The 142,551-nt window shown below is 50.6% G+C and overlaps 2 protein-coding genes across 4 annotated transcripts; one reads left to right on the top strand and one right to left on the bottom strand.

The window, feature by feature from the left end:
* Positions 1-54,848: 54,848 nt before the first annotated feature.
* C4H10orf143 (chromosome 4 C10orf143 homolog) lies at positions 54,849-95,169 on the bottom strand. Of its 3 annotated transcripts, none has more exons than XM_059172812.1 (4): positions 93,774-95,169; positions 64,053-64,171; positions 63,248-63,379; positions 54,849-55,402 (listed from the first exon to the last, which is right to left on the bottom strand). In XM_059172812.1, the coding sequence occupies exons 1-2, from the start codon at positions 94,919-94,921 to the stop codon at positions 64,141-64,143; spliced, it is 1,179 nt and encodes a 392-aa protein (XP_059028795.1). In that variant the 5' UTR covers positions 94,922-95,169; the 3' UTR covers positions 54,849-55,402; positions 63,248-63,379; positions 64,053-64,140. The 3 variants fall into 3 exon arrangements, with proteins under 3 accessions (XP_059028795.1, XP_059028796.1, XP_059028794.1); XM_059172813.1 differs by lacking the exons at positions 63,248-63,379; positions 64,053-64,171 and adding exons at positions 68,497-68,559; positions 68,667-68,774 and having other exon boundaries at positions 93,774-94,051; XM_059172811.1 differs by lacking the exons at positions 63,248-63,379; positions 64,053-64,171.
* Positions 95,170-109,294: 14,125 nt separating this feature from the next.
* GLRX3 (glutaredoxin 3) lies at positions 109,295-141,969 on the top strand. Its single transcript, XM_059172810.1, has 11 exons — positions 109,295-109,451; positions 115,832-115,940; positions 124,621-124,695; positions 125,444-125,645; positions 130,904-131,076; positions 131,298-131,359; positions 133,673-133,730; positions 135,363-135,415; positions 138,447-138,486; positions 138,580-138,672; positions 141,723-141,969. Exons 1-11 carry the CDS (start codon positions 109,363-109,365, stop codon positions 141,771-141,773), a joined length of 1,005 nt encoding a protein of 334 aa, XP_059028793.1. The 5' UTR covers positions 109,295-109,362; the 3' UTR covers positions 141,774-141,969.
* The last annotated feature ends 582 nt before the right edge of the window (positions 141,970-142,551 follow it).

Genomic DNA, 142,551 nt, shown 5'->3' with positions numbered 1-142,551 from the left:
CTTGTAGACTATAATTGCTCTATACCAACCAAACACCACAGAAATCTTGTGGCCCAACCCTACTCATGCCACCAAAGACCAAGTGGGGAGACTATACTCCTATCCCCAAGGGGCTGTAAGGGAGTGCTTCAACAGGATGGCATCAGAGAAGGCCTAGTGGGGATTTGGGGACTTTACTACAATTCACAGTGTCAGTAGAGGCCATGTGGGGAGTAGTAATGAAGCACTCTCTCCCAGGCCAGGAGGTAGTAGTGGAAGTTTCACAGGCAGCCAGAACTCCCAACCGCTATCCAGCAATAATAAGGAGTCCCCCCACTGGCTGTGAATGTGGGCTGAGTGGGAAACAAAGACTTCTACCCTGTACTTGGTAGCAATGAAGTGATACTTCCCTTTTCCCATGCCAGAGCAATGCCAGAGAAACCCAACTGGAACAGAAAGTTTAAATAAGATGCTTAGAACATAGTAACCAAAATGTCCAAGCTTCAACTGAAAGTCACTTGTCAAATAAAGAATAAGGAATTTCTCAAACTGAATGAAAAAAGATCACCAGTAGATGCCAACATTGAGATATGAACAGGTTAGAATTATCTGACAGATATATTTAAAGCAGCCAAAATAAGAATGCTTCAACAGCTAATTATAAATATGTGTAAAACAAATGAGAAGATAGAAAGTATCAAGAAGTAAGATAGACGGTTTCAGCAAAGAAATAGAAGATATAAAGAAGAACCAAATGGAAATTTTAAAAATGAAAATATAACCAATATAAAACACTCAGTGGAGGAGCTTTACTGAAGTATGGAAGATCGGAGGAAGTAATCCATGAACTTGAAGACAGAACAATGAAAACTACTCAATCTAAACAGAAAAAAATTTAAATGAACAGAGCTTGAGGAACATGTGGAATTATAACAAAAGATCTAACATTATGATTTTGGAGTCTCAGGAAGAAGAGAATAAGGACACTGCTGAAAAAGTACTAAGAAAAATAATGGCTGAAAACTCCCCAAATTTAACAAAACATATAAACATAGATTCAACAAACTTAGTGAATCTCAAACAGGATAAGCTGAAAGAAATCCACGCCAAGACTCAACACAGTCAACCCTCTGAAAATTAAAGACTACATATATACATAGTATTTTAGTAGACAAAAAGCTTTCATACAGCAAAGGAAACAGTCAAAAAACCTAAAGGCAACCTACAGAATGCGAGAAGATATTTGCAAAGGATGTATCAGATAAAGGGCTAGTATCAAGATCTATAAAGAACTTACCAAATTCCACACCCAAGAAGAAACAAAGAATCCAGTCAAGAAATGGGGAGAAGAAATGAACAGATGTTTCTCCAAAAGAAGACATACACATGTGTATGTGTCAACAGACACATGAATAAATGCTCCGAATCACTTGGCATCAGAGAAACAGAAATCAAAACCACAATGAGAGACCACATTATGCCAGTCAGAATGGCTAAAATTAACAAGTCAGGAAATGAAAGATGCTGGCAAGGATGTGGAGAAAGGGGAACCCTCCTACACTGTTGGTGGGAATGCAAGCTGGTGCTACCACTCAGGAAAACAGTATGGAGTTTCCTCAAAAAGTTGAAAATAGAGCTACCCTATGACCCAGCAGTTGCACTACTGGGTATTTACCCCAAAGACACACTACAAATGTAGTGATTTGAAGGGGCACCTGAACCCCAATGTTCATAGCAGCAATGTCCACGATAACCAAACTGTGGAAAGAGCTGAGATGTCCATTGACAGATGAATGGATAAGGAAGATGTGGCTCATATATACAATGGAATATTACTCAGCCACCAGAAAGGATGAATATTTACCATTTGCATAGATGTGGATGGAACTGGAGGGCATTATGCCGAGTGAATTCAGTAAGTCAGTCAGAGAAGGACGGTTATCATACGGCTTCACTCGTACATGGAATATAGGAAACCGCACAGAGGATCAGAGGAGAAGTGAGGGAAAACTGAATGGGAAGTCATCGAGAGGGAGAAAAACCACGAGAGACTCTTAACTATAGGAAAGAAACTGAGGGTTGCTGGAGGAGAGGTGGGTGGACGCATGGGGTAATTGGGTGATGGGCATTAAGAAGGGCACACGATATGAGGAGCACCAGATATTATACAAAACTGATAAACTGCCGAACACTACATCTGAGACCAATGATGTATTACATGTTCGCTAAATTAATTTAAATTAAAAAGTAACAAAAAAAAGATTTTGGTGTTCCAACAACCCACAAGAAGATAGAAGTTATAAAAAAGAGAAATAAAATGCAGAGGGGATAAATTGAAAACACAACATAAAATGACAGACTCAACCCCTTACATATAAAAAACTACATTAAATGTAAATGCTCTAAATACACCAATAAAAAGATCGATATATTATCAAAGTGGATTAAAAAAATTATACTCCACGCCTCCCGTGTTCCTTAGAAAAAAAAAATTATACTCAGTAATACATTATCTACAAGAAACTCATTTCAAATGAGTAATGAGGATGTGAGGGCGATCTGGCTGCGACATCTGTCACCCCATTGATCGCCAGGGTTGATGCGGCTGATCTGGCTGGCTAGGCGGGGGTCCCCTTCCTCCCTCACCGCTCCATGTGCGTCCCTCCCGAAGCTGCCCGCTCGGTCGAAGAGGACGACCTTCCCCGACAGAGGAGAGGACCGTTCTTCGGTCAAGGGTATACGAGTAGCTGTGCTCCCCTGCTAGAACCTCCAAACAAGCTCTCAAGGTTCAAATGAGTAATGATACAGGAAGTTTGAAAGTAAAAGGATAGTAAAAGTTATATCATGCAAACATGAATTTTTAAAAAGCAGATTTTGTTTCACTGAAGTCAGATAAAGTAGACCTCAGAGCAAAGAAAATTATCAGAGACAGAGAGAAACAATATATAATGACAAAAGAAAACATAAACACACCAAATGTGTTTGTACCAAAACAGCCAGAAATAGGTGAAGCCAAGAGTGATAGAACTGAGGGACACCTGGGTGGCTCAGGCATTAAGCATCTGCCTTTGGCTCAGGTCATCATCCTGGGGTCCTGGGATCGAGCCCCAAATTGTGCTCCCTGCTCAGCTCCCCCTCACCCTCTCCCACTGAGCCTGCTTATGTTCCCCCTCTCGCTCTCTCTGTCAAATAAATAAATAAAATCTTTTTTTTTAAAGTGATAGAACTGAGAGGAAAAACGGAAAAAAAAAAAAAAAACCAAAAACCCTATAATCCCTTTCTCAACAATTGTTGGAACTCTTAGAAAACCAGCAAAAATTCAGAACTCAGTCACACAATTAACCAAAAATTCAGTCCAATTAGGATCTGACTGCCACTTCTAGAACATTCCATGCAACAATGTCATTATACACATTATTTTCAAATATCCATGAAACACATGCCAATATAGGCCATATAATCTAGGACATAAAAACAGATCTCCAAAGAATCAAAATCATACAGAATATGTTGTCTGACCACAATGGAATCAATCTAGTGTCCAGGAACAGAAAAATCTTCAAACACTTGGAAATTAAACAAGGCACTTCTAAATAATCCTATCAATCAAGGAAGTCTTGAATGAAATAAAAAAGAAGAAATAAACGGAATGAGGATAAAAAGACAACATACCAAATTTGGGGACGGAGCTAATGCCATGCTCAGGAAAAAATCGTAACATTAAAATGCTTAGGGGCGCCTGGGTGGCTCAGTGGTTAAGCCGCTGCCTTCGGCTCAGGTCATGATCTCAGGGTCCTGGGATCGAGCCCCGCATCGGGCTCTCTGCTCAGCAGGGAGCCTGCTTCCTCCTCTCTCTCTCTGCCTGCCTCTCTGCCTACTTGTGATCTCTGTCTGTCACATAAATAAATAAAATCTTTAAAAAAATGCTTAGAGAATAATGCTTTTCACAGACAACCAAGCCTCACATCTTATATAAAAATTAGTTCAAAATCGATCATGGACTCCGTGTGAAATGTAAAACTACAAAACCTTAAGAAAAAAATGAAGGAGAATATCTTGGGGTTCTGTGGTTAGTCAAAAAATTCTTAGACTTGACATAAAAGCACAATCCATAAAAGGAAACACAGATAAACTGGGTTTAGTCAAAATATGTTGGGAAAAACATCTCCCACTTGGAGTCTTTTGATCCCTGCACTCAGCTGCATAAGCAGGGGCACTGGGCTTGGAACATTTCCCTATCAAGAGGTAAAGAGCCCACACTGCCTGTGCTGACTTGTCTCCTTGTGTGGATAGCTTTCCTGGTTTCAGATTCGATGTGTCCTTCTCTGCCCTGCCCAGGTGTGCACGAATTAGAGTCCCTGGCCAACCCTATATGCAGGAAGGGGACAGAGTCCATCTGACGCAGCACAAGAGGGGTGCACGCAGGCCAATGGCCCCGCATCATCTGCCGTGGGGAACCTGCTGACGATGGGGAAGGGGCTGATGCTTACTACTGATGCAGATTTTGCCAAGTCCCATCTCTGTGTGAGGAAAGCCTTGTTTCGTGGGGTGCCTGTGTTGTTTTTCCTTGGTCCCTCTGATACCAAGACACAGCAGCCATGGTCAGACTTCTGCTCCTGGTAGTGAGCAATAGATCTCACTGGCTTGACAAAAAGATTTAAAAAAAAAAAAAAAAACACTTAGTTTAAGCACTTCCCTGTTGAAAAACATTTGGACTGTTTCTTGCTTAGGGCTATTATATGAATAAAATTGTGACAAACATTTGTGTATATGTTTTTGTGTGAACATAAATTTTAGGTTTGCCAAAGATCCTGTAAGGAGATCCAATGATAAGCCGCAGACTAGGAGAAAGTGTTTGTAAGTTGAAAATCTGACAGAGGACTAGTATCTAGACTACATAAAGAACTCTCAAAATTCAACTGTAAGAAGACAAATAATCTAATTACGAGGCAAACTGATGACATGAAGAACCATCTCAGCAGAGTGTACACCGATGGCAATTAATCACATACAAAGATGAACAACATACTCATTAGAGAAATGCAGATTAAAGTCACAGTGAGATCCCACTACGCTCCTATCAAAATGACAATAAAAAATAGTGCCACCACCAAAGGTTGACGCAGACTTGGGGAAAATGGATCCTTCAGGCACTGTTGGTGGGAAGACAAAACGGTGCAGCCGACGAAACACACGGCCACTACACAGCCCGGCAACCGCACCCCTGGCCGTTATCCCGGAGAAGAACCTTGTGTGCATGAGGGAGTCTGCACACGTGCACCACGTCTACCAAGCTCCTCCCTGGGCTGGCAGTCTCCTTAGGAGTGTCCTTGGGCTGCCCCGACACATGAGCACACCTGGGAGGCTTACAGCAACTCGAACGTCTTCTCTCGCAGTCCGGAGGCCGGATTCCAGCATCAGTATCCCTGGGCTGAAGTTACAGCATCAGCCACGCTGTCCCTCTGGGCGCTCCAGGAAAGGACCGGCTCCTCGCCTCCTTCTGGAGGCTACCGGCTTCTCCGCCTCCATCCTCAGCCTCTAGCTCGTCTCCTTCTTCCTCCCTCCAGTGAAGACACATTTAGGGTCCTCCAGGACCCTCTCCCCTTCTCCAGAGCCTTCCACGTGTGGTTCCACGTGCGAATTCTTCCTTACAGGGAAAGACCGTTGGTTGCCGGGGTGAGGGCCTGGCGTCTCTGGCGCGGCTGTTAGTCAGAGTCCCCTAACCTCTTCCCTGGCATCTGTCCTGTCCAGACCTGCGCTCATCACTCCCGCCCTCCTGCTGAGCTGCCTTGGGCGTTGTAGCCTCGGCTGAACGCCCCATTCTGCCCAACAAGCCAGGAACCGGGGCCCCTCCCCCTGCCACCACCTTCACATTGGGCTGGCCCCCCAGGCCCGCCCAATCTGGCCCAGAGACCCTGGCACACATTCGGGGTGGGAGGTCAGTCAGGATCATTTTTCGTGTTCAATTTGCGGACCTAGGACTGCCCACTGCAGCCAGGACTCCCACGCTCTCCAGAGGCTCCCACTAGGGCTCCTTCACTGTGGGTTCCCTTCTCTTGGGCTCTTCTCCTGAAAAGCCAGTGGCCTCCAGGCCTCCGCCCCGATGCCTCCCCCTCTCCTCTGTCCGGGCACCTGCATCTGAAGCCACCTCCAAAGTATTCTCTTGTCCCCAAGGACTTGATCCCTGTCTGGGGACCGCAGCAGGTCCTGGGCCAATTCTGAACTGACCAAAGGGCTTTTGTCCTGGATGTCACTTGTCGCTGGGCTTGTCCAAGAGTATAGCTTCAGTCCCCATCATAGCCTTATTGGTCCTTCTGCTTGCTCTCGGTTCTCTTCACGTGCTGACCAGCGGCCGTGTCTGTTGCAGGTCTGGACCTTCTCTCCACTTAGAGTCTGTCTGCCTTCTCCACTGGGACCTGCACCACGGTAGGGAGTCGAGGCTGTCCCCAGTCTAAGATGCTGCATAATGTGTACCGGACACTTAATAATACCCACTGACTTTTTCCTTTAATGTTTTGTGGGTGTTTTGATAATCCACGTGTCTTCATATGAGACCGTGTGCCCACTTTGTGACACAGACGTGCTCTCGGCAAACTCTCCGAGGGCGCCTCGGTTTCTAGCTGCCCACGAAGCTGCGAGGGGAGCTCAGCTTACGCACTGCTGACCACACCACCTCGGCTTGCCTCCTTCGGTTAGGCTTCTGGGAAGGCAAATCTTGGCCTCGAGGGCTTTTGGTTCAAACCAGGAGCAGCTCCTTCACTAGCTCAACCCAGGATGGAAAGAGCTGTCCATCTGGCGGAGCCTCTGGCCCCTGCGCTGTGGGCCTGTCCTTCCTCTGGCCCGGCAGGACGGATGTGGGCCCCTGGGGTCTCGGCCCCGCTCAGCCTGAGCAGTGCCCCGAAGCGTGGCACTGAAGCGTGTGTCCGGGGACGCAGCAGCTGGCCCCTGGCCCCTCATGAGGATGCAGGCGGCAGCTCTGAGGGTAAGACGGTTGGTCCACAGGCCTCAATGGTGCCTCTCCTCAAGGCTGTAGGACCCAGGTGTGCTGGCTACTTCGGCCTTATCTGAAAGCTGCTGTCCCCCTCCACTGTCATGCCCAGTGTCCAGAGACCCTGAGGACAAGTCCCTGAGGCCCTGAGGTTTGTTCCAAGTCCATGGTTGGGTTATTGAGATTTTTTTTTAATTGTGGTAGACTTCACAAGCAGAAAGTTAACCACTTTGCCTTTCAAAGCACCCAATCCAGTGCATTTAGTCAGGCCAGTGCATCCACACAGCCGTGCCACCACCTTGTCCGTCTGTTTCCAAGCATCCCAAAAGGAAACCCTGAGTCCACAGAGCAAATGCCCCCATCTTCCTGTCACAGCATTGACACAAGGAGGCCGCTAGGCTGACGTGGCTGACGTGTCTCCGCGGCCCACGCTGGCCCAAGTCCCGCACTCGAACCTGCAAAGATGGAACTTGAACACAACCAACGGCAAACGGCCAGCCAGGCTCTCGCAGAGAAGGCAGCCGCTCCCACTCCGGCCAGTGCTGTCCTTGCCTTGCCTGGCTTCCCCGGTTCCTCTCCAGAAACCCCTCCCCCGGCTCCTGTCAGGGGAGAGCTCCCGGCCACCCCTGGTCTGCTGCTTCCCAATACGAATCAATGTTTGCTCAAACAAACCCCGGGAAAGCTGCTCGGGCCTCACCTTACCTGTTCACGCCCCTCCCATCAGCTCCTTGTCAGGCCAATCTGCTTTCTCCATGGATTCCCCTGTTCAGGACGAGTTGAACAGATGAACTCCTCCACTATGTACCCTTGGTGTCTGGTGTCTTCCCCGAACATCCCGTTTTCAAAGCTCATCCGCATCACGGCGTGGGCCAGGGCTTCATCCCCTTGGATGGCTGAGGACTGCTCTGGGGTCTAGACTGTGGCCCCAGATGGGAGGGCCCCTCCCTCCCCTCAGGAAACAGCAGACTCAGCTCGGGCCCTGAGCCTGCTCTGAAGGTGCTGTCACCAATATGACACCCAGAGGCCTGGGCCCTGGGGAGGACACAAGACAAGCTTCTTTCATTCCGACAGGAATAGCTGTCAAACACTCACGAACACATGCCCAGCGAGGACACATCCCCTGGCCTATGGGGCAGTGAAGGTAATGGTCACTGTCACAGAAACCACAAGCCCAGGGCTTTGTCCCTGCCTGGGGCTGGCTCCTCTCCTGCTATGAGCCCTGACAGCCTCTCCCTGTGACCTCGATCTGGGACAAGGCCTTCACCTAGGTATAGGTGCAGAGGGGAACAGCTTTCCTGCCAAGAGGTGGTGGCCACACGTCCGAGCTGGGACCTCCGGGGCGTCAGCCCATCCAGAAGCCCCATGACTGGTCGAGAGGTGGGCATCCCTGCCCTCTGTTGGGGAGAGGCTCATACAGGAAGGGGGCCAGTCGTGCAGGCTGTGCCACTGGGTGCGCCAGGCACTGCCAGCACCTGGCTCAGACTCTCGGGCACAAGCCGGACTCTGAGGCTGGGCTGGCCTCCAGACACCTGTGGTGGGCAGCTCTGAGCCAGGCAGCTTCGCTGCCGGCAGAGACGGGGCTGGGGCCTGGCCCTCCACTGGAGTGTGTGGGAATTTCTCGTCTGCCCTTCAGCCAGGTGGGGCTTGTGCCACAAGACAAGGTGTCCAGCCCATGCCCAGATCCCAGGGGTGACTGGATCCTGTCACACATGCATGCAGACACGGGCCTGACTTCACAGCTGCACGTGTGGTGTCATGGGCTTGACCTCGTGGTCTGAGCTCCTCCTTTGCAACAGGCTGTGTTAATCCGTGGCTGGATGGCTGCCTTGAGAACTCGGGTGCCAGAGCGCTGGCTCTCATCCTGTGGGTGACGAGGGGAGGGTGCTGAGAGCAGAGGAGGGGAGGGGTAGGGTGAAAGGAGGGGTCCCAACACAGATGAGCATCACACAGGTACAGAAACAGCAACAACAAAACCAAACAAGCCAACAAAAAAACTGGTTTCCTTAAACTTGACAACTGTCCTTTTACCACAGATAGTACCTCCTTCCTCCCCTCCTGGGAACTGCCAGCCTATCAGACATTCACACCTTAGTATGAAATTGCTGAACCTATACACAGCTTCTCTCCCAGCACGGCAGTCAAAGCAAGTCGTGTTTCAGGCCCACCCAACCCTGTTGGTCCTGTAAGACCCCAATTCCTCCACCCACAAGGAAACTCAGACTCAGTACCAGCCTTGTGAAATTCTAAGATATCCAGGATTAAAGAGAGATCCCTGGGCATTTAGAGAAGGAAAAGACAAATTAACCATAGAGAAATGATGACACAGTTAGCAACAAGCTCATCGGCCAAAATAAATGCCAGAGAACAGTGGGGCTGAGCTTCCGAGTGGGGAGGAAAGCATTTTGAATCCAGAATCCAGGCCAGACAAACCAATTATATTTGGGGGTGAATTTTCAGATATGCAAGTTGGGGGGACATTTACCTCTTGCATTGCCGTTGTGCTTTCTCCGAGAAAAATTGCTTGCGGGTGTACTCTAATTTAGCCAACCACAATAACAAAAGAACTTTAAGAAAAAGGAAACGCTGGGATCCAAAAAGCGGTTGCATCAACCCAAGAGTGCAGTACGAAAAGAAATTCTCGTCTGAGAGTTTAGAAGGCAGTGGTATGAATTAGACATTCAGAAGAGGGTAATGAAGAAGCTGAGTGGTCTTCCTAATGTGGTGAGGAAAGCACACTTACACCATCAGTATGAAAACATGAAGGCAATCAGCAATCCCAGGACAAACAGAGTTATAGAAGGTTGCCATGGACCCAGATAAAACATCACGACATGATGTGAGCAACAGATAGAAGGTACGAAGTGCATCTGCATTCTAACAGTGGCTCCTGGACCATCACCCTTGCCGGCAGCTATACCTAGCAGTATAAAGTTTCATTTCCTTCCTGAGTACAGAAAGGAATAATATTTATGAAGTCATACTATATGTCTACTAGCTTTAGACTTATAGACTAAACATATTGGCATTGACAGAGCAGACGGAGTTACAGATTTGGAACAGAGAATAAATGCTATAAATTCTTCTGGCCATTTATTGAATTGCAGCTCCTCATCACCCTCCGTTTTCCTCCATGGATTTACCCTCCGATACATTGTAGGTTTTACGCATGGCCTTTGTTCACTGCCTGTGTCTCGGATAGGAAGCGAGCTCGGTAAGGCCGGGGACCCGTCAGTGTCGTCGCAGCCTACAGCAGGTCTCGCTATGTTCTGTGGAGAGACAACATCGAAACAATCTAGATGTAAAGGAGTCGTTGACACAGGTGGGTGTGAGGGAAAGGGCGCAGAGCAGGGAGCCCTCACCTCAGCACCTGACGTGGAAGGGGGTGGTGACATCCCGTTCAAGGCCACTCACAGAAATCGAGATCTGTGCACGATTTTAAGCCATTAATGACAAATGGGAGAATGAAAAATAAGGTAATAAAATTAAAGGGAGACTATAGAAAGTAGAAATGACTTAAACTTCTCTATCATACTGGAAAGTCAAATAGAAATTGCTTAAAACTGACAAAAGCAAAAACAGAAGCAGAAGCATTTTATTTAGAATTACGGTGGTAACAACAAGATCTGAAAACATAAACTGTTAAAATGGTTCTCTCCCGAGAGTGGGAATGGTGTGGAAAACTTTTCTTTTTTATTTAATACCGGTCTACACTGCTTTAATATTTTTGCTTTTTGTCTATTACTTTCATAATTTTAAAAAATGTGGGGAAAAAAGCCATGTACACAGACTTCAATGTCCTTGTTTCCAGTAAAAATGTCTTCACTTATTTATGACTCAGTCTTATGCCACTGGACTTTATAGAGGGTCAACATAAAAAAATGGCCATCTGAAGAGTATATCTATACTGTTTGAAAACCGCAATAAAAGACATTATGTCTATTATGTCACCTAATGTCCCCAATACAAGGATTCATGCCACAAACTTCTCCTGGAATTTCACACCTGAAAAAAGTTTGTCTCAACTAGGGAAAAATACCGACAACAGACATGAAGGACAAAGGAACTGACATTCTTTATACAGAGAGACATTCCCAAATTAATTAAAAAAAAAAACAAACTTTTTTTTTTTTTTTTTTTTAAGATTTTATTTATTTGTCAGAGAGAGCGAGCAAGAGCGAGCATAGGCAGACAGAGTGGAAGGCAGAGTCAGAGGGAGAAGCAGGCTCCCCGCAGAGCAAGGAGCCCGATGTGGGACTCGATCCCAGGACGCTGGGATCATGACCTGAGCCGAAGGCAGCTGCTTAACCAACTGAGCCACCCAGGCGTCCCAAAAAAAAAAAAAAAAAAACTTCTTAAACGCCTCAACAGGGAAAAGAGGGATAAAGCATACAAAGTATCTCACCAAAGAAGAAATAAAAAGTAGCCAAATAAAAGAGTGAGTTAATATTTTTACCTCTCAGGCTTGTGAAATTGAAGAGGAGGAGGAGGAGAAGCCGAAGGAAGAGGAAGGAGCAGGAGGGGACGCTGGGGTCGGGGCAGGGAGGAAGGAGGGGGAGGCGGACGAGGAGCTCGAACGATGTGGGGGGCTGTGCGTGCGGACTCGGCCCCGCTAGGCTCTGCCGTTGGAGACACAGCTTCCCACCGGCCAACTGGGTAACGTGATCCGAAGCCCAGCAGTTTCACTTCTGGAATTCAGACTAAGGACATGGTTGGGTGAGTGGGTAAAGCTCTATTTCAAATCAATGACTAGTGTCATTATCAGAAGAGAAACCAGGGGCGCCTGGGTGGCTCAGTGGGGTAAAGCCTCTGCCTTCAGCTCAGGTCATGATCCCAAGGTCCTGGGTTCGAGCCCCGTATTGGGCTCTCTGCTCAGCGGGGAGCCTGCTTCTCTTCCTCTCTCTCTGCCTGCCTCTCTGTCTACTTGTGTCCACTACTACTATCTGTCCAATGGATAAATAAAAAATCTAAAAAAAAAAAAAAAAAAGAGAGAGAGAGAGAGAGAAACCAAAGGCAGAAATGGGAGAGATGCAACTGTAAGCCTCAGAAAAAGCAGGTCACATCAGTACCAGAAGGAGCTGGGACAGAGGCCACATGGGATGTCCACACAGAGCCTTCAGAGGGCCAGTGGCCCTGCCAACCGGAGCTGCAAAAGGGCACGTCTCTGTTACTGGAAGCCATCAGTTTGAGACACCTGGTCCCACAGGCCTAGGAAATGCTCTTCCGCAATGGCCTTGAGGCTGAGACAGGCCGACAGTCTTGGGCTGAACAAGGACACCCAAGCACCACCCTGGTCCAGACCAGCAGCCAACAGGCCACCTCCCTGATCGAGAGCAGCTGCCACCCATGTCCCTGTTTCTGGGTCACAGGATGATGGACAAGGATGGCTGAGGGGCTGCTTTGTCCATAAGGAGCCTACTCATTGGTGACACATTGTCATGGCTGCCCAGGCCAGGCGACCGGGCCCCAACCACCCCTGAGGCTTGGGGCCGTGTAAGGCAGACTCTGCCAGGTGACAGGGTCCCCACTGGGACTCCCTGGCTTCCGGGGATCTGAAAGAGGGAACCAGGGGTGGTTTGAGTCATCTTGCTTGCTCCCCTCCCTCTTCTAGTCAACTGTGGCCCAGATGATGGCTCCTGGGGACCACCCATGATATGGGGCTCAGGTCCTTGGAGGAAGGAGGGTTTCCCAGGTCAGCGGCGCAAGTGAGAGGGGAGAAGCCCAGCAGACGGTGATGCTTCAGACTGTTCCTGGCATAGCTTAAGGCCACCACATCTCTTTTCTTCCTTCCTTTCTTTTTTTTTTTTTAAGATTTTATTTATTTACTGAGTGGGGGGAGCATGGCCAGGGGGAGACGGAGAAGGAGGAGCAGACTCCCCATTGAGCTGGGACCCCCACCTCCACGCGGGGCTCTATCCCAGGATCCTAGGATCCTGACTTGAGCCGAAGTCAGACGCTTCACTGACAGAGCCACCCAGGCGCCCCTCTTTTCTTACTTTCTCTTAAAAATGGGTCACATAGGAACTTTATACCATATTTAGAAAGTGATGCATTTCCTCTTAGCTCTGCTGAGAAAGGCAAAATAAGACCGTCTAGCTGTGTCTAACCAGAAGGCATCAAGAATGCCTGTCCTGGGGTGTCACCACAGCCCAAATGATACCCAAGGGAGACCTGGGTGCCATCTGGCAAATCTTCCAGGCTCAGAGGGGAGCACATCTCTTTGACCCTTGTTGTGGCCATGTGAGGGTTAACGGCCCGTTTCTCTCCCTGATGAACAAGCTCCAGCGTCACAGGCCATCTGCTTCTCTCTCTGAGCACTGCAGCGCCTGTTGCAGGAGGCGGGCGGGCCTGGGGCCCTCTGGAGGATCTGGGTTCGCCTGGACTCTGTGTGAGCAAGAGAAAATCGGGTCATTTTAAGCCACTATGATTTGGGTGTTGGAGTTATTACCTGGCTCAGCCTGATGACCGATGGGGACATCTACACATGGACCAGGTGATGAGTATCTCAGTCAAGATTGCAGCCCTTCGGGGCACCTGGGTGCCTCAGTGGGTTAAAGCCTCTGCCTTTGGCTCAGGTCATGATCCCAGGGTCCTGGGCTGGAGCCCCGCATCGGGCTCTCTGCTCTGCAGGGAGCCTGCTTCCTCCTCTTTCTCTCTCTCTGCCTACTTGTGATCTCTGTCAAAAAAAAAAAAAAAAAAGATTGCAGCCCTGCACAAATGGGGCCAGATGTCCCACACTGGGCAGCAGGTGGAAGGGTAACCTGATCAGGACCGTGGCCACCAAGGTGATGGGCCACGAGCCCTTCAGAGCCGCTGCGCAGTGTCCACGGCCACATGGCCAGGGCACACGGAGCGGCCACGTTGTGACGTTCCTTCACGTAGCCAGGCTGCAGACCCAATGTGCTTTCCGACCACCGGGTGGACAGAATGATACATGGTGGGGGTCAGATGGGGCACACAGGCCACCAGCTGGACTCGGAGCATCACAGAAAGGAAGGTGCATGTCTACGGGGCGCTCTGGGGCCAGGAGAAAGAAGACGATCCACTGCGGGTACCAGCACTGCCCAGGACCCGCACGCTGCAGGAGCGCAGGATCCCATTGAAAGCCAGCGTTCAGACAGAGAAGCGTGGGTGTTTGCACACATGCGCGGCATCGACAAACTGGTCCTTCTGTACCATGGGCTATCACTCGGCCATGAAGGGAGAGGAGCCCTGATACGCACTCTAACACGCACAAACCTCGGAACAGTGTGATCCCTGAAGGGGCCCGGCCCGGAAGGCCACACAGTGTATGATTCCTGTTACACGACGTGTCCGGAGCAGGGAGCTCTGTAGACAGTCATCAAACAATTGTTTGCTCAGGGATGGCAGCCGTGGGGGGCCGGATGGGGGCGGTGGCCGAGGGGCACAGGGTTGTCTCGGAGTTGGTAAGTGGTCTGTGTTTGACGGAGGGGAGGGTGGCCCATCTCTATGAACGGGCGAAAAACCATGGAATTGGACGCTGTCAGTGGGTGAATCGCATCTCAGAAAAACTAGCTAGAAAGAGAAATGGGTGTGTGTGTGCTGCCGTGGACAAGACCTGCTAATAGCATTGGCTCCAGGGAGTGGGACAGAGGTGGGAGGGAGGGGGCGGACGGGGAAGTTTTTGCTTCAAACCTGAACTCACGGTTATTTCTGAATTGCATGAATTTTTGCAAGAAGAGTTGTTATTTAGGAATCCAATAAAGAGGAGGCGGAGGAGGAAAAGAAGAAAGGAGAGCCCGGGCCGTTCTTGACTAGCGCAGCGTCCCGCAAATCCAGACACGCTGTTCCTGCTGTTTAAAAAAGCTTTGCTGCCGTGAGTAACCTCCGTGTCTTCAGGCCTGGCTGGAAAGGGCAGGGCTTAAATGCGCTAGTGCGCACCCAGAAAAACACACATACGTTCCCCTAAGTCAACGTGGCGAGCTCATCACCTCCGAAGGGCCCCATACCGACGCTGCCACTACTGAGAGCTCTGGTTATAAACCTTGTCCTCGGAGAGGATAATTAAAAGATGGATTAGACAGAGAGCACGTGGCCTGCTCCTGCCACAGAGAACCCAGGGCGGGCCTGCGGCTGGTGGGCTCGTCCTCATCATCATGACGTGTGGGTCTAGCCTAGTGTCTTAGGCAAGATGAACACGGTAACACCACTTCCCTTGGATTCTGAGGTGTTCACTTTTGGCAAAATGGACTTTTAGTTCCCAAGCTGGCCCCAGTCTCGAATGGACTTAGAAGGGAGGCCCCAAGAAAGCCATGCCAGATGCCAGCCCAATGGGCCCCCATGGAGCTAGAGCAGGACCGTGTCGAGGGGCAGGGCCACGGCTGGCTTTGGGATTGGAATGCTCCCACATCCAGTGAGCCCCGCTGCCGGAGGCTGGGCAGAATCCCACAGACGTGTGTATGCAGCAGCCCTGGGATCTGGGTCCCACGTTCTGCTTTGTTCTTGCTCCCTGGGGTTTGGGAGAGAATAGGTGGCTGGCATCAGCAGCCCTAAGATCCACCTCAGAGCAGAAGCACGTGGCCTGCTCCTGCCACGGAGAACCCAGGGGCGGGCCTGTGGCTGGTGGGCTCGTCCTCATCGTCATGACGTGTGGGTCTAGCCTAGTGTCTTAGGCAAGATGAACACGGTAACACCACTTCCCATGGACAGGTTCAGGAGCTCTCTGGCTCTGTGAAGCCCGTCACGATGGCCACGGGGAGCTGGCGGGCAGGGGCAAGCCTGGAAGCGCCGGGCCACGCTCGCACCTTCACGCTCTCCCTCGAGCTGGGGCGGCTCCTTTCTAAGACTCGGCGTCTGGTCCTCACGGCGAGCCGACCTGTGGTGGGCTCCCTGGACGATGGGGACCGCGCCGTCGCCATGTCACTGGCCATGTCACGCGTCTGTCCTCCACCGGCCACAGAGAGCAGGCAGTATCCAGGGGCCACAATTCCAGGCACATGGTAGGTGTTTCAGGCTGGGCTCTTTTAGCTGCTAGAAAATGGCACATCTGCAGATTTCTGGGTGGCTCCGTAGGCTGAACGTCCGACCCTTGATTTTGGTGCAGGTCATGATCTCAGGTCGTGGGATCCAGCCCTGCGGCAGGCTCCCCACTCAGCGGGTGGCTGCTTGAGATTCTCTCTGCACCTCCCCCACCCGCTCCCTAAATAAACTCTTTTGAAAAAGAGATCACTCTCCTCCAACTCGGGCACTTCATGTACAGGGGTTGTTGCACTGCTTCCAGGCGGGGTTTGTTGCAAGACACAGGTCCTGGGGGGCCACTTACTGACTGGCCGGATGTCAGGAGCTCACAGGCCTGATGGGCAAAGGGGACACCACGGCCACTGCAGGCATCTTACGAGGGGAGGCAGATAAACATGTGGCTGCTAAGATGCCAAGGGCTTGCCCATCGTGCGGGACACAGCTCTGAGACCCAGAGCTGATGGGAACAGTGGCTTTGGGGACAGAGAGTGGCCCAAACCAGACCTCCTCCTGGCCAGGGGCAGCCTTAGGGGATGGCTTGTCTGTGGGCCGGTGCCCATGGACCCAGGAGAGTGGCCACTCTGGGTGACTGGTGCACGTGGGCCTGGGAGAGTGGTCACACCAGGTCCCACATGGCTTCACTGGGGTACCACCTCGGATGTCCGCAGTCACTGCCCCATGAGGGCCGAAGGCACGGTGGCTGCATTGAGCACCCCAGGCAGCAGGCGTTGAGAAGTTGAGAGGCAGTGGTGACAGCTTTCTGGCATGACCAACGCAGCCGAGCCGGCCCCAAGAACAGGAGAAGGGACCCTGCCACCAGGGCATGTCCGGGCTCTGAGCCAGGCATATGGTAAGCAGCAGCGTCCCTGTGAGGTCACACCCAGGCTGGAAGGCTCGGCCTCACGTGCCCACTCAACAGTGAGGACCGTGGATCTGACCAGGAGCCAGGTGCACTGTGTCTAATGCCTACTGCACTCTGAGAGGTGGGGACAGGTGGAAGGCTGCCCCCAACAATGTGTCCTTATCCTAACCTCCGGATCCTCAAATGGGGCCTCATGTGGCAAACCAGTGACCATTACCTTTATGGCAAAAGGTCCTGACTTACCATAAGTTCAGGTTCTTGAAGCAAGTTTGTCCTGGAGTATCCAGGTGGGCCCTACAGGCCATTGTCCTCTAGAGGGACACAGCGGGGGACAGTGACAGATGCCCCGAGGAGGCAGCCTGTGACGTGGCCACAAGCCAAGGAACTGCGGGGATTGCCAGTCACCTCCTGAAGCTCCAGGAGGCAGGAAGGACCCACTCTGGGGCACCCTGGTGTCACAAGAACAAGGACAAAATACTGCTTGATGTCACACCCCCAGCCTCCAGAACTGTGCGGAAAGAAACCTCTGTTGATCCAAACTCGATTTCAGCGAAGTGTGTGGTGGGTTGTTAGCGCAGCCGCAGGAAGCCGTGCAGGGGCGCGGCCCACCCGGCCATGAGGGTCCGGCCCGCGGACGCTGAGCACCTGCTGAGGCCGCAGAGCAGGCACCAGGGGAACCAGGACCCCCCACAGGCCTTCTGGAGACTGTCTGGCTTCGCGGTCCCTGCCAGTCACCATGTGCAGCCGCCGAAACTTAGCTCCGGGGCTGGGTTCCTGAGTGATGACGACCAGAGGGCCCCAGGGACCACGAGAGCAGGAGGTGAAAGCGGCCTTGGACCATGATGTGCTGAGGCTCGTGCAAGGACAGATGCCACCAAGGAGAGCGTCACCTGTTCCCCGGTAGAGTCACTTCCAGGACCGGGTCGGGGGCGACGTGGTCGACGGGGTTTCAGGTTGCAACAACCACAGCTGGTGCCTTCGAGATTTCTGTGCGGCTTCCCTGGGGTGCTTTGGAACAGGCAGAAGAAGCGAGAATTTAGGAACCAGACAGTCCTCATGAAACAGAACAATGAATTCATCCCAAGTAGGAGCTCCTGACGGAGACTCACCTGCGAAGTCATCCTAACGCTCCGTGAAGAGTATGTGTGCAGTTCTGAACTCGTCGAATGGCTGCGTCAATTTTATCCGGTTTTTCCCCATTGGGTCTAAATCTTCCCTTCGGACTGTGCCGTGCGGCTGCGACGGGCACTGACATCGCGACAGGTGGGGTTCGGGAGCCCATTTCCTTCCTCCAAATGAGCCCATGCGCTGAGGCTGCAGCCGGCCTGCCTCTTTCCAGGCGGGTGAGTGTGAAAGTGTGGGCAGTGGGGGGGGCTCCGTGAGGGAGGGGACTCCACAGCGGGACCCCGATGTCACGATGGCCCGGGTGTCATCCCGCAACGCACCATCATGTTTTCTGTGTTTGTGAGGATGCTGCTCTTTCTGGCATTAATTGTGTGTGAGGAACCCGAGGCCCGGGGAGAGCCCGGCAGTGACTTGCCCCGCAGTAGCCACACGCGCCTCCGTGATGTTCCCACGACGTCCACGCCGCTCCCAGGCTGCGCAGCTCCGAGGCCACCGCTTCCCTCAGGGGGCCGGGCTCCAGCCTCCCACAGGCCAGACACCTTCCTGGCAGAAGGCTGCTGGCGGACTCCTGCCCTCCCTGGGTTCCCAACTCTCCCCCTGCCGCCCAGGTGGCTGCTCAGCTGACGAGGCTGGTCCCACCACACACGGGCCCCACTGAGGCCAGAGACCATCCCCGGGCAGGGTCCAGCTGCCACACAGCTGGGTCCAGGCTGGCTTTGGTCTCCACGACCTCCAGTCAGAGAGCCGGTGGTCCCGGGGGGCAGGGGATCTGGGGGTCGGGGTGGGGGGAGCAGGTGTATGCCATCCCCGTCAAGGCCACTTGGCAACAACAGGGGTGAAACTCCATGTTTTTCATCACATGGGCCACCTGGTGGGGACTTTTATTGGTTTTGTGGACCTGCTATGTGAGATTTTCCCCAGAACTCCACCATGATAATGTTTTCTAGTCAGCCTGATGATGTTTCCCCCAAGAGGTATTAATATTTGAATAAACTGTTCTTAGGGTGCATCTACTTATGAAACAGACTCTAACAAGCGCACCAGTGCTCCATGGGGGCACAGTAGACGTCGTGATACACAGAAGGCTGCTAGAGATCTGTAACCTTCTTTTAACTTCTGGGATCAGTCTGCAAGGGTTGGGTGCCTTTCAGAGCAATCTCTGCTGGAGAGGAAAACGGACCCAATGCCTCACCTGAAGGAGGCAGGGGTCGCCGGGAGCAGCCTTGGCAGTCAGTTGGGGCAGAGGCGACTCGCAGAGCCCTTCAGGAGCCCCTGGGGACAGCCCAGGAAGCCAGGGTGCTGGGGGGTGGCGTCTCCTTTGAGATCTTCGTTCTCGCTGGGCTCTCTGGAGAGTTCACTGCCTAGACCCCAAAACCACTGCTTGAGGAGGACTTCACTGCATTTGAAGCTCTCTTCTTTAATGGTAGGTGTCAAATGCGTCTCCGTATCTAAATATTCAATTCATTAAGTATTAAACATCTGTTCTAAATAGCGCTGTGAAATGCTAATGAAAGCAGCTGTGTTATATCTTAATACAAAATTCATTAAATGCGTAGCCCCAAACTTTCCAACCTCATTATAAAGCCATGGGCTCAACCCGTGCTACCGAGGACGTGCTGTAGCTCTTCAGCCTCTTCTGGAAGCCGCAGCACCCGGGCTGCGGGCATGGGAGAAAGACACCGGGGGCGAGCGAGAGTTTACCGCTGCGGCCAGGAGAAACAGGAAATAAAGCTTTGCCAGCTCTCCTGTGTGTCCCCAGGAGAAACTGTGTTCGGTTCAAAGAACTTTCAGGCTTTGCTACCAAAGTCAACCCAGAACGGGCATGCCTGGAGTCCCAGTGGCTCCCACAGCACAGAGCAGGGCACAGTGGACCACGGGCCCAGAGCTCCCCAAGCCGTCAGCACCCTGCAGGGCCAACTGGCTACGTGCGGGGAGAACCTGCAGACAGCAGAGCCGCCACCCACCCCGGGGCACGGGGAGATGAGTCCCACCGGAGAGAGGAGCCCCAGGATTGTGTGAGGACAAACTAAAGAGGACAGGGGTCTGGTCGGTCTCAGAGCCTTCCCGGTCACTGCACAGATGCTCAGAACCCTTCCCACAAACCTCTGCGACTCGGGATGAGGAGCCCCTGGGCAGGGAGGGGGTGGCGAGGGGCCCACAGGGCTTCTGATGGCACCTGGTGCTGATAAGCTGGCTGGCTGGCTGGTTGGTTGGTTGGCCGGTTGGTCAATGAATCCGTTGTACGTTCCCTCCTCCCTCTGCCCAGCATGCTTCCTCCCCCGGTATCTCTCTGGCAGTGATCTCTACTCACTGGGGTGCCCAGTGATGCTCTTTAATCCCCAGGCCTGGCAGAACATTCCAGAATTGGCAGCTTCCCTTTGGGCTTCTCCTTCTCCCCATGCCCAGTGCTGCCCTCTTCTCCGAGGCGAGCCCGTGTATGCCTCCCATGTGGGAGCTGCTCCGTGACTACCTCCTGAACGATGAAAAGAACAAATGAACGTACGACACGGCCTATGGGGTGAAGAAGGAGCACGCGGCCCACTTTCCTCCAGCCAAGGTTCGGGCCAAGTGGGAACAGGGCAGGACAGAAGGTGCAGGCTTGACATCCAGCGGCCCCCCAGAAGGTGTCTGCCTGGCCCAGGCTCAGCACCCCAGCGGCTACGCCAGCTCTGGGCCCCAGGCGGTGTGGGTCCCACTGACCTCAGGGGAATGTCCGTGGGACTCGGCCCCAGCCCATGGAGGTCAGAGCCCCGGAGGCCTGCGGACGGACGGCCTTCCTCACGGGAGCACTCCGCATGTTTGGTGCTTCTCAACGCTTTTCACAACCCACGGCGGGAAATGCAGTTTGCATCGGAGCACTACCCACGTATTTACACACGACTCGCCGTCTCTCCCACCAGGCACAGCCTTCCAGCAACTCTAAAAATGTCGTCTTGCCATCAAAACTCCCTGGGCCCTCCACACCTCACCAGCACTGTCCGTCTTACCGGGACCACATGGGCTGAATGTCATTTTCGTTAGAAGGTCTTTGCGGGGAGTTCTAGGATTCCTCACTGAAAGGAAAGGATTTGGGGTTTTCGGAAAAATAGCAAAGCTGGGCACGAGTTCACATTCAGTCACCAAAGCCAGGTGCACTACCAGGACAGCACACATTCATCGTCAGGAGAATGACCCGGAGGCCCGTGCTTGTTGTTTCCAAAGCAAGTGCTTTCTGAGCCTTAAGAAGGGGCATCTCCTGCACGTAGAAGAAGTCGGGTTGTGACCAAGACACAAGCAAAAGGATGGACTAGGACACAGTCAGCCATGCAGCCAAAGGAGAGCCTGGTGTTTTGAGAGTCTGCGCTTTAACACCATTCATTGTGGTATGACTGCGTTTTCGTCTTATTCACGAAAATCACAGTATAAATGCAGATCCAGGCACCCACCGATGCACCAAAGAACGCACAACTGAAACACCTGCGCACCAACGCTCGTCTGTAGTGTGCGAGGCACGGCAGACGCTTTCTATCCTGTTCTCCTTCATTCTTCCAAAACTCTGGCCGTGACCTACTCCATGGATTTCCTGGCCCACTGAATGGACTGTGACCTACAACTTGCAAGCATGGCGCTGGGAGCCATCTCCCAGCCACGTGCAGGAAGCCCCGGAGAGGTGGACGGGAGGCGTGATGCCGACCTGTGTCTAACTCGGTGCCACGGGACAGAAACCCAACGGGAGCCTCAGAGGCCGCTGAGACTTTTCCAGTCGCCACGTGAGAAGTGTAAGAAGCAGAAGGTGAAATTAATCTTTATAGTATGGTTTTTTTTTAGATTTTTAGTTTTTATTTATTTAACAGAGAAAGAGATCACAAGTAGGCGGAGAGGCAGAAAGAGGGGGAAGCAGGCTCCCCGCCAAGCAGAGAGCCCGATGCGGAGCTCGGTTCTAGGACCCTGAGATCATGACCCGAGCTGAAGGCAGAGGCTTAACCCACTGAGCCACCCAGGTGCCCTTGTATTATTTATTAAAAAATATCATCTTGGGGCGCCTGGGTGGCTCAGATGGTTGGGCGTCTGCCTTCAGCTCCGGTCCTGAACTCCAGGTCCCGGGAAGCAGCCCCGTGTCAGGCTCCCAGCTCGGCAGGGAGTCTGCTCCTCCATCTCCTCTGCTTCTCCCCTTGCCTGTGCCCTCTCTGTGCCCTCCTCCCTCTCAGATGAATAAATAAAATCTTTAAAGAAATAAATTAAATCACCATCTTAAGCCATCAGTGTGTGAAAATTCTCAGGGAGCTACTTTACATCCTTTTCTTCCTACTGTCTCCGAGATTGTGTCACGTACCCTTACGGCCCATCCTGGTGCGGACTAGACCCGTCTCACGCATCTGAACGACGAGAGCCACGTGCAGCCCGTGGCCACCCTATTGAGCAACACAGCCCCAGAGCCGGGGTCAGCAAACCTTTTGTGGGAAGGGCCAGAGGCTGACTATTTTAGGTTCTGCCGGCCTCCTCGAGTCTGCCGTTGTGGGAGCGCAGACACAGATACAGCTTAAACGAATGTCTGTGGTTATGTTTGGATAAAAATGCATGTACCAGAACAGGCGGCAGGACGGATCTGGCCCTCAGGCTGGAGTGCGCCGCCCTCTGATGTGGGGCATTCCGTGCCCGAAGCCATCAACACCTCCCAACCCTCTGGTTCAAGCCACAAACGCTCCTCAGTTCACTGATGATCCAATTAGGACGGCAGCCATCTGCGTCTCCTGCCCCACGGAGGGGCACTGGGCAGCTCTCAAGGTCCCTCTGCGTCTGTCCCCACCCAGCCTGCGCCGCCCATTCCTCCCGAGAGCCTGGCACCTCTGCCCACTGCCCGTCCTCTTCTCAGAGGCATCGGCGGGGTCCTCGTGCATTTGAAAAGCGTGGAGGGACGCCAGGTTGACTTCCGTGAGAGCCAGGGTTGTCGCCCACAGGTTTGGAACCCCGATCCTGGGAGCAGGGAGAATTGTCAGCTGGCTCAGGGTGAGCTGGCCGGACCGGCGGGAGGGCCCTCCAAGAGCACAGCCTTCCAGGATCTACAGAGAAGCCTCTACTCCTGCCATCGCCAGTCACTCCTGCCCTGAGGCCCCAGGAGGAGCTGGTAAACCCAGGGCCACGGCATCTCCCACAGACAGCACTGAGTCAGCCAGATGGCTCCGGCCTCTGACTTCAGCTCCAGGACAGAGACTTGCCCAGCCCTGCACAGGAAATGATTTCCAAATGACAAACATTAGCCTAGTGGTTTCCAAATGCCGTTCTCGGAGCCAAGTGATCATCATGGAATCAAGGCATTCAGCAGGCCGCTGTGGGTGCGTCTGTCTGTCCCCTCCCTTTCCTGAAGGGGGTTCCTGGTCCCCGGTTGGTCTCCAATGACTGGGGGACACCAGACCAATGAGTCATTGCCGTGAGGATTCTGGACTTGGAGAAAGCCAGTTCGCAGGGAGAGTGAAGGAAGCCAGTGGCTGAAATGCCGAGTGAGGCTGGTGGGGACACAGCCAGGGGACCTGTGGTCACGCACGTCCCTGGATCTCATATCCAGATCGGGCCCACTCTTGCTTTTCTAGTGGCTAAGTGGCTCCTGGGGACGCCTCCAAGTCTCTCAATCAGCCCTTTCGCTTGGGCAGTTCCCAGTTTGTTCCAACTGAGACAAGCAGATGAGTCCTGCCGAGTCCCACTGCTCCAGCCCGGGTTAACGCGGCGGTCAGGAGTCACCGTGGAGTCACGGGGGTGAGAACAGCAAGGAGCACCGCTGGGGGCTCAGCCCTGTCTGCGGCCGGAGGCCCCGTGCCTCCCTTGCCTCCAGTGGCCCCGTGGTCTCCGGGCTTCGTGCAGCTACGGGCAGCACCTGTGCTGTCCAGGAAAGAAGCATGTGTTTGCTCACGGTCCTGGGTAGGCGGCTCTACCTGCCCGCCGCGGGACGCCGAGGAAGGTCGCCCGCCGCGGGAGGGGGGAGGCAGGAGGCGCTGTCAGGAGCAGCGCGTCCGGGACTCTGAGGGCTGGGCAGCTGGAGCTCTGCCCGGAGAGATGTTCACCTGGAGAGAAGGCCCTTCCCCAGCCCTTTCCTCCAGAACACTTGGGAGTTTGTAATATCACATGCTGCTCGGGGATTGCAGCATGACCTGGGGAATGAGCCACAGGGTCCCAACAAGCCGGGACAAGTTTCTGGGTGGGTTGACCAGTCTCCCCGCACTGTGGACGGGGCATTATTTGGACTTAGATCTGTGCAGCTGTACTAAGTGAAAACGAGGTTATGCAGCTTAGTGAGGGCCCCGGATCTGGGGACTGGTGTCCTTACAGGGGAGGGGACAACACACAGGGATGATGGTAGACACAGAGGTCGGAGGCGTGCAGCTACAGCCAAGGCCCACCAGCAAACCCCATAAACCACCCCCGCCCCCGAGCCTGCAGAGTGAGTGCCCTGCCGACACTTTGATCTCCGACTTTCAGCCTCTGAAAAGAATACATTTCTGTTGCTTTAATTCATCCAAATTTGTGGTAATTTGTTACAGCAGCTCCAAGAAACTAATGCAGCGGGTCACCCAATGAAAAGAAACTCCTTGGTTGGGTGGTCCCCCCTGTGGGCCCCAGTGCCCATGTGCACTCTGGTCAGCCCCTTCCTAGCGGCCAGCCACTCCCTCAGCACAAAAGCCTCTCTCTGCCTCATGCTCCATGGGCCCCCGTCCCTCCTGGAGAATCCGCTCTTGTCCTGAGGGGCCATTCTGCCGGCACCCACGGGCCTGAAGAGCTCCTTCCTCGGGGCTCCCCGTGCCCCACAGAAGGCCCCGGCACGATGATCTCAGAGGATGGTGACCCCAGTGTCTGCACCTGCGCCCTCTCCTGCAGCAAGCTCCTGGAGGCCGCCCGGGGCCCTGGCCAACCCCCCAGCAGCCCGAGAGGCACTTCGTGAATGGGGTGCCAAGTCCAACCCCTCAGCAGGGACAAACCTTGCACGTTCATGAAGACGCAGCAGCTGGGGCTCTGCTGGAGGAGCAGGGATTTGCGAAACGATCGCTTCTGCTGCCCGTGAGTGTGAAGGACAGAAGTGCCAGGCCAGACTCTGGCTGCCTGAACGGATGAATCCTGTTCTCCTTCCAGCGTCCGTGGGGGATAAGCTCGGGTCCCCTTGCATGGGTGAGGTGACTGGCGGGGGGTGCTGTGTCCAAGGGCGGCCGGCTTCCCCGAACCACCTGTGGCCCTCCAGCTGCAACCCGGCCCTCCTGGATGTCTCCCTTACACATGCGGGACGAAGCCCATGGTGGTCTCTCTGAAGCCCCCAGCCCCAGCCGCACTGTGGTCACCAGCAGCTGGTGACAGCCACTTGCATCTGTGACTTCTCCAAATCCAAACACTCATGGATTATATTTCTGGAGCCTACTTAGCTCATAGTAGGACCAACTTGTGGCCCCTCCGGAAGCTCTTGCTCCTGGTGCTGGAGGACACGTGGCAGAGGCGGCTGGAAGTCCACGGCCTTTCACGGCCACCGCATAAAGGTTGCCAGCTGTCTGCCACAGACCGGGGACAAAGGCAAACGGAGACGTGGGGTGTCCACAAAGCACCAAGACACCTCATACCTCCTGACACGGTCCCTTAATGCCACCACCAGGGCTGGGAGAGAGCCTCACACATCTGTCTCCTGCTGCCAGGCCAGGAGGGCCTGAGCCCATCGTCTCCAGGCCTGGCACACACCAGCCAGTGCCAGGCAGATGGCCTTTCTCCCCGATCCCCGGCCACCCTCTGTGAGCAGAAGCTTCCCACGATCTTGCAAGAGGTTGTGAGGGTGTAAGACGGGCGGGCACATAGGCGTCCCTCAGAATGGGGTCATCGGTTCCGCTTCCTGTTTCAGAGGGACGAGGGAAGGCTCTCTTCTAGGGACCTGTGACCAAACCAAAGCACACACCGTGAGCAAACGTCCAGCCAGCAGGAAGAGTGGGTTATGGATGGGAATGCGGCCCCTTGTGTTGCCCAGGGGGAAGCCCGAGCCCTCACGAGGCTGTCTTTGGAGATGGGGTGACTAAGGTTACAGGTAGTCAGTGGGACCGGAGTCCTTACAGGAGAGACACCAGGGATGCCCGGAGCACACGCCACGTGAGGACACGGTGAGCAGGCGGCCATTCGCAAAGCAAGGAGAGAAGCCTCGGAAGAAACCAGCCACACTGACGCCTGCACCTTGGGCTTCCAGCCTCCGGACCCGGGAGAAGATCAGTCTCTGTGGAAGACCACCAGGGGGTGGCACGTCGCTCAGCCGCCCTCGCCGACAAACACAGCAAGCATCCCTGGTCTTCCTTCCTGGTCTTTAAAATTCAGGTTTTCAAATCAGCTCCTTGGTTGGTACCCTGCTGTGTTCCGAGACGGACACAAGGGTTTCAGAATCTGAGTTTCCAGGGCAGTGGTCCCCGGGGACGTTTTCAGGAGCTGCCGCACATCTGTGAAGATGAGCCTTTCACGTTCCCAGGTGCGTGGTTCCACGGGGCCTCGGAGCTAGGGGCGCCGGCCAGCAGCGCTGCTGATGGGGTTGCTGCTGGGGTGATGCGTGGTGTCTTTGGCGGGGGCACTGCGCTGTGTCCAGAGCCTGGTCCGGGCTTCCTCACTGCAAACTGCGTGGACAATGCTACATAGAGGGTGCCAGCCTCGGAGCTCCTCAAACCCTCAGGAAAGCATCGGGGACACGTCCACAGGCCCTCACAGAGCCCTCTCCTCTGGGCAACTCCAGGCCGTGTTCAGAGATGTTTTCCTCTTTTAAAAGGCACTTAGAAAGGGCTGTGCTGGTAAGCTAAGGGTTCCAAGTGCTCCCAATTACTGGAATGTTCTACCCAATTTGAAATGTTTTCCTCTCACAGCTCCCAAAAATTTGCACAAACGATCCCACTGTTCAGGTCTGGATCAGGCTCCAGCACCGGCTGTTGCAGCAAGATGTGGGCGGGCAATTCAGACGCCCCATTAAGGTGATAAACCCTCTTTCTGCACACTGAAATACGCAAAAGGAACAGGGAACCGGCAGTCAGCAGCACACAAGCATTTCCTTGTGGGGCACCAATGAGAATCGGCCTGTTGGTCCAGTGGCTGCGCCAGAGGGGCTGGGCAAGTGACCCAGGGAGCCTGGCCTGGGTTCGAGATCCATCAGGCCCCCCCACCTCTCCGGCCAACCTCCCGGGCACGGAGAACAGAGCCTGGGGCCTTGCCCACTGCTGGTCTTGTTGGCCGTGAAGAAGGTGCTATGAACCCTGAGAGCACTGAGTAGGAACAGGTGCCCGTGGCCAGGAACCCAGGCCCACGGTGCTCTGAGCCCTCTGTGAGCAGCCACCCGGGGGTGTGACATGAACCAAACACAGCTCCGCAGGCTGTGCCTCAGAGCAGCAGAGGGAAAGGCATGAGCATTCGGTGATGGCTCACAATCCCCCGGGGTCCCAAATCAGGGGGAACCCCACACCCCTCCCAGCATGCTTCCAGACCCCGAGGATCCCGAGTCAGGTGGAAACCCCATGCCCCTCCGTGCAGGATCCCCAACCCTGAGGGTCCCGAGTCGGGGGGATGCCCAACGCCCCAGACTCAGGATCCTGAGTTCTGAGAACAACTGCATTTTCCCGACGGCCGCTGTCTCCTCCCACGTCCCGAAACTTGAGGCTGCACTGCTCACCTGCCGCCATGCGCCTTGACAAGAAACTGAAACAATAGTGATCCGAAGGGGCATGTGCCCCTGAATGTTTATAGCAGCAGTGCCCACAATAGCCAAACTATGGGAAGAACCTAGATGTCCATCCACAGATGAATGGATCAAGAAGATGTGGTGTAGATACACAATGGAATACTATGCAGCCATCAAAAGAAATGAAATCTTGCCATTTGCGACGACGTGGATGGAACTAGAGCGTATCATGCTTAGCGAAATAAGTCAAGCAGAGAAAGACAACTATCATATGATCTCCCTGATATGAGGAAGTGGTGATGCAACATGGGGGCTTAAGTGGGTAGGAGAAGAATCAATGAAACAAGATGGGATTGGGAGGGAGACAAACCATAAGTGACTCTTAATCTCACAAAACAAACTGAGGGTTGCTGGGGGGAGGGGTGTAGGGATGGGGGGTGGGGTTATGGATGTTGGGGAGGGTATGTACTATGGTGAGTGCTGTGAAGCGTGTAAACCTGGCGATTCATGGACCTGTAGCCCTGGGGATAAAAATACATTATATGTTTATAAAAATAATTAAATAATTAATTAATTAATTTTAAAAAAGAAACCAAAATAAGGACCGAAGACTGGGACTCTACCTCCCAGCCAGGAACTCCCTTCCTCAGGGTGCTGCAGCCTCCACTGGCTGTGCTATGAGTGTGGGCCAAGCGCTGGGCATGCAGGCTGGTCAGCCCTGCTGAGGAGCAGCTCCACAGCTGGCCGGCATCACCCTCTGTCCCTCCCAGACACACCGTCTGGCCACAGTGAGAGGCGGGCCCTGGGCAATTCCTTGCCGGCCACTGCATGGGTCCAGAGTCCACACAGCCATGTCCTGAGGCCTGGGTGACTGCAGGGTTCTGAGGGGACGTGGCCATGATGGTATTTATCATAGCAGGTGGGACACCCCTGGAGGAGTAGCTCTCTGGGCCTGAGCGGTGGCTGAGGCAGGAGGCCAGGCCAGCTCTCCGGAGGTTGAGGGGAGAGCACTGGTGGCTCAGGAGTCTCACCGGGCAGAACAAGTCCAGAGAAGCTCAAGAAGGAAGCAAGCCTGACTCCTGGGGCCCAACTCCTGCCCACTGGTCCTTTTTCCAGGTGCTCCCTGGAGTCCTTGAGCACCTGCTTCTGGTTGTAATGGTTCAAAGGATGACACTCTGGGTGTTTTTGTGACCTGGAGCTGCTGCCACAAACTATTACCAACTGGGTGACTTAAACCAAGCAAAAGGACCCTTCCCTCTCTGGAGGTCAGAAGTCCAAAACCAAGGGTCAGCAGGGTTGGCCCCTTCTGGACCCTCCAGGGGAGAATCCCCCTTCTGGCTCCCTCCCAGCTTCTGGCGGCCGCTCAGAATCCTTGGCGTCCTATGTTGGCAGATTCTTGGCAGATTTTTCCCTCCGATGTCGGCCTCCATCTTCAGATGGTCTTCTCTGAGTCCCTGCCTGGGTCTTCCAACAACTCTCATGGAACTTAGAGCCTGCCTTGGTCCGGTCGGCTCTCTTCATCCTTGATTACATCTGCAAAGACCCCCTTTCCAAAGAAGGCTGAATTCTGAGGTTCTGAGCGCAAATAAATTTTTAGGGGAGTGCTATTCAACCTGCCAGAGTGGGTGTGGGGATTGCTTGTCCTGTCCACTGTGGACATACGGATGATGTGTCCACACCTATCCAGGGCTGGGGAAGGAAGGCCCAAAAGGACACGGATCCAGCATTCCTCCAAGGCAGACTCCCTTCATTGTATAACCCCCTTAACTTTTATTTTAATTAAGTCCAGGAACTGTAACAACCTGGTGAAGTGAAATCAATGTTCTATTAGTTCTCTACTGCTGTGGTAATCGTGACCCCAAACGTGGTGCTTTTAAACAACCCAAGCTAGTCTAGAGTTCTATAAGTCAGAAGGCCAATGTGGGTCTCAATGGACGACAGTCAGAGTATGACTGCAGGGCTGGGCTCCTTTCCAGAGGCTCAAGGGGAGAATCCACGTGTATCTTCTCTGGCTTCTCCAGGCTGCCTGTGATCCTTGGCCATGGCTTCCTTCCTCCATCCTCAAAGCCAGACACGGCAGATAGAGTCCCCCCCACGTCACATCACTCTTACTTCCTTCTCAGCCTCCCTTTTCCACTTAGCAGGACTTCGGTGAGAATACCAGATCAACTCAGACAATCCAGGATCATCTCCCCTCCTAAGGGAAGCAGATTAGCAACCGTAATTCCATCTGTAATCTGAATTTCTCTTTTCACATAACTTGACATATTCATGGGTTCCAAGGATTAGGACATAGACACCTGGTGGTGGCAGGTTTATTCATTGTTCTATCTACCACAGGTGGTTTTCCTAGATCTCTTCCTGCTCTTGGTTCCTAATCTCACTCCATACTTGTCAGTGAAAATCTTCTGCACTAGTTCAGTTCCTTAAATTTAGTAAGACTTGTCATGTGGCCCAGCGTGTGGCCATCAATCTTGCAGAACACAACATGTACTGTGAAGTTGCACATATGGTAGAAATATCAGTTACGTCAAGGTAGTTGATAATGTTTTCATATCACCCATGTTTTAGCTGAATTTTTTCTCTGTTTCTATCAAGTGCTGAGAAATGGCTGTTAAAATTGCTAAGATTAGAGAATTCCTACTTCTTATTAGGTACCTGTACACTTATAATTATTATGTTTTCCTAATTGACCTTTTGTCACTATGAAATATCCCTCTTTATCTCTTTCAATGCTCTCTGTCTGAAGGTTTATTTTGTCTGATATTAATGTAGCCATGCCAGTGTTCTTATGCTTATTGGTTGCATGATATACCTTTTCCCATGTAATTGCTCAACCTTTCTGGGTTTTCATATTAAAGTAATCATTTTAAAGTAATATATTTAAAATAACTATTTCAGCTGTGCCTTATTATTTTTAATTTTTATTTTTAATTGTGGTAAAATACACATAACATAAAATTTATCACCTTAAATGTACCATTATGATCTTTAAGTGTAATTTACCACTTTTAAGTGGTAAATATATCCACGTTGTTGAGTAACTGACCTCTAGAATGTTTTCATCTTGCAAAACTGAAATTCTATACCCAGCACATAACTCCTATTTCTCCACCCCAACACCACTTCCAATCCCGTGAAACTGCCATTTTACTTTCATCTCTATGAGTTTGACTCTTCTAGATATCCCATGTAAGTGAAATCATCCAGTATTTGTCTTTTCATGATGGGCTGGCCTATCTCACTTGGCAAATGTCTTCAAGGTTCATGCATATTGTAGCCTGCTTCAGAATTCCTCCCTTCTAAGGCTCATATTCCATTGTACGGATTTACCACATTTCCTTTATCTGTTCATCCACGGATGGACATCTGGGTTGTGCTGCCATGTTATGGCTACTGTGAACAGTGCTTTAATGAACAGATGTATATACAAATGTCTCTTTGTGTCCATACTTTCTTTTTTGCTTGTTTTTGTTCTCTTGGGTATGTTCTCAGAAATGGACTTGCTGGACCATATAGTAATTTTATTTTTTTAAGGAATTGTCATACTGGTTCACATACCTGCTGTACTATTTTACATTCCCACTAATAGTGTGCAAAGAGTTCCAACTTCTCCACACTTTTGCCAACACATTATTTTTTGTTTGTCCTTATTTTTTAAATTGTAGTGCCCTAATGAGTATAAGGTGTGGGTTTTGCTTTTCAAAATCCATGCTTACAATCTGTGCCTTGTAAGTGGCATACTCAATTCGCTGGTATTTGATGTAATTTGTGATATGGTTGAATTTAGGTGTGCTAATTTATTGTTTGTTTTCTGTTTATTCCCACTATTTCCTATTCCTCTGTTCTTCATTTTCTGTCTTCTTCTGGATCATCTGAATATTTTTTAAAATTCCATTTAAATTAATCTACTATGTTTTAGCCCTATCTCTTTACATTACACTGTTACCAGTTGCTTAGGGAAGATATCCAAAGCAAAAAACCTTAGCCTTTCAGTCTACCTGGAGTTGATACTGTTCCATCATATGTAAAATGTAGAAAACTTGTAAATGTATAGGTCCATATGCTTCCAGTCCTTTATGTTATAGTTGTCGTGGGTCTGAAATCCACATACATAATAAACTCCAGAAGACAATGATGTTATTTTTTTGTTTTAAACCGTCTTGTGTGTTTTAAAGAAATTAAGATTTTAAAATTCTTTTATGATTACCCACATATTTCCCAGTTATGAAACTCTTCACTTATTCCCTAAAACCTGAATTTCCAACTATTATTACTTCCCTTCAAGTAATTTCTTTTAGCATTTCTCATGAATAGCAACACATTTTCTATGTGTTCTTTAATCTGAAAATATTTTCATTCTTGAAGGATACTGTCCCAGATCATAGAATCCTATGTGGACAGGCTTTTCTCTATGCACTTTGGAGATATTGTTCCACTGCCCTCTGGCCCCCATAGTTTAGGATTAGAAGTCTGCCGTATTTCTCCTCCAAGTACAATGTGTATAGTTTTTTCTATCTACCTTAAAGGTTTTCTCTTTCTTTTAATTTTCAGCAGTTTGATTATGAGGCTTAGGTGTGGTTTTATATACATTTATCCTGTTTAGGGTTTGCTGAGCTTTTGAAACTCACATGTATGTGTTTGCCAAATTTAGGTAATTTCTTGGCCTCTAGATCTTTAGATACTTCTGCTACATTCTCTAGCACTTCTCTTGGTACTCAAATTAAATATATAGTAGACTTTCTGATAGTGTTCCTGACACTCTATTCATTATTTCCAATCTATTTTCTCTCTCTTCTTCAGGTTGGACACTGATACTTTTTATATTCAGGTCTGTTCACTCTTTTATCCATGATCTCCATTCTAGTAATAAGCCAATTTTCTACTTTTAGATACTGCATTAGAATTTTTAGTTTTAGATACTGCATTTTTTTTCAGTAGAATTTCTATTTGATTTTTCCATAATTTCTATTTTTAGCTGTGATTCCTTCTCTTCTTTCACTGCCAGCATATTTTATTTCATTGAATACAATTATAATAGCCTTTTAAAAAATACTTGTCTTCTAATTCCAACATCTTCGCATCATCCAGCATCACTCTCAGTTGACTGACTTTTCTCTTGAGGCTAGATCACATTTTCAAGTAAGTTTAGTTTGAATCTTGGAATGTCATGTATTGGGAATGTTATGTTGCAAAGATTCTGGGCTGTTTTAATCCCAGAGAATGTTGATTGTGTTTTGTTTTTGTTTTTGTTTTGACTGAACTTAAACTGCAAACTCTGTCTCTTTCATGTCAGGTCAAATCATAGTTCAGATCTGCTTTTATTTTAATGCTCTGAGTCTGCATACAAGGATGCATATTTCAGAGGTTGACCAGAGACTTGGATAGAGTTGGTTTTTCCTTGGTTGTATGCTTTGCTCCAGTGTTTTTATTTACAAGAGGGTTAGGTTCATGGGAGTTTACTTGACCATACCCTTATGCTTGTTTCTAACACACCAGTGTTTTGCCCACCAGTCACAAAGCTAGGAGGCCTCTGAGCAGGAATAAAAGGCCAACTCTCTAGGCTGAAGCCAGAGGCATCTGTGAGAAAACCTGCCTTCATTAATTTGCTCTGGCTACCTTATCAAAATACCACATACTATATGGCTTAAACAACAGAAATCTATTTTCTCACAATTCTGGAAGATAGAAGTCCAAAATCAAGGCATCAGTGCATTTGGTTTCTCCTGAGGCATCTCTCCTTGGTGTGTAGATGGCCACTGTTTTCCTGCATCTTCACAGTTTTCCCTCTGTGCCTGTGTCCTGATTTCCTATTCTTAAAGGATAAGAGTAATATTGGATTAGGGCCCATCCTATGACCTCATTTAACCTTAATTACCTTTAAAGACTCTGTCTCCAAATACAGTCACATTCAGAGGTACTGGAGGTTAGGACTCCAACATATGAATTTGGGAGGAAAACAATCCTGTAACACTTCCCTGTAAAGGCTGAGTACCACCCTTTCTTAAACAGCTGTGATTAATTCAGTTGATAAGCCCAATGGCACCCATGTCATTATCATACTCTGTTGAGAAACCCGAGGGTCAGGAAGATACCGTCACAGAGTGAGTGAGGATTGTGTCTAATACCAGCCTCCTACCTCAGGAACTCAACCCACTTTGGGTCTTGGGCTCTGGTCTTCCAAAATCAATAGGTCATGGGTACCACCCACAGACGCCAGCACCTCCTGTCACAGGACCACAGGACCACAATGGATGGAGAGTGCCAGACGGTTTTGGTGGGGCTGGTCTGTGGCTCAGCATCAGCTGTTGGCATTCCCAAGAGCCGGCCCTGAGGTAGGCAGTTTCCTCCCAGGGCCCCCTGACACCTCATCCAGCACTTCGTATGGGGTGCAGCCCCTTTCCCCTCATCAGCCTCCCCAAGGCATTGTGTTGCTGTGAATATGTCACATTTCAATGGTCTTTGATTTGACAATCAAAGGGGGAAGCAGACATGGCTCCATGATTGGTGTAAATCACTCCAGAAAGTGTTCTGAGTTCCCAAAGTATGGCACGGCTGCACATAGGTATGTGGCTACCTTAGCGTGTGTTTCCCTGTGTCGTCCTTCTCCACATGGACTAGGGCGGGGTTCCCAGAGAAGGAGGGCGCCAAGCAGAGTCTACAGTCCTCTCCTAGAGCATCCAGCATCCCACACTTGCCTCTCCCCCACTGAGGACCACCCCACAAACGAAAACTTCTGCAGAGCTGTGTCCCATTTGGAAGGGGTGGGCTCTTCTGAGATGCAGCCCAAGGACTAAAGCAGCAAATGGGACTGAGATGTTCTGGAATACTTGGCCTCAATGTCATTTTAAGTGCAGATGATACTGCAGAGCATGGCATGGACCTGCCCCGGGGCCACCAGAAAGTCTGGGTGGAAAGGGGGGGCGGGGTCAGGGCAATGCCATCTACACTGTGGGAGAGGATGGACAGCCAGAAGTCTGCTGGCTATTCCAATTCTCCACAGCTCCATTGCTGGCTCAGCGGCATTTTATGTGTCAAAGACTTTTAACCAAGCTCCGCGGTGTCCCTCGGCTTCATTCACGTGATTATATTCATGCGGTAGATTCACATGCACTGCCTCAATTACACTGTCATGGGAACCACTTAACCCATTCATCCCCTGGCAGAGTGTCGGAGAGGCAAACAAATTCACAAAAGGATGGCTGACGATCCCGAATTTCCCCCGCACTCTCCCGTGGAAGGTGTCAGAGTGCTCGAGCTCCCAGGGAGAACTGGGTGGCTCAGGTGGCTCTGTCCTGTGCTCTATGAGCTTGCCCTTGCCACCATCCAGCTGCTGCCCGTTCATCCCCCGACTCAGGGAGACGCCGTATCACAGTGGACAAACCCCAGGAAAAAGGGAGTGACATGCATGCAACATGCCGCCCAGTGTAGGGTCACAACAGGAAGATGTGCAATTACAGGGACAAAAATACCCCGAGGAAATCAACACGGGACTTATTAATATCAGATCCGTAGGTGACAACTGTCAGACAATCGGTCAACAAGGCCTTGTGTCTGCATGATCCCGGCTAACCCGTTACGATCTTTATGAAGTGTCCTTCTGGGGGGTCCGGATCTTCAGATATGAGGGGAAGCCCTGCCCTTTTATTAGGAGCTAAGCTCTTTATACTCTGACCATATTGCAGCAGGTTAGAAGTCTAAGCTTTATTGTCTTATGTTATTGAAAATCCAGATTCCGGCAGGCTTCTCCCTCAGGTCACGCTTTGTCTGCGAATACATTCTCATTTCTCCATGTACAGAGACCGTCTGGAGAGAGGCAGAAAAAGATTATGACTGTAATATACTTAAATCCAATTTATTTGCCTGGCCAGAAACTTCCACCCTCCACAATAGCTTCCTACCCAAGATGTTGTCTTTAATTCTTTGGTGACAGGGAGGAACATGCGGCCCGACTTCCAGCAGGTATGGGCAGAGCGGGACGGCGTGGGTCCCCAGGTGTCCGGGCCAGGAGGCTGGGGGAGCGCCCCGGGTGGAGGGCCCGCACAGACTTGGGTTCCTGGCTCAGAACTTCTCATTCGTTGACTGGGGGTAAATGCTCAGTCGCATGCTGCCCCAGGGAGAGAAATGCATTCCACTAGAGAGTCACAGGTCTAGGAAAGACCCCCGGCCCCTCGACTTTTGCCACAGGCCCCTGCTTCTGTTCTAAGTCAGCCAGGAGCGTCCGCCGGCTGGCTGCCAGCTCCTGCCCAGGCTTCTGCCCTGGCAGGGCCATCCTTTGAGTCGCAGTCAAGGTCCTCATTACCCGTGTTAGCATTTCCTCCAGACTTTGCCTCCAGATGCAGGCATGTAGCCTGGGAGGAAAATGATTTGGGGGGATTATTTCTTAATTCGTATTTGGCCAATTTAAATGATAGGATGCAAAGACCAGCCAGGGCAGTGGGGAGGTATGGGCAGGGTCCACGGCCTGGAGGGGGCCCAGCAGCAGCCCTTTCCCACCTCCACCCTCCCCCTGGCCTCGGACTGCCCAGCTCACGAGGTTGGCACTAGGATGCCTCCTGGCTCTCCTCTGCAGGTCCTGCCCACTGCCCACTCAGTGCTCCAGGGAACACAACCGCCGAGCACGCGCTGTGTGCACTCTCCCATGACCGGCCTTGATGGGATGGGGGTGGGGGTGGAGGAGGCAGGTACGGTCACCCAGAAGGAACTCATGAACCACGGGGCTCTGAGCTTGGAGGCAGTGTCCCAGCTGGGACAGAGGACCCAGGAGCACCCTGGGAGAGGCTGGGCACAGTGAGTAACTGCTTCCAGGGTGCCTGGAATGTCCCCAGGTTAGCACCGAAAACCGCATGTCCCCGGAGACCCTCCATCACAGACAGACTGGGAGAGTTTGTCCCCTGGCAGCCAGGAATGGAGACGGAAGCCCTACCCGGTACTGCTCTGTCCCATCTGACTGAGCCCTCGAGTCAGCTTACAACCTGGGCAGGTTTTCTCATTCATAAACCGCAGACGATAGGATGCCTCTTTACCTCTAGGAAACCTCTGGGCTTCTCATACGCTCTTTTGTTTGGGGACAGGCACTCTGGAGGTCCATGAACTACTGTCCCCATGGCATGATCCAGTGACAGACGTGGCAAAGTGCACAGCCTCGGGGCACGGGGTCTGGGGTAAGGAAGCGGCCTGCCTGGGCATGCTGGCTCCGCAGCCGGCAGCGGGCTGTGAGGGTGCTCCTGGAAGGAACCCCCGTCCTCTGCCCCTCTCCCTTCTCCTGGGATGAGCCTGAGAGCAGATGTACCCCTGGGGATGCCATGAGCTGGGGTTGGAGCAGTCCAACCCTGGGTGCCAGCTCTGGAGGGGAATGCTGGGAAATTGGGCTACCAGCGGCACTAGCAGGCCTGGGGTCAGGGGTCCCAGACCTTACTCCCTCCTGGGCTAGAGATGCCCCTGTGCCAGCCAGCAGCTTGCCAAGCAGCCCACAGCGCTCTGGTAACTGCGTCCCAACATCTGCTTGCCTGCCGTGCAAGGCACACGTGAGCACGTGGCTCTCTCCGAGGTGAAGGCCGTGTCCTCCGGCAAAGCCGCTGGGGCCGCGGGTCATTTGGTTTACGGACACTGGGTAGTGGTGTCCAGTTCTCGTAATTCATCTTCCAATGAGAGGTAAGACAGCAGTAAAAGCCTTCGGTGAGCCTCCCCTGCCCCACCCCACCCCGCGAGACCACAATGGTCAGCGCTTTACTCAATGGAACAGAATGCAGAGGCCGCTGTGGTGGGGCAGGAGGCACAGTGTTTGGGGGACACTGCGGGCTGGGAGGGCTCTGGGGAACCGCGTGGGCCCCCTTGCTCAGGGGACCAGTCTTGGGCAGGAGCCAACATGAGAGGGATGCTGGGCCTTGATGAGGACCCCACAGCCACCCCCAGACCCCTGAGGTCCCGAATGGCATCACCTCCTTCCAACCCCTGAAGGGCAGTCTGCGACAGTGGTGTCACTTGGAAGGAGACGGCGTTCCTGAGCCGGCATCTTGCCCCGGAGAAGCCGTGTTGGACTCAGAGTGCAGAGCGGCAAACTCCCACCGTATCCCTGAGCACACACGGCGCCACGTGCTGAAACCTCTTGGGGCGCCAGTTTCCACATGAAGGTCCTTTCAGGAGGTCTGGGGAACCGGGCTCACAAGGCACCTTTGGGCACAAATCTATGCACAGACTCACTTCCCAAGAAAGCCAGAATTAACCAAAGACCAGAAGCATTTTACACGTTAACAGATGTTACCAAACTGCCATCCAAAATGACTGCGACACCGTTCCCGGCGACCGAGAGTGACCGATGCCTTTCCTACATTTCACCAGCACTAAGAATTGCACTTTTTAAAAATTCTTGCCAATTTGATAGTAAACTATCTAGATCAGATTTGCATACTCTAACCTATGAGTTTTAGCATGTTTGCTGTAGGCAAAGTTGAAGAGCAACCCAGTGTCCGTCAATAGTGCACGGGCTGCGGGAATTCTTCATCTTAAAATCACGAGCCAGATTTGTGCCGCTGCACACTCACACACAGACACACACATACGCGCGCGCGCACACACACACACACCCGCCAGCAGTGTTGTGGGCATCGGGAGGGGTTGGGGGAGGAAGACACGAGACAGAGCACGGCCTGGGTCTCCGGGCTGGACCAGGGTTTGTGCTAAGCCAGAGGCTGCTTAGTTGCCAGGTGGATGGGAAGTTCGTTCTGCACGTGCTAGCCTCTCAGGACAGTCTGGACCAACTACGTTAACGACCAAGGAAATATATTAGAAGACAAAAACTCTGCTACTTGGATTGCATTTGCATTTTTAGGAGAGTTTATAAGTGGACATGTGTTTTCTTCAGCTTATTTTTTCAGAAGTGATCCTGTGATCCATTTACTCTCTGTTTTCTCTAAGTCTTGGCCCTATGTCTCTGGGCTGGTGGGTCTCGGGCTGAAGCCTTGGAGCCACTTGGAGCTTCTCCTTGGAGCTCCCCAAGCCACCCAAATGAGCCTCTCCACGGAGATCCCTTCGGCGCGGGCGCTTTCCCCGCGGCCGTGCTGCCCCCTCGCCCCAAATGCCTGACCCCGTCTCTGTTCCGGATCTGCTCACTTCTCAGACCCTCCTCAGGCACACCGTCTTCATGGCTCCAGCCGAAGGTAGAACGCCCATGTCTAGCTGATGTGAGAGGCAGGAAACTGGCCACGGAAGAGCGGGAAGAAGGTCTAGGAGGAAGGCGGGCCGACCTCGTCACCTGGAGGAAGAGTGAGCGTCAGGTGATCCGGGGGAGTCGGCGTCTGGGGAGCTACAGCGCCGGTGACAGTGGGGAGCTACAGCGCTGGTGACAGTGGGGAGCTACAGCGACGCCAAGGAAGCCTCCCCTGCAAATGATACCTGGGGCCTTCAGGGGACACGTGAATGCCCTGGGTTTGCTTCATACACCCCGGGATGCACGTTCTCAAGGAGGGGGGAGCCACAAGTCAGGCTGAGTCGGACCCTGACGACGCTGGACGACGCACGGGGCGGCCAGGTCTCCAGCTCTGCTTGGGAGCATACCTGAACCTCCCGCAACAGAAGCTTCAGAAAGCACCTGCCAGGAGTAAAAAGTAAAAGCAGGTAAATAAGGGGATTGAGGTGCCGACACGCTTAACCCAATCAGTCATCACTATAAACTGTTGGTGATCTTAGAAAATCTAGGAGAATTAACTTGTTAAAATATTAAAAACCCTTAAGAAGCTGTATCAGGCAGCCAGATCAAGCACATCTATAAAGACCTAAAACTTCTCCCACATACCAGCCACCGGAAGAACCAGTGGGAAACAGAGTTTTAAAAAGATGTTGTTTATAGCAAGTGCCAGGTCCCGTGTGCACGTGGGAGAAAGGCCGCCGCCCCGGGTCACCCTTTGCTTTCTGGGTCCCTGAGCAGCTGAGACACGGCACACCCCCACGGCGCCTGTGATCTCCCGGAAGACCCCGCACCTCCTCGCCTCTGCATAACCAGGACATCGGTCTACCCACTGCTTAAACCAAAAGGAAGGACCGAGGCCCCGGGACAGCGCGGAGCACGGCCTCCTGCAGGAAAGACCTGCTTGCAGCTTGTCGATGATGGGCAGTTTACTAGTTTGCACATGACGGATTTGAAACTCTGAGGGTTGAGGCTCACGGGCAACCAGCCCCACGGGCCCTCGCAGTCCGCAGCTCCCAACAGTACGTCAGCGATGTGAGGGGCAGAGCTCTGGGGCCTCCTGAGACCCACACCTCTCAGCCTGCACACGGCAGGCACCCGGCTCCGACGTGCAGCCCTCTCCCCTCGGGTGCTTCAGCTCAGCAGATGGTCACAGCCACTGCGAGGCAGCCCCCATGGAGCCACGGCCAAGGCCTGGGGCCCGGGGAAGTGAACAAGACTCACCCCTGAAGAAAGTTTGGGACGCGACCCAGGGACTTGGGTTTCCCTGGAGGGCAGAGACCAGCTTCATCCTCAGGCCAGGCCTGACCACTGGGGACCCTGAAGGTGTTTCCCAGCAGGGCAGGCTCTGGGGGAAGGCCTGCCACCAGGCACTCCTGGTTTCTTCCCTCCTGCCTGGGGCTGTGCCTCGGCCTGCTCCCCGTGCTCATCGGAGGATGTCCAAACCAAATGACTACACCTGGTACGGGTGCCACAACTTCTGACAACAGAAAGGGACATCAGCACATGTCGCAGGTTGGCAGGCTGACACCAGCAGGTCATCAGAAAGGTATGGGTCCCACCTGAGTGGGCTCCGAGACGTGGCCGGCACCATCTCCCACACTGCAGCGGTGTTTCCACAGCCACGTCTGGGTCCGGCACCCTCGCACGTCTCTCTGCCTAGAAACCGCAGCACAGCGTTGCTGGTGCCAGGCTAAGACCTTTCGTCCAGAAACGCTGTTGTTCTGTGGCATTTTCGTCGGAGGCAGAGGTCTCAGAAAATGAGTGCAGACCCAAAATCACCATTAGGCAGCCTCGGCATGTCCAGTCACAACCCCCGCCAATGGAGACGAAGTCGTGACTCAGAGTCACATCCCGTCACGCCAGCGGGGCATGTGTCCGTCAGCTGCGGGGTCGGGGATCTGAATTCGAGGCGGCCACCCTCTACCCCTCGAAGGTGCTTCCCCGTGTTCCGAGGCAGAACTGACCAAGCCACCTGACACGGAGAAGCAGACCAGATCCACAAAGCTTTCCCAGGAAATCCATCTGCACGGACTTGGGAGACAGGACGCGAAGCGAGCGCCGGCCTCCCAGGCAGGAGGAGCAGGTGCGCTCCGTGGCCGATGGGGGTGCGGTGGGGCGACCCCGGGTACCGGCAGGTGAAGGGCCCGGCTGGGCACTCAGAGGTCCCGTCTCTGCCAGCAGCCCCTTGTGCCCCCTCTGCCAGGTGCCTCCCCAGCCAGGGCCCACTCTAGAAGCACCGGCCCGCGGTCCACACACCGGGGGAGGCATTTGCTGGTTCTCACTGCGGTTCACTTTAATTACGTGTGTCGTAAAACGACCACCCACGGCCGAGACAACGCTGCTGAGAGAGTCTCATGGTTCCTGTAGGGAACATTCATAACCGAAGTGTGTTTTCCCCAAGGAGTTCCACTATCATCTGATTTAATTTTTAATTTTTACATTTTAATCAAAAATAGATCAAATGGTGGTGGTCTCTCCGGGGACATCCTTCAGACGGAAGCCGGCCACGCTCTTCTTAAATCTGTAAAGCCGCCGTGCCCATGTGAGCCACAGAGCCCGCGGCCCGCCGCCCCTGCCTGCCCGGGGCCGGGCGCGTTTCCGGAGGTGCCGGGCCCCACGCAGCCCCTCCTGCTCCCGCCCTTCTCGTGGGCTTGAAACTACGGCCCCGAGTGGCACCGCGTGTGGCCTGAGGTCTCCCCGAGAGGCGGTTCCCTCTCCCAGGGCGGGGGGGTCCCCTTAGCTCTGCAGGGGCGGGGCAGGTGGGCCATGCGAGTCAGCGCTCGGTGCGTGCGTGCTCTGCCCTCGGAACAACAGGCACCACGGCCTCCCGACCGCAAGGACAGGGCTGCGCGTCCTGACCCGGGTGCCTGACAGAGGACGGCCGCTGGCTTGTCGCCACGGGACGCCGCCACCTGCCCAGCCACCCGCTGAGATCCGGGTGGGCCCCAGAAGCCAGTGCGTGCACCCACGGCTTCTCTGGGGGACAAGGCCGGGAGGGGGCCGTGGTGTCGTCCTTAGGATCAGGAGCCGCCGCAGCGGTGTGCCGGGGGGTCCTGCCCGTGCCCAAGGGCTCACCACTGCGGTTCTGCCACCGTTGTCACTACCGCACACGGGGCAGAGGCAGGCCACTCTCACGCCTCCCGTGTCGGCTCAGGTTTTCTGAGGGCCTGTCAAGGCTCGAAGGGCCTGGGTGCGTGGCAGGGAGCAGCCAGGCCTGGGGGAGACCCGGGGTCTCCAGCAGCCCGGCTCTTCCAGAGACGGCCTTCGTGCCCCAGCAGGGCCCACAGCTCTTCAACCTATGGTCTTCCTCAAGGACATGATCTCCCCTCACGGAGCAACCCCACGGCAAAGCCAGCAGACCCCCGTGAAGCTGGGGGAAAGTGCACTTTCTCTAACTCCTGTCCCTACATCAGCTGACACCGCGGACCCAGGGCCCACCTCAGCCTCGCTCCTGGACCCATGCCGTCATGCTTTTATATTACAACACCATGGCCTTGGCCTCTGGTGCCACAAGTCAGGGATGTTCCCCACCTCCCGTCAGTGTCACTTATGTAAAAATCCCCCGGAAGTATTTTTTCTGATTTAGCTCGAGGGAAATAGAGCAAGAAAAACAAACAAAGAACAAGTATGCTTCTTTGTTCCCAGCCATCAGGTATCACCCGTCCTTGTGGTTGCCTTAGAAGCCAGAGGAATCCGTGCTCAAGGCCGGTGGCTGGCTTTCTGGTCCCACCGGCTCCCCTCCGGTGCAACACGATTTGTAGGACAGTGGGGCTAGGTAAGGGCTGGAATGGCCGTGCCCCCTCCCTAGCCCCGCCAGCCAGTGGCCCCAGCGGCAGGAGGTCCAGAGGGTGGGAGCTCCCTTTCCTCCACGCCGGCGCTGTCTTTGCTGCTTGCTTCATCCGCACGTGCGCCCCCCTCCAGGCCGGCAGTGACCCCGCACTTGGTGTGCGACACAGCAGGCAGGTCCACATCTCTCCCTGTCGGGGTCAGGGACCCTGCCTGGGGACCTGCTTTTCCCCAGCTTCTGGAAGCGGCTCAGGGCAGGGAACCTGCAGAAGGACCCAGGCTTACACTCCAACCAAAAACCAAAGAGTTTCTTTTTTTTTTTTTTCCTTTCTTTTCTTTCGTTTTTTTTTTCTTTTTTAAAAGATTTATCCCTCCATTTGTTACGTATTTATGCATCCGCTGATTTATCTCAATATCCGTTGAGAGAGAGAGAGGGTGCGCACGCGGTCTGGGGAGGGGCGGAGGGAGAGAGAGCCTCTCAGGCAGACTCCAAGAGGGGCCCCATGCAGGGTCCAATCCCACAACCCCAAGATCGTGACCCGAACTGAAACCAAGAGTCAGGCACTAGCCAGCGGGGCCTCTCGGCCGCCCCAAAGACAGCTCCTGACTTAGCAGCCGACCCTGGTTGTTTGGGTCTTTTGCAGCCAGAGTGACAAGTCCTTCTTGGGCCACATGAGGGGCGTGCCCCTTCCAGTTCTGGGGACAGCATTCCCCCGGCCGGGCTGAATCTGAGTTTTTCAACTTTGAGGACTTGGCTCAGGAGCAGCGCTGAGGAAGAGGCAAGCACAGCAGCACTCAGACAGGGGCTGACGTGGTCAGATTAGGGGTGAAGTGAGTTCTGATCTCACAGCAAGTGTTCTTTCTTCCTTGGCCCGCTGGGCTGTCACCCAGGAGAGGGTCACCCAGACACCAGGGACACAGCTCAGGGCGCAGAGCAGGACCAGGCGGCAGGTGGTGGACTCGGAGCTGGGAAAGATGGACCCTCGGGAGCTGTGGGCATAGGGCCCAGGAGCAGGAAGGGGACCTCAGTGGCCCCCCAGCCCCTTGGCACACGCACCCGCCTCGCAGAGCCCGGCTGGCCAAGCACACGGCAGGCCTCGTGGTGGCTGGAGCTCCGGAGGCTCTCAAAGGTCAATAAAATCAGTTCAAGCTGACCCTGTGGATGTGCCCCAAACCCGTGTGGGTGCGAGGGAGCTCTGCCCAGCTCCGGGCCCCTCCCCGCGACAATCCTCTCTGTGTCCCATGCAAGCCCGGGACAACCCTTGCTCGGCTTCGCCCCTGGGTTTTACGACCCACTTCCTCATCTCCAGAATGGATGATGGCACCTGCCTTAGTGCCCCGGTGGGGAACGGAGCTACCAGCCCCTCATGCAGGGTGTTGAGGAAGAGGCCCTGTGTAGACGGGGCCGGGGCCGTCACAGGCTGACGGCTGAGTCGGTGTGACTGGATACAGGACAACGGCACGGTGACCTTGTCATCATCCTTGAAACACTGAAGTCTTCACCCACAGAATGAAGTCAAACTACAGAAAAGAAAAATGCAATCCTAGGAAAGCTTTATAACATGCTTTAAAGACACTTGAAAATCCACACATGACATCGTCCATCTCAAATAACACAGGGGACATCGGAATTAAGTTCCAAAAAGCCACCAAAGAAACAGGAGTTAGCATCCAGGTTTCATTTTAAAAATCATTCTGAGAGATTGTTCTCGGCATAGAGAGCATGAGGCAAGCAGAACCGCGCGGGCACCGCCGGGGGCTTCGGAGCCCCTCAGCTGGGGCCATCCCTGCTTCCAGCACCGACCTGCCCCGTGGCCTCAGCCAGGCACCTGCCCTCCCTGTCTCCAGAGCAGATGACCCTTCCTGTCTCGGGGGACCATGTGGGGACTCCCCAAGCTGCTCTGCTCAAAGCACCCAGGACGCGCATGGACAGAGCCAGGCGCGGCTGTCCCCGCAGACCCTGGGCTGTGCTACGAAGCCAACGTGCTCCTTATTCCACGTTAGTTTCTGAGGGAACATCTTAAATACAAAAAGACAAAAGAAAAATACAGATGCATGCTCTCACACACATGCATGCTCTCCCCAGAATTAAGTGTGAGTCCTGGGTCATATTTGTGTTAGACTTTTAAACTAGTTAGTGACAGCAGCAGCAGATGTTCCTGCAGTCACCAGTGCTGGTCCCTGCAGCCCACCCTCTCTTTGCCTGGCCGCCAGCATCCTTCCCACCCTGCAAAATATGCTCTGCCCTGAACTCTGGCCAGGTCCGCTGGGAGGGAGCCCAAAGGAGGAGCACCTGTGCCAGGAAGCGTGGATGGGCCCCTTAAGAGGAAGGAGCAGGATGGGAGAAGCAGGGGCAAGGCAGCTTCAGGAGACGTCTGATCAAGCAGGGGCCGATCCCCCTCGGAGCGGTCCGAGCACCTGCAGCTGAGGGAGCAGGGGCCCGTGGACCCCACACAGGCCAGTCGGTGGCTCTGAGCCCCGGTGGGAGGCAAGAGTACCAGCCACAGCCCCCGGACCTTCTGGGCATCCCCAGGTCAGGCAGCCCAAGGCGACCACACCCCAGAGGAAGCCACCAGGAACCCGAGCCCCAGGCCTGGCCTCGGGTCTGCACGGTCTCATCAGGCCGGCATCATCCCAGATACCCCCGCCTATTCCCATGTTACAAGCATTCTTACGAGAATACAGGGCTGACGTAGGAGTTTAGACCAGGACACTGTCAGAGGAGCCCAACAGTGTCCTAGATAAATTAAGTAACAGACGAGCGTTTGGAAATCTTGCATTGACTTTGAGGAAAGAACACATGTCCTTAGAACGTTTCCCAAGCATGTCTGCTTAAAATGCCGTTCGGGTGTTGGTGGAGATCGCTTGTGCAATAAACATTTCTCACCTTCCAAATTCCACATCGAACAATCTCGTGATTTATATAAATTGTGCCAAAATGTCATTTTTTGTTACGACCCAAAGGTTCTCGGACGGGCACAGAGTAAGACAGCTTGTCGATACCGCTCAGCTGCTGTGGGACTTATGGAGTCTGTGGAGGCCACAACTGCTGTTCTTGGGGTTTTGCGGAACACTGGGTCAGAACTTCCAGGTCTAGCCTCTATGTCCAGGGAGGTGTTTCCCAGAATGAGACCTGGAGCCCGCAGGGGCCTGGTGGGAGAGTTTCCCCTCGTGTGGGGACTTCGCTGTGGGACGTAGGTGATCAGCTGTGGGAATCTGCAGTCTGGGCGGGGTGGCCGCTGGCGTGGGCATCTCTGCAGCCTGAACTCTGGGAGCACAGGTCTTGAACGCATCCATCACTTATCTGGACGTCAGCGAGACCATGCTGTAAGGGGAACGGTCTGCGGAGATAAAGGGTCTCTGTGAGAAGTGCCCCCTGCTCTGTTGTCGGGGTGCATCCCTAACCTCAGGAAGAAGCTGCTGACCATGGGGAGTGTGAGAAAACCCTCCAGCAGTGACCACGGAACAGAGGACCCTCTGGGAGCAGCCGTGTATGGACCCAAAGGGAAAGACCGAGCGCGAGCAGAACCCTCCCTCCAGAGTGCTGCTGTAGCGACACGCGGGGTTTGGGTTTGGGTTTGGGTTTTTTTTTGGTTGTTGTTGTGATAAGAATGCTTAACATGAGCTCTAGCGTCTCCGATGTCCAAGTGCACAATTCGTACTATGGGCTGTGGTTTCTGCCTTCACAGCCGAGCTCCCCAGCGTAACGGTCTCGCAGCTGGAGCTGTTCCCGCTGAGCCGCAGGTCCTCCGTGCCTGCGCCCGCTTGTCCTTTGCTTCTCCGAGCCTCCTGTCGATGCGGAATGACGCAGCATTCGTCCTTCAGTGATTGGCACACGTCACTCAGCAAAACGTCTTCCAGGCTCTTCCCTGTCGTCGGGTAATGCTGGATCTCCTCCTTTTTAGGCTGAATCGTACTCCATCGGGTGTGTGTGCTCCTTTCTCACCCACGTATGTGTGGTCGGACACTCGGACTGTTTCCGAGTCTGGCTCCTGCGAGTCGTGCTGTGATGAGTGTGGGAGAGCCAACCGCACTTCGAGATCTGACTTCAGCTCCTTCAGGCACATACCCAGGAGTGGAGCTGCCGGATCATACGGCAGCTCAATTTTTAACTTTTTGAGAAACCTCTGTACCGTTTTCCATAGCAGCTGTACTAGTTCGTGTGCCCACCAGCAGCACACGAGGGCTCCTGTGGCCCCAGGGCCTCGCCAGCACTCAGTGTCTTTCGGTTCTTACGAGCGGCCACCCCCTAGCTATGAAGTGAGATCTCATCGTGCTTTGGGTTTGCATTTCCCTGGTGGTGAGCGATCTAGGGCGTCTTCTCATGTGTCTGTTGAAGGCACTCCCCCACCGACTTCCGAATATATTACAAAGCCACAGTCACCAAAAAAAGTATGCCCTGGCATGCACACAGGCATGTAGACCTGTGGGGCAGAACAGAGAGCCAGGAACAAACACATCACGGTCAAGGGGCCTTCACCGGCAGCGCGGAGAACACACAGCAGGGAAGTGTCTTCAACAAATGGTGTTGGGGGGACAGGAGCCCAGGATCGGAAGAATGAAACTGCAGCCCTCGCTTACACCACACACAAAAACGCGTGGCACATGGACCAAAATCCCAAACGTAAGGTCTGAAATGCAAACTTGCGGAGGAGAATGTGGGAAAAGCATCCTGACACTGACTCCGGCAATGACGTCACGTGGCAGGGGCAGGACGCCACGCGCACCGGCGACGGGAGCAAACGTGACCCCACGCGGCTTCTGCCCAGCAGAGAAAGGCCCGGCAAAGCGGAAAGGCTTCCTGCAGGCTGTCTGGAAAGGCCGGCACCCCGACCGTCGGACAGGAGGAGATCTCCGAAGGTAAGTCAGGAGCTCCTGTCCTTCCCTCGACAGCATGAAGCTGAGAACTCGGTTTGCAAAGGGGCCGAGGTCAGGACAGACTCGTGTCGGAAGGAGACCGCTAACAGCCACGGGTCGTTTTTCACAATCGGCAGCTTTCAGGGACTGGAAAATCTCACTGAGGTGAGATTTCTTTTGCTAATTCAAATGAATTATTAGGAGGCTTGTAAAGAATGTTTAAAAACTAAGAGATGTAGATCATCACCGAGCTGGCTGTGCTGAACCATGACTAAGGGGGTCTCCCCCGAAGACTGACCAGAGAGATCACTTTCACCGAAATATACATTTGTGGTTGATGGTTCCGTCTTTTCCCGTAATGGACTCTTTCTTTTAAAGGTCATAACTAAATGTGATCTAAGTTTGTATTTGTGTAACTATTGTCACATAAATGAATTTAGATGTCACTCACCAACCTTGTGTGTCCTGAATTTCGGCTAAAAAGTCACCGTGTGTTTATAAATGCACAATGAGCCTTGAGTGACCCAAGCAACCCATTCCGAGTGCTGCTCCCCGTGCCTCCAACGCTCCCAGAGTCTCCTGCCCACCGGGAGGCTGCAGGTGGGACCACTGTCCCCAGCAGGATGGGAGGGCACCCAGGGAACCACACGGACATGGTTCCACAGCCGCAGCGACCCCGTGGGGAGCATTCCCCACAGGCGTGTCCCCTGAGGCAGCCCACAGACTAGCCGTGCCTCCGTGAGATAGTTGGCTCAAGATACCGTGGAGAGCAGGGTGGTCGGACAGAAGCCGCAGCTGAGTCTGGGGTGGGCGGGAAGCGCAAACCCACACTCTGCATTCTGCCCCCGTCGGTCATCGAGGGACCCAGTCACCTGCCACCTCCAGCCAGGGAGCGTGCACACAGCCACCACGTGCCCCGTGTCCTGGCTGCTCAGAAACAGCTCAGTGAGGGACGCCTGGGTGGCTCAGTTGGTTAAGCAGCTGCCTTTGGCTCAGGTCATGATCCCAGAGTCCCAGGATCGAGTCCCACATCGGGCTCCTTGCTCCGCAGGGAGTCTGCTTCTCCGTCTGACTCTGCCTTCCACTCTGTCTGCCTGTGCTCGCTCTCGCTCGCTCTCTCTGACAAATAAATAAATAAAATCTTTGAAAAAAAAAAAAAAAGAAAGAAACAGTTCAGTGAACCCAACCCACTTACCACCCTGGCTCCAAGGGACATCCAGCCAGCTGTCCATGGCAGGGACTGGAAACGGGGCGGCAGGGGCTCGGTTTGGGAACAGATGCTGCCCAGCCCTGTCCAGCGCTCTGCGAGAGGGCATTCCTGCTGAGGTCTTGAGACAGGCAGTCACTCTATTTTACGTAATCTCTGGGTCCGGGGGGCGTCTAAGAGGAAACGATATCAGGCGTCTGAGGAAGACCCCTAGCAGAAAGGTACCATGAGGCTCAGCGCTCCAGATGGGCCCGCTTTGTCCTGCTTCATTTTGTCAGCCGGGCCATCCCACATGTGACGGACAGACAGGCCCCAAACCCACACACGTGGCTGCCGCCTGCGGCCTTCCCCTGCGACATGGCCGGTCTGGTCGTCCCTGGGTCACTGCCCAGCGCTCTGCCATCCAGCTGCCCCCCACCCCCACCCCTAACTCCAGTGGGGGCCCAGGAGCACCAACCACCCCTGCAGGACGGCCCAGCACGGCCGGGAGGAGTGGAGCTCATCGAGACCCATCAGGGCCGTGTGCCCCCCAACACGGGGTCGAAGCCTCACCCCCAACGCAGGCCGTCTATCTGCCCATCGCACCAAAGGTGGGGGTGCTTGTCCGAGTCCCCAGATTATCCGGGGTTTCCCGTGGCTGGAGGAAGGGGACGTGGAGAATGAGTGACAAGGTCTGGGCCAGCCACAAAGGTCCTGTTTTCTCCCTGCCTCAGTGACTCAGGGATGCCAATTCTCAGAACGGGGGCGGCATCTACGGGAGCTTACTGAAAGGCCGACTTCAGGGACCCTCCCAGACCAAGTGTCTGCATGTTAACAAGGTTAACAAGACCCCCAGCCCTGGGCCCCACCCACGGGCGGCCTGAGGAGCATGGTCTGCACGGGCAGGCACTGGGGTCCGAGAAGCCCCCTTTGGACAGGCTCTGTCCTCATTAGTACAGTGAGGATAATTACTCCGTCAAAGGGTTTTAGATTGCAGAAACGATCATCCAGCACATGACCTACAGTGTCACTAAGTACAGAGAAGCTTCCTTCTCGCTACATTTTGGGAGGGAAATGCACTATTCCGTTGCAAACAGCAGTATTCCGAGAAACGATCTGCTAAAACAGTTATGATCAGAACATCTAACGGAAAAGAGACAGCTAGGACTGAGCTTCAAGTACGGGACCTGTACTAATGAAACAAGAGCCAAAAGCAGAAAGAAAAGGAAGCCCCTAGATACATAAAACGTGTTTATGTGGCAAAATACCCCGTGTCTCTGGGCAGTAGGTCCCAGTCCTGGAAATCTGCTCATCCTGCAACTAATCAGTAAATTCAGCCGCAATCCAACTGCCGTCTTCTGCGGCTTTTATTTCTGAGACCCGATGAGGTGATTCTGAGGTGGATGTGGATGAAAAAGCGAGAAAAGCCGGGAGCCGGGAGCCGGGAGCCGGGAGCGCCCTGACGGACAGCGGGAGCCGCAGAAATCGGCCGCCCGCGTGAGGACACGTACGCGCCTGGGCCTGGCTTCGCACTTTCTGTGTGCGCTGTGTTTTAGTGAAAAAGCTACATGCATGCATGCATCCCCATCACACACACACACGTGCGCACACACATGCATGCACATGCACACACACGAACGCACACTCACGAACACACACGCACACGCACACACGCACGCAGAGCTCCAGCCACCAGACGAGAAAGCCAGATCAAAGAATGGAAGAGAAAGCACTTTTCTCAAAATTTTACTCTTTTTTTTAAAGGTCATAACTAAATGTGATTAAGTTTGCATTTGTGTAACCATCGTCACATAAGTGCATTTAGATGTCAGGGTAGAAATGGAATTTACAGTCAGTGGAGAAAATGTGGTTGGAGTAACTGCTAGTATCTGGGAAGAAATCGAGTTAGATGTATCACCCTTTGCCCCTCAAAATTGTTTAGCCAGAGCCAGGTTTTAGATGTTAAGAATGAAATAAGAATCATGCAAATTTGTAGATGCATAATTACATATCAATTCATATGCAGTACAGAATTTGGGAGAAAGGAAGGCCTTTCCTGAGTGATTCTCAACCTAGAACCAGAGAAGAAGAGGCTGACAGACAGGGCAGGAAAGCCCTACGCGCGGCTAAGGGGACCATAAGCACCACTGAGAAGAAAGTGAAAAATCATAAAGTGGCTCTCTGCTCTGTGGGGAGCCTGCTTCCTCCTCTCTGCCTGCCTCTCTGCCTACTTGTGATCTCTGTCTATCAAAAAAAACCAAAAAAACAAACAAACAAAAAACCAACATTTAGAACTAGGCCTCAAATCCATACTTAGTACAGAAAAAATTTAAAACTAGATACATCGATGAAAATGAAAAACGACCATGAAGTTCCCCAGTCCCACCCTGATGGTAGCATGCGTGACGCTGTAAAACTTTCCCCGTAAAGTAAACTCCCAGAGACCTGTGCTTCGATGTTGACATCATGCGCGTCTTCCTGTCCGTGAGTGTGTACGGGGTCCTCTCCTTGAGTGGCTGCACATTGTCCCCTTGAGCGGAAGTGCCCCGGGGCCTCTGTCTCGTCCCTCTGGGATGTGTAGGTTCTTCTCAGTCCTTCATTCGCTCACTGTTCACTCATCTGCTCGCTGTTACAGCGATTGCTGGGTAACTATCCTTACACCTTTTCATAAAGTTTTCCAACTGTTTTCATAAGAGAACATCTACACGTTGAATCGGTGGGCCAGAGGGTCCGGTCTGGTTTTCTGCCCTCTCAAAGTTCCTTCCAAGAGCCCCCCCCCCCCTTCACCAATGCTAGGTAGAGCCTACTCGCTTCTTTTTCTAAACTTGGGACATGATGAACACACCCGAAGCTGGCAGAAGAAACAGTTCAAGGGACTCCTTCAAGTGCCGTTCATCTCCGGCAGTGCCCAGCCTGTGGCCGGCTCTGGCCGCCCACCCACTCCGTGCACTGGACGCAGGTCCCAAACGTCATGTCAGTTCACCTGGAATTACTTCCATGGGACCCTCCCAGAGACGTTTAAAAAGCCACCACCAGGATGTGATTGTTACTCCTCAAACAACATTTACAATAATTCCTTCTGCTAAGAAATCTGTAGTTTCTGGTTAAATTTCTGCATGTCTTATCAATGTCATATGTGATTGATTTTGTTTTGTTTTTTATGACTTGTCTGAATCAGGATCCAAGTAAGGCCCGCATATCCGGCGGGCTGATGAGCTCTGTCTCTACAGATTGAGGGCATCCCTTACTTCCCTCCCTTGGACTGTATTTTCAAAAAGCGAATTTCTTCGTAGAGTTTGTGTTAAGATTTTGCTAATCATGTCTCTATTGTGTTTTACCTACGCCTCTGACCTCTGCATTTCCTGTGAATTGGTAGTGATTGGAAAACTTGATCAGATTCGATTTTTGTGTTTTGGCAGAAGTTGTTTTGACTCTTGCCCCTCTGATCTTTGCTGCTGACTTTGTTCCGTTCATCGGTGTTTGCGTTTCTGCTACATTCACCGGCCGTGTGCGCATCTTTCATGAACTTCCATCTTCGCCCATCTTTCTTTTGGGACCTTTATCTTTTTCTTAATTATTTTTAAGACTTCTTTATATATTAAGGCTAATAAGCCTGTTTTTCTGTTACAAATATTTTCTCCACTTTTTTTTTTTAAGATTTTATTTATTTATTTGACAGACAGAGATCACAAGTAGGCAGAGAGGCAGGCAGAGAGAGAGGAGGAAGCAGGCTCCCCGTCAAGCAGAGAGCCCGATGCGGGGGCTCCATCCCAGGACCCTGGGATCATGACCTGAGCCGAAGGCAGCGGCTTAACCCACTGAGCCACCCAGGCGCCCCTAATTTTAAATGTTTAAGAAAAAAACTTGTAAGTGAACGATATATTAAAAGGAGGCAAAACATTCTGAACGATGTTGATGCCTCTTCTTTAACCACTTAACCGCGTTTTTGGGTTTTCTGAAACGAGAGTTTTAGGATTTGTGGGTTTTGAAGCCACCAGAAACTCACTTTGTGAAACGACACACGAACAGTCCGGGAGGGCGGGCTCAAGGCCAAACCGAAAACCGAGCTGCTGGCCCTGCGCAGACAAACCGCTCGTCCGCTTCCTCAGCTGACGAGGCGGCTCTATCCCTTCTCTTCCGACAACGGAACACAGACGGGCGCCGGGGTGCTCAGTCGGGTGAGCATCTGCCTTCAGCTCGGGTCGTGTGCCCGGGGTCCTGGGATCGAGCCCCGCGTTGGGCTCCCCGCTTTGGCCTGCCACTCGCACTCGCACTCGCACTCCCTTTCTCAAATCTTTTTTCAAAAACGAGAACACAGATGAAGCACTTTAAGGCAAGAGCCCTTCTGTGGGCCTCACGGGTGGGGTGTGAGGTCTGACCTGTTCGCCGACGTGCTCGGGTCCCGCGGTGCTGACAGACTCACGTGGCCGGGAGGGGTGGCTGCCGTGGGAGGCGTGTGGCCGCCCCGGGCACTCTTCCAGCGAATCCCAGCAGGACACGCGGGCCTCGAGTCGGCCACGCCGGGCATCCTGGCCTGGCCCTCACCACGGAAGACAGAAAAGACATCCCCGCGCTTACCTTCCGACTTCATAAACAACCGCTTCTGACAAGACGGCAGACCTGGTGTCGGCGCCGACAGAGCGGTGGGCGGCGCGCTCTGGGAGGGGGTCCCCCCCACTTCCCTAGGCCACGCTTCCCTGCAGCGAGCGGCCCCGGCCACAGCTCGGCAGTCCACACCGGCCCCCAGCCACGCCCTGTGCCCGTGGCGCCTGCCTCCCCAGCTCCGCGTCCCCCGTTCTTCTCCAGGGAACAAGCATTGCTCTCCTGACCCTGAACACAGCCAGACGGGGCGTCACCTGCGCGCGGCTCTCCCTTGTGGCCTCCAAGGGCAGCGCCTGAGGAGGCTGAGTGGGCGGGACAGGCCCAGAGCCGAGGGGGAGGCCGCAGGCCGGGGCAGGGGAGGCCGGGCTGGGGTGGGCCCTGAGATGGGGACCCCACGGCCGTCTGGCCTGTGACCCGGCCTGAGTGGACGAGACGCGCAGAGGAGACACCGAGGCCGTGCGTCACACGCACTCGCGGACACGGTGTCCGGGTGGGAACCGGAGGGATTCGTCAGGAAACTGCCGGGTCCGGCCTCACCCCCACCTTTGTCCCTGCTGCTGCGGCTCGAACTTCCGTGTCCTTTTGCTCTGCGGAGAAGTGTCTGCTTTGGGGTTTGAGGGGCTGCACGGTGGAGCTCGGTGGCAGTCCCCGAGCGGTCCCCGAGGTCGTCTGTGCACGCCTGTGTCTCAGGCTCCCCGCAAGGCCTGTGCGCCGTCCCCGCCTTGTGCAGATGGGAGAGGGACAAGGCTCCAAGACGCTGGTGGCCGGCTCACGCAGCACGCCGCCGCGGGGGACGTGAGCCCCGCACCCCGTGTGCCCGGCTCTCCGCGGGGGCTTTCCAGGCAGGAGGAAGATGCACGGGGCTTATTCGCTACAGAAAAGCTTTTCATTCCCTAAGTAGCCAGGGCGACGTGTGTGCTGCGGCCCTCACCACAGGGACCGAGTCTGGGTGTGGCCGCCCCCTCTCCCCGCGAGGCCAGGGCAGAGGCACGAGCTCACCCCAGAAGAAGCGCTGTGAACCTCAGAACTCCAGAACGCCCGCTGTTTCTCGGAGAACGAAGACGTGTCTCCTTTTGAAGAGAGGGGCCCGTGACAGCTGTCGCACAGCACCCATTCAGGGCCACGAGTCCCAGCCACGCCGCTCTGGGCCTCGGCTGTGCTGGCGGGGACGGCCGGCTTGGCTCAGCAGACCGTGCCCTGACCCGCGGCCAAGTGCCCACAGACCGCCCAAGACGCTGGGGGCGGAAAAGTCTCCTCTGCCTCCTGCAACACGGCAGTGTGCCCTGCGGTTCCGGATGACCCACGGCCGGCTGGCACTGCGCCGGCTTCCTCCACACACGGGTCTTCTCCGGCCCGTCCGCGCCACGGGAACCCCCTCCACGACCACAAGCCGTGGCCATGCGTGGACTGGCTCTTCAGACCACCAGTGCAGGGGGGTGGCCGCTGGCGGAGAACATGGCCCTGGGGATGACGCAAGGACAACACAGGGCGTGCGGGGGCTCTGGGAGGGTAAAGGGCCTCGGAGCAGTCCCATGACCCAGTGGTCTCCGGGCGACCTTGCCTGTAGGTACCAGGACATCTCAGGAAGCCTTCAGACCCGGGGAGAAGGCCGCCAGTCTCCACAGTCAGACAATGCACAGAAAACCCAAGAGAAATGAGAAATTTCCATTTTAATATAAAAGAGGCTCTGTGTCTGATAACTTCATTTGGGGAATTACACAGAACAGACTGGATACCCGCATTCACTGAAATTTAGTGTAAGATTATAGAGCATTTTAAATATAAAAATAAGACTTTTAATTACAAAAGAGTACCCGAGCAGCCCCGGATCCATCCACAAAACGACGGGAAAGTGTGAAAGCAGGGCCACATCCGGATACCGTTCCAGAGGCCACACGGTCCTCAAACCTCACAGGAAATTTGACACTGACATTTTTTTTTTAACTTTTAAACGAGGCAAACGATTTCCTCGTCAAGAAAGAGACAGACGTCTGAAAGGTGCGGCGGGGACGCCGGGCTGAAGACTCCTCTGAGGCGACAGGGTCCTCCTGACTCGCGCGGCAGGCGGTGGGACCTCCCGCCCAGGGCACGCGGGCTGCGGTGGGACGGGTGGGCACCCAGTCCATGCTGAGGGCGACCCTCGTTGGCACACAGACAGAACCTTCCAGCTGGCACTCCTACTGGCTCTCGGTGTGGTTAAGATGTCCCTACAATGATACAAAAACACACGGTGGGAACGGATTCACCGCGGCTGTCACCCCCGCGCAGAGCTGCACCTAAAATGACAGGCCGTCACTTGGGAAGAACGTTTTATTTCCGAGGTAAATACACGTTTACAGACTACACATAACGTATAATAAAGAAGATATTTAAAGCACTTCCTACAGTGCTTGTTACATAGGAAGTTCTCAATAAACATTATTTTTCTTCTCCCCTATAGTGCTATGAGGGGAAAAAGAGTGAAAATAAAATTTATATATTCATAAAGTAGAATTTTTAAAAATTATGTTGTCTATATATCGAGTAGGGGTCCAACACAAAGGCGCTGTGGCAGGGACCAGGCTCTGGACACGTCCCAGGTTCGTAACAGTCCAGGGCCCCTGCCCACCTCGCCTTACGCCCCCACCTTCACCCGCAGGAGGAAACGGGAGGACCCGATGGCCCGGGGCAGACAGGCGGCCCCGCACTGAGCCCCTGTGAAATGACCGGTCCTGCCCAGCATCTAGGAGCCTTTGTCCCACTTGGGCACTATCCCAGCAGAGAGCAGCGTGAATCCGTGACCCAGCGGCAGGAGCCGGCAGGGGTCCTGTTCTGTAAGACCGCGTCATGATGCCAGTGGGCTCCCCGGGCTGGCGGAGGCCCGGAAGGGTGGGTGGGACCGGAAAGCCTGCTCCATGACCGTGTCCACTTCCGAGAAGGGGGTGCTGCTCTGAGCCATGGGCACCCAGCCCGAGAGACCTGGCACTGGCGAACAGTCGGGGAGGTGGGACCCAGGCTCGTGAGCTCCTGTGTCACAGACATGGCTCACCCAGTGGCTTGGAATGGGATGGTTTGGAGGCCGCTGATTCTACCTGAGGGGGCGGGTCTGGAAGGCTTTACACAGGAGAGGTATCTTGAGTGGACCAAAAAGACACACTGGAATCCTACAAGGTGGGAGAGAGCCTCCCAGGCAATGAGAACAAGAGGTCAGAATGTTCTAGAACCAGAGAAGCCATCGGGGACGACGGAAGCCACGTTCAGGGCACACACAGGCAGGGATCTGGATGCAGGCTGCACCCAGATTGTGAAGGCAGGAGCTGAATTTACTCAGCAGGCCGGTGTTCCCAGCACAGGAAGACTGGCTGGTCAGGAGGGGACTGCACAAGGCCACCACCGTCTTCACCACTGCCGCCAACAGCGCCACCAGCACCACCAGTGCAGCGCTCGGAAACCAAACTTTCTTTTCAAGAAGGTCTTCACTGAGTCGTCTCCAACTAGCCCCCGTCCCCACCCTCCCTGTGCAATGGGGTCTTGCTGGAGGCAGAACGGACCAGACGGTAACAGTTACACAGACAGCCACGTCAGCATCAACACTGAGCCCCAGGACCTCAAGCACAGAAGAACCCGCAGAAACTGCTCCTTAACGCCCGTCGCCCAGCACTTGCCAGGTTCCCGCGTCACTCTAGTCACTCTTCTCAGCGTCTTCCAGTCTGTCACCGTCCATCTTGCAGTGCAGAACCACAGTGACACCACAAACCGGAGCCTGTCTGTCCCTGACCGAGTGGTCAGGCATGCGGTCCCCGGACCTTGCAGTGCCCGTGGTGCACGCCAGCCCCCTGGGGCGCATGTGACAGCGGGGTCTGGGCGCTGACTGCGTGTCCGACTCCACAGGAGCGAGGAGAGTCGTGCCCGTAGGCCTGCGCTCGCTGACGATGCCGGTGCCTGAGCAGGCCTGAAATGTCATCTTGTAAGAAACCGTGGGAACATGTCACTTTTGATAAAATACACTTCCAACAATTTTCCACCAAAGAAAGATGGTTTGTTTTTTTTTAAGACTTCATTTATCCACTTGATAGAGATCACAAGTAGTCAGAGAGGCAGGCAGAGAGAGAGGAGGAAACAGGCTCCCTGCTGAGCAGAGAGCCCGATGCGGGGCTCGATCCCAGGACCCCGAGATCATGACCTGAGCCGAAAGCAGAGGCTTAACCCACTGAGCCACCCAGGCACCCTGAAAGATGGGTTTTGAAGACAGCTTTTATTTGTTTCTAATACTGGGACTAAAGGGGCCTCAGGCCCAAAGGGGTCCACATCTGGACAGGGCACAGGGAGTGTCAAAGCACAGATCCTCTCGGAGGCAGAGCAGGGGAAGCCTCTGGGCCTACGACGATCCTCCGGAAGGCAGACAGCTGACTTCCCATCAGAAACACCGAAGTCAGGAGGCAGTGAGAGGTCGTAGGCACAGTGAGGAACTACAGTCCATGCAGAGTTCTGGATGCAGCCAAACTAGCCTCCAGAGACAAAGGTGTTCCTAGGACAGCCGCAGGTACACAGGATAGGCTGTGGCGAGCAGACCTGCCTGCGACAACTACTGAACGGAATCCTGCAGGTCCAGGAACCCAAAGCCAGTCCTTCACATTTTTCTGAAAGTGCGAACTGGCCTTTCAACACGGCTCACCCTCTCCTCCGGGCAGAACAGATCTTCCCCTTCGAGAAGCTTTTGTTCTGTTCTTCTCGCCATCTGAAGACTTGCTGCTCCCCACCTCCAGAACAAATCACGGGACTGTGCCTTGTCTCCGAATCTCCACCGAGTAAGACTTCATCTCTCTCTCCCTCCATCTGAGCCACCATCCCGGTGCACCCACCAGCCTAGGGCCTCATGCTGTAGAGGGCCCCCCTCCGGCCCATTTCAGCTGTACCTCTCCACGGGGTAAAGAATCCGCAGAGCCAACTGGGTGTGTCCACCCCGACCGCGGTTCCCCTTCCAGACTCTTCTCCACGTTCCCCTGAGGACAGGCCGCTCCATGGCCCTACTCCAGAGGTTTGCTGTCTGTTGCAGGGAGGCTCTGTGAGGTGGGAGTGGGAGTGAGGCGCCTGGACGTGTCCTTTGAATGTGCTCAAGGCCCCGTGTCATGCAGGACAGAGCCCAGAAGCAGGGAGAGGCGTGCCCAGCAGCCAGCTTTCCCACATCCCACAGGTCCCGGGACAGGACTCGGAGAAATTCAGGGATTCTGTATCGGAACCTGGCCTTCCGCCTTGTCACGAAGGCCGCAGTGTCAGCGAGCACATGAAGCAGCTGAGGAGAGCAGGGCCTACATCAACACAAAGGACACCTGATTCTTGAGGTGACTTTTTTTTTTTGCCTCCATTCCAGATTTTTCCATAGCTCGGAGGCTCTGGAACTTGCTGTAGCCTCATCTGTGTAGGACCCTTCTAGGGCATGGGAATGGACAACAGGAATAACTCAACAGTCGGCAGTGCTCAGCAGCTTCCAGTGAGCAACTCGGAACAACACTGAGCAAACTTTATCATCTCCTCCCACAGATCACCTTCAGAGGACCAAGGTCAGTAACTGCTCCATTTGGGGCGGGGGGCGGGGAGGGCAAGTGGGTAGGACTGACGCGGGGAGGTGGAGGCGGCCAGGTGGCATCCCGTAACCTTGCCCATGCGTCCGAGGTGGAGTCGGGTGCTCGTGCTGGGGAAGGAGATCTAGGGCTGAACCTGGGCTGAGGCTCGTGCTGGGCGCAGGTCCCCCAGCCCGAGCGGGCGACTCACAACACGCACATCCCAGATGTATGAGGATGGGGAGCACCGCGGAGGAGGGCTGTTGAGCTGGGGACAAGCCGGGAACGTGGAGGAATGTGCATTCTGGAAAAGCCTCGAGTTTACAACAAAAAACCACACAAGCCGCACGCCCAGCTTCCGTGGACTTCGGAAGTGGGCACGAGGGCAGGCTGTCCGAACTCGTGAGCGGCCGCTCTCCCCCAGAACCGTCCCAGCGCGGACCCATGCGGCCGGGCTCTGGCGGAGGGGCGTCCGGGGCGCGGAGAGAACGCCGCCGCGGTCTCCAGCAGGCGCCCCTGTGAGGAGCCCGAGCACTTTAATGAACCCACTCACCCGGGGCTGCTACTGTCTTCTAAATTTTAAGATTTTTCGTTTTATCCCTTTTGACCGCTCTCACCCTCGACGTTTGGCAGCCCACGCGCCGCTCTCAGTCTCTACACGCTGCTTTTCTTCTCCTAAGACTCCACGCGTAGTGGGAGTCTTCTTCTGACTTCTCTCGCTCAGCACAAAGCCCCTGAGGTTCACCCATGTTGAGGGTTCACCCACGTGTTGCAAACGGCAGGACGCCATCCTTTGTTTATGGCCGAGGAACGCTCCGCTGTGCGTACACGCGGCTTCTCTAGCCGCTCACGCGCCCTGCGTTCGAAGGTTCGTCTTACATCCGACAGGCAGGAGGGCTGTGTCCCGGCACTGTCCCTGCAGCTGCTCTTGGGTTTCTGGGTAGGTAATGACAGCGGCTGGAAATGACAGTTTATTTTCTCCTGTCCGATTCCTACACTACTGCTTCTTTTCGGTTGTCTTTATGCGCCAAAAGTCAGAGCATCATCCCTCCCCGGGCAGTCAGGCACCCGGCCCACGAGCGGACTCAGCGCGCTGAACAGAAGTGAGACGGCCGGCGAACCTGTGCTCCTCTCTGTCAACACAAATGCTTCCACGAAGGGGGACAAGCCCCAAAACTCCCCAGGATAAACACTTCTGTTTCTGGTTTGCTGAGTTTTATTCTGGGTGGAATTGGGGATAACTAGACGCCGTTTCTGCATGGACTAGAAGATCATTTGGGTTTTTCCTCCTTTGGTCCAGTAGCCACTTTCTAACGTGAACTCACCCACCTGTTACTTCACAGAGGATTTCTGCTGACCTATAAAGCCACCTGCGATGGTAGCTTTTGGGTTATCTTTCACAACTCATCTCAATCCCATTATTACTGGTCCGATCCTGTTCTCTTCTGGAGTCAGTCTGGGCGACCGCATTCCCTGGGTGGGGGCGGGGGGGCTCCCACTCTGGTCATCCTAGCCTTGTGCTTGGTACAGCCGGTCCCCATGTTCACACGCGCACTGTCCCCTTTGAGTGCGTCAAAGACGTCATGCCAAGGTTTCCCCAACAAGAGGTCCGGGGTCAAAGCACCACCCGCCCCGAACAAGCCCTCCCGCCTCCCCAGCAGGTCCACAGAACCTCATTACCTTCCCCTTCACCGTGATGATGTGTGCAGACTCCACGCCCAACACTTCAGGAGAACGAAACAGCTACAGACAAAAACGCAACACGGCCTCACGGAGCACCGCGTAGCCGGCGGGGAGCGCACGTGAGAGAAACGCCTGAAGCACCCTGCATCCCCCGAGTCCGCCCGCCTGAGGAGAAAGCAGCTCATCGTCCTCAACTTGGGGTGTCTCCTTCTCAGCAACATCTTTTACTCCTTTAGTTTGTATCAACGTTTTACATGTTCACACTGGCTCTCCACAGCCTCATACTACACGCGGTCTTCTGTAATGCCCGTAATTCATCCGTTTTTACTGTGTATACTTCATTGAGTTAATATACCCAAACTGATCTATCCACTGTCCTATTGGACAGGCGGGTTGTTTCCGGCTTTATGCGAGCGAGCAATGCCACTTGGTCTAAGTTCTGTACACATTTCTTCGAGCATCTGTTAAGAGTCCCAGGAAGCAATCTTCTGGGTCACCCGGAACAGCCACCACCACTCTGAGCAGGTACCTGCTCTGCAAGTCACCGAGCCTCGAACGAGGTGGTCCTCGAACGAGAGGGGCGGACCCTTTCGCTCCGCATTCTCGCCCGCACATCCATCGTCAGCTTCCAGTGAGCAACCCGGCACACTGTTCAGACTCCGTCTCCTACGGATCATCTTTAAAGGGCTCGGGTTTGGCAAGCAGTTCCTTTTGGATCAGGGGAAGGGATACGTGGGTAGGACTCAAGTGGGGGGAGGTGGACTAAGGCTAGAGGACAGAGGATGTCCCGTATCCTCCACACTGGAGCTTTGTTCCTATTTTTTTCTTGCTAATTCGATGCTTTAGGTTGATACCCTTAATTACTAGCAAGGCTTAACGTCCGTTTACATTTACTGGCTACTTTGGTTCCCTCTTCTCTGAACTGCCATTTTGCAGACTGTCCATGTATCTGCTACACTCCATTTGTATGTCACAAATGTCTTCCCTGCCTTATGGATCTTCTAAAACCGTAATGAGGAACTTCGATATGCAATGTGTCTTATGTACGTAGTCAACTGTATCCATTTTTTTCCCGTGTGGCTTTATTAGATTTTGTACTTTGCACATTTAGGGTCTTTAACCTTCCACCCACCTCCCAAGACTGATATGTGTGAGGGAGACATCTAGTCTTCTTTTTCCCCATAAGATGGCCAAACATCTTGGCACAGTTAGAGGACTCTGTGCTTCCCAAATGACCTGCTCTACCATCTCTGCAATGCATATACCCAACTTTAAAGCCCACAGACTTACGGCACTGGTCTACTTCCCCACCCCTGGGCCAGGAGCACACTGTCGGAATTCTCGCAACTTTGTAATGTGTCTTGACGTCTGACGGTGACCTCTACCACCTGTTCTTCCATTCTTCCGCTTCTAAACTGGCTGTCTACACGTCTTTCTTCAATTCTGGGAAATTCTCAGCTACTGTCTTTTTAAAAGCCGTAAGTCTTTTCATTATCCTTTTCTTTTCTGTTCTCTAAATTCATTCCTTCTGGACTTCCTGACAGAACTTCCATTCTTAGGGGCGCCTGGGTGGCTCAGTGGGTTAAGCTGCTGCCTTCGGCTCAGGTCATGATCTCAGGGTCCTGGGATCGAGCCCCACATCGGGCTCTCTGCTCAGTGGGGAGCCTGCTTCCTCCTCTCTCTCTGTCTGCCTGCCTACTTGTGATCTCTCGCTGTCAAAGAAATAAAATATTTTTTAAAAATTAAAAAAATTAAAAAAAAAAAAAAGAACTTCCATTCTTTCTTCTGACTCCCAATCACAATTTCGTATTTTCCAATTCATGCTGTTTTGGATGACTTCCCTGGACAAACCTAGTTCACCAGCTCTGTCCCAGCTCTGCCTCACTTCAATGATTGTACCATTCACTTTGATTGTATCCTTCACTTTTAGAAGGGCTTTTTTTGGGGGGGTTGACCTTCCAATTCTTTTTTCACACTACCCTCTCATCATGGCTCTGTTTCTTCTATCTTAAATCTTATTATTTTTGAGGGCGAGAGAGCGAGAGAGAGTCCGTGAGGGGGAGGAGGGGCCGAAGGAGACAGGGAGAGATTATGTCAAGCAGATCCTCGCTGAGTGCAGAGCCCAGCACGGGACTCGATCTCACGACCTAAGTTGAAACCAAGTGTTATAGTGTGAGTCGCTTAACCCGCTGCATCACCCAGTGCCCCTGACTCTATTTCTTATTTGTTTTTGAAATTCAAAATAATTATCTTTATAGTGAACTTCATACAGTGAAGGTCTTTCAGAATCTTGGAGGTTTATATTCTGTTTGTTGTCCTTCCAGATGGGACCCCAGCCCCACAGTGGCTTATCTGTTTATGTCGTTATGTTGTTCTGATGGGACATCCTCCGTGCAGACGGCCTCAGCTCTGAATCCTGCGTGCCCTGGACGGTGGAGGTGTCCCCGAAGGATGATTCTGCATCTGCCACTGTCCAAGGCCTTAAAGGACTTCAAGAGCCTGTATCTATTTTTATGTTCATGCTTTCTTTTTGGTTCTTGTAGCACTGGGACAGAACAAACATGGCGCCCACATCCGTGTATGGCCTGGTATTTTAATTTCTAATCCCCTTAAGGTACAAGCAGTTCTCCCAGGCTCAGAACTTTTTGCAAGGGTCCAGATTCTGGCTCCCATGCCTCCACGGGTCAAAGTCACATCTGCCTCTGGGCATTAGGAGTTCGCCCCCTTGCCCTCGGGCCCCTCCCCGCCCCATGCCAGGAGCAGCCCCAACAAAGGAGGACCTCACCACGGCCACCAGGATGTGTGTGCACGCACAGACCGCCCGTGTACCTGGCAGCGCCGTCCACCCACAGAAGGCAGCACGCACGTGGGTGCAGCCGAGCGGCTCCGAGCGAGTCTACGTGACGTTTTCCTTAAAGTGCTTCTGACCCACGGCACCATCTCCTCGCAGTTTCACTCACTCTATTTAGAGAGAACGAAGCACTCATTTCATTTTTCTAGTCATCTCAAGGCTCTGTGTTCCTTCAGAGCCTGGAAATGAAATCCATAACACAGTTTTAAAAAAAGAGAAAAAACCACACTATGTTCCTGGTTCCTGCACTCTAAAGACATTCACCGTCAGAAGCTAAATCCAGGGGCACCTGGGTGGCTCAGTGGGTTAAAGCCTCTGCCTTCGGCTCAGGTCATGATCCCTGGGTCCTGGGATCGAGCCCCACATCGGGCTCTCTGCTCAGTGGGGAGCCTGCTTCCTCCTCTCTCTCTGCCTGCCTCTCTGCCTACTTGAAGACAGTGTACACAAGTCAATCCAAATGCCTCTGTTCTGGGATTCACCTTTGGCTGTCCTGACACAGCCAGGCCCTTCTCCTGGCCAGAGCATTCCTCTGGTCAGACTCATCCAGCACTGAGCCTTGGCCAAGGAGCTGTCCCTGTATCTGGGCAAGGCGGCCGTGAAGACCCAGGCCCCCGCTGCGGGTGAGAGCCGCTCGCTGCGCCCAGGGCGGGACAGGGAAGCCGTGAGCACACGGACCGGCCAGGAGGCGCAGAGAGCACCGCGAGCCTGCCCACAACCACGGGGGCCCCGACTCCTTATCTCTCAAGGGATGGAGCTGAACAAACTCAAGGATCCTTGACAAACCTGGGCCAAACGGACAGGCGTGATCTGATTCTCACAGAAGCAGTGACGTTTCCCTTGGTTCCATCTGGTGGCGTTTTCTCGTCTCAGGCTAAGAAGAAAGGACCGACAAGCACGAGCTTCTGCAGAAACGGGACACAAAGGGCAAACGCGCTGCACCTCGGCCTTCTCTCCTCTGTGTCAGGACGTCACATTTTCATCCCCGCCTCGGCTGCGGCCCAGGCAGCGGGGCACGAGCACGGCAGCATCCGCCGCGGGCCGCAGGCCGGGGACAAGGGTGGGCCATGCGCGCCAGCTCCTGGGCCACTCCTGAGCCGCTCCTGGGCCGCTCCTGCCTCGGGGCTTTGCCGACAGATGTCGTGGAGGCAGGAAGCAATCACGGATAAGACAGAGAGGCAAACACAGCAAGTATTTTAAAGGTCACCCATTTAGAGATCAAAAGTGCGAAGAAAACAAGTGTATCCATTCAGAATCAGAACGTTCCCCCATGGGCTGGCCCGGATGGCCCTGTGGGGACACCAGGCGGCGGGCATGGCCCAAAGCCCGGACGCCCCGGCCTGGATTTCTGCTCCCGCCTCTCCCCGCAGCGGTGAGACAGTGCGTCCCGGCGCCAACAAGCGAGCAGCACAGAGGCGGGGAGACGGCTCCCTTCGCGCCTGCCCCCCGTCCCCCAGCACTCGTGAACGGGCTGCTACCCAGAGTCCGCTTGTTGTGGGGCGGTAGGGGGCGGTGTGTGTGTCTATAAAACCAAACACCTGCTTCGCGCACTGGCCTCCGAGTGGCAGTTCGCTGGCAGCCCAGATCCTGACATGCAGGTCGCCCCGATAACACAGCGAACCACCAGAGCGTGACACAGAAGGGCCTGACTGTCTCCCAGGCTAATGCCAGGCGGCTCCGAGCTGGGCCAGGGGCTGTCCACCCTCCCGAACACTGAGCACGCTGGCCTCAACCTGGAGACCCAGAGGCCCGTGCTTCCAACAGCAATCTTTCTCTTTTTTCCCTCCAGGTGGACTTGTCCTCTTTAGATAATTAAACCCAAAAGGGTCTAGTCAGAGAGGGACCTAGGGACTCACACAGGGAGTTTAACTGGCTTCAAGCACACTAAGGGAGGAAGAGCAGAAAAGCCCCGTGGGGGAGGGCGAGGCAACCAGACACTCCCTCCCCAACAGCCTCAGCCTCCCCCAGGGCAGGTCGGGGGGAGGACCTAGGGAGGAGGTGGCATGGCCCAGGGCCAGGAGCCCAGGCCACTCACAGAGCTGGGACCACGGGGACAAGTCTGCAGGATCTGGCACCCTGGAGGGAGGGGCAGAGAGAGAGATGCTCCCGCTCCGGCCGGCCTGTCCCCTTACCCCCGCGTCCAGGTCAGAAACCAGAAGCCGAGGAGTCCCCACAACGCAGAGCAGAGCAGAGGCAGGGAAGGTTGCTAAGGAGGAACAGGCAGTTGCGAGGGCTCCTGTGCCGGGAGCTTGGGATGTCAGAGACCAGACACTCCTGACAGCCAGCATCTCCACCTCAGCCAAGGAAGGAAATCTGTCCTTCCTGGAGTTTTCTGCCTTACTACCCCCTCAGCCCACCGGAGCTTCGCTCGGTTGCTTGGAGAGCTCGCAAAGCCCTGCCAGGTTTCACTTAATGGGTCAGAATCCGCAGAGGACGGCGTGGTCTCCACCCTCCCCGCGGCTGCCGCGGACCCCATGCCGGGCCGGCGGAGCCAAGCCGAGCAAGGAAGCGGGGGGCAGGGCTGGGCCCAGAGGAGCGAGCACCTGTGAGGGACGGGGGTCCGCGCGCGGCCGGTGGCACTGCTTCTGGGCTCGGGGCCCCCGTGGGGCAGCACAGAGCAGTGGGGCAGACACCCCGGAGCCAGAGCACCACACCTCACCCCAAGGACGGGGACGGTCTTCCTGCAGGTGTCAGTCACCTGAGCAGGACACAGCAGAGCTCAGAGGAGGCGGCTCTGCCCCGGCAGGGACCTTGCAGCAGCCGAAGCTGTGGTCCCCGCACAGGCAGCCGGCGCAGACCTACAGAGAGGGGACCACGCGCCAACCTGGAAATGAGGCGGGGAGGCCAGCTAAGAAAGGCCCCGCACACCTGTGAAGCCAAGACTCCGCACTCACGAGAAACGGTTCATGTTCAAAATGAGGAAAAGCTCAGGAGAGAGAGCAGGTGCTCGGGCACAAAGCTGAGAGCGCGTGAAGATTCAGGGCAGGACCCGCCCGTCGGATGAGGTCCTGCTCAGTCAGAAGCACGCCAGGAAACCAGGTGCAAGGGAGGTGATGGGGGAGCAGGGTGGTGATGGGGAGCACAAAGAGGTGATGAGGAGGCACCGAGGGACGTTATAGTGAGAGCAGCACCAAAGCAGCCGAGACTCACTGGCAGGTTTCCCGTTAGGGCTCCACAGACCCCTCAATACAAACTTTGCTTCTCTTTGACCCCAGGTCCCCACCCTGGGTCCGCTCTAGGAAAACGGTACAGGACAGGGCACACTCACGCACACGAGTGCACATTTGTGAATGGAGCCGTGTATCTAATAAAGTCTTCTGGAATTTGGAATTGCTGCCCATCTGTGATTTACTGTTAAGCACCTCTCCCTGGGATCTCACAGTTCTAAAAATACTATTTGCTTTTTATTTAACACTGAACCTTCTGATGTTCCAGAATACAAAAATGGTGTCTTATTATTTTAAAAGCTTAGGAGAGAAACTAGCCATATTATTAGAAAAAGAAGATATATGCAGCTATAGTCTGTTCAAATATCAAGAGGTGTGACTTTTCAAATTCACATTTCAATCTTTATTTACATAAGACTTTTAGAAACAGTGGGTGTAAATATTAAATCACCCAAGCCTGGGTGAAATTTTATTGAGAATAACTACAGATAAAGGGAAACTGATTTTTTTTAAAGTCGGTTTCTGAAATTTAGATGAAAAGAATATCGAGCACTAAGAGAAAAAATGATGTATTTACCTATCAATATAGGTTCTCTGCTCACAGATTCATTTCCTATGAAACAGAACAGAGGCAAGCTTGGGGAGTTACAAAGGAAGGAAAAATCCTAATCAAATAGAAACTGTTGTTCAAACAGAATATTAGCTAAAATGATCCAATCAGTTGCTTGAGCCAAATTTTTTTTCTTTAAGCCATTCATGCCAGAACATAGCATCTCAGAGCATTAAGAATCCATATGACGTTCCAAGTGAGTTAGAGTTAGTCACTCATAATGGGGCTGCCTTTCTCAAGGTAAACCTTATGTAATTGTATTCCTGGGCATGTGTGCCTGTTATAGGAATCGACCTAAAATACAGTAAGTTCTAATTACCAGATCTCTGACTTCACTATTGTTCAGGATTATAGCACAGAATGCAGCAGCAGAAATTCTCCTGAAAATAAGAGTATGAAAAGCACACCTTCACAGAACGAGTTGGACACTAAGCTTTGTTTTCCTATTTCTACAATGACTTCAGACGATCGGCAGTTCACGTGGGCCATAACTGACACAGCGCTAGGTCTTCAGTTAAAACAAAATCCGTGCCTCTCACTGTAAAACATGTAAAACCCGGCAGCCTGCGGTATGCCCATTCAAAATCTTACAGTGGATCAACCCAATCTTTTGCTGACCAAAACAGAGCAATACAATTCTCTAAACCCTGCAGAGGGAAATCTAAGAAACACTCATGTGTACAGAGTACACACCCCAGTTTCTACACACACACACACACACACACACACACACACACACTCTTCTCGTGGTTTCTATGTGGCAATTAAATGTAATTCTATTTTATTCCAATATTAACATTCTAAGTCTAAAATACAAAAAAAAAAAAAAAAAAAAAAACCACAAGAATTACAGAGGTTACCAAGGACATTAATTTGTTTTTAGAATAAGCGCAAAATTAATAACAATTGTACTATTATGCTTGTGTGTACTTTACGGTACTCTGCCCAACAAAGGAAACTGAGATTCTGATCAGCCACTGTAGACCCCTTTATGTTGAATTAACAGTGTGAACACTGCATTTCTCCTTTCTCCTCCTGAAATCTGCAGTTTCTGTGAAGTTTATGGGAACACCAAAGAAAGTTTAACCAGGAAAGAAGAAAAAAATGTCCATTCCTATTCCTATTTTTATAATTAACTGAGGTCAGGGCTTTGCTCCAAGATGCCCTCAAATGATCTCTTTAACTGTATCCGGTGGCCTGTTCCCTTCCCTGAACCCTGTGTTGAGAAAAGATTTTAAGTGCATTTTCATTTCTATTTCCAATCTGAAGCTGGAAACAAATCAGTTTGCACCCCAGCAGAAGCCAAGAAAAGCTTAAATCAATCTGCACCTTTTTATTTATATCCCTCATTCCTTAGAAAGGTAATTGCCGTTTTTATTAACGTTGTTTTATGGATCTAATATTTACGAACAAGTCTGTCTTTTATGTCACACAAGAAGGTTAATGCACTTACAGACTCCCCCGCAATACATCTCGGGCAAGGCTGGGCCGAGCTCCCTCCACCGTTGAGAGGAATCTAGTCAACAAATCAGAGCCGCAGACGCATCAGTACAGACACTATTTACACTTTTTATTAAAATATTCAAGTGGGTCACAGCTGGCTTGGTGGGAACAGGAACCTACCCCGACACGTGGCCGCCCCTCACCACTCCAGGACACCGGGGCGCTGAGGTTTGTGGGGGGGCAGGCCCACTCCGGCCCGGCTGCCTCTCCTCTCCTGCATGCCCGTTTCTGAAAGACACGAAACATCACTTGAGGTGGCTCCAGGAGCACGGGACACTAATTGGATTTGCCTTCCGTGAACTTCGGCGGCAAACACAGACCCCTGCAGAGTTGCATGAGTTTATAGGATGTCTGAGGGGTGATTTTAAACGTCGTCTTTCAGGAACACGTTCCATCAATTACATTTAACTTCATTATTTCTAGCACTGTTTGGTGTTTACTTGGCTTTATGGATTTAAAATAGACATTTTAAACAACTTTGGTTAAAACTCTTCTAATAAACTCTTATGACTGGTTTATTGATATTGAAAATATACAAAATCTATCAATTTTGATCTGGAAACTAGTTACACGCTTTAACACATTTTGCCTAGTTCCAAGTTCCATACTTTCTTAATACAATATGAATAATTCACAGGAGGATAATTCTTTGTTTCATTGACACTGAAGAGCAAATTAATTTTACTTATTTTCAGGTTGTACACATGCTCTGTAAGTGACAGCCTTCGGGAAAGTTAGCATTTGGCTTTTGCTTCCCCATGAACTAAAGAAGATAAATCACAAAAGCAATCCTCAAACACAGCAGCTACCACGGCGTCACCTGCACCAAACGAAGAGGCTGCCGCCAGACTTGCGATCTTTTACCAGAGAAACGTCCTCCTGAAAACCACCGCAAGTCAAAAGAAAATTGGAATTTACACTCCCAAAACATAATTAAACATATTCAAACATTTGAGGATATGACAAACCACCCTGAATTAGAAATGCAGAATTAAAAACAGAAAAGGACAAAAACGGAGAGAGCAAGGGATTGGTAAGTTGGACTCAGGATAGTAATGGAAAAAAATAAAATCACCTCAGAAGTAAGGAATCGATTACAGAGCATCCAAGAAGAATAAATTCAAACAAGACTAACAAAGGGCATTGAGGAAAGACAGGATCACAACCAAGAGGAGGACAGTGACAGAAAGACTGGAAAAGGGGAGGAAAGTAAAACAAGACAGCAAAGCTAACATTTAACTCTGTAAGAAAACTCCCAGAATAGAAAAAGGCCCAAATCTTCAAAGGAAAGGGCTCACAGGGTACCTGAGAAAAGGACTCAGAAGCATCAACTCTGAAATGCCTCCCAATGAAACAAGGGATTTCAAAGGAAAAGACAAAGTCCTCAGGGCCCGAGGGCAACAACCAATGACTATGCAATGACTATGGCAGGCGATTTCTCAGAACCAACACACATGCACCCCAACGAGGCAGCAACATTTTTTTTAATTCAATTAAAGTATGAACCAAGACTTTAAAATCCAGCCATCCTTCAATTACCAAGCCCACAGAAATGCAGTCTTTGACAGCGTGACTCTGGAGAGGAGGACACCCAGTCAACCTTTCTGGAGGACTCTACGGGAGGGTAAGCTTCACCTGCCCCGGTGATGACTGCTATAGCAGAAGGATTTAGGAGACACACATAAAAATACTTAGATGTACACATTATTAGGCCGGAATAAAGGTGCACTGAAGCTGAAAGACCCATGTGCAAATATGACACACAGTGACAAAACAGAAGTAATTCAACTAAAAAATGTGAGATGAAGGAAGAGGTAAAGAGCAAAAACTGTGAGTAACGCACAGGTGATTACCATATACGCAACAGGTGTGCACGAAAGAATGTGAGAAAAAACCAAATCAGACAATAAAGAGTTCAACAAAAACAGGTTACTAAGGACACAGAAATAGGTTTAAATACAAAGGTAATGACTAGAATATACAAATCTCTCTAAATCCAAAATAAAAAATATAAAAGTGAAGACTACAGATCTTATAAAGGAATTGCAAGTACAACAAAATACGCAATATACAGTAAAGTCCATACCCTGATAATATAGAAAACACATTTTCCTCAAGAATCTATAGCACATTTCCTACAAATGGTCATATATTAGGTCACAAAGAAAACATCAACCATTTCCATAATGGTTTAAATATCCACTTGGATATTTAAAAAATCTATTGTTGACATAAATACAAACTAAAAGTATAGAATTTTAAAAAATAATTACACAGAAAGCACAGAATCTATGGGATGCATTTAAAGCAGTAATCAGAGAAAAATTCATAATAACATTTTTATCAATAAAAATGAAAAAAAAAAAAGACATTAATCAACCAACATGCCTTAGCTTGTTAGTACCCCAAAACAAAATGCAAGAAAACATGGAAGGAAAAGCTGACTAATGAGGGGAGGTTTTCTACTAAAAATAGCAAAGCTAACTAGTAATTAATTCTAAGTCTAATGGTTTTTTGCAGGGCTGGGGAACGGGAATTAACAAAGTAGACAATCTACCAGCTACTTGATCAGGAAAAAAGGGGAGAAAAAACAAATGAGGAGAATAAGAAATGACACAGGGTAAGTGACCAGTGAAACAAGAAATTTTAAAAATCCAAAGAGACTCCTTTGTAGACCTCCATGGAAACAGACTCAAACATGTTGCTGGCAGGGACAGCTCCCCAAGGAAGCTCAGATGGCCATGACCGAGACTGACCCCACCGTAGTCAGAGAGCCAAACCGGATGAAAGTCAGAGAAGACAAAGTTTCCCAAGGAGGCACCTCCCCAGAAGCATCAGGCCAGAGAGCTTCACAGGGGTTCTACCAAACACTGAAGACCAGAGAGTTCCAGTGCCCTACGTAAACTGCTCCAGAGCACTGACGGGGATGGAGAAGTCCCCAAGTCCTTTTACGAAGCAGGAGTAATACTGATACACCAGGTAGAAAAGAACAAAGAAAGAAAACCACGACTAGTGCCCCTCATGGATATCAATGCACAAATATTAAATAAAACACTAACAAACAGAATCTAACACCACAAGAAGAAGCCACATACCATGACCAAGTACGATTTTTTCCAGAAATGAAAGTTGGGTTCAATATTAGGAAATCCGGTATCATTCCTTGTATTAATAAACCTAAGAAAAAGATGTATGATGATACCAGTATCAGTATGTATCAGTATCATACTGATGATACTGAAAAATGCTTAAAACTTAAAACCCATTTATAAAAATTACAGGAAACAGAAATTGAGAGTTATATTCTTAACATGATAAAATATACATACTTTATTCCTAATGAGAGTATCTTATTTAATGGGAAAAGACTAGTGGCATTTCCACTAAAACCAAGGCAAGGATGTCCAGTCTCCATTTCTGCTTACGACCACCCTACCCTAGAGGCATTACATTACCCTAAATAATTACAAAAGATAAATCAAATGGAGGCATAAGAATGGGCTAGGAAGTAAAACTATCACTGTTTGCAGATGTCATAATATGCATCTGGACACCCCCCAGAGAATCAATGACAAAACTAACCCAAACAATGAAAGAATCAATTGACTAGTAGGACACAAAGTTAATATAAAAAACTGCCTTGAAATATAAAATAACTAGTTAGAGAACATCCCAATTTAGATCATTATAACAAGGAAGAATGAATGTTTAGGAATAAGTTTAATAGGAACTGCACTCAACCTGTACAAGGGGGATGTAAAACATTCTTGCAAGACATGAAGGTAGAAATGAACAAATGAAAAAGCATCTCCTATTGTTGGTTAGGATGACTGAACATTAGAAAGAGGTTAATTTATCAAGTCAATGTAATGCCAGTAAAAACACCAACAGACTACGGTGTAGACTTACATGGGTTGGTAATAAGGGTCATATGGAAAAACAAACACGCAAGAATGGCCAAGAAAGGGGCACCTGGGTGGTTCAGTGGGTTAAGCCTCTGCCTTTGGCTCAGGTCATGATCTCAGGGTCCTGGGATCGAGCCCTGCATCGGGCTCTCTGCTCAGCGGGGAGCCTGATTCGCCGTCTCTCTCTCTCTCTGCTGCCCCTTTGCCTACTTGTGATCTCTCGCTGTCAAATAAATAAATAAATAAAATCTTAAAAAAAAAAAAAAAAAGAATGCCCAAGAAAACCCTGAAAGGAAAATCAGAATCTATGGGATGCCTTTAAAGCAGTAATGGAGAAAAATTCATTAGACTAATATTTTTATCAATAAAAATGAAAGAATAAAATTAAAACTACTGGACACAAAACCGTATATAAAGACTCGACTTTTAAAAAGGGTAGAGCCGGCGACGGACAAATGGGACTGAATACAAAGTGCAGAGATAAGCCTGACTGCACACAGAACTCTGCCACCACACGTCGCTGGGCTAAAGACGGGCCTTTTACTACATGGCACCGGGACAACAGGGTAGCTGTTTGAAAAAAGATGAAATCAGATGTGTGTTTTGTATCATATATACAAACGAACCTCAGGTGGACTAAGGGCCTAAAAATGTAAGAAAATGAAACCACAGAACTCCTAGGAGAAAACAGGGGCGAGCTGTTCGTACAGACAGACTTTCTCACTGTGACTCCATACCCAGAAGCAATGAAACAAACACGGATGAATTGGACTACATAAAAATAAAAATGTCATCAGGGCAAAACGGAACAAAACAAAGCAAACAGTGCCCTCGACTGCACAGAATGTAAGTGACAAACTGGAGGAAGTCTTTTCAGCCTATACCACAGGAAAAGGGCCACTCCCCTTAATATATGAAACTCTCCTGGAAAATGAGGGACAAAGAACCAAACACACAAAAGAAACCTGGAAAAAAGCCATGAAGAGACAATTCACAAGAAGTTTACAAGTCCACGCTCACTCACACTTAGAGGAGAGCAAGCGAGAAGACCGCACATGGCACTCGGCATCTACCAGACCGGCCACGGCCGAGATGGGAAGCGGACTCTGTTGGAGGGTGTAGGGAAACGGGCTATCCTGCACTGCAAATTGTGCAGGAAACCGGTGCTACCTAACAAAAGCTATAAACAGACTTTTTAACCCAGAAATTACACCTATAGGAACTTACCCAATAGGCACACCTCAGACAATATGAGAAAAAAAGGCAGCACAGGGTTATTCACTGTAGCCCTGGTTAAGCTGGAAGATCCCAGAAACCACCCCAGTAGGCACAGGCACAAGAGCAGCTGGAGAAGCACCTGGAGAAGCAGCTGGAGAAGCACCTGGAGAAGCAGCTGGAGAAGCAGCTGGAGAAGCACGGCACAGCTCAGCAGCGTGGCTCCAGACAGCTATAAAAACCAGGGGAAGACCTGCACGGACCAGCTTGTGGTGATTCCCAAGATTTACAGCGACGGGAGAAAGTGCAGAAGAAGAAGAGAATGCAAGAAGGGGGTTGAGCTTCTGCCTGGTCCAGAGGTATCAGACACCTGCCGGGGCAGAAGCAGGAGTCTGGCGGAGCCTCCGGTCCCCAAGGCCACCAATCTGAGCATCTGCCAGTTGATGTGGGAACACTGCGGCCAGGGATTTCCAGATTTTCACATTTACCTCAGAGAATCCTGGATCACTTCCCCACAGATTGACAGCCTGGAATCCTAAGGAAGACCAAGACTCCTAACATTCAGCCGAGTTCCTCAGTTCTTTAATTTGCATTAGAAACACAGCTTTTGGCTTTAACAACGGGGAGGAGTCAAGATAGTGGAGAAGTAGCAGCTGAGATGCCATCAGGTCAGAGATCAGTTAGACAGTTATCAAACCAATGCGAACACCTACAAATCCAACAGGACACTGAAGAGAAGAGGAGCAGCAATTCTAGAAACAGAAAATCAACCACTTTCTGAAAGGTAGGACCGGCGGAGAAGTGAATCCAAAGCGACGGAAGATAGACCACGGACGGAGAGACTGGCTCCCAGCAAGCGGCGGAGCAACGGAGCACAAAATCTGAACTTTTTTTTTTTTTTTTAAGATTTTATTTATTTATCAGAGAGAGAGGGGGAGAGAGCGAGAGAGGGGGAGAGGCAGACAGAATGGCAGGCAGAGGCAGAGGGAGAAGCAGGCTCCCTGCTGAGCAAGGAGCCCGATGTGGGACTCGATCCCAGGACTCTGGGATCATGACCTGAGCCGAAGGCAGCTGTTTAACCAACTGAGCCACCCAGGCGTCCCCAAAATCTGAACTTTTAAAAGTCTGCTCCACGGAGGGACATCGCTCCAGAGGCTAAACCGAGGTGAAGCCCACACAGGGACAGCATGGCCTCAGGTCCTGCAGGGTCACAGCAGAATCGGGGGTGTCTGAGTGTTGCAGAGCTCGCAGGTATTAAAGCAGGGAAGCCGGCTACAGAGACGGAGCCGAGGAGTGAGCGCTCAGCTTGGGCTTACCTTGAACTCTGATCCGTGGCACAGTCAGGCCACTGTTCTTTGAGCAGGGACCCCACAAGTGGTGGATCCAGGGACATCCCCCTGCAAGAGCAGCAGGGATCTGCTGGGTTTGGAGACAGGGCTGTGTGCCAGAGACAGAGACACAGGTCACGGGCTGGGGGAGCTCGGAGCGCGGCCAGAGGCCAGGGAGACGGGAGTGTCTGAGTGCTTTTCTCCAACGGTGCACTGAGGAGTGGGGCCCTGAGCTTTCTACTCCTCCAGGCCAGAGATTGGGCGGCTGCCATTGTCATTCCCGTCCTCCGGAACTCTACAGAGAGCGTTCAGGGAAGAAAAGCTCTCAGAGCGAACCCCAGCGGATTACTTAGCCCAGCCCAGGGCAAGGGTGGTGCAATTCCCCTTCAGGCAAAGATACTTGAGAATCACTACAACAGGCCAGAAGATCAGCAAGCACATCCAGCCAAGACCAAACTCACTGATCAAGAAGAGCAGAATTCCAGAGGAGGAGAAAGCAAAGCATGGAATTCATGGCTTTCTTTCCATAAGTCCCTCGTCTTGCAAAGTTAATTAAATTTTTTGAATTTTTTTCTTATTCAAATTGTTTAAACATTTCCTCTTTCCTCTTTTAACGTTTCTTAACAAGTTTATCTTAACAATACCTTTCATTTAAAAAAATATTTTTGAACCTTCATTATTATAGTCATATTTTATCTTTCATTGTGTCTAACTTTATTTTTTGCATTCACATGGGGTTTTTGCTTCTAAAAAAAATTTGGGATACAACTTATTCTAATAGATCAAATATACCCGAAATCTAGCATAGGGCTTTGTTCTAGTCTCCAGCCGGAGCAAATTCTCTCCACTTTTCTTTTTCTTTCTTTTCCCAACCAACTTATCAACTCCTTTTTTAGAATTTTTTTTTAAAATTTTCATCTTTATAGTCACATTCCATCCCTTCATTGTGTTTACCCGTATTGTGTGTATGTGTATCTATATCTATATATACAAAGGTTTTTCTTTCTTTAAAATTTTAGGAGGTAGTTTCTTCTAAGAGAGCAAAATACTCCCAAAATTAAGTGGGTGGCTCTGTTCTACTCACCAGTCTAATATATATATTTTCTTTTTCTTTTTTTTCCTTTTTATTTCTTCTTCTTTTCTTCATTTTTTTTTCTGAACTTCTGTTTCCCCCTTTCCTTCCCCCCATGATTTAGGGTCTCTTCTGATTTGGCTAACACACATTTTTCTGGGGTCTTTGCCACCCTTTTAGTATTTTATTCTCTCCTTTATTCTTATCTGGATAAAATGACAAGGCAGAAAAACTCACCACAAAGAAGAGAACAAGAGGCAGTACTGAAGGCTAGGGACCTAATCAATACGGGCATTGGTAATATGTCCAATCTAGAGTTCAGAATGATGATTCTCAAGGGGCTAGGTGGGCTTGAAAAAGGCATAGAAGGTATTAGAGAAACCATGTCTGGAGAAATAAAAGCCCTTTCTGGAGAAATAAAAGAACTAAAATCTAACCAAGCTGAAATTTAAAAAGCTATTAATGAAGTACAGTTAAAAGTGGAGGCTCTTACTGCTAGGATAAATGAGGCAGAAGAGAGAATTAGTGATATAGAAGACCAAATGATGGAGAATAAAGAAGCTGAGCAAAAGAGAGACAAACAACTACTGGACCTTGAGGGGAGAATTCGAGAGATAAGTGATACCATAAGACGAAATAATATTAGAATAATTGGGATTCCAGAAGAAGAAGAAGAAAGAGAGAAGGGAACAGAAGGTATATTGGAGAGAATCATTGGAGAGAATTTCACTAATATGGCAATGGGAACAAGCATCAAATTCCAGGGGGTGCAGAGAAACCCCTTCAAAATCAATAAGAATAGGTCCACACCCCATCATCTAATAGTAAAATTTACAAGTCTTAGGGACAAAGAGAAAATCCTGAAAGCAGCCCAGGACAAGAAGTCTATAACATACAACGGTAGAAACATTAGATTGGCAGAGACTTATCCACAGAGACCTGGCAGGCCAGAAAGGACTGGCATGATATATTCAGAGCACTAAATGAGAAAAACATGCAGCCAAGAATACTATATCCAGCTAGGCTATCATTTAAAATAGAAGGAGAGATAAAAAAGCTTCCAGGACAAACAAAAACTAAAAGAATTTGCAAACACGGAACCAACCCTACAGGAAATATTGAAAGGGGTCCTCTAAGCAAAAGGAGAGAGCCTAAAAGTAGTAGACCAGAAAGGGACAGAGACAATATACAGTAACAGTCACCTTCCAGACAATACAAATGGCACTAAATTCATATCTCTCAATAGTTACCCTGAATGCAAATGGGCTAAATGCCCCAATCAAAAGACAAAGGATATCAGAATGGATAAAAAAACAAAACCCATCAATATGCTATCTACAAGAAACTCATTTTAGACCCAAAGACACCTCCAGATTTAAAGTGAGTGGGTGGGGGCACCTGGGTGGTTCAGTGGGTTAATCCCCTGCCTTCAGCTCAGGTCATGATCTCTGGGTCCTGGGATGAAACCCCACATCGGGCTTGCTGCACAGCAGGCAGCCTGCTTCCCCATCTCTCTCTCCCTCTGCCTGCCTCTCTGCCTACTTGTGATCCCTCTCTGTCAAATAAATAAATAAAATCTTTTTAAAAATAAAAAATAAAAAAATAAAGTGAGGGGGTGGAAAACACTTTACCATGCTAATGAACATCAAAAGAAAGCTGGGGTGGCAATCCTTAGATCAATTAGATTTTAAGCCAAAGACTATAATAAGAGATGAGGAAGGACACTGTATCATAGGCAAAGGGTCTGTCCAAAAAGAAGATCTAACAGTTTTAAATATCTATGCCCCTAACATGGGAGCAGCCAACTACATAAACCAATTAATAACAAAATCAAAGAAACACATCAACAATAATACAACAATAGTAGGGGACTTTAACAACCCCCCTCACTGAAATGGACAGAATATCCAAGTAAAAGATCAACAAGGAAATAAAGGCCTTAAATACACACTGGACCAGGTGGATATCACAGATGTATTCAGAACATTCCACCCCAAAGCAAAAGAATACACATTTTTCTCTAGTGCACATGGAACATTCTCCAGAAAAGATCACATCCTGGGTCACAAATCAGATCTCAACCGGTACCAAAAGATTAGGATCATTCCTTGCATATTTTCAGACCACAATGCTCTGAAGTTAGAACTCAATCACAAGAGAAAATTTGGAAAGAACCCAAATACATGGAGGCTAAAGAGCATCCCAATAAAGAATGAATGGGTCAACCAGGAAATTAAAGAAAAATTTTAAAAAATTCATGGAAACAAATGATAATGAAAACACAATGGTTCAAAATCTGGGGGACACAGCAAAGGCAGTCCTCAGAGGAAAATATATAGCAATACAAGCCTTTCTCACGAAACAAGAAAGGTCTCAAATACACAACCTAATCCTACACCTAAAGGAGCTGAAGAAAGAACAACAAAGGAAGCCTAAACCCAGCAGGAGAAGAGAAATAACAAAGATCAGAGCAGAAATCAATGAAATTGAAACCAAAAAAAAACAATAGAACAAATCAATGAAACTAGAAGCTGGTTCTTTGAAAGAATTAATAAGATTGATAAACCCCTGGCCAAACTTATCAAAAAGAAAAGAAAAAGAACCCAAATCAATAAGATCATGAATGAAAGAGGAGAGATCACAACCAACACCAAAGAAATACAATTAAAAGAACATATTATGAGCAACTATATGCCAGCAAATTTGACAAACCAAAAGAAATGGATGCATTCCTAGAGACATATAAACTACCACAACTGAACCAGAAAGAAATAGAAAACCTGAACAGACCCACAACCAGTAAGGAGATTGAAACAGTCATCAAAAAATCTCCCAACAAACAAGAGCCCAGGGCCAGACGGCTTCCCAGGGGAAGTCTACCAAACATTTAAAGAAGAATGAATTCCTTTTTTCTGAAGCTATTCCAAAAAATAGAAATGGAAGAAAAACTTGCAAACTCATTTTATGAGGCCAGCATTACCTTGATCCCCAAACCAGACAAAGATCCCATCAAGAAAAAGAATTACAGACCAATGTCCTGGATGAACACAAATGCAAAAATTCTTACCAAATACTAGCCAATAGGATCCAACAGTACTTTAAAAGGATTATTCACCATGACCAAGTGGGATTTATCCCAGGACTGCAAGGTTGGTTCAACATCCGCAAATCAATCAATGAACAAAACAACAGGGTGCCTGGGTGGCTTAATTGGTTGGGTGACTGCCTTCAGCTCAGGTCATGATCCTGGAGTCCCAGGATCAAGGCCCGCATTGGGCTCTCAGCTCCATGGGGAGTTTGCTTCTCTCTCTAACCTTCTCCCCTCTCATGCTCTCTCTCACCCTCTCTCTCTCCAAAAAAAAAAAAAAAAAAAAAAAAAAAAAAAAAAAAAAAAAAAAAAAAAAAGAACAAGAACTATATGATACTCTCAATAGATGCTAAAAAAGCATTTGACAAAGCACAGCATCCTTTCCTGATCAAAACTCTTCAAAGTGGATGGAGAGAGGGTACATACCTCAATATCATCAAAACCATCTATGCAACACCCACCGTGAATATCATTCTCAATAGAAAAAAACTGAGAGCTTTTCCGCTAAGGTCAAGAACACAGCAGGGATGTCCATTATCACCATTGCTATTCAACAGAGTACTAGAAGTCCCAGCCTCAGCAATCAGACAACAAAAAGAAATTAAAGGCATCCAAATTGGCAAAGAAGAAGTCAAACTCTCACTCTTTGCAGATGACATGATATTTTATGTGGAAAACCCAAAGACTCCACTCCACCTGTACAAGAATTCAGTAAAGTGTCAGGATATAAAATCAATGCACAGAAATCAGTTGCATTTCTATACACCAACAGCAAGACAGAAGAAGAAGAAATTAAGGAGTCAATCCCATTTACAATCGCACACAAAACCGTAAGATACCTAGGAATAAACCTAACTAAAGGGGCAAAGAATCTGTACGTAGAAAACTATAAAGTACTCATGAAAGAAATTGAGGAAGACACAAAGAAATTTTAAAATGTTCCATGCTCATGGATTGGAAGAACAAATATTGTGCAAATGTCTATGCTACCTAAAGCAATCTACACATTCAATGCAATCCCTATCAAAATTCCATCAATTTTTTTCAAAGAAATGGAACAAATAATCCTAAAATGTATATGGAACCAGAGAAGACCTCAAATAGCCAGAGGAATATTGAAGAAGAAAGCCAAAGTTGGTGGCATCACAATTCAAGCTCTATTACAAAGCTGTCATCATCAAGACAGTATGGTACTGGCACGAAAACAGACACATAGATCAATGGAACAGAACAGAGAGCCCAGAAATAGACCCTCAACCCTATGGTCAACTAATCTTCGACAATGCAGGAAAGAATGTCCAGTGGATAAAAGACAGGCTCCTATGATCTCCCTGATATGAGGAAGTTGAGAGGCAACATGGGGTTTAGGGGGGTAGGAAAAGAATAAATGAAACAAGATGGCATCCAGAAGGAGACAAACCATAAGAGACTCTTTATCTCACAAAACAAACTGAGGGTTGCTGGGGTGAGGGGGGTCGGGAGAGGGAGATGGGGTTATGGACATTGGGGAGGGTATGTGAAGTGTGTACACCTAGCAATTCACAGACCTGTACCCCTGGGGCTAATACATTATACGTTAATAAAAAAAATTAAAAAAAGAAATACAGCTTTCAGGGCTCCAAACTTAAAATCAATCACGGACTTCTGTAAATGCTAGGAGATGCGTCACTGATTGGAATTATTTTCAGAGATGCAATTTCCCCTTCTTGACAAGTTTCTTGGATGTTTCTCACTTCCCTTCCTTGTCTTGTGTTAATTTTGTTTTCTACATCTTTGGCAATAAAATAAAATAAATTATACACAAGAGAAAAAAAAAGTAGGGGGGGTGAGAACACCTGCCCCTGTCTGCTCATCCGGACAAAGGAGAGACAGGGAGGAAACGCAGGAACTGAAGACACTGCTTTCCCACAGGTGACGGATGGGAAAAGGTAAGAGGACGGGGGACGACAGGTACGCAGCGGGCAGACACTCGGTGCAAATTCTCCCCAAGCTCTAGTCTCAGCATTGCAGTAACAGTTCACATGCCCTAAAAGAAGTACCAAACTGAAATCAACCAGGACGTCAGACTCAAAGGGAACACAAATTATAAGAAATGAAACTATAAATGAAATTATAAGAAATAAACAGAGCCACACTGAAATGCAGAACTAGCCTCAGTAATTCTGGAAAATACTATTTTCACTAGAAACTCTTAAGTCTAAGGACAAAAAAGAGCTGTATGCAAATACTGAGTCTAGTAACGAATCTGGTTCTCCAAGATTAGCAATTTTGAAACTATGTTATTGGTAAACTAGGACTGAATAAATAAGTAAACACACTGTGAATAGAGAGAGCCAGGTGTCTCTCTGTTGAAGAGACAAGTTACAAGTCAGGGAGGGAGGAGGCTGGTGGTGGGGCACCCGGTGGCTCAGTTGGCTGGGCATCAAAGTCCTGATTTTGGCTCAGGTCAGGATCTCAGGGTCATGAGATCAAGCCCCACATCGGACTCTGTGTTGGGTGTGGAGTGTACTTGAGATTCTGTCTCCCTCTGCTCCTCCTCCTCCTAAATAAATCCTTAAAAAAAGAAAGAAAGGAAAGAAAAGAAAAGAACAAGAACCCAGCGATGCTGGATCTGGACTGAAGTCGGCATGAATGCAGTTCTCAGTACGTATCCAGACAGCGGCAGAGGAACACAGCTGTGTGGATGTGCATGTGATATGAAGCACAGGTACGAGTACTTACACACCAGCACACGCACCCAAAATGTACGCGCCGTACATTTTCTAGCTGTGTCCGCTGTGACTGGTGGCAAGACTATACCTAGCACGTAGACACTGCTTTCTAACTAGCATCTCCTGTTAAAGGAATCTAGGCTCCATGGAGAGGGGCTGAATCAGGTCTCAAACAGGCAAAGCATGAGATGAGCCTGAGACCCTTTGGGTCACCCCAAATAAGTTTTTTGAAAAAGCATGAGACCACATCAAAAAGATGAAGGCACAGCACCCTGAAGGAGTTCCCAACAGCCAAAGCCGGAACCACTTAGGTAGTGAAATAAGTAACTAGAGCACTGGACCATAATCTAGAGAATAAAACAAATACCCGTGAGTCTAACCGTGACATCAACAAACGGATACATCACTGGGGGAAGAGATCCTGTTCTCCTTTCCAGCGGAATTCTAATTAACAAGTGGAAAGGAATGAGGAAAACACAAAACCACCATTAAGTAAATGCCACAGTGAATGTTATTTCAAACGAGATTTACCAGGAGATGCTAAAATTTACTGGGCAAAAGTTGAAGGAGAGACAGGATATTGGCACACCTCAAAGCATCTCCTCCAAGGTTTTCATTAATTGCAAAGAGAAAGATGGGGACTTCACAGTGGTTGAAATCACCTTCGTGGAGGGACAAGGTCATCGTCAGCAGTAAGGACAGGCACCGCGAATCCCTGACGTGACGTACTGAGAAGGCGGAGCGTCACCGCTGCGGTCCTCATGCCAAACGTGTGGCCTTCATTGATCACAGAAAACGTGAGACAACCCAGACCGCGTGACGCTCTACAAAAGAACTGACCACCGTCCATTAAAGTGTCAAGGTCATGAGCACTGGTTAGTGCCACAGTTTGGAGGAGACTGAGCAGCACAAGAACCACAGAACCACATGCAGCACAGAACCTGGATTCCATCTGGTCAGAGAAGGGCTGTGACGGGAAAACAGGGGAGACAGGAGAGGGTCTAGCATCGTCGCAGCCCCTCACCGGGGCTGGTCTCACAGCGCGCTCACTGCACTAACATTAAGTAGGTCGTTTCGCCGACAGTATACCTGAATTGTCTCCATCATATTCAGGGGGACCCTTTCTGTAAATCTGTAAATACTCTGAAATAAAGTTTTTTAAAATGAAGGGAGAAAAAAATCTCTCATAGCCCTGGTGGTATGTATACCACACTTGCAGAAATACTGATTTAAGCCAAACTGCTTTCTCATGATCTCAACCCACTGATTCCAATTCTTCCCTCTTGAGCAACATAAAATAAATAGTCACTCAAGCAGGAGATAAACATCCTTCCAGATGTTTGCAGATCCCGCTCAGGTAACTGTGAGGTTTCCTCTCTCCAACCAACCATTCCGCGGCCTTCGCCATCCCACACCTGAGACGTTTTCCAGACTTATCCTATCCGAGACACCCCACTCTAGAGTTTCTAAACTGTCAATACTTCTCTTAAAATAAACCATAAAAGACACTTGCAAAGCCAAGTGGCCCCCACCGCGGAGAGCAGAATGACCACCCTCCATGGCTCCACCAGTGTGTGTGCGAGGAAGAAACCCACCTACTGGGACAAGCACAGTGGCCACGTGGCGTGGCTTGTCCCAGAGAGGTGGGCATCCTCCACTGCCCCCGCGTCTTCTCCGCGTGAAGCAGCTGTCCCAGCCCTGGTGCTCTCTGAGCGTTCTTCTTTACATGGAAGGCCTCCCTAATTTGACATCTGTGTGGTCTTCTGGTCTATTGGAGTACGTCCAGTCCTTCTAGCAATCCCAGTAATCCTACTAACCACCCCCAAGATGTTTGCAAAGAACGCAGCCCCCCGCACCCTGCCCGAGGCAGACGAGAACCCCCGGGAGACCGAGGACGGGGGGTCTCCGGTTACTCAGGACATAACCCTGACACCGAGTACAGTGGGTGAAACTGGTCTACTCCCGCAAGCTGGGCTGACAGGGAAAGTGGAAATATAAAATACGCCCACATCACTGTATACACAGGCTTCACGCTCTCCGTCCGCAACACCGCAGCGGGCTGACAGCAGTGTCAGCTTCTCCGAGTGTTACTTCTCCGAGTAACACCAAACTGGCCAGAAAGGAAAGCGAAGAGGCACAGGTGGGCGACTCCGAGCTAGAACCCGTACTTTCTGGATGACCCCTCAAACGCTGGAAGTGCATTCGGAACCATTCTGTGCTGCGTCAGGTGACACCGGGCACGTTAAGTCAGCAGACCTGTGCTCATCCGTGGCGACAAGCTGCCATTCTTTAAGTGGGTCAGGCGGTTGGGAAATTGGGTCCCCATACCCAGCAGCGGGTGAAAGGTGGAGTCACGCTGGTACGTAGGTGGTGGGTGAGAGCTGGGCTCCTCTGGGGGATGTGGGGGTTACCTGCTTGGGGGCCCTGACCAGCTGAGTGCATTAAATTATTCATGTTTTCTGCTATTTACAGCGGATTACTGAGAGCTGACCACATGCGCTATTGACCTGGACACTTACTTGGCAAATTGTCCAGTTATTAAGGATTGGCCTGGACCAAAGGAAAAGGAAGTCTGCGGAGACATTTAACTCTAGGATTGTGTTGCATGGTTCATTTTACTCCCTCCTGGAGAGGCTATGTCAGCCTTCATAAAGGCAAACAAAGATTTACCACCCAACTATGAAGACACTTGCACTGCATAAACAAAATTAAAATCCCGAGTATACACAAAGACCCCATTACTTAACAATAATGGACTATCAATCGAGTAGCAACCTCACCAGAGAACACTGGAAACAGAAACACGGTTGGCTATGAGAAGACACTTGATAAGACACATAAATTAAAATATAAAATATGCCTCGTGCTGCCTCACTGACAGAACAAAAACCCTGGCAGGTGTCGGCAAAAACGAGGTGCCCCCCAGTGAGGAGGCATGAGCCCACCTTGGTCGCCACGGACTCTCTCCTTCATCAGAAGTGCCGAGGCCCAGCTGGACGAGCAGCGCACAGGGAAGGGGGGAGGGTCACGGCTCCACGATTCGACAGAAGGGGAGAAACCAGACTGGGGACGTCTTCACGACGCACCTGGCACACACTGCTGAGCCAGAAGAGGGGGCACAAGCCCATGGAGCGCAGCCCTGGGCCACCTCTGGAAACCTGTTCCTCCGCCCTATGCTCCAGAGGGATGTGGAGGAAAAAAAGATGCCAACTTCTTGAAACGTCAACAAAAAAGCACCCTGTATTCTCCCCAATCTGCACAGCCAGAAAATGGATTAATTCTTAAAAAATTAAACACCTTGAATTAAGCATCTTTAATGCATGCGCTAGTACACAAGCTAAGCATACAAAGAATACAGACGTAAATCACTAGAACTCAGAATGCAGTTGAGGGTGAGTCTCTGTGCACACACACATCTGAACTTTCATTCTGTACAAACTGTGGGCATCTTTATGACTAATGGCCTTTTTTTTTTCTTTTCAGCATAGCAGAATTCATGGTTTATGCACCACAGCCAGTGCTCCATGCAATCCGTGCCCTCCATAATACCCACCACCTGGTACCCCAACACCCCAGCCCCCGCCCCTTCAAAACCCTCAGATTGTTTTTCAGAGTCCATAGTCTGTTTTTTCTTTCTAAAGACCATTTACACTAGCAATGTAACGCTGGTTAATTAAGTCCTAGTTACCAGAAACAGTGGCAGTGTGAGGCTGCGGAGTTCAGTACAGAAATTCGCTTTTGCTGGAGGAGCAGGTGTGAGCGTCCACCAGCCCCAAATACAAAACCATTAATGCCGGAACAGCAAGATTAATAAGGCCTGCAGACCATCAGAGAGGAAACAGCTCCACCAGGCCCAGAGTCTCCTTCAGTAACACTGTGGTGTGGCGTGGTATGGTGTGGTGTGCCCTCTTGGGAGGCCCGCTTTCTTGGGAGGTTGAGGACGGTGCCACCTGACACAGAGTCCACTACAGAGACCAGAAGCTAGGGTTCCTCCTCTCCACTCCACACTCTCAGGGCACGCTGAAACTTTAACCACATGGATCTTACATCTTGATGCTGTGCTTTATTTGGCTGTGACCACTTTTGGAAGACGTGTCAGCCAACCGTCCATGGGCTTCCCAGCCCATACCCCTACCCCGTCTGGCTGGGACATGGGGAGGTTTAGGGAAGAGAAGCAGTCTAAGACCATAGTCAAAAGCAAGAGTGACAACTTAATTCCCAATGGGCTAGTGACCTGGAGGAAGACAACAGAGCCGGGGGGCAGGGAGCTATGCTCCTACTTCCAATTAAAGTAAAAAACGTGAATGAACTTACTAGACCTACGGAGGATCAAGTGCAGGCTCGCGAGATTTACAAAGTCCACCATAAACCGCAGTCACCCTCCTGATTAAAGTGAAGGATCTTACGAAACCGGGTATACAAATTTACCCAGCACAGCTGGGACTCATAAAGGTCGCGCACAGTTATAAGAACTGCAGCTTTGGGACGTTTCCACGTTGGGTACTTCATTGGATCCTCTTAACAACCTCATGACATAGGAAGGGTAAGAAACTTTATTTCTGTTTTGTAGATGAGAAAAATGAAATCCCAACACCTGAACTAACTTGTGTGGAGTCTGGTGACCTGAAAGGGCGGAGCTTCAGCCTAACTGGGGAGATAAGACTGAAAAATAAAACCAAAGAACACTAAAAACCAAACCATGGATGAAAAAGATTTGAAAAGTTAATATAGACTTAAACAGATCTACAATAATCAAGACAGTGTGTTACTGACATAGGAATAAACATACAGATCAACAGGGCAGCACCGAGAACCCAGAAAAAAACAGTACATTTACGGTGATCTGACCTTTGACGAAAGCGCCAAGACAACAGTCTTCGTCAGAAACGGTGTGGGCACGATTCGAGCTCCGTGTGCAGAAGGAGAAACTTAGGGCCCTACTACACACCCACACCGACACTCCCACAAAGGGATCAGAGAGCTGCACGTACGTGCGGAAAGCATAGACACTTTAGAGGGGAACACGGGACAAGATCTCGGTGAGCTTAGGTTAGGAATCCGAAGATCTGACTAGAACAACATGACCTAGAAAGTGCCAAGTTAACAGACAGGACGTCATCAACATCCAAGACTTTGTGGGCGCGGAAAGGCGGCATCACGAAAGTGAAAAGACAAGCCACATTGTTGGAGGAAACGTCCAGACATGTCTGCACGGAAGACGTGTGTCCTAAAGAGACGTCTTCCAAGTCCACACGGTGACCTGATTTCTCACCGAGTAAAGGACTGGACGGTCATTTCCCCAACAAAGATATACAAAAGGCCCGACACTATGTGAAAACACATTCGACATCATTTGTCACTAGAAAAGTGCCGACCGGAACGCCGCGGGAGAGCAGAGCCCCAGCACCGCACCGTCAGGCCAGGGTGCGCAGGGCCAGCAGCCTCGTCCGCGCCGCCGGGGCTCAACGGAGCAGGCGCTCTGGGGCACCCTGGGGCACCCTGGGGCACCCTGGGGCCGCTCCTCAAATGTGAAGCCCGGTGACCGTCGGACGCAGCGGTCCCACCGCGCAGTCCCAGCCCACGAGCAGCGACGCGTGTGCGCAAACACGCGTGCGCCCACACAGCGCCCCGTCGGGTCCCAAAGCGCCGGCGACTCGCGCGGGCCCCGGCGAGGCACCGAGGGACGGGAAGCGCCGCACCGGGCGGCAGGATTCCCCGCGGGAAACGGGGGAGACGCGGGCACGTGTCCACGGCGCGTCCGACGCACGGCCCCGCCGAGGAACGGAGCCGGTCCGGGCGCAGCGACCCTGTGTCCGGGTCCCGCCGGCCTGGCCGACAGACGGACACAGACGGAAGGTCAGCCGCGGCTGCTGAGGGCTGGGGAGGGCGGAAGACGGGCCGGCCCTGGCACGCAGCGTCTCTCCGGCCCCGAGGCGACCTTGATTGCGGCCGGGAGACGCGCACGGAGCCCCGCGCACACAGCCCGGCCGCGGCCGGCGCCCCGTGTGACAGCGGACTCTGTGGCAAGCGAATCACGAGCAAAGCTGCTTTCCACACGCGCACGAGCGCTGGATGGTTCACGCACAAAGTGACCACGGTGAGAAGCCCATGAAACGCTGTCCGCGCGCAGGTCACCGGGAGCGCCGCTCGCACGGAGACGCCGGCCGCACCGCCCCGGAGGGACCACAGGCCGCGGGGGACGCGGACTCACCGGCGCCCTCTGCAGGCCGCCGCCAGGACGCGGCGGCTCGGGCAGCGCAGGCCAGCGACCCCGGCTCCGCGGCTGGGGACCGCCCGCGCCCGCTCCGAACGCGGCACTGCCCGCGGCAGCCCCAACGCACCTGCGGGGAGGTCCGAGGAGGGACACGCGGGAAAAGAGGACGGGGCGGGTTCGCGCAGGGGAGGGGCCGCGTTCAGCAGGGACCCCACGCGGGCCGGACGGGTCGCGGCCTCCCCGTGGCTCCGGTGACCGCCGCGGGAGAAACGCGGGCTGAGCCGCAGCCGGGCCGGCGACGGCGACCACGGGGCGCGCTGTGGGCACCTGCCCGCCGGGTCCCGTCCCTCCCCCGCCCCTCCCGAGCGCGGCCCGGTCCCTGAGAGCAGCCGGGGCGCCGCGGCCGGACAGTCCCTTCGCTCCCCGGGACACGCGCCCGCGGGACGCTCCCCCCGCCCCCCGACGGGGCCGCCGCCTCCGTCCGACGCTCCGGGCGGCAGCAGGACCCACGGCCGCGGCCACGGCAGGCGCAGCGCGAGCGCGGGAGGCGGCGGCTGGACACGCTCCCGGCAGAGCAGAGAGGACGCAAGACACCCTCCGCCCTCAACGGGAGACGCAACTATTCGCGATGCCACCAACCGCTGAAAACGGTAGATTGGAACTGTAGGATTCTGTATCCAAATCTGCCCATTCATCAAACATGTTCCGTAAAGCCGCAGGATACAAAATACACAGCAATCTGCTGCGCTTCTGTCCAGCAATAAGGAAGGAGCAGGAAGAGAGATTAACCCCATTTATAACTGCACCAAAAGTAAGAAAACGCCTAGGAATAAACGGAACCAGAGAGGTCAAAGCCCTGTATTCTGAAACCTGAAAAACTGATGAAAGAAATTAAAGACCCAAACAAGGGGCGCCTGGGCGGCTCAGTGGATTAAGCTGCTGCCTTTGGCTCGAGCCAACATCTCAGGGTCCTCGGATCGAGTCCCAGGAAGGGCTCCTTGCTCGGCGGGGAGCCTGCTTTCCCTCTGCCTCCTGCTTCCCCGTCCGTGCTTTCTCTCTCTCTGACAAATAGGTAAGTAAAATCTTGTATTAAAAGGAGGGGCACCTGGGTGGCTCAGTGGGCTAAAGTCTCTGCCTTTGGCTCAGGTCATGGTCCCAAGGTCCTGGGCTCAAGCCCTGCACTGGGCTCTCTGCTCAGCGGGGAGCCTGCTTCCCCCTCTCTCTCTGCCTGCCTCTCTGCCTACTTGTGATCTCTCTGTCAAATAAATAAATAAATTTTTTTTAAAAAAAAGAAGGAAAGAAAGAAAGAAAGACACAAACCAATGGAAAGATATTCTATGCTCATGAACTGGAAGAACCAATACTGTTAAAATGTCCATACTACCCAAAAAGATCTACAAATTTAATGCAATCCTTACCAAAATACTAAGAACATTTTTTTACAGAACTAAAACAATTAATATTAAAATTCGTAGGAAACCAAAAAAGACCCAAATAGCCAAAGCAATCTCAAGAAAGAAAAACAAAGCTGAAGCTACCACAACCCCAGATTTTAAGATATCCTACAAAGCTGTAGGAATCAAAACAGCATGCAAACTGGCACAAACAGACACAGACATCAATGGAACAGCCTAGAGAACCCAAAAATACAACCACAATTACATGGTCCCTTAATCTACGACAAAGGAGGCAAGCATATGCAATGGGACAAAGCGAGCCTCTTCAACAAACGGTGCTGGGGAAACTGGACAGCTACATGCAAAACCATGAAACTGGACCACTTTCTGACGTCATATACAAAAAATAAATTCAGAATGGATTATAGACCTGAGCATGAAACCTGAAACCATAAAAAACCTAGAAGAAAACACAGGCAGCAATCTTCTGGACATCTAGTAAGAAGCTGCTGTCTCCTGAGGCAAGGGTCGCAAAAGCAAAAATAACCTTTTGAGTCTACATCAAAATAAAAAGCTTTTGCACAGTAAAGGAAATAACCAATAAAACAAAAGGTAACCTAGTGAATGCGAGAAAATATTTGCAAACGATATATATGATAAAGGGTTAATTTCCAAAATATATAAAGAACTCATACAACGCAACATCAAAAAACCCAAATAATCCAATTAAATGGGCAGGACGTGAATAGACATTTTTGAAAGAAGACATACAAATGGCCAAAAGACACATGGAAAGACGCTCAACATCACTAATCACCACAGAAATGCAAATCACAACTACAAAGAGCTACCACCTTACACCTGTCAGGATGGTTAAAATAAAAAACACAAGAATAACAAGTGCTGGTGAGGATATGGGAAAAAAGGGACCGTCGTCCACCATGGGTGGGAAGGCAAACTGGTGCAGCCACTGTGGACAGCCGTGTGGAGGGTCCTCAAAAAATTAAAAACAGAATCAGCATATGATCCAGTAATCCCATGACTGGGTATTTACCCCAAGAAAATGAAAACGCTAATGCAAAAAGATACATGCACCCCTATGTTTACAGCAGCAGCATCAACAAAAACCCAGGTATGAAAGCAGCCCAAGAGTCCATCCATAGATGAATGGATAAAGAAGATGTAGTATATACACACAACGGAACATCACCTGGCCGCAAAAAAGAACAAAGTCTTGCCATCTGCAACACGGACTGACCTAGAAGATACAATGCTAAGTGAATTAAGCCAGCCAGCAAAAGACAAATACCATATGCTTTTGCATATGTGGAATTCAAGAAACAGAACAAAGAACAAACAAAAAGAGACCAAAAAAAACCTTCTTAAATAAAGAGAACAAACGTGGTTGTCACAGAGGCGGCGGGTGGGAGGTCCGGTAAAGGGGATTAAGCGTGCGCCCACTGTGATGAGCGCGGGGTAGTGTACAGAACCGCTGAATAATCATACTGTGTATCTGAAACTAATACATCACTGTACGCACATTACACATTACATACCAAAAAAAAAATACTAAGGTAAAAATGTTTTTCAAAAGAAAAAACAAGTGATAAAAAAACCCTGTCAATACCAATTAATTAATGCATCCTGATATGTTATTTCCACAGGATACTGACAAAGAATCAAAGGAAATTACAAGAGAGAAGTGCCCACTTCTCCCTAGGAATCAAAAGCTGGAAAATGGATCTTGGATCAACCCAAAGGAAACTGGAAAAGATACCAATTCAATTGTGAGCTGAGACATTCTGGGTGCTTCTCTCCCAGAGAACTGGCTTTTTATAGAGGTCATGTGGAAGGAGCGTCTTCACGGATGGTACGGGCTGAGCATTCGCGACTCGAGGTGTTCTGGGCATGTGCTTTCCTTCTGGAACAGGCAGTGTGGTGACTGTGCCGTGGGCGGGGGCCTGAACGAGCCACGCACCTGATGCCCCCAGGTCTCAGGGTCAATCTAACCAAGGATTCCCTTTTCTCTCTGCAGAGCCTAGAATACTGCTTGCTACACACCAGGTGCTCAAAACATGTCTACCTAACAGAAACGGATAAGCCCTACTGATACCTAACTGCTCCACATGTGACCTCATAAGGCACCCTTCCCGCAGTCAGGGCCCTCGAGGGATGAGCGGAGGTGGCTCCCTCTGGCTCTGACAACTGCTTGTGAAGCTACTACAGAGTTGGGTCTGGCAGCTGCGGTTCCTAAAACTCCACTGGTGGTCATAATGCACAGGGTGTAGAGCCACTAATCTGCGAACAGAAGTAGGAAATGCACTTCGCACAGAACCAAATTCTGGAGGGGGCGTGTGTGTGTCTGTGTGTGAGAGAGAGAGAAAGAGAGAGACAGAACAGAAAACGCAGAGCAAGGACTTGGATACTTTATTGAACTCCATCTGGATTATTAGATCAAAGACCAAGGCACAGGACAATATAAACAAGCAGTTTATCGCATTAAGAGGCCATACACACCCTGGCAGTTAGACACTGAGCTCACTACTCCTGGGCAACGGCCGGGGGCCTACTGCAGCCTCAGGCTGGGCACTTTGTTTCAGCACGGCAATCTGAAAGGCCATCCAAGGTTTCGCCTCTAAGCCTTTCTTCCTTTCCAATCAATAAGGACTTTGTTGCGAAGCCCCACACAGGAGGCTACAGAGTCCCGTAGCTGAGAAGATAGGCTCTGGAGGCAGACAGTGGGGCCTAAGCCCTACTTCCCTACAAACTGTGCATCCCCGGGCTGATTAACCTCCCTGCACCTCAGCTTCCTCCCTTGTAATCTGGGACCAGCAACAGGGTACTGCGAACTTCAGAGAACCCCCTGGTACCCACTCAATGAGCAGAAGTACCTGTAACCTCTGTTAAATGTCCCAAAGATGGAAAATGCAGCCTGTCCCAAGCGCAGCTCCTTTTGTGCTGCAGATCCACACCAATCCTCTCTCAGTAACAGCAGCACTGCCCACCCAGCCCTGGGAGCCCGCCCATTCACTGTCTCACCGTCCAAGCCTGTCACCTCTCGGAGTCCAGACAGTCCCTGCCTCCACTCTGACCACCAGCCCCTTCATTCTCCCCAGAGCTCCCAGAATAAGCTCTTAAAATGTCAGTATGATCATGTCACTTTCATTTCCTTCCAGCGTATGGAACGTGAGCAGGGTCGTGATGACCCAGCGCTGACCTCACCTAAGAGGACAACACTGGGGAGTGCAGGAACCAGGAGGAACCTGGTCCCTGGGTGTCTCCGATCTGGGCAGCACCAGTCCCGGCCCTGCATTTACGGTCCCCAACCCACCCAACCCTCCGCCTTGGAGCGAACGTGGTTTGAAGCCTCCCTTGCAGAAGCTGAACCCGTGCCCCGGTAACATGGACCCTGGTGTGCGGGGCTTCTGTGACAGGGCGTAGGTGACACTGGCCTGGTGTCTGGCAGGGGGGGTGGGGACGCCTGGGCAGGAAGGAGACTCGCCAGTCCCGCACGCCGAGCAAAACATCGGAGCAAACAGCGCTGCCTTACTCGGGCGCCCGACCCCAGGCTGATGGAGCCCGCAGGCGCAGAGGGCACAGAATTCCGGGGCGGGGCGGCCGGCGGCTCCCGGGGGCTTTCCGCCAGGACCCCCGAGTCGAGGCGGTGCGGGGAGCGCCAACCCGCAAGCGGCCGTGGAAGTCAGAGCCCGGCTGCGGCCCCACGGGCCCTCCTCCAGCTCACGAAAAGGCTGAGGCATTCCTGGGTCCCAGCCCGCTCCCCCTCCAGCCTCCCGCAGGCCGGTCACGCGGGTCCGGCTCCCGCCGGACCCTGATCGGGGCGCCCGCCGCCAGCCGCCTCGCCTCACCGTCCCCTCCGCCCGAAGCTCTCCACCCGGGCGCGCCCTCCGCCCCGCAGCCCTACCCGCCCCGCCCGGCGCCTGCACGCGGGGGCGCGACTCAGGAGCAGCAGCGCGCACACCCGGACCCGGCGCGGGTCAGGACCCTGCGAAGGACACTGGGTCGCGTCCTGCCCACAGCGCGGAACTAGCCGCCCGCGGGCCCGCATCTCCGCGCAGGCGCGGCCGGGGACCCGGAGGCGGGACAGCGCCGCGGCCCCGCCCCCTGACCCCACCCCTGACCCCGCCCCTCGGCCCTGGCCTCACCCAGCCCGCCGAAGGGCGCGGGCGCGACCCCGGCCAGGCCGCCTCCGGGAAGGCCCCGGGGGAGCCGCACGGCCCAGAGGAGCAGGCCCAGGGACTCCGCCCTCCTGGCCCTCGCGCCCAGGCCCGGGGCTCACCGCGTCCCCCGGAACCTGAAGCTCCTCCGCCCTCCGCCGTCGCCACCGGCCCAGCACCAGCGTGTCCATGCGGCCCCACGCCCGGGTCCGCGGGCCTCTCCTGCCCCCGCGGCCGCCGGCCCACGCCGCTGTGTCCACGCCTCCCCCACCCACGTGTCCCGGGGGAGCCAATGAGCGATGCGGGCGAGGCGAGACCCGGCGGGGCCGGCCCCGCGGAGACCAGCGTCTTCGGAGCAAAAGGGCGCTTCTGTCCCAGGTCCCCACGTCTCGAGGGCCGGCCTGTCCCCTCTCGCCCACCCCGAAGAACCCAGTCCGTTAGCGTCCCGCCACGCCTGGTCTACAGGCGGCCGATCGGCCGGGGAGCGCCCGCCTCCTCGCTCTCGTGATTGGTCGCTGAGCGCCGTCGCAGCCGTCTTCCCGCGGCGGGTGGCTGATGGACGGCGCAGCGAGCCAATCCGCTGGGGCGAGGGAGCGGGTCTCTGGGAGCTGTAGTCCCGGGGATCTGGCCTCACTTCCGGGCGGCAGCGGCGTGGGGCGGTCCCGGGCCTCCGGCGGGCGCCGCGCGCGGGGCTTTCCCGGCCGGCTGCGGGGCTGTGCGGAGGGGCCGGGGGGGCCTCGCCGCCCGCCGCTGCGCTCGCGTCCTCCGGGAGCCGGGCCGGGGGGGCAGCGCCGCCGGACCCTCCGGTTAACCGACGCCCGCGCGAGCCGAGCCTCCGCCCGCGGCCGGCGGCGGGAAAGGGGCGGCCCCGGCGGCCGGTCGCTCGCAGCTTCGAACCCTCCCGGGCCGCGGACCTCGGCGGTGCTTCTGCCGCTGGAGGCCCCGAGCGAACCGCCCTGCCGCCGGCCAAGGCTCGGCCCGGCCCCGGGACCCGAGCGAGCCCCGCCCGGGCTCCCCGCGGCCGGTCCCGGGCCCTGCGGGCGGGAGGTGAAGCGGGGCGTCCTGAGGGCGAGGGGCCGCTGCCCGCCGACCGCCCCGTGTCGAAACCCGGGCTCTCCCCGCGCGAGGCCGGCCCCGGAGACCGGACGGAGCGCGGCGACCGCGGCCCGCACCCGCGTCCGGAAGCCGTGAGGAGTCGCTGTGCGGCGATCTGGCCCGAGAAGAGATGGAGCGCGCGAGGCGACCCGGCCTGACCGACCCATGACGTCATCCTGCAGCAGGAATGCGCGGGTCATCGCGGCTCTGCAGTGCTCCGTGCCGGCGCGGCGCGGTCAGCGTGGGAGGAGGGACTGCGGGCACGTGTGTTCTTGGAATCCAGGATCTCGGGGGTTAAGGGCAGGAATACGCATGGTGCGAAACCCCTGCAGCAGGGCCTGGGTGACGCCCTACAATCGAGCACGGCATCTCTGGGGCAAAACGCGCGAATGTTCACAAATATTCACCCTAACGGGGACATAACGCAGCTTTAGTCTCGTATCAGCTTACCTGAGTTTGCTCAAAATGTAGGAAGAACTCACTTGTAGGACTTGTTCGCATCGCAGAATGGAAAATAAGGCGCTATCGTGATCCTGTAGGACTCCCCCTACCTTAAAAGCTTTTTTTTCTTGGGGTTGCAGTTTAGATGAAGTGATCTGCTGTGCCGACTGGTTTCAGTATCTCTGGTACTTGGGGCTGCTCTTCCGGATGCCGAGTCAACCGTTGGGTCCTGAGGGTCATGTAGCTTAGCCTACAAGCTAGTGACAGACCCTCTCCTTGACCAAACTGCCCTCGGGCTCCCCTGAACTCTCTTCTCAACGAGTCCCCAACTTTTGAGCTTCCACATCAGTCTCTGCATCGTCCAATTTAAGCAAGAATCTTGCTAAGTCAGTTTGCCAGAATCCCCGATCCTTGATACCTGATGAGCCTCAGCATCTGATGGGGCTCCTCATTCCCCACATGCCCCCAGGTGATGTCTGACTGCCCCGCCTGCCTTCAGCAAGAATCCCATTAGGTTGATTTAGAAAGAATTGCCCCTCATCCCAGATGCTTCCTCCTAGTAACTTTTCACCCACCAACTTTCCCCTGCCCAGATCACACCCCTTGGCTATAAAGTCTCCCTCTTCTTTGTATTGGGAATTGACCGTACTCTTCTCCCCTGCTGCAAAACTCCAATGTAGTAATTCCTACAACTGTCATAATACATTAACTGTTAGAAAAAAATTGCCACAATGATCCCCTTGAATAAAGTCTGCCTTACCTTCATGTCAAGTGTCATGAATAATTTTTTCTTTAACACTGTGTACAGAAATAGATACATATTTAATAGATCACAATTTAGTGTAATACACTATTTACCAAACACCAATCATTTGGGCGTCAATTACAATATGTATACAAAACTCTGCTATTACTTAGTATATTGGTTTAAATTAATATCGTAAATTTTTTAAACTAAAAATAATATAAAACATTTGTTATGTTTATAGTACTCACTACTTTAATATTTTAAAGCAAATACATTAACTATTAGAAAAAAATCTGGAAAATCCTCATGACATTGGATTCTTGCATATGACTCCAAAACCAGAGTCAACAACAACAAAAATACATAAACTGGATGATATCAAAATTAGACACTTCTGTGCATCAAAGGACACTATTAACAGTGATAAGGCAGCACACGAAATAGATGAAATATTGGCCAATCATGTCTCTGATAAGGAGTTAATATCTAGAATCCATAAAGAACGCCTACAATTCCACAACAGAGAAACAAACAACCTGACTAAAGAGCGGGCAAAGGGCTTGCATAGACATCTCTTCAAAAATGATACACGATGGCCAATACCCGCTTGCAGAGATGCACAACATCAACTGGTCATCGGGAATGGAAATCCAAAGCACAATGAGGTACCACCTCATACCCATTGGGAGGCCCATCATAAAAACACAAGTGTTGGCTAGGACGTGGAGAAATTAAAGCCTTGGGTGTTGCTGGTGAGAATGTCAAACACTATTAAAAGAATGGTGAAGTCCGTCAGAGAAAGACAAATAGCACATGATTTCGCTGATACGCGGAATATGAGATACAAAAGAGATGTGTTCATCTCTTCTGAGGGAGGGGAAAAAACCCAGAGGGAAACAAACGTAAGAGACTCTTAGCCCTAGAGAACAGACTGACCTTGACAGAGGGAGGTGAGGGGGGATGGGCTAGATGGGGGATGGGCATTAAGGAGAGCACTTGTTATGATGAGCAGTGGGTGTTGTATGTAAGTGATAAATCACGCAATTCTAGTCCTGAAACCAATATTCCACTATATGTTAACTAGCTAGAATTTAAATAAAAACTTAAAACATAAAAAAAAAAAAATCCTGTATAACATTTCCTCAAAAAATGAAAAATAAAATTACTATCCTGCTCCACTTCTGGGTTTATAACACAAGATAACTGAAAGCCAGGGCTCTAGCTCCCATGTTCATGGCAGCACTAGACACAGTAGCAAAAGGTGGAAAGAACCCAAGTGTCCAGAGACAGATGAATGGATAAATAAAATGTGGTCCACCCATGCAATGGAATACTGTTTAGCCTTAAAGAAGGACATTCTCTTTTTTTTTTTCTTTTTTAATTTTATTTATTTACTTGACAGACAGAGATCACAAGTAGGCAGAGAGAGAGAAGAGGAAACAGGCTCCCTGCTGAGCAGAGAGCCCCATGCGGGGCTTGATCCCAGGACCCCAAGATCATGACCTGAACCGAAGGCTGAGGCTTTAACCCTCTGAGCCTCCCAGGCACCCGAGGAAGGACATTCTGACACCAGCTACGACATGGAATCCCAAGGGCGTTATGCTCAATGAAATGAGCCCATCACAAAAGACAAAGGATAACCCTACTTCCACGAAGTGCTGGGATAATCAGCCTCGCAGAGACAGGCAGATGGTGGTTTCCAGGGGCTGGGGGAGGGGACTGGGGTGTTAGTAGTTCATGGGTGCAGACCTTCCCTTTAGAAAGATGGGAACGGTTCCAGACACGGCTGGATGGTGTTGATGGTCGCTTAACGCCACTGAACTGTATAGTTAAAAATATTTAAAATGGTGAATTTTATGTTATGTACATTTCACCACAATATAAAAGTAAATATACTAAATAATAAAAGAAAAGTGTCTTTCTGTGCACTGCTTGCCATCACTTGCACACCGCCTTCCAGGGAAATGGCTCTCAGGAGGAAGGTGACCTGAGTTCCGCTTCTACCCTGCTCATCTCCAGCTCCCAGGCAGAGTGCTCTAACCTCCCATTCCCCGTCCCTCTCAGGGTATAAAATTGGGATGCTAAGAGAGGTGCCTACCTCATTGGGGTGCTGTGAATTTTCGGTGAGATACTGTCTGTCGAGTGGCGGGCATGACGCTCGCCAATGTGGCATACATGGTCAGCTCACAGCTCACTGTAGCTGCCCGGCCACTTCGGGTCTGTCCCCATCTGAGCACTGGACGTTTCTGGCGGTTTGGTTTGCTGAAGGCTGCAGAACCTAACGAGTGGTGTGCACCGGGGCAACTGTTCATTTCTGAGCCCCAGTTTCTCCATCTGCACAGTAGGAATAAAATAGCTTCCTCCTGTCACCTGCCTTCTTGGAAAGAGGGAGCTTCAAGGAATGGCTGCAGATTGTTCGGAAAACATGCTCGGGGGGGAGCCTGGGTGGCTCAGCTGGTTCCGTGTCTGACTCTGGATTTCAGCTCAGGTCATGATCTCAGGGTCATGAGATCGAGCCCCATGTCTGGCTTCGCGATGGACATGTCTGCTCGGGATTCTCTCTCCCTCTCCCTCTGTCCTTCCCCCGACTCACACGCTCTCCCTCTAGAAGTAAATAAATAAAATACATGAAAAAAAAAATAAAAGAAAGAAAGAAAAACATGCTCAGGTTAGCCTGGCCACGGGAGGTGTTTGTGTGTGTGTGTGTTTGTGTGTGTGCACGCGCGCGCTAGTGTGTTGTAGGGAAGGGGGTTGAGTAACTGTTTTGCTGCAAAGCTACGTCTGATTTTCCAATGACTTAAACATCCCCCCTTTCAAGGTCCCTCCAATGGCCTCCTAAAAATTGTTACCTCTGCTCATCCTGCTGGGATGTGAAGAGGCACTGCATGTTAAAGCTCTAGCACAGAGATTGGCACATAGTAGCTACTTAATAAACAACAAAGGTCCCTTCTTGTCCTTCTCGCCCTCTTATTAAAAGAAATTCCCAGCACTTCCTTGGGCACTTGTATAGCCTTGTCATTTTTCTTTGAAAACCACAGCTTTAGATATTATTATAGCAAGAACGATCACCCTCTTTGCCTGGAAACATTTCCTCCTAAGCTGCAAGGGCTTGTTTCTTGTTGCTCAGATGTGGACTGATCTGTCCCTCCTCCGAGGGGCCGGGCCGACGCCCTGCACTGAAGCAGCCGCAGGGCTGGCGGCTCATCCACAGCCTGGCTCCCCACCTCCACGGCACTCGGCCCGAGGCGTTCTTTTTCTCTTCTTCTGTTGGGGTCCCGTACCCACCCCCTGCCACCAGCGTGCTCGAGCTCCACCGGCCAGGGACAGGCCCGCAGCTGGACGCAGGCGCTGCAGGCTAGAGCAGTCCGTTTGGGACCCCGGACGTCAGGGAGCCCCACAGCAGTGCTGCAGGGCCGTCTTCGTGCTCAGATAAAGAACCAGGCTCAGATGCTTCGCCCGTGGTGCCCAGGGCTGCAGAAGGCCCGGGGGGCGGCCCTGACTTCTGACACAACCCTGCCTGGATCGCCGACCGTTTCCGCCTTTCATGCCTGTGGAGAGCCTCCTTACTGAGTGGCAGGTCGCAAGCCACACACCGCACTCCTACCCAAGGGCTCTAGTCTGCCATTCGCCGCACGGGCCTTGGTCCCTCAGCCCCGTTTCTAGGCCCTGCGGTCAAGTGCAGCCCTCCAGGGACGGCCTTTGCAAGGGGCAACTCTGTTGCACACCTTTACTATGCGCTCCGCCTCTGTGCCAAAGTGGCTCGTGCACGGGAGTGGGTGGTCAGGGGCCTTCTCGTCCCTGAGAACCTGGGAGGTCTCTGCCTCGCTGTGTGCCGCCTCCCCAAGCAGCCTGGGGCCGCCAGGTCCCTTCCCTGACCCGGGGCCCTGTGCACGCCTGGCCTCTCTCCTCCTCATTGCTCGCAGTGCAGCTGCCGTCCGTCTCTCCCCCGGGAACCCCCTCCACGTGTGGGGACTGGCCTGGTCCTCCACGGAAGCCGCCCCCTTTCTGTCATGCTGTCCTTACGTTCGCGACTGCATCCCTCTGGACTTGGACGCTTTCTGCATAGAGCGGGCATATAACAAACCTTCTTTCTTGGGGACTTAACAGGGAGTACGTGCTGCCTAGGGAAGTCCTCTCACTCATGACGAGAAGCCGCCTTACCAGAGAGACCATCTGCGGACACATCACAAAGTCAGAACCGCAAGGGCAAAGGCTCAGTACTGATGGGCGACTGAGGCTCGCACGCACCTGTTCAATCACTCGGAAACATTCTATTGCCCGCAAAGTGGAAGATTCTCTGAGTAGGTGCAGGTCTGTTATCTGTGAACTCAGAGGCTGACCCTCTGTTCGCCGGAAGCTCTAAGAGTGTCTTTATCTCCGTGTCTCGAGCGCCCAGCACAGGCAGGGCCCAGGGTGGGGAGTGAATGGCCAAGACAGTGAATGAGTGAGTGCACAAGGTTATCAGAGTTGTGTCTGCTCCAGCTGAGGCCAGAGGCCTTAAGAGAAGTGCCCTGGCCTCTCACCTCTCCGGGCCTGCTATCAGCAAATGACATTTATTCGTCGCTGGACCGTTAAGTGGAATAACAAACTTTCCTGTCTCTTGGCCCTCGTTGTTAGGCTTGGTCTTCAGCTCTACAGTGAGCCAGCAACTTGTAAGGGCCGCTCACTGGGGACAGCTTTATTCCTGGAGGATCCACGTCTAGAGATGCACTTCTGTCCAGAAGATCAGCACACATTTGTTTTTCTGGGGGTCATGGTTTAGTGTCAATGCCATTTTAGCTCGGGCTCTATTTTCCTTTATGGCAAGACTTGGTGTAAGATTTCACTAAATGTCATCTCTATAATGATCCAGGAATACTTCACTGAAGCAAAAAAAAAAAAAAAAGAAAGAAAGAAAGAAAGAAAAAACCCACCACATTTCAACTTCCAAAATAATATCTCTGTGTGGAGACTTCTGAGATCTAAGCCAGTTCCCCAAATCATTTCCTGCTTCTGTAAATGTGCTCTTCAGGGATGACCAGCAGTGGATACTTATTTAATATCGAAGGACCTTTATGACCAGTTCAAATGAGACCTGTATATGCTGCTGTGCAAGGTACGTGCCCCAGTCCCTCCCGGAATGTGAGTGTAAACACTTGGCACGTACAGGAGGCAAGCATTTCACGGTCTGCCGTTTTGCATTTTCTTGCCAGGTGCTGTAAATAAATAAGAATATTAATAACCCACAATTGTGCCTTCTAAAATCAATAATAGCTTTCTGTTTGAACGGAAGTATTAATTGTATCTCATCTTAACTTATCTCTGCTCCTAATCACTTGGTAGTATTTGTCAAGCGCCAGACGTCAGCGTCCTTTCTGTGCTACGCTATGTCTCAACAACAGATTGAAATTTTAGCATGATGTTTTATATTTCACCCTAAATTTCTTTTATATGCAAGTGTACGAAGTCACACTGGTTATGTTCGATAATCCATTTTTGGCATGTATTTTCATATAAATTATAGGGTGTTTTGGCCTCTCGGCTCTCACGACATAGCAAGGAGATCCCTGGCAGCGTGTGGAAATACGACTGTGTGTGGGTTGGAAGTAATTAGGGTTATAAATGACTCACTAGGTACAGAAAATCAAGGAGGAGACTTATCAGGGAGAAGTAAAGAAGCTTGCTCTCTTTATGTGCCACGAAAGAAGGCACCAGAAAGATATATTGCCGCCCCCTTCTTGTTATTTCTAAGGGGGGTTTTATTAACCCCTTTTATATCAGTCAAAATAAATTGATTGCCAGTGAATGCAATATTTCCTGACTATATACTATTTGAAATTATAAGACAAAAGCAAAGGCATGGAAGCTCATATGCTACATCTCCCAGTATATAAGAGACAGAGCCCCTCCGAAGAGATTGCTAAATAGTGGTAAAGGTTTGTACGACCGTCCCTTAGAACATTCTCTTTAAGGACATGGCTAGGCCTTGGGATCCTTTGGAGTTTGGCTTCATCCTGCCATGTTAGTGACCAGGTGTTGTAGAACACTGTTGATTCATATTTACGTCCCAACGTAAAAGGACCTATTTCTGTGGGATAAATATGGTTATGGCCAATAATAACTCAGTCCTCTGTAGGAATGATGATTCAAGGGGAGAGAACACTGGGTGGCCGGAAACTCACTGTGCCTCCTGAAGAGGGGTCCGTCTCTGCTTGTTGTGATTCAGGGACAAAAAGTGTGTGCAAAACTAGAAAACTGGGATTTCATCCAAATGGCAGATAGCATCCTTCCTGGTCTGGACGAGTCCTGAGAGAAGACTGGAGAGTCAGGGGCAACAGGAGTAAAACAGCGCAGGACAGAAGGTGGGACTGGGAGCCCCCCCAACGGAGGGACCAAGGATGCCAGATAGCATTGTCCTCTTCCGCCTCAGCCCTAGGGCGGCTGCGGCTGGACCTCTGCCAGGCTCGGGACCTGGCCCAGCTGCCCTTAGGGTCTGCAGAACCTGCCGGATGGGGCTTGGCGCCTCTGTCTCCCTCAGACGGGGGACATGGGCTTTTCTTTCCGGGGCCCCACACCCCTTCCTCTTTTTTTTTTTTTAATTTTAAAAGATTTTATTTATTTATCTGACAGACAGAGATCACAAGTAGGCAGAGAGGCAGGCAGAGAGAGAGAGGAGGAAGCAGGCTCCCTGTTGAGCAGAGAGCCCCAGGTGGGGCTTGATCCCAGGACCCTGGGATCACGACCTGAGCCGAAGGCAGAGGCTTTAACCCACTGAGCCATCCGGGCGCCCCACACCCCTTCCTCTTATCAAAGGAAGGACACTCTCCCCTCTACCTCCTGTTATTCATTTTGTGGGTCAACACAATCGGACTGAGAAAAGAATGTGTGTCTTGCTTTGAAAGTCTAAAGTGGGTGCTGGCACTGAAATGATTAAGTGAGCTATTTATTCTGAGTAAATGATGAATTAAATATTATATAAGTAGTAAATAACATTAAATAAATATTATATAAATAATAAAGCATATTTCAAAAAAGGAGCGGGTGATTGCTGCTCACTGAAGGTAGGCTACCGACGGAGTGACTACCAAGGTTTGCTGTCCTCGGACGGAAGGACACATGCTCGGAGGTGTAAACTCAGCTACTTCGTCACGAGAACGTGAAGTGCTGCCTCATTTATGTTACATACACATCAGGGCAATGGGGCCCGTGCATCGTGTAAAGATCAGTGGTTTGCTTTTTCTCCTTTCTTTTTTGCTTGTTTGGTTCTGAGGAAGGAATTCAAAGCCAGCAGTGATCTGGCAGGAAAACTGTCACAGCCATCAAAATCCAACCCGGGCAGGCCAGCTTGGAGACCATTCAACTGGGAATCCTTTCTGGATTCGAAGCGAATCTGGGTTGGTCCCCAGCACCCAGAGTTACATCATTCTTTTGCCGCCCCCGAAAGCGCCCCTGAACTTCCTGGAGAAGAGCTGCTGACAGGAGCCGGGCTCCCGAGGCCCTAAGGGCGGGTGCACTGAACTCCGAACATTTTGCCCCGAACGGCCCACTGGACTCCAGCGAGGGCCGTCGTGCCGGGCCGCGTTCACACAGCAGCCCGGGAAGAGCCCAAGAGTACACGCTTCCGATGACCGAGAGCGGAAGCCTATCACCCCGTCGTCCTGTGCCCGGGGAAACGTCACTGCTCTCTTTCACAGAACAGAAAGTGCAGGAAGCGTGTGTGGCCGGATTTCGAGGCATTGAGGCAAGGGTGAGACTGCGGTGCTCATGGATTTAACTGAAGTTCTGGTCAGCTTCTCGGGCTGGGATGGCATCTGCCGTGTGTTGAGAACCAGCGAAGGACGGTGAGCTGTGCGCTGCGGAGATCTGTCTTCAAGGGACGTGCGTGTGTGTCCCCGGTGTGCCCCAGACCTCTGTACCCTGAATTCCTTCCACGGGTAGGAAAGGCCGCTTCCACGCACGGGGCCCACTGGATGCTCCAGACGGCCACTCCACACGCACATCTCCGTGCCAGAGCAGACCGTGAGAGAAACCAAGGTCGGCGCGCCCGAGGCCACGTGTTCACATGAGATGACACGGTGCCGGGCCGGTGTCTGGAAGGGCCCTTGTGGGACCTCAGTGCGGAAGCCGTACAGCCCGAAGGAGCGCGCCTGGTTATAACTCAGCTCCCTTAAGAATTACTTCTGATTGATAAGCGATGCTGTTTGTGACTCCAAATCGAGTTCATCTGTGTCCTTAGTTTCTCAAAACTGAAGCAAGAATTATAAATGGGAGCATGGAATTAACACCAGAGGGACTTAGAGAACACCTACACAGACACACATGGGCACACGCAGTACTGTTCCATGTGGAAAGTTGACCCAAGACAACAGGCAGCTGCCTATAGACATACGCAGAGATTACGAACACTCATGATCAACAGAGTGTCTCGGTATCCCCACCTGCCCCGTCACACCCGCAAACAAACACGCATGTGCGCGTGCAAGTGACGCCCTGGTCCCCGCCAGCACCCTCCCTCTCCCCCAGCCCGGCACAGGCACGCCTTCCCAGCGTGGCATGGACTCAGGAGCTATCACAGCCACTGAACTGAGAAGGGCCTGGGAAGGTGCTCGAAGTTGGCAGGTCAGGGAAAAGCACGTGCTTAGTGGATCAGCAGAGTGCCGAGAGACACAATATCAGTTTGTGTAAATCCTAAACGGTGGCCTCTCCATGTTGCATAAAGAAGCCACCCAACAAAGGATGCTCCTTGCCCAGCCTGAGGAGGCAGCTGATGCCACCTACAGCCTACAGACAGTCCGCAGCTGATCCCGCTGCCCGGTCTGGCCCTGCGTGGAAAAGTTAGAATTTACACTGGGGATGGAAAAACGGGCTGTCAATTCTCAGGATGACTTTTTTTTCCTGATAAATTATAAATAATTAAATGTGAATTTAAAAATTATCGACTAAAGTGTTTTTGGAGATCAGAGTAATTGGATTAAGATTTGTGAATACATTTCTTATAAATATATTTCCTCTAGAGAGCACCTTAGGAGATATGCGTGTGTGTGTGTATATGTGTGTGTGCACGTGTGTGTGTGTGTGTGTGTAGCAAGCCCAGAACATTCATCCCAATTCCAGTTCAGGTGAGCAGGTGGGTACATGCTTACCCATGTAGTCACATCTTAGGAGAACCCAGAGGGCTGTGGAACCATCAGATAACACACACATCTGAAAAGAAATGGAATGTATTTTTATTGGCACAACCAAGATGAAGTATGTCTTGAAATCTGTTTTACAAATAAACTTGCACATAAATTGTACATTCACTGCTTCGAAATCTTTTTTCACATTTGAGGAGCTGTCAGGGGTCCCTAATAAACATGAGTCTTATTTAGTTTACTGGATATATAATTCTTCTTTTCTTTGAAAATAATTATTTTTCAAGCAAGTGCAGCAAAAATACAACCAATAAAAATCTAGCTATGACAGCATAAACAACGTTTATAGCCAGCATATACATGGAGTTCTTCCAATAAAAGCAGTTTCTAGTAGGCAAAGGAACACAGAAAATTGGCCGACTGGTGCCGAGATCCAAGACTGGGCTCCTAAGGGTTGACAGACAAAGCCTCACCGCCTGTTGCCACTTCCCCGTCAGGATAGTCCCTGACTGTCGGGACCTGCTGGAACATCCCGCCTGCCGGCATGTTTCAACATGGTTTGTGAGACGCCCTCCCCACGACCCAATCTTGAAGGGGCCTCCAAAGCTGATGGATAGTGGGGCGAGAAGGTCCTGGGAGGGCTCTGGAGGTCAGGACACAGACCTTCTACCTTTTGGTTCTCCCTATTCTGTGTCCAGAGCTGTGGTCTCTTGAGAGGGGGGTGCCAGGGTGAGTGCAGGGCTGGGGCACGGGGTTTAGGGTGGATTTCACAGAATCTGGCCCAGGGATTCTGCTCTGGATTTTGGTCACTTCCAGTCCCCTGGAAGGCCCCTGCGCTGTTTGGGCGCTTCCCAGCCCTGTACTCAGCGGTGGTCACCGTGCCCCTGGTTAGGAGCCCCGGCCACCAGTGTGTGTGGACAGAGTGTGAGCCTGCGGGGAGTGGGGGGAAGGGGGAGACTCCTGGTGTCCCCAGCCAGGTGCGGACCCCTCCTGGGGAGCTCCATGTTCGAGGGTTCTCAGCAGACGTGCGGGTGCTCATTTATGCTTTTTATAGTAGCTGGAGAAGATGTTATCCCAGCTTGAGAACAGAAATTAAAATATGTATCCTTCAGGTGCAAATCTACTGTACTTACAGTTTTACTGTTTCTCTGCAGGGGGGCTCCATTAATCTTGTAACAGGGAAATTCCTAAGGAAATTAATTCCCTCCAGTTGGGGTTATTCTCAACTGGTCTTCGGGGGCGGAGTAATTGGAATTTAAGAGTCTCTTTTAAAAGAAAGGAAACATTGGCCATTTTACTTGAATAACAACACTTTTTAATGCCATGCTTTGCCCATTAAAAACGGCTGGCTCATTCTCTCCCTCTCCGAACTCCTGTGTCTCTCAGCACCTTGGGGTGAAATTTACAACCTGACCCCCCTGCGAAGCAGCCCCCCACCCGCCCCCCTGCCAGGCTGGGGTTTTATTCCCGTCCTCTTCTGTCGTGTCCAGGCACTCCTCCCCACCATGGCTCATTGGTGTCTGCATTGCCCTTGGCCCTGTGCCCTGCCAGGGAGACACTTGGCCCCGGGAAGGAAGGATGTGTCATTAAAAATGCACGACTAAAATAGTTCCTCGCCTGTTGAGGAGCAGTAAATGTCAGCTGTCGTTACCGGAAAAAATGATCACACCTCCATCTCTCTCGCGCACACTCTTCTTTAAAATGGGGTCAATTCACCAGCGTCGGTGGACCTGCTTTGCTCCCAGGAAGGCCCCCTGCAGCTCTGTCTAGAGCTCTGGCTCTCCTAGGCCAGGATTTCCGTCTTCAGGACCCATCACCCAAGCTTCCTCACGTTCCTGGTCCCTGAGGTGCCACACAGCACCCTTGGGGAGACCTAACACCCATTTCAGGACTGTGCTGCTGTCCTGGGACAGCTGTTCCTGCCTGAGGAGAGTATGGAAGCCCAGGAGAGGCCCCTGCCCCAGGGACACGTCAGGTAAAATATCACTGGGTTCCCAAAAGGGATGCCGTGAGGGAATAGGACATGGCTACATGGTGCTTAAATATGGGGTCGGCAGAAGGTCAGTGTCTGGTATGAACACACACTGGGGGCAGAGGCCAAAATCAGCCACAGTATCTTGCTTTCCTGTGTTTTTAAGCTTCTGAGCCCTAACAGGGTGTTGGGAAAGCCAAGTCCAGAATACTCTGTAACAGGCCAAACCAGTTTAAAATGATGATGATGAGTTTTCCCCTTTAGGTGCGATGTGGTTAGAGAGAGGACAGGGTATTAACAGCCTGTGGGTGGGATGGGGGCTGTGGTGGGCCGCCAGGTGGGCTTGAGGTGGTAACAGCAAGCCTGGCGGGGTGGGGGGTGTCTTGATGCGGCCCCTTCCCTGCTATGGATCTGGGCGTTTCCTTAGCTACCGTGTGTAGGTAGGCGGTGATGTCTTTACGTCAGCAGCTGGACAGAGCACTGAGTGATAAATGCAGACGCAGGGTGAAGACTTTGGCAGGGGCAGGTATATCTGCCTGCAGATCCGCCGCTCACCAGCAAGAGCCGCACACTGGTTGGGCTCAGGGCCTGGCAGAGCGGTCTGGTCTCTCTCGCCAAAGTTAGAGCGTTTTTTTTTTTTTGTTTTTTGTTTTTTTTTAAATTTTATTTATTTATTTGACAGGGATCACAGGCAGGCAGAAAGGCAGGCACAGAGAGTGGAAGGGAAGCAGGTTCCCTGCTGAGCAGAGAGCCCAATGTGGGGCTCAATCCCAGGACCGTGGTATCATGACCTGAGCCGAAGGCAGAGGCTTTAACCCACTGAGCCACCCAGGTGCCCCAAGTTAGAGCGTTTTAAAGCTCAGAGGTCAGCTTCTAACCCTGAGGCCTGTTGATGTCAACAGTGAGAGCTGCAGAGAGAGCCCGAGGCAGAAGTGGAAAGGTAACCTGGGAGTTTCCCTAACATTCTTTCCTGAAAGCAGAGAGGTGCTCTGTAGCTGGTGTGTGCTGCTCTTAGCAAATTTCATTTAAAGGGAAAATCAGGCTTTTTAAAACAGCCCCATTAGAGGGAGTGATTACTGCTGCTTTTTGAAAAAGAATGACTATAGCACATTTCCCTAGTGCATTACAGTTTCATTATTTTTTAAATGACAAAGTCAGTCCATGTCCTTTGAAAAAATGCAAATAACACTAAAAAGTACCGGTGTAAAAAGGGAAGGTCCTCCCTTTGATTCCCCTCTTTTTTGGGGGCAAGCTCTGCTAACACTTTGGGACATATCCTTCTGAAGACCTTTTTTCTGTGTACTGTTCAGCTTATATACAGTTGTGCTATTTTACTTACCTATAGTTCTGTTTAAAACGGCCATCGGAGTACATACATCCTATTTTGCAACGGGCTATTTCCCCCCACCTTCTATTGCATTTTTGCATAGTAATTGCTAGGTTTCATTCATTTTTTAAAAAAGCCTTTTTTGGGGTACATTTTAAAATAATTTCGTGCTACGTGCAGTTGTTAGGAATAATAGAGATCCTGCGCATATTCTCCCCCAAAGATGACCTCCCGCAAAGCTGTAGCACGAAATCACAACCGGGATGTCCACATTCCCGCCATCCGCTCCTCTTCTTCGGGTTCCCCAGTGTTACTGGAAAGCGTGTGTGTGTGTGTGTGTGTGTGTGTGTGTGTGTGTTTTGTCCCATGCAATCCCAGGTTTAGGTTTGCATATGTACCACCGCAGTTGGGATACAAAACAGTTCCTCGGGGGCGCCTGGGTGGCTCAATGGGTTGGGGCCTCTGCCTTCGGCTCAGGTCACGATCCCAGGGTCCGGGATCGAGCCCCGTGTCGGGCTCTGCGCTCAGCGGGGAGCCTGCTTCCCCCCGCCCCCGCCTGTTTCTCTGCCTACTTGTGATCTCTGTGTCCAAAAAACCACAAACACCAAAAACCAGTTCCTCGTGGCTCTTACTGTATTTTAAACGTGATTTCCCACTTTCGGTAATATCCCCGTCTTCTGCTTAATTTCATGTTAGGTTACAATGTCATCCTGTTGAATGCCCAGACCTCGTGACTTCACCTGCACTCAGCGACCCGCGCGCACCCCTCCCCCCGCGGCCGTAGGAGCGGCGCCGAGCGCGCGGGGCCCGGGGGCCGCGCGGAGCCGACTGGGGGCGGGGGCCGGCAGCGCGCGGGTCCCGCACGCGGACGCTCCCCGGAAGCCCCGCCCCGGCTCCGCGCTCGCGGCCGGCGCCGGCCGGGCTCGGGGCGGGGCCAGGGGCGGGGCTTCCGCGCGCAGCCCGAGGCCCCGCCCCCGCCCGCCGCGCTCGATTGCTCGAGTCTGGCGGCTGCAGCATGGCGGCGGGGGCGGCCGAGGCGGCGGCGGCCGTGGTGGAGGTCGGCTCGGCCCAGCACTTTGAGGAGCTGCTGCGCCTCAGAGCCCAGTGAGCGGGCGGCGGCGGCGGGCGGCGGGCGGCGGGGCGGCCTCTCGGGCGGCGGGGCGGCCCGGCTCCTTCGCGCCCGGCCCTGGGGCCTGGTGGGGCGGCGGACCGGCGGCGCCCCCGGCCCCGAGCCCGGCCCCGGCCCCCGAGGGAGGAGGAACGGGGGAGACAGGGCCGAGCTCGGCCTCCGGCCTGGCGGCCTCCGGGGCCTCGGGCGACGCGGTGACTCAGTCCCGGGGCCGGGGGCAGCGGGTGCGCGGACCCCGCCGGCCCGACCGAGGCGCGGGCCCGGCTGGCTTTGTCCGGGCGGCGGCTCCGGGAGGCCCGGCTGCGGGGACGGCCGTGCCCGGCGGGCGCGCGGCGTTCGGGGCTCGGGCCGTGCAGCTCACCGGCCGGCGCGCGCGGCTTCCCGGGGCGGCGGCCGCGGTCCGCTCGGGTCTGGGGCGCGTGCCTGCCGCTGTCGGGCCGCCCCGGCGCCGAGACGGTGCGGGGAGCGCGTGCAGGCCGGGCTTCCGGGCGGCCCCGCGCCTGGAGGCCGGCGGGCGCGGGTGGGAGCCCGGCCCCGCGGCCCGCGAGGCCGCCCCGGCCCCGCCTCCCGCTAGCCCTGGAGCCCCGGGCAGGTTGCCGACGGGGCCTCCGTTTCCCCGGAGGCGTGCGTCCGGCCGGCACAGGAGACGATGCGGGCCGTGCGACCGGGCCTCGCGTGCGGGGCCGAGGGGCTGCGTGGTTCCGGGCAGGGCAGCCCGTGCGCCCCAGCCCTGGGCGGCCCGCCGGACCCGAAGCCGAGGCCGGGAGCGCTGGGCTCGCAGCGCGGGTGCGATGGCGAGTCGGTCGGGTGCGGGAAGCCGAGCGCGACGGCAGGTCCCGCCTCGGCACGTCCCGCCTCGGTCCTGGTTGGCCGCGCGCCCTGGAGGGGTCGGCGTTCCCCGCGCCAGCCGGAGCGCCCGCCGGACGTTCGCGTTTCCGTGGAAACGTGTGAGGGACGAAAAGGGAAGTGACCGTCCTCGTCCTCGCTGACGAGGGGTGGGGGCGACCCAGGCCGCGCCGGGGCCGGGCTCGGGCGCCTGCCCCTCCTCAGCGTCCGAAGGACGGTCGTGCCGCGAGCTGCACATTTTCGTTCCCGTGTTTCATGTTTCATCACGAAGACCCGTGCGATCGCACAGGCGCACGATCCGGTTGTGCTGCCCGGCGGCGTGTGCCGAAGTGCGGCCGGAGCGGCGCACCTGCTCCTCGGGGACCAGGCCCTGGAAGCGACCGCAGGGCGCACCGCTCGGCCGGTGTTGGCGAAAACGTAGTAAACGGCCTTGTCGCCCTGAGCGTTAAATACTCGACCTCTGAGTGCCGCTTCTCAGTTTTCAAGCGTTGAGTGAGCTGAAATCTGGGTGGCTCCGCGGGCGAACTGTCTGCATTCTGCTCAGGTCCTGGGCCCGGGGTGCAGGGCCCGGGGTGCAGGGGCCGAGCCCCGCCCGCTCCCTGCTCGGTGGGGAGCCTGCGCCTCCCTCTGCCTCCCCGCTGTGCTGGTGCTCTCCTCGCTCTCAAGTAAATGCATCAAATCGTTAAAAAGCCTGTATTTTTAGCTTTCCCAAAGTCGTCTCAGCTGATTGTTATCACTGCAGCCTCACTCGTCTGCACAGTGAGGGTGCGGCTCCCACCTGCAGAGGAATTGGAAGAGGGTGGACCCATTTGTGGAAGACCTGGTGCTCGGTAGACGGTCGCGGGTGTTCTCAGGGCAGGTCGCTGCGGCGCAGAGCACCCAGGAGGAGCAGGGAAACAGCTGCGCACTGAGCACGAATTGTTCTGCTGATGCGCGACTGCTGTCCCGTGCATTGTCCTAAGTTGTATTAGTTGGGATTTGAACCTGATCTTTAAAGTTTTTCCTCAGACAGTGCACTGTGCCAGTTGGGTGATTTCATGCAGGCAGCGGGCACTCTTGCTGGAACCTGAGAGAGGGCGGCGCGTTGGTGTTCCTTTCAGGTTTATGACCTGGTGCTCCTCGCAGTGCTGCTGCATTCGGAAGCTGAGCGCCTCAGTGGGAGGTCACTGTGGCTAATGTAAAGTTACTATTAATATTAATACCATGCTTTTATCTTTCAAATGTTTTTATATTTTTGTTTGATCTTTCCAGTATCCCAGGGTATCAAGTATTTCTATTGTATTTTGTTTAATTTTTAAATACTTTTAAAAAATATTTATTTGACAGAGTACAAGCAGGGGGAACAGCAGAGGGAGAGGGAGGAACAGGGTCCCCCACGAGCAGGGAGCCGAGTGTGGGACTCTATCCCAGGACCCGGGATCAGGACCTGAGTGGAAGGGAGATGCTTAACTGACTGAGCCACCTAGGTGCTCTATATTTAAAAAAAAAAAAAAAAAAAATATATATATATATATATATATATATACACACACACACACACACACACACATTTATTTATTTTTAAAGATTTTATTTATTTGACAGAGAGATCACAACTAGGCAGAGAGGCAGGCAGAGAGAGAGAGGAGGAAGCAGGCTCCCTACTGAGCAGAGAGCCCGATGCGGGGCTCGATCCCAGGACCCTGAGATCATGACCTGAGCCAAAGGCAGACGCTTAACCCACTGAGCCACCCAGGCACCCCCCGCTTATTTTAAAAATATTTAAAAAATATTTTATTTATTTATTTGACAGAGCACAAGCAGGGGGAGCAGCAGGCGGAGTGAGAGGGAGAAGCAGGCTTCTGCTGGGCGGGGAGCCCAATGTGGGGCTCCCTCCCATGGCTCTAGGATCATGACCTGAGCCAAAGGCAGACACTTAGGCGACTGAACCACCCAGGGGTCCCTAGTTATTGCTGTTTTACAGTATGGAAGTTAAGATCTCACATTTAAATTAAGATTTAAATTACTCTTCAAAACCATGTCAGTGGTAATGAAATTTAAGTTGTGTGGGTATGCCATTTTTTCCTTTTTATTAAACTATTATAGTATAATTGATACGCAATAGTATATTAGTTTAAAGGGTATCTTTTTTTGCATGTTAATTCATATTGTTAAAAATGGTAATATCTTAAAATTTAAAAAAATACAGTCATTGTGAAAATTTTTCCATGTCATTAAAGTTCTTTGAAATGATTTTTAATGGCTTGATAATATTTTGTTATAGGACCATTAAAAAAGCTATAGTGTTGTTGAAGAATTGGTTCTTCCTGTTAAATGTTGTGTAAGATCATGGGAAAGTACTCCTATATATACATCTTTGTGTCTTTAATTACTTCTTAGGATACTTGACAGTGTGTAAGAAATTTCTGAAAGGTTCCAATTTAATCTTTACCAGTAGGATATGGAAATGATTGGTTTCTTCCATCTTTTTTTTTTTAATCATAGAATATTATTATTTAAAAAATCCTTTTTCAATTTAGTTAGAAGTGGTATCCTGGCTTTTTTAAAAAGATGAGGCATTACTTAACATACCATAAGGAAATGCACAGATCTTAATAGCTAGCTGCGATGAATTTTGACAGTCATATATACAAAAGTAACCACCATTCCGAACAACATAGAGTCCCAGAATGTTCTTTCCCATAGTTTCTGCCACTGACCTGCTCTTTGTTACTATAGGTTAGTTTTGCCGGTTCTTGGTACTTGATGTAAATGGAGTTACACAGCTCATGGTCTTGTACCTCTAGGATGTTCTCTGCATCATGTTTTTAAGGTGCATGTTGTGTGCCCCTGTAGGTGGTTCCTTTTTACTGCCGACTAGTATTCTGTTGTTTAAAACGTATAAAACCGTATAAAACGGTTTCTCCAGCTTGTGGTCATTTGGGGTTATTTCCAGTTTTTGGCTGTTGTGTCCGATGACGCTGTGAGCATTTTTATTGACTTATGTATTAATTTTTTAAAAAAAGTATTTGAGAGAGAGCGAGCGCGAGTTGGGGAGGCAGGGTCCTAGGGAGAAGCAGACCCCCTCTGAGCCGGGAGCTTGACGTGGAACTGGGTCCTGGGACTCCAGGATAGCCACCTGAGCCCGAGGCAATCACTTAACCAGTTGAACCACCCAGGCGCCCCTGCTTTCAGTATTCTTGTGCAGTTCTTGTCCTTTTGTGGGAGCCCTGGGCCTTGGGGCCTCCCCAGCATCCTCTGCAGAGGCTCACTGGCCAGAGCTCAGCCCCAGAGCCCCAGACAGCGGCAGGGATGACTGAGCAGTGTCGTCAGGCTCAGTGCCAGGAGGAAAGGGACACAGCACAGTCTCTGCCATAGACCCCGAGGCCCGCCCAACCACACATGGAAGTTTTTGAGTTCTGCTGGACACCCACGGGTCAGGGACCCACAATACATCCTTTCCAGCCTTGGCTGGGTCTTTCGCGCTTTCCTCTTGCGTGCCCCTGGGCAGCTCTGCCTTCTTCCTCACTGCTGTCTATGACTGCAGGTCTCAGCAAATGACTTTGCTTCCTTGCCTGGGAAAACTGGACTTCAGGAGCCTCCCCCACCCCCCCACCCCAACATCTAACCTTTATTTGTAGCTTCACCCATTCTTGATTCCTTCACTCCTGACCCAGAGGAGGCTGTGCCTTCCCTCACGGTGAATTCTCTGCTCATGTATCCCCTCTCCTGCCACCCCCGAGAGCTGGTATCCTCAGCCTCTCTTGCATCTTCATCCTTCCCTCCCCCCTGGACTACACCCTATGAAACCAACACGAAGATTTTCTTGCATTAAAGAAAAAAAGCAAATCCCTTGATCCTGTCTTCCCCTCTGCCTAGCACTCTCTCTGTTTACAGGCAGCTCTCTTCGAGTGCAGATTTCTAGCCCCCGACAGCCTCTTCTTCGTTCAGTCCCTGCATGCTGCCGTCTGGCCCGGCTGGACTGGACGGTTGTCACTCCTTGGTTCTCGACATCCTTTTCTTGACTTTTGGGAGGTATTTATTTATTTATTTATTTGACAGAGATAGATCACAAGCAGGCAGAGAGGCAAGCAGAGAGAAAGAGAGAGAGGGAAGCAGGCTCCCTGCTGAGCAGAGAGCCCGATGCGGGACTCGATCCCAGGACCCTGAGATCATGACCTGAGCTGAAGGCAGCAGCTTAACCCACTGAGCCACCCAGGTGCCCCTTGGGAGGCCTTTTAACCTTGCTGTGCTTTTTGGGCTTCATTCTCTGATCTACTGCCTGGGTTCCTTTTCCTCCATCTGTCCTAACTTACTGTCGATTAAGTCCAGAGGCTCTGACCTCTGTCTTTTATCCTCTAGTGTAGGAGAGCTCGGTGCCAGCTCTATTCTTGATTTCCAAATCAAGTTCTTTTCTGTGCTCTGGACCATCGCTAACAGCTCCCCACGCAGGTGTCCTTTCCTCTCAGGCTGGCAGCTTCTATACATGATGAGTGGCTTCTGCCACCCGGCGTCATCAGTCAGTGAGCCAGAAGCTAGGAGTCTCTCGACATGCTTCCAAGGTCACCAGATCCTGCCCCTCCTACCTCTCCCCCAGGACCTCCCTTGGCTTCTGCTCCCCGGCCCTGGGTGGGAGGCTCCTGCTTCTCGCAGCTGTATTGTTCCCCTGGTTTTACGGTTTGCCACTCCTTTTCTTGCCCACAGGTTAGTAGTCCTTCGTTCCTTTCTCTAGATAACGTATTTTTCAATGTGTTTTCTTGCTGATTTTTCAGATTCTTTTGGTTGGGGATGGTTATAACTTGTACTTAGAATCCTATAGAAGGGGTTTCCAGTTCAATATGAAGACAGACTTGAAGGATAGCTTAGCCAAGACTGTTTCATATGAAAATAGTTGATAAGTACATGCTGAGATGCCCAAGAACTTAGTCAATAATTTATTAATCCACTGTTCTGTCTGTTCATACCATCAATTTTTAGAAAATCTTTTGTGGTAGAATATAAAAAAAGCCCGTCTTTGTGAAAATGAGTTCCATTTTTTCCCTTGTTTTCTGCCTGTGTGCCTTGCATTTTCAACATTTTATTCCTGTTCCTATGGTCACAGTTAGACACTGGCATCACAGTGCTGTGCGTAAGCAGTGAAGGCTGCAGAGTGACTGTACACGTGTGGTCATTTGTCACCGACGGGCGTCTTGGCCGCCGCAGTCTAGTTTCCACCTATCCTAAGGGTCTGAAAACACAATTGATTTATTTGACTATTAGTTGAGATGGATGAATATTTAGAACCACTTCATATGAGCTAAGTCTTCACTCAAGAAATATCATTAACTTGAAAATTCATCCAAAAGATTGCTAAGACGTTGCAAGCCTTATATTCCAGTCTGTGTTTAATACAGTAGAATTCTAGCAGTAGAAAAACAATTCAGGCACTTCTTGTGAAGGTTGTTTTGGTAATAGAATTTAACCTGTGTCAGTGTTTCCTTATTTCTAAAGATACTGTAACTTTAAAACGTTGTATTTTGTTGATTTCCAGGTCCCTCCTTGTGGTCCATTTCTGGGCGCCATGGGCCCCACAGTGTGCTCAGATGAATGACGTGATGGCAGAATTGGCCAAAGAACAGCCTCGCGTTTCATTTGTGAAGGTATGTTTGTGGCGCCACGTTTTTTAGGAGGCCGACTGCATTGTATCAGTACCAGGGAGGAGGGATGTGGAGTTCCCTGTGTTTGTAATTGCCGCTAGTGTTCTTTTTGCAGTAGATTATTATTATTATTATTATTATTATTGTGAAGGTTTATTAAGTGAAGATCTAGAAGAAGCTCTTAAAAGCAAGGGGATCTTGACAGGGTTGCCTGCAGTAGATTATTCTTAAAAATCTTAAAATTGTTTTGCATTTCTCAAGTACCAAGTACCGTGATCATCAGCACACGTTCCCTAACACACGTGTGGCGGGAGGACACAACCAGGAAATTGCAACGTGAGCCGCGGGGATGTTTTCCGGCAGAAGCAGCCGGGTCATTCACTGCGGACCGTCGTGGTTTGAGTATAGTAACAATATTAACGAAGCTTGCTTCCTTGAAGCGCAGGGCGTGATGTGGAAAGCCAGTGAAGGAAGGGTGTGTGGAGGCCGCCAGGGAGCAGGGGAGCAGGAAGAGCAGCTGCCTGCGATCGGGTCCATGCAGACCCCCAGGAGAAACGGAAAGCTTTTCTCATCTGTTCAGGAAGCGGAGGAGGAGAGCCCAGCATCTCCCCGCCTTGCCTTGTTTTGCCCAGTGTCGCAACACTCTGCGTCCCCGGTTTGTCTCTTGTGGGGGCACGTGCCGGGAAGGTGATGGTCGAGGCTGTAGATCAGCTCACGTGGTTGAGCACATTTAATGCCGTCATTCAGGACTTAGTCCTGGTTGAGGCAACAAAGCCCAAATAGGAGTCAGGAATCTTAGAAATGAAGTTTTGAGAAGGAAGGCACACCCTGTATTCAAGAGCTTGAATCCTTAGGATTTAAAGAAACAAAAAGTACCAAATCCTTATTTTTTAAAACCAGAATTAGTGAGTTGAGAGCACATGTTGACAGATACACCCATAGATGGGGCTAAAAGTGGTATCTTCTGTATTTTCCGCTTTTTATATAAACTGAAAACAGAATTCTGACAGACTAATTCATCTGTGTAATAGGCAATGTCATTTTCAGGCAATTTCTATACAGGTAAGTGTGCTTCGAATAGGTTTTGCAGTTAGATGTCTCAGAATCAGAACAGCGTAAAAGGTAGACAGTGAGAGCGCTCCCCTGTACCTTCCCCGTCGGCCCTGGTATCCCACCCCGTAAAGAAGGGCCTGCTTATATTAATTTTGCATGAATCTTTTCAGTGTTTTTTTGTGAAGGTAGAGCAAATATAGATGTAATAGTTAGCTTTTTAAAATTTAAGGACTTATTTAAAATTCCAATGAAATGTATAATGTAACCTTAGAATGTAACCCTAAAATGTCCAATATAAATAATAGAAGGAGACATTAAAACTGCATGTTTGTTCAGCGATAAAAGATAATGATTACCAGTGAAATGAATGATTAAACATTTCAATCATAAGATTAATCAAGATGATGGTAATTGTTGCATGTCTGGCTTTATGTGTATAATGTTACTGGTTAGGTAGCACATTGTTCGTAGTTGCCATCTGAATGATTTATTTAAGGCGACTATAGAATTACTTCTCACATTGGTACCACACTTGGCAGTGAGATTGTAAGTTGTTGAAGTGCTTAAGTGTCTGAGTATGCCAGGGGTTGGGACGTCCTTATCTGTCGGGGACTCCGGAACCTGAGTGCACCTGCTCTTCGTGGGGAGGCTGACCGCACGAGGTGGGTAGCCCTCCCAGGAGGCGTTGCTTTCTGGAAATTCACTCTGTGGAGTAGTTTTGCTTCTCTTTCTTCCTTTCCTGTTTTTTCTTTCTTCTTTTTTTTTTAATACATTTTTTAGGATTTTATTTATTTTAGAAAGAGAGCACGTGAGTGGAGGGGAGCTGCATGGGGGGGGGGCACGGGTGCGGGAAGAATCTCAAAATCTCAAGAGACGTTGCACTGAGCATGGAGCCTGACACAGGGCTCCATCTCACAACCCTGAGATCGTGACCTGAACTGAAACCAAGAGTTGGATGCTCAAGCAGCTGAGTCACCAGGCATCCCAGTAGTGTTTCTTGTAAGTGGTAAAAATAATTTTCATGGAGTTTATAAGGTAGGTAATTTAAATGTTGAGCAAATAAGTGAAATATTTGAGCGATCTGTTGGTATGCCTCAGTAAGAGAGGATGCAGTTCCTTTAAAAAGAGCTCGCTTTTGTCAGGGAGAGCTCTTGAGCCATCTCGGGTAGAGAACCCATGTTCAGCCTCCTCTGTCTTTTAATTTGATTTCTTAGTTTTTTGTTTTTGTTTTTTTCTTTTTAAAGATACTGTTAGAGAGTGAGAGAGAGTGCACGAGTTCTGTGGTGGGGGGCGTGGCATAGGGAGAAGGAGAAGCAGACTCCCCACTGAGCAGAGAGCCTGACGTGGGACTTGATCCCAGGATCCTGAGATCATGATCTGAGCCAAAGGCAGGCGCCTAACGGACTGAGCCACCCAGGTTCCCCCAGTCTGGCATTTTTGACTTGTGAATTATAGAGATCAGTTGATTGCTTAACTTACATTTACAAAATCATTGTATGAGGTGTTCTTAAACATGATGTTTCGAAGAGTTTTGAAGGTCATAAAGTTTTGCGACCATAAGTAGTTTCTTACTTTGTGGATGATGGAAAAGCAATACCTGAGAAAAGCAAGCGTGCCTTTTGGCCTGGGTATCCTGCTCACTGGAACAGGTTGCTGAAAGGCAGGACCCGTAGGTTTACTGGAGCTGAATGAGCTCGCTTTTGTTTGTGCTGAGGGTGCGGTGACGGAGGGCGCCCGTGCTCCTCGGCACTGTGCGGTGCGTCCTCTCCCGCGCTGGCCACCCTGTCTAGACCTCCCTGAGGCTCTGGGCCCCAGGTGGAGGGTTGCCCGCATCCAAGGGCTTAGAGGAGTTACACGAGTTACTTGTACAGCTGAAAGTCTTATTGAAAACTTAACATTTGTTCAAAATAAAGTTAAATGACGAATTAAAATGTTACATGCCCTTGCTTTTCAAATTATGTAAAGTCAGCTTGTTGGCACTTTATCTTTAACTAAAATGGGAAAACACATTTATCATTTAATCACTTGTTTGGGAGATAGAATCTTTCAAGATCTCGTGTCTGGTGGAGAGGGAGGAAGGAGGAAGAGCAGCTCAAGGCTCCTTGTGCTGGGGACGCTGGGTGCCACCTGCTCTGTTTGAGCTCCAGATCAAGTTCATCTTTTTATAGGCGTGGCCATTCATTTTCAACTTTACATTTGATCTTATTATGATTTAGTTATTGAAATTTTATTCAATTTTTTAATTATTAAATTTATCATTACTTTTTCTCCATATTAAAGTTGTATGTTGTTAAAGTACTCAACGTGATGATTCAGTTCAAATCCATTTTCTATGAAATCTCCTGTGTACTCCTGTGGCTTTTATTCCTTTCATCTCTGAACTTAGTCTGTGCCATTGGTTCCACTATTAGTTAGAGACTCTTGTGTTTTTTCTGTTCTGTCATTTGATTTCTTGTTTTAATTGGCCTTTTTTTTTTTTTTTTTTTTTTTAAGAGAGAGCACTTGTGGGGGTGGGGTGAGGGAAAGAAGGGAGAGAGAGAATCCCAAGCAGACTTCATCCCCAGCCCAGAGCCCAACGTGGGGCTCGATCTCACAACCCCGAGATCATGATCTGAGCGAAAATCAAGTGGGACACCCAACCGCCTGACCTACCCAGATGTCCCTTGTTTGTTCTTGACTAGATGCTGGGATACTTGAAACAGAGACCTTTATCTTACCTTGTTTTCATTGCTTTCTCTGTGAGGTGGCCCCCACCTTCTGTGTCACCCTCCGGCCCCCCTCTTCCAGCTTGGTATTCTGCTCTAGTTAGGCTGTGGTATTCATTTCCTTGACAGTGCACTTTAGTCCATCAATTCTCAAAGTCAGGCTTATTTTCTGCCTGGTTGGTGAGGTTTGTACTACTGTTTCATTTAGTAATGGTCTTGTTACACTGTACGGTACCTGCCATACTTGAATTTTATTATGTCCGTGGTCACTTTAGGTATGATGGCGGAGGTATAGAGGGGGTTATATACTTAAATTAGCATTTTTTTATTTTCAGAAACTAAGATGTGTTTTAGTTTGATTTATCATTGAATGTGCAAGTATCTTAAAATACAGTTCATAGTATTTAATTTCTAAGGGTTTATATAATCAGTGTAGATAAATTCTATATGGTTATAGAAATGTTTTATTCTAAATGTCTGTACAATTAGCTTGTGTAAACAGACAATGTCGGGCAATCTCCAGAAGGGTACTAACCAGCTGTCTAGCTAGGTACCAGTTAGCTGAATTCCTGTTTCTCAGCACCAGAGAATACTGGTATAATAATAATAATAGTAATATTGATAATAACGATGATGATGGCATTTTAGAGAACATATGTAGGATTCCATTTTGGGGGAACTCTTAAAAATGCCTCTCAGATAATTCAAGTAGAATTGCTAACTCTTAAAAATACCCCAATTTTTATTTACCCTATCTGGGTAATAAAAAAAAATACAAATAATTGACAAAGTTTATTAGTTATTCCTGGGCTAAGTTCGGTAAAGGGCTTTTAAAAGCTACCAAAAAATTTGATTTTAAAAAAATTTTCCTTTTAGATCACATGTCACAAGAGTTAGAAAAGAAGCCTCTTTAAGAAACTTAACAAAATGTCTCTGAAGGTCAGGTTTAATTGTTCGCAGCCTTGGGGATCAGGACCACCCTGGCCAGTGGGCAGTGCCATTGTAGGCTTAGCAGTAGTGACCAACATTTGTTCAGTATTGTGTTAGAATTTATTTATCTAATACTTACATAGACCACTATATGCTAGTCACTGGGAGTACAGAACAGTAGGGAAATGGAGTCACATATAACCAAGGTAATTCCAGATAGTAGTAAGTTCCGAAAAGAAGGAAATAGGCCATTGAAGAGGAGGACTTGGGGGTGGGTGGGCACTTTATTTGGGTTGGGCTAGAGAGGTGTATCTCGTAAGGGAAAGCAGGAACGTGAGAAGGAGTTCTTGGAAGAGCTGGGGATGAACATTTAGACCATACATCAGCACGTGAGCACTGTTGGAGGGCCGACAGGAGGCCGCTGGAGATAATGAAGAAGGAGAGGTTATGGCTAGAGGTTGGAGAGGTAGGGAACAGCCAGATGACCTTGTGGGTGCTGGAAGAGTTTGGGTATTATTCTGAGTGCAGTGGAAGTGACACATAATTGGATTTCTGTTAAGTTGATTCCTCCAGCTGTCCTGTGGGGAGTGGTTTGAAGTGGGGGAAGGAAGGAGGCAGCCTGGAAGTACACTCATCACGAAGCTGTTTTCACAGGCCAGTGACCCTGTGACTCTAGTGGAGAGGGAGCATTGAAATGATGTGATGGTCTGATTTGGCTTATATTTTGGAGGGGAAACCTGGAGGACCTGTTGATAGAGTGGATGTCCAGTGAGGGAAATGGATTCATCAAAATTGTCTCCTTTTTGATTTGGTCATCTGGATGGATTAAAGAGATCAGGTTGCCGTGGGGAGGAACAGATGTAGTGGGAGACACCTAGTAGAGATCTGAGTGCACATGTTGAGCGTCTAGCTTGGAGGCGATGGGCAAGGTCTGGCCTGGATACAGCTTGGGCGTTGTTGCCATATTGGCGGTACTTAGAGCCGCAGGGTTGGAGGAGACCACTGAAGGAGAATGAGGATAACTAGGAGAAGTGCACTCAGAACCACGTCCTGGGATGTGCCAGCCATGTAGAGGTTGGCCAGATGTGAAGGAAGATGCCAGAGAGACTGTCTCAGTTTGGGAAAAAGAAACAATGGGAAGCCAAGTGAAGGCTTGGTGAGAAGGTGGGTGTGGTCACATGGATGATACTGAAAAGGCAGTAAAATGAGGAGAGCATTTGCTGAAATGGCAGCATGGCCGTGGAGAGCAGAACTTGGCTCTGGAGCATACTTGCCCTGCTCCACCACTCAAGGGTGTTGGAATCTTGGCTGACTTACCTAACCTTGTTAAGTGCCAGTTTCTTCTGGAAGTTAGGTGTGATAACTTCCTAATAGTACAGCATCTGTTATTGTGCCTTGAGTACACAGAATGCACTTAGAACAGTGTCTGGCCTAGATGAGTCATAGATACTAACCGTTACTGTCTTAGTGGTCTTCGGTGACCCTGGAGGCAGTGGATTCCCTGCCTCTGGATTTCCCTTGCTGTGGTAACACCTCCCTGCCTCTCTTTACCCCGCTCCACAGACATAAAGCAGACTTCAGGAGAAGTGTCCGACTTCGAGAGTCATGGTTGGCAAGCAGGTGGTTCCCACCAAAAAGCATGCTGTCTGAAAATGTTCATGTTTGGTGGATGCTCAAGTCATGTATAAATCCTGTCTTTGAAATTTCATCTTTATTTTTGATTGATCCAGTAGAAAAAGTGTACCACAATATAGTGAAAAAAGCATAGGTTTTATAGTCAAGCAAACTTGTGTTTGTTTCTTAGCTCTACTACTCATTAACCGTGTGTCTGTGGACAAGTTACGTCTTTACCTAGCCACCATTATGTATTAATTAAAACCTTTCCAGGTTTTAATTTAGTAATTTAGGCCATTGTCTGCAAAGGGCTTGTCATGGTTTGTGGTGTTGGGCAGGCTTTCCAGGAAAGATTGCTGTTAACTCGTGACCTTTGGTCTTTTCTGAATGCAGGTCAGTGTTCAGTACTCTTTATTTTTATTGATAGAACTGTCATGTTGTTTTACATCCAGTAAAAATATTCCCAACGAATTTCAGTGTGCAAAGGTTTTAGAACTTCAGGTACCCTTGATGTTCTGGGGAATGGGTTTGCCTTCAGTGGCACTGCTGGCTGGTGCTCGGGGGAACTTGTCTGTTACCACCGCCTTACTAAGATGTCACCGCTGTCTTACTAAGATCACATCTTCCTAGGAGCTGCTTTGCCAGAGGTGCATGTGGTGATCTTCCTGGCTTTAGGAATTTCAAAATTTTTTGAAATTTTCTGGAAAATTGTCATTAAGGAAGACTGTTGGAAACCAGCAGGAACATGAGACCAGGCCAATTTTTAGCCACAGAGAGGCCTGTGTTTTTGAGTCCCGATGCTTCCTGTCTGGTTTGGTTAAGACTATTATGTTGTGGATTTCTTTTTTTTTTTTCCTTCTCTTCTTAGTATTGCCCCTTTTTAAAATTTGTCTTATTTTGTGGTTAGAGTCCAGTAGTACCACAGGTGGGGACAGTAACTGAGCCTAACCCAGTGCCAAAGTGTGGTGGGCCCTCGAGAGATTATTTGAAAGAAAGAAAATAATGAACCACCTTAATCATTGCCTTTTTTGTTCGTCTTTGGTCTGAGTGTGCAATTGTATGAAAGAAAACAACACAGAAGTTTTAAAAACTTTGAGAAAGTATGTTCTAAATAGCTGTCTTCAAATGCTTTGTCTTCTCCTTGCTCATTTTTCCAGGTTTATTGGACAGTGGATATTGATTTAAAATGTATATAATTTTCACCTTAGTACATTTTGAAAAATGAAAGTAATTAAAAATATTGTTTCAAAAAGGTGTTTTAAAGAAAAAAAAATAAAGTAGGAAAAGAGCACCCAAGAAATATTTGAAATGGAAGGTAGGAAGCAGAGACAAATGACTCTGCCTCCCACTTACCGTCAGGCTTCACTGGGATGGATAGATACTGGATCGGGGGAGTGCTAGGTAAAAATAGTGTTTCAAGCCCAGTGGAAATCTTTCATTCCTGGAAAAATACAGGATATATATTTTTAAATCTTTTAACAATATAATTTATCAATAAATTTTATTTCCTACAGGTATAATGTGAATACAGATTTTTATTGGTTTTAAAGAGTTTATATTAAATTGACAGTCCTATGAGGGAAGGATATAATATTATGTCTTGGTTTTTCTCAAAGTGTGTGGTTGAGAAAGTCCTACATAAATAGCTTACAGGAATTGTGTTCTAATTACTTAGAGTTGAGTTACTAAACATGTTTAAAATTCATATGTCAGATACACATCAGATCGTGTTGAGGGGCCTCAAGGAGATTACCAAGCAGAATGCAGTCATCTTATTTAAAATGCATTTAAATGTGTGAATAGACCCAGAAGCAAATAGCCTAGCAAGGTATCTGCTTAGCATCTGGCAGCCTTGCAGGAGTTAACGGTAAAATTTATCAGACATCAATAGTTTATTGAAGAAATACTCCTTTTTGCTCCATAATTTGCAGAAGGCTACAGCTGTCAGTCGTGATGTACTGCCTCCTGAAATCCGTCAATAGAGCAAACAGCAAGAATTGCTGTGGGCAGAAAATAAGCGCTGTAATCATGACATAACTGGGGTCAGTGATTTATGGATTCCAATATAGTAGTAGCTGCATATGATTGAGAATTTACTAGGTCACTAGTGCACCAAAAATTTTATTCACAGCCTCCAGGCATCTTTTGAAATGTGCAACAAAATAAAAACCTCTGAACCTGTTCTGACACTGCAGACTCCGTGATGACACACAGGCCCAGTGAGTCTCATTTAAATGTAAATGTGTCATAAACTTTCCTTCCCTACTCTTTAAAAACATCAACAACTTGAAGGGATGATGCATGTGAAGCTGATTTACATATTGAAGTAGTAAAAAAAAGGACCTTTTTATAATCAAGCTTTAAATTCTTTTATTTTAAAGTTGGAAGCTGAAGCTGTTCCTGAAGTATCTGAAAAATATGAAATTAGTTCTGTTCCCACCTTTCTGTTTTTCAAGGTAAGGATAAAGATGGCACAAGAGATCCTGCATCTGTCGTGGGCCACGGGGCTCTGCTTGGTCCCTTTTTCCTCTCCCCGATCCCGGAACATTCAGCACTTAGTTGTTCCTCGCTGTGCCCTGTCTTCTCATAGTCTCTGTGTGTTTGCACTGACGCCGAAGCTTGGCCTGGGGATCCTGAAGAAGTGACATGGGCAGTCAGAGTTGGGGGTTCTAGACAACAATCCAGATACTTGACTGTAGACTCAGAATGTTCCCTGAATTGCGTAAAAGTTGGTTAATTAGGGCATGTGCCTGGGCGTAATGGAACATCTGGCTGGTCCTGGTTTGATTAATGACTCTCTTAGGAAGCAGGTGCACAGCTGTGCTTTAGGGCACCCGGGAGTGTTACCACGTGTCCCCCCCCCCCCCCCCCCAGTACCGCATTTATACCCAGTGATAGACTTGTCCCAGTGAGGGAGGGGAACTCTTCTGTTTTAGGTCACACTCTGATCCGGTTTGAGTTTGAGGCGTAGTGATGTTCTCCTAGTATGTTTACAAAAAGAGAAAACAGAAGACAATTATGTATTTCTAAAATTGAGATGCATCTGACAGTTGGTAATCAGGTTTTAAAAGACATATCTAATAATAGCTTTGACGCCTTTACAAATTGGCTAGAGCTGTGAGTTCATACTTGTTAAAATTTTGGATCGTAAAAGGGATGATGAAAGATTGCCACACATATTCTAAACGACTTTTTTAACTTCAGAATTCTCAGAAAATTGACCGATTAGATGGTGCGCATGCCCCTGAGTTGACCAAAAAAGTTCAGCGACATGCATCTAGCGGCTCCTTCCCACCCAGTGGTAACGAGCACCCTAGAGAAGATCTCAGCCTTCGCCTGAAGAAGTTAACTCACGCCGCCCCTTGCATGTTGTTTATGAAAGGAACTCCACAGGAGCCGCGCTGTGGTAAGAAGCTGCTTTTCCAAGGACACACACTGAACGGGTGCTTTACGAGTGGGGGCGCGGCCAGGTGCCCGTCTCTGTTCTGTCCGTCGCTCTTACACCTGTGCTGAGGTGCCTTTAGAAAATCCGGAGAGTTGTAATTCCCACTGGCGTTCTGTCGTGTGGTGGTGAGAGTTCGTGTGCAGCAGACACAGAGAATGCTGGAACCCAGAGGCATCTTAGAAATCATCAGATTGAAGATTTTTGTTTTATTTACATAAATACCCGAAGAGGGGGAGGCTGATCAGGTCACCTTGGAGCGGAGTTGGGATTAGGTTCCAGCCACCACGTTGCTGTCACCTGAATGGGCCTTTTGTCTGCTCAGTTCATTTTGCTATTAACAGTTCCCTAGCTTTCTTAGCAGTCTCTCTCGACTCGTGTCATCCAGATTCAGCAGTTTAAAAATATGTAGAAGTTTGGTGGCGTTCCTGTCTCCCCTGTGCTTTTACCTTCCTTCTTGTCCCAGAGTCGAACTATGTAACTGCAGCGTTCACCTGTTGCTTATAGGTGCTAATAATGGAAAGATTCTGAATTCTGTGGCTTATAGTCACTCTTATTTTCTGTACATATATGCTTGTAATTTTGTCCTTAAGTGAGTTTTAGAGTTTATTCGACCCCTCTGGTATTGGGTTTATGTTATTTTCTTTTTACTATGCCTAGTGCAGCGTTATTATGCTTCATAATTGAGCATTTAATGCCCTTTGATGGTGCTGTTGAGAATCTGAGAGTGTTTGTTTCAACTGTACAGGAGGGAGTTTATTAAGATACGCAGCAGTAAAATAGAATGTGCTACGGATCCAATTACTGCGTGTCCAGTGTGACTTTATAAAAACAACCCAGCTTCCAGTGTAAATTTAATTGTAAGTTCTTCCCTATATGGTTAGCAAATTACATATTAGATTATGAAAGTCTAGTTTTAAAAATAAAGTTTCATCTTGAGGCCTGTCTTAAAAAGGTAAAGAAGTGGTTCCTTTTTCTTTCAGTTCTACTTGAAAAGTGTCCTTGCTACTATTTACATATCAGGTAATGCCTGCTATTTATATGTTGAAAAACCTCGTTTCTAGGGGCACCTGGGTGGCTCAGGGGGTTAAGCCTCTGCCTCCAGCTCAGGTCATGATCCCAGGGTCCTGGGATCGAGCCCCACATCGGGCTCTCTGCTCAGCGGGGAGCCTGCTTCCCTTCCTCTCTCTCTGCCTGCCTCTCTGCCTACTTGTGATCTCTCTCTGTCAAATAAATAAATAAAATCTTAAAAAAAAAAAAAAAGAAAAAGAAAAAGAAAGACTTCATTTCTACTAGAATTAAGCCCAGATAGCAACAGCCGGCCTTTGTTGTGCTGGTTTGTGTTTAATAGTGGTTGCAACTGGTTTACTTTCTCTCAGGCAGGAAGAACATTTCTGATACTTTCTGTGGTGACCTGAGAACAGGGACTGACAACACGAGTGTGATGGGTTTTATTCAGTGCCTTCCTTGCGTCCTGAACCGCGGTGACTGCTGTCAGATGCTGATGAGCCCGTGGGACAGGTTCTTCCCCGTAAGCCTGCAGTAAAACCCATCGAGTCCTCTCTTCTTGGGATTGGCACAGGAGCCTTCTCTCTCGCCTTTCTGAGGGAGAGCCTGAGAGGACAGGCAGGTGGTTAAAGTGCAGCTTGGGAAGAGTTGCTAAGCAGCGGGGAGGCGCTGCGGTGGGAAGCGAGGTGGCCCGTGTCCGTGCAGGTGAGCTGCATCCCAACACCACCTTATGCTCCTGCCCTGGTGATGTGGGTACCGGTCAGTAACCCTCCCTGTGCCCTCAGTCCTTCCTTTGCTGGTGTTGGGGTTGGAGCCGGTCTTGGAGATCCTTTTCAGATCAGGTATTGTATGATTATTCAAGTAAGTTAGAATGACGCTTAGAGATAGTCATTTTCCTGCTTACCTTTTTATTAGACTTAATGTATAATATTTTTCTAGCCATTTGTATATTAACTGCCTGACATTTAGAAGACTATAAATAAGGTAGAATAAAAAGGAAGCTTTGTAACATGTCAGAACACTCTGAAAAACACAGTATATTATAGACATTTAGATAATAAAAGATGTAATTAGGGAATTTGAAAGAATTTTTTAGATATATATGATTTACCAGTTACAGTTCCATTCCAAACAAGTACTTGTTTTATTCTTTGTAATTTCTTAAAAACATTTTCTCTATTTTGGAGAGAGAGAGAGAGAGAGATTGATTGATTGGCGGAGGGAGGGGCTCAGAGCCCGACAGCAGACTGGATGCCACGACCCCAAGGTCATAACCAGAGCCCAAATCACGAGTTGGATACTAACTTGACTAAGCCCCCCTGGCACTCCTATTCTTAATCATTTTTAGAATTACATTTTAACAGGATTCTGTTTCCTAATGTCCTGATTTCTGTAACAGCATCATTCTGTACCTTCTGTCAGAGGTAGTAAATATGTGACATAGGGTCAACAGATCTTTTTAAAATGTAGGTATTCTTTAAAAAAATATCTACTTAAGGATCAGCTGGAAGGGGTTTTTGCTGTGACTGCCCTGCCACTTCCCTCACTGACGCGTCTCTGGCCCCGTTTCCCCCTCTCTGTGCCCGCGACTCAGCTGTCTGCCTCTCCGTCTGTGTTCTCACGTGGGGCGCACCTGACTTTCACCGTCTTCCTTTCTGAGCTGCTTAGGGGAGAAGGGGTTTGCTCTTGTGTTGGCACATCGGAGACGGAGGGTAGCCAGAGTCTCCTTTATAGAATCAGCAGCCGTTCGTGCTCATAGACGCACCTGGCTGGTATTTCCATGTTTCGTACAAGATTCCCGAGGAAGGCCCTGCCGTCGGTAGCACCCAGGGCTCCCTTGGGTCCCGTTGTGGAGTAGGGCTGTGGTGAGTTTTGATGAGCTGGCCCTCACCTTGCTTTCAATTAATCAAAAACCATTAGTGAGTAACATTAAATTTTTTCTCAAGGAAGCCCTGAAAGCCATTTCAGGGTCTGCTGTGGAGCCCGCTGGCTCTCAGCTCGACCCTGTCTCCATCGCTTTTCCTTTTGGGCTCTACCGGCAGAAAAGTGTGTTCGTGTGTTATGAGCCTGGTGCGTTGATAGGGTGTCTGTTCTTGAAGAATTAGATCATCCTTATTCTGTGTTCCTCAGGAGGACAGGAGAGAGAGGGCGCTCATGTTTTAGGCAGATTTTCCAGAAGCACCGAGATGTCCGTGTTTTTGAACAGAATGTCAAGTCTTCGAGCGCACCGGTTAATGACGCTATTTGGGAGTTCTTGTGTTCGTTTCCGTCAACAAGACTTTGAGCGAAGCAAAGGACATTGGAACCACGGGACAGACATTTCTTCTGCAGGAGAAGTCCCCCTTAGTGGGGTTTTCTTTTTCAATCAGACACAGCAGTGTAGGTTCAGAAGTGGGTTTTAGGGTTTTACTGGGACTGCATAGTGCTGGCCTGGCCGAGGTCAGTGCACTGTTCATGCCTCCTGTTGTGAGTACAGACAACCGTGGACTGAAGCACTGGTTGTGCGGCAGCTAAACGTGGTTCTCCCTTTTGCAAATATTTCTATGGCATGCGTGCATTTTTCTTAAAAAAAAAAAAAAGTGTGTAAATATTGTGTTATTGGTAGGAAGACTTCTCACTATTTTATCCTTAAGCATAACATTTCCAGTCTGCTACTTTAACCCTTAAAAATGAAACATTATCCATCAATCTTTCTAGTCTGCATGTAATTGCCTAAAGCTAAAATGAAGCTTTTCCGCAGCCAGTTACAGTAGAAATGAGTTAATATATTGGCAACAGAATAACCATCAGCAATCAGCCGTTAGCTGTTTACTAATGAACTCCCAGATGAATGAAAAAAATCTCAGAATCAGTGTTTTACTTCAGGCTGTACATGAACTTAACACTTGAGTTGGAGGAACAGCAACTTATATGCTGTACAAATAAATACCAGTGCTTCATCTCAATAAACTGTAGATCTGAAAAATGTCTGGAGCTCAGTAAAACATCCAGGTTTTAAGAGTAGAAGTGTTTTTGCATGACAGCAGGTGATGCCCATTTTTGCAATTAATCTTACACCGAATTTTATGATTTGATTTTATTTCAAAAGGCTGATGAAATCCTGCAGAAATTTTGCCCCTGAAGAACAGGTGATTTTCTCGTGAATTATGACTGTGTTTGAAAAGAAGGATGGAAAGTGAGAGGCGTGATACAAAGTATTGAAAAACAATTGGGAAGAATTAGCTTATGGAAAGAAAAATACCCTTTTCAGATAAGACTAATAGATTTACAAAGACTGATATTCACACTCTCGCTCTCCAGTGCTAATGTCATAATCAGAAAATGATGTCAAAAAAGTACAGGACAAAAATGTGTCACAAAAGTATAATAAAATCATGGAACATAAGATTGTCACTACAGTGCAGTAAAAAAAAATCACATTACATACTTTAGGGAATGTAAATAGTTTTAAAAAAGAGACTGTCAGGTTACGGTACCAGATGAGAAAGAACAGTGTCAGTCTGTTGACAGTGCCTATATAACAACAGAGAAGACAGGTTTGAAATTCAATGCACCAGTTTCAACTGAAAGAGCACATTCCTCCTTGACTTTTAATATATTCTATTAGAGATGGCAAAAGACAGAGAAGAGCTGGACCGGGCACCCAGACCTAGTACAAGGCACTAGAAACCAAACAGTTGGGTTTCCATTCTGTGTGCACAATGAGTGGCTAATGATGGCTGCTGTGGGGCCTTTCCTCCATCCAGTGGTGATTCCTAGAGATTCACAGACAGCAGAGCTGGGAGGGATGGTCTGGGGCATCCGGCTCCGTCCTCTGATTGGTGGGGAAGTGCAGGGAGCGAGGGAGCTGGTGCAGGCCCCAGCTGCTCGTCTCCCTGCTGGACGGAGCGGGTGCCCGGGCCTTCTGGCTAGACTTGTTTCTCCTCCAACAAAAAATGTGCCTAAGAGTAAGAGGAACATTGATAAATATGTACAGACTTTTAGACTCAAAAGTGTGCTTTACACTAAGCCATACTGGAGCACGTGATACAGTTCAAAGTCAGATAAGGGGTTTTTGGAACTCATTTTTCTCCTTACGTGCCGCATAGGCGTGCTGATGAAGTCGTGGGTGAGACAGGCAGACTCTGGTCAGTAGCTCATGTGTGCTGTGAAGCAGTATGAAATCACGGGTATGAGAAAGAAGCTAAGTTCTTGATTTTCTTTTTCCTATGCAGGTTTCAGCAAGCAGATGGTGGAAATCCTTAACAAACATAATATTCAGTTTAGCAGTTTTGATATCTTCTCAGATGAAGAAGTTCGTCAGGGCCTCAAAACCTATTCCAACTGGCCTACCTATCCCCAGCTCTATGTTTCTGGAGAGCTCATAGGAGGACTCGATGTCATTAAGGTTAGAGCTGAGAAGTCTGTACTTTGTGATGGATTTTCATTTAGAGATCACTTTTCTAAGTGCAGTAATCAATCTAGAATATAAATTAATTTCTGCATTTACAAAAATGAATCTGGGATGCATATGAATTATTTCTGATGAGTTGATTGATATCTGTGTTAAACAAAGAGATTTCTGTTGTGGTGAATGTTTTCTTAAATTTAGACCTGGGTTTATTTCAGGAGCTGGAAGCATCTGACGAACTAGATACAATTTGCCCTAAAGCCCCGAAATTAGAGGAAAGGTAAGTATTTTAAAACTTTCAAATAGTCTACTGTTTAGTACTTTAAAAATATTGCTTAATTCTTGGTTTTTGCATTGCTCTTTCCATATAGATCAGGGATTTGTTTTTGTGTGCCAAGCATAATTGTGTTGTTTGCAGTCAGATTGGTCATGCAAACTTGGGACGGTCTCATTTGCACTGGAGAAATTTTTACACGAAATTAATGATTAGGTGGAGGGTATTCTTTGTTTTTATGGAAATATCACTGTTTCAGTGGAACAACTCCGTTTTTCTCTGTGTTTTGGAGCTGGGATCCAGCAGTCCTGGGCCTCAGGTAGCAGTCCCTGCTGGTGGCATCGTCAGAGCGCTGAGCGCGAAGGGTGCCGATGTGAGGAGCGCAGCTTTGCGTGTGGCGCGCGTCAACACTTGAGTCTCACACCGCCTTTCTAACCACGAGAACCGAGAATTCAAGGACATTTTGGAGCTGTAAAATCGGTCTTTGTTTTATGAAGGATCTCAATCAGCTTTTAAAGAGTGTGTCTTATGGAAATTTCGGACTTTGGCCTGTAGGGAGGGTTAAAGGGATCTTCATTGTGATAAATTTGAATTAATGTAGAGATTTAAAGAAGAATTTTATTTCAAGATACATCAGTGTATCAGCCATTCATAGTTTGGGCCTGAGCCTGTAAGGTGGAACTTCCTCTTGGAATTTTCTTGCTATTGAGCATTTTGAGAATTTCTAAAATTGTTTATAGTAGCACCTCGTTTATCTGTCCTTGATTAATAAGTAGTATCCCATATATGTCAAACTGACCTGTAAGTGCCACATTTTCTCAAATGATTTGTACCCTTTCTCACCTTTTGGATAGGACAGTGATGCTCCTAGTCCCTTTGTGGACTGCGCCCCGAGTTGTGTTCTTCGGGGGGAGGGGCAAAGGGAGAGAGAATCTCAAGCAGGCTCCACACTCAATGCAGAGCCTGATGCGGGGCTCGATCTCACAACCCTGAGATCATGAGCTGAGCGAAATCAAGAGTCAGAGGCTCAACCGACTGGGTCGCCCAGGCGCGCACCTAGTCGCGTTCTTTTTCATACCCCTGGGCGGCTCGTGGAGGCGCTGCAGCCTCCCACATCCTCTGTGCTTGCTGTGTGCTTGCGTCTGCTTCCCGCCTGTCCTTCTCTGTCAGGTACACTGTTGCTGTCGTTGTGTCCCTGTCTTCATCACACCTGCTCTCTCTTCCTGATGTGCCGTGTCTGTCCCGTGGCTCAGACACCGAAATTAAACCAGCCAGAGTCACAGAGAGGTTGTACAGGGAAATTAAACCAGCCAGAGTCACAGAGAGGTTGTACAGGGATGTGTCTTCGGTGTACTCAGAGTGATCCCTTGAAGGACCACCAGAGCACAGAGAGCCGGAGCCTGAGCTCTCCGGTCTGGTGACGTCTCTGCGTGTGGGACGGAGGGACACGTTTGGGTTTCCTGGATCCAGATGGTTGTGTTACTGTCGGTGACAGGTGGTGATCAGCGCCGTTTTTCTTACTTCTTTTCGGAGAGTCAGTCCAGAGTACTCTCTCCGAAGTGATCGTGACCTAGCTGTGAGCTAGCGAGTTGTGTGCTTCGTTTGTGGTCACTTTGTTCTCTGAGGGGGTGAGCTACGAGTGACCCAGAGCACCAGTGGGAGGAGGAGCCGGTGGCCTGACCACCACGGGGCTCGGAGGGTCTTCAGCAGCCCCTTCTCATGCCGCAGACTGTCCTGAGCTGGCGGACTGGACCTCAGGCTAGACACAGACAGCGGGCGCTCCTGGCAGCAAGCGAGGGTGCGGGGTGTGAGAGCCGGCAGGCAGGGGGACACAGACTGAGGGTGGGGGCGCTGGACTTGAGCCGCTGGTGCTGCCAGGTGTCGCAGCCCTTGGCACTTCCCCTGCTGCTGTGACCTCGTGGGCGCTGGGGAGCGTGGAGCTGTGTGCGGCCTCGCAGTGGAGCAGGGAGCACACAAGATCCTGGTTTTGGAAGTGGTGGGTGGGCTCCGTGTATGGCCCCTTCTTGAACAATTCCTTATTGAGTTGGTTATTATTATTTTTTTAGTGCTGTGAGTTGATGGGCTTGAATTGCAACTTGAAGGAACATTCATTGCCTTAAAAGCCATATTGTGTTTTATGGTGGCTCAGGGAGTGAATGAAATAAAGGAAAATGTCAGTGCATTTGCTTGTTTAATGCCACTCAGAGCTGTGAACTATCATCCTGCTCTCCTTCAGATATGCATGTTACTCCTGAAGCGGAGCAAAAGTGGTGTTTAATAATTGAGCTGAGCCATTTTATATCAATTTTTTCTCTTTAGGCTCAAAGTACTGACAAATAAAGCTTCTGTGATGCTCTTTATGAAAGGAAACAAACAGGTAAGGAACTCAAAACTGGTTTTATTTGTAATTTCTTTCGATGTTAACATTTGCAACAAGGGGACACTTAAATCTTTTTTCCTAGCTGTGGCTAATGAAGCTGTAGTGGCATCAGGAAGTTACCAGGCCTTAATTGGTGCTTATGGAGATCAAATAAAGTAATCTGCATTTTGCCTGACTTCATCGTCAGCATCTCAGTGGGGCGCATTTCTTTCTGCTGCCAAACTTGGTCAACACTGTTCACTCTGTCCTGGTGCCGTTAGCTGCTGTCCCGGCACCCGTGTAGGCCGTGGGCTCCTGTACTGGGCTCTTTGGTCCCAATACTTCCGGAGTACAGGGAGCCTTGTAGCTCTTGGGGTGCACAGCCCTAGATCACCCTTGAAGAAGTGAGCACTGGAGAAATAAGCCCCATGGCATCGTGTGTGGTCAGCACCATTTGGTGAATGAGTGAAGCAGTTTGGCAGTTCTTGTTTACAGTGGGTTGGTTCCCGTAGCTTTTTGGATGAAGATACATGTTGGCTGGGCGTCATTTTGAATATCAAGTTTGATAGATCACTCCCCCCAACAGCTTGAGCAAAACTGATGATCGTTTGTACCTGGACTGGAACGGAGATCTCCAGACACCGGGCTCTGCTACCTTCCTTTATTCGCAACCAGTTGCGGAGGTGGGCAGAGGGGGACAGTGTGGTCTGTTTCGGATCTGGGGAGGCTAAAGCCCTGAGAGGCGAGGCTGACGGAACCGAGAAACGCGTATTTATGTTCCCTGCGGCGCTGGCAGTGCCCAGGTGTGTCGGCGGCCCGCTTAACCTCCCCGGGTGTCACTGCCCCGGTGTACCTGGATGGGTGCCTCAGGGGTCATTGAGAATGAGGTTGTGGTAGCCAGGGTGAGAGTTAACGTAACAACTAGTTAACGTAACTAGTGTAGTGTAACTGTTACAGTGAAGGTAGCGACTGGGAAGCTGGTGGTAAAGGTTTCCGCATCCTGGGGTCACTAGGGTAGGACCTAGATTCTTTGAGTGGTTCACTGATTTTATTAAAACAAAATAGAGGAAGTTAATATTTCTCAGGATAAAGTTACCGTTTTATATTTTCTTGGTGATTTTTTAAAGCATATTTTTATTCTCAAAATTCTCCAGTGTTTTCTGGAAGTCTGGCTGGTGTTGATATCTTTGGAAGCAGAATCATTTGTTGAGAAGTTTATGTGGGGCCTCGCAGCTCCATGCGATTGCAGGGACTGGGGGCCCGACAGGAGCCATGTCGCAGAGCCATAATCTCAAAAAAAAAGTCAGTACTCTATAAAGATACATTTTACAAAACGGGACTGACTGTCTAGTTCGGGACGGGGAGATAGGATCGTCATCATTGCAGAAAGGCTAGGTGAGTTGAGCTCGTCTGTTGAGAGTGAAATGGAGAAGGAGTCGAACTGGAGAGCGTCAGGGCTCCACTCAGGAAGGTTAGACCACAGAGCTTGTCAGGTTCCAGGACACGTGTCCTCCCCGATGGTCAGAGTGTGTATGCGCTGGGGTGTGTCCACGCCATCCTGGTGACCGACGTACCATGGGACCATGCCAGTGGGCTGCATAGAAAATGTAATACATCTTTACTCATTTTTTTTTCTTTTTCTGCATTTAGGAAGCAAAGTGTGGATTCAGCAAACAGATTCTGGAAATACTAAATAGTACTGGGTACGTAAATCTTAGTTTCAAATGGTGTGTTTAAGAAGTTCCAACTTTTCGGGGCACCTGGGTGGCTCAGCGGGTTAAGCCTCTGCCTTCGGCTCAGGTCATGATCCCAGGGTCCTGGGATCGAGTCCCGCATTGGGCTCTCTGCTCAGCGGGGAGCCTGCTCCCCCTTTCTCTCTGCCTGTCTCTCTGCTTGTGATCTCTCTGTCAAATAAATAAGATCTTAAAAAAAAAAAGAAATTCCCACCTTCCAGTCCTGCCTCTGATGCCTCTTAGTTATTACGTCTGTAGCTATTTCCTTTATTTTTGCGACAGTGTTTTGTGAATGATGTAACAGACCACAGTAGGGTTTCCTGGCCAGTGTCAACCAGTTGGTCCATAAAGGAGCTTCTTAGAAGGCGATCATTAAAGTTACTGTTTGTCTGCTTTCCCAGAAGGAAGTCCTTAACATGTGTAAAGATATTTTAGAGAAAGTGTATCAGGTTTTTAATTTTCCTTAAAGTTACTCTCATTTCTAAACAGTTTAAGAAAGGGCTGGGGCATCTGTGGAGGTCGTTAGGTGCATCTGAGAAGTGGGGGAAGTTAAATGGCTGTGTTCATGCTTTTCAGTCTGCTCAGTGGCGATGCTGACAGTTAAGAAAACTGCATTGAGGGGCGCCTGGGTGGCTCAGTGGGTTAAAGCCTCTGCCTTCGGCTCAGGTCATGATCCCAGGGTCCTGGGATCGAGCCCCGCATTGGGCTCTCTGCTCAGCAGGGAGCCTGCTTCCTCCTCTCTCTCTCTCTGTCTGCCTCTCAGCCTACTTGTAATTTCTGCCTGTCAAATAAATAAATAAAATCTTTAAAAAAAAAAAAGAAAAAAAAAAGAAAAGAAAACTGCATTGATTTTTCTGCTTAAAAACAAAACCACTTGTTTGGAGATGTTTCACTCATGTTCTATAGAGTTTATCAAATGTTTTGGCTTTTTTAAAAATTTCTTTTCTCACTATAGCTTCTATTTAATATTGTAAGTATTCTAGCCATAGCTTTAATCAGATTAACGAAACCTATGAAGCTATGGGGAAGGTAATCTCTGAAATACGTAGATATTCATGGGCAGGGTTGAAAGTAGTCAGTTGTGTAGCATATGTTAAATATAACTCTAGGGACATAAAAAGCAAGATGACTGATTTCTTCACAAGAAGATTGTGACAATCTGCAGAGCAGAGTCTGATGTCTTGTCTTGCTCCGGCCTGCCCCTTCTGCACTGCCCGTGGACGTTGGAGAGGCGGGCCAGGTTCTGGTCATCAGTTTCTGTGGCCTGCTTTCTTTGTCTTCCCTCTGTCATAGCTCCCTGGCATGGTACGCTCAGTCCACCTGTCCCTCGTGACGGTGTGTCCCCTCGGGGTGTCCCTCCATAAGGCTGTGAGGCCAGAGTGCCGCAGTGCCGGGCTGTGGCGACCCATGTGTCTGGTGGAGGGCCTCCAGAACGTTGCTTTCTGCACCACCCCTCCTGGTCTGTTTGATGTTTGGGTTTGCAAGCCCGGCTGCCCCAGAGCAGAGGGGCTTCTTCTGAGATGGAGTCCTCCCACTGTGGACCGGTGATGTGCGGGGCGGGAGCCTCTCTGGCTTTTTAGTGTGACCAGACTGATCTCGCTGAGAGCCGTGGGGCCGGAGAACGAGCTCCTGGTTTTGTGTTCCGGCGCCTCCACTCTGATGCTTTCCCTCCACTGGCCCAGTGACACATGTCTTGAGGGGCTGTGTGCCAAGTGTCCACCGCATCTCTGTACAAGAACTTTCAGGAGATGCATTGGCTATTATGACCACACACGCACACACACGCACGCGGGCCCAGTACCTCCTAGGACCCTCGGAGATGGTTCTGTAACTCATCACTTTTATGACATTGTCCAGATTAGCACCTGCCTCCTTGAGCTCACCTTGAAGGGCAGCCTCCACTGGGTCTTTTTTTCTTTTAATTATTTTGCTCTTTCAGACATTCCTATTTTGTTACTTGGTGCTGATTTATTGTGTCATCTTATTTATTTGTTTTTGACTGTTTTCTGCACCATGGACCATTTTCTTGGAAACTTGTTTACAAGTGAGCAGGATCTCCCTGGAAAGGTGGTTTGGGTTTTAAGGAAACCGAAGTTTTTACATGTGGCATTTGCTTTGGCTGGTTTTGGGGACTGCACATATTCCCAGTCTCCCTGTGGGAATCGGTGCGACACTCACGCTGATTCCATGACCACCTGATGGTGACATCCCGCCGAGTACGTGTGCTTGGGTTTCCACGCAGTGACTGGCACTCATTCTACAAGTGGTGTTCATTATACGGCGTGAAGCCAGACCGTTCTCGCTGGTGTCTGCGTATCGAGAGCAGCACCTGTGCGCTGAAGTCTGATTATTTTCACGTAGGAAAGCACAGCTCCGTAGGGTGGCGTCTGTTGGCGGTGTCGTTGTCCCGGCTAGTGAGCCTCTGGTCCAGCTGTGGGTGTCCATGGGTGTCCGTGGGCCTCAGTGCTGCTCCCTCCTGCTCCCTGAGCACCTGCTAGTAGGTCAGAAGCAGCAGCCCCGGGGTGGGCGGTAGAAATGCGGTGTTAAGGACAGACTTACTTTGGGTACAAGTCTGACCTGCGGGTTGGCACACTGCAGCTGGTCGCCGACCCGTGCATATACAGTTTTACTGGTACACAGCCGTGCCCACTCCCCTCAGCCCTGGCCAGCTGCTCTCGTGCGGTGCAGCCCAGTGAGCGGCTGCAGTGGACTGGCCGACAGAGCCTGTGTGTTGACCGTCTTGCCTTTTGAGACAAGGTTAGCTGACCCCTGTCTAACCCACTACTGTCTAGAGAAAAATCCAAATAAATTTGTATCTTGGGCTGACTTGTTCTGTGGGGTACCTGACGGATTGAAGAGTAAAGTCATTTCCAGTGTCCACTGTGAATGTCAGTGGACAAAACTCTTTCCTTTTCTTGACTGTTTCTAAAACATGAAATAGGTTTTATAATTTTTGTTTAATGAAACTATTTCCTTTTAAAATGTTTTCTCCTTTTTATAGTGTTGAATATGAGACATTTGATATATTGGAGGATGAAGAAGTAAGTTCTATGTTTTATGTTTCTTGACCTTTGCCTTAGTTTTACTCCTTAGGGTCTTACAGTAAGGCTTCAGAGTTCCTGTTGTTTCCGTAGGTTCGGCAGGGGTTAAAAACTTACTCGAATTGGCCCACATACCCTCAGCTGTATGTGAAAGGGGAGCTTGTTGGAGGTCTGGATATTGTTAAGGTAAGTTCGGAGTTCATCTGGTATCCGGAAGACGGAAATGTTGGCGTGTTTGAAAATTATCCTTTTACACTGAAAGGTAACTGTGGGGCTTCCTTGAGTGCTTTCCTTCTTGGCCTCCTGTCCGGTCATCTCTGACCTGGTGTTACCATTTCTGTGTCTGTAGTACTGTGTTCTTTCCCTGCCCCTGCAGGATCAGACCATCCTCACCCTCCCCTGAGCCAGTCAGGTCATCCCCCTGCCGCGGGGCCTTCTGTACAGCCGCCGCCGTCTCCTGAGGGACTGCCCGCTCAGGGCCAAACTAACTTGGCATTCTGACATGTTCTAATTATGGCCAAGTTCAAAATCTGATTTTTACTCCCACTCTACTAAGTCCATGTTTTTAGCTTTTCTTTCCTCATCTCCTCTGCTTTGGATTGCTGGCACGTTCCATACTTGCGTGTTTTCTGTGTCGCTCAGGGCCCCTCTTGTCTACAGGGATGTTGTGCTCCTCCTTAAGTTCTGTCCTTTTATATTTATATCGTACTATTTTCTCGTGTTCTTTCATTTTGCCTTGTGTGCACTTGGGGGATGGAGAGGAGCGCACCAGGCCGTGGGCAGAGGCCGGACTCCCAGTGCTGCCTGGCCTGGCGGCTGTGTGACAGATCTGAGAGCCAGGGCCCCGGTTTCCCAGAGCACAGGGCGAAACCACGGTGGCCCATCTCCTGTCCACCTCTGGTCTCAGATGCTTTAAACCTGGTTAGGTCTGTCAGGTTGTAAGCATGTTTGGAGAATACATCTTTGATGATTAACTTACTCCTTTGGTTTGCTTTCCGTAAACTCTCAGTGAACTTCAGTGGGCCTGGCTGTCCTCCGGGCAGGCCCGCCCGATGGCAGCTGTGTGCTCCCCGGCGCAGTTTCTCCGCTGGCACAGGGGAGCTGCGGCTCTGCGTCCTCTAACCCCCCACCCCAGCTGGGCATCGTGGTGGTGGGGGAAGGTAGTGGTGGGCGGGAGTGGGGGTGCCCAGGACGGGGCCTGAGGAGGAAGCCTGGCTCTGCTCCGGGAGCACAGACCTCCTCGGCAGGAGCGGCTGCTCCCGTGTCCAGTGCTCCGGCCGGCCTTCTGCTTGCCTTGCCGGTTAGAAGAGTCTCTCTGAGGGCAGAGGTCTGACTTTGTAAGTGGAAAGCACGTGATCAGTAGCACTGTTTTCAAGTAAGTTTTAGCTTCTATTTTCATCACGTGAGAGGACCCAGCCCAGCGCTCAGTGACGTCAGCTCCGTGGGCCGGGTCGTCTGGTCCGCCCTGGCACAGGAGCCCTTCGCCGCCGAGGCCCCTCATCCTGCCGGGTTCCCCACGCAGCCCCTCTGCCGCAGCGGTCCTCGTTTGACTTCACACTTCTTAGGGCACTGAGTGAGGTGGTTTTCCTAGTAAAGGGTCTCATTCCTGGAGGAGAAGAAAAAGTTGAACATAGTAGCTCTTGAGTAGCCCAGAAGCACCAAAAATGCATGTGCATCTGTTGTGTTATATGTACTTGTATTTGTTTAAGACACAAACAGTCTTCAAACCCCAAATACTCTGGAGCCTGTATCGTCTGAGTGTTTTGTAGCCTCTGCCTGAGCCACTGTTAACGCTTGGGAAGATAATGCTTGATAAATCTCATTTAATTCTAAAGCTGAGCTTTATGGGCGACTTCTCTGTAGGTGTGTATCCGGACGTTAGAGGACTCTTGTTCACCTGCTAAAAACTCACATTTGGCAGTGTGGGACAGCGGGAACGTGTGCCCCGCGAAGACAGCTGGGGACGGTCAGGTTGCCACGTGGTGGTTTCCTGGAGAGCCCAGTCCTTCACCTCTAGTTCCAGGACGTCGGTGGGTTCCGCTGTGTGTGTTCTGGCTGGCCTTCGGGGCACCGGGAGCCTTTGTTGTGGAAGGGCTGGATAAAGGGGCTACCCCGTGATTCCGTGAGTCGGTCAGTCTGGTGTCCTGCGAAAAACGGCCACTGATTTAACAGGTCAGTGCTCGGCGCCCTGCTGCAGAATGTGTGCCCAGACGGTGAGACTGTTCAGACCAGCTCGGCTCCCGGTAGCAGCGGTGCTGGTGAAGAGGGTCCCACCGCGTGCCAGCCACGCTGCCTCTGTGTTAGGCCGTCCTCACAGTGCCCTGAGATGAGGGGACACAGACCCACAGAAGTTCGGGCAGCCAGGAAAGCTGTGGCTGCCGGGCCTTGCCACGAGCTGCGTGCTCCCCACTCCCCACCGCCCCCCCTGCCCTGCCCTGGCCCAGGTCTGGCGCTCAGAAAAGTGCCGCCTCCTCCTTCAGTGCCGTAGGACGCCTGCTTGTTAGCGGCCTGGTGGTAGGAGATCTCAGGATATCGCCGAGTACGGTCTGCATTTGTAGGACCGGATCATACCTGTTAGGGTTTAACCAGCGAGGCGGCCAAATGGATTTTAGTGGTTTTACTGATTGATGTTCATGTTGCTTAGTAAGAACCTGAATACTGACATCAAGTTAAGTGCTTATCTCAAACTAGAAAGTCTCAATTACCATTTATTGTCACATTTTCAATTTGATAGCTGTGTTCCAAATTTTAAATCTGAAAGCAGAAACTATTTCTGGATGTTGATGTGTTTTTAGTGGTTTTTGGCCTTTATGTGTACACTTTGTACGAGTACTGTGGTCTTTCCGGGCTGGCCTGAAATCGTGATCCCGTGCGGCTGCAGGTGTCACGTGGCCTTGACCAGCACGTTGCTGCTTTCTTCCACATTCGTGCTTGCGCGTCGCTCACGGTTGTCCCCCGTATTTATTGCTGTTGTTCAAATAGGAGGCGTCATTGTGTTGCTCTGATCGTCATCGGCGTTCATGCTGAAGGAGCTCTTGGGTTTTGAGTGCCTTTTGTAGCGCGATGGTACGCTCTGGTGTACGGCATGGCACCTGCTTCCGGCGTGCTGGTGCGCGGGAGTTTCATTCCCGTCCAGTGTTTCTTGTTCGCAGATCGGGGTACAGTCTGGGATGGTTCAGAGGTTTCTGTTTTTCATCTCTGTGCGTACATACTATCTTTTCTGTTTTTGTTGTTAGGAGCTGAGAGACAATGGTGAGCTGCTGCCGGTGCTGAAAGGAGAGAACTAGGGAGCGTCTGCTCGGCGCCGAGCGCTGCGGGAGACCGTCGCCACGGCCGGGCCGCGCGCCACGCGCCACTCCGTTCTCAGACCGCTGCTCACCCGTTAGGCTCGGTGTATCCCACCAGCTTGTGCTAAATACATGTATGTTTTGTTTGTTTTTCACCAAACAGGATGCAATAAACATCTTCAAATCCGATTAAAAATACTTGTGTGAAAATGCGGTCTTTTTTTATAGATGTTAGATATATAGTAATTAGCCAACTTTAAATTTCTTTCTCATACTCTGTGGGTACCTGATAGGAGCTGAGAAGCAGGCAGGCTTCAGAAGATGCAGAACAGTGATGGTGTCTGAAATCCACAGTCCTATTTAGAATAGCTCATAGACCAAACCAGTGGCTCCCCTCAATGGCCAAAGATCTCTTTGCAGCTTGGAGAAATTCAGCTGAAAATGCGTTTCTGACAGCGCCCCTGCATGTGGCCCCAGTGAGACTGCAGAGGCGATGAAGGGCTCAGCTGATGAAGGGCTCAGCTGATTCGGAGACTCGCGTCAGAAGGCCCCAGGGCACGTGTTAGCAGAGGACGATCCGTGCTCCTGATTGTTCCTGGCCTCACGCTCTTCACAACGGGAGAAGAGCTGGACACGAGGGTGTGTTACACACCACAATTTATTTCAGTCATTCTAGCGAAAGCACTGATTTAGCCCTTGCATAGGCTGAGAACACCTGACGTCCATGAAAATTTCAACAGGAGTTTTGATCCTGAATCTGTTTAAAAAATAGTTGTCT

The sequence above is a fragment of the Mustela lutreola genome, chromosome 4 (genome assembly GCF_030435805.1).
Source record: "Mustela lutreola isolate mMusLut2 chromosome 4, mMusLut2.pri, whole genome shotgun sequence".
Lineage (NCBI taxonomy): Eukaryota > Metazoa > Chordata > Mammalia > Carnivora > Mustelidae > Mustela > Mustela lutreola.
The sequence above is the reverse complement of the archived record's forward strand: the minus strand, read 5'-3'. Positions and strand labels throughout refer to the sequence as shown.

What these genes read in the sequence shown, in the direction of transcription:
- GLRX3 (XM_059172810.1), top strand. Translation starts at nt 109,363, where the DNA reads ATGGCGGCGGGGGCGGCCGAGGCGGCGGCGGCCGTGGTGGAGGTCGGC. An exon ending in CTGCTGCGCCTCAGAGCCCA is followed by an intron (nt 109,452 to 115,831) that starts GTGAGCGGGCGG and finishes GTTGATTTCCAG; the next exon opens with GTCCCTCCTTGTGGTCCATT. An exon ending in TTATGAAAGGAAACAAACAG is followed by an intron (nt 133,731 to 135,362) that starts GTAAGGAACTCA and finishes TTCTGCATTTAG; the next exon opens with GAAGCAAAGTGTGGATTCAG.
- C4H10orf143 (XM_059172811.1), bottom strand. Translation starts at nt 94,921, where the DNA reads ATGACGTCATGGGTCGGTCAGGCCGGGTCGCCTCGCGCGCTCCATCTC. An exon ending in TTCAGGTTCCGGGGGACGCG is followed by an intron (nt 55,403 to 93,773) that starts GTGAGCCCCGGG and finishes GTATCATTGTAG; the next exon opens with GGACATCTTAACCACACCGA.